Source organism: Micromys minutus (assembly GCF_963924665.1).
Source record: "Micromys minutus genome assembly, chromosome: 2".
NCBI classification, from domain to species: Eukaryota; Metazoa; Chordata; class Mammalia; order Rodentia; family Muridae; genus Micromys; species Micromys minutus.
Genome location: NC_137971.1, coordinates 85421409 through 85547907, shown reverse-complemented (window position 1 = coordinate 85547907; position 126499 = coordinate 85421409). Strand labels below are relative to the sequence as shown.

The following is a 126499-nucleotide window of genomic DNA, read 5'->3' as shown; positions in this document are numbered from 1 at the left end:
GACTGGAGACGGATTTCCTTCCTACAAGCAGTGCCCACCGCTTCTCAGATGCATTGCCTTGTAATGCGTAAGGAAATAGTGTGAGGCTTAGGGATAGTGGGTGCTCATTAAAACACCATGTCTACCTTTGGAACTTCTTACATACACTGGGCAGATCAACGTTGCTAGGAGATTCATTTTCAGAGACACAGACTTATAAAAAGTCTTATCGAGGACTGAAGGGGTGGCTTAACAGTTAAAAGCATAAGCTGCCCTTCCAGAGGATCTGAGTTTGGATCCCAGAACCTGGGCAGCTCATAACTGCCTGTAATCCCAACCCCAGGGCATTTATACCATCTTCGATCTTCTGCAGACACCCACACTCACTGCACATGGCTACTCACAAACATGCATACTTATTAATAAATATATTCTAAGATTCATACTTATAAAACACAAGTAACAAACCATTTATTTTAAAATATTAGATGCATTGCACCTTACAAAGAAGAGTTTTGATTTGTATAACAGTGATCATCACAGGGATTAATGTGACGCGGCTCCTGTAGTTACTTTTTTCCGAATGCTGGTAGAATTCAGCTCAGACTCCAGCATCTTCATCTGACACATATGAGAGACAGCCACACTGTGTTAAGTCAGAATGCACTCTGTATCTCCAAATGGGGTTTTTAGTGGCTCTTCTTCAATAATTACAGTTGGAGCTTTGGAGTAGTGCCTTAAGCAAAGGGTTGTGAGTTTTTTTTTCAAAGTAAGAGTCCTTTATGGGAATGGTATTGTCTATTCAAAGACTCACTTTTATTTTTTAAAATTAATGAGTATGTGTGTGTCCATATGTGGCTATGTGCACATGAATGCAAATATCCAGGGAGGCCAAAAGGGTGCCAGACCCTAAAGAGCTGGAGTTACACAGTTATGAGCTGCCCAAAATGAGTGCCAGGAACTAAACTCAGGTCCTCTGCTAGAACAGAACTGTTTTAAAAGCTGAGCCCCTCTGTCCAGACAGTGTTGCCTGCTTAATTCAACACATGAATCACATGGACAACTCACCCTACTTAATTGTACTGATAACAGATGTAGATATATGTGCACAAAGTACCAATAATACTTTTATAAACAAAAGGGCAGACGGGGATTCTTGGAAAAAGGGGGCCTGGATGATTGTACTAGGGCTGAGCAGTGAGTTTACAAATAAGGAAACAATTTGTTCATGACCTGTGTGAAAGAAAAAGTTAGCCACTGTTAGAATATGACTGGGAGTAAATACTGCTTTCAGTAAATATTGCTTTCTTACTGTGTAGCCAAAGTTGGCCTATACCCTTTTTTTATTAAAATATGATAATTTTATACATGAAGGTAATGTGTTTTGATAATATTCACCCCTATTTCCCTCTCTTCTTAGCTCCTTCCTGTTCCTCCTCCTCCTTCTCAGCAAGTCTCCCTCCTATGCTCATGTCATTTTTCCTATAGCCCACTGAGTTTAGTTAACATTGTTTACATGTGCATGGAAGTGGAGCTGTTTGCTGTACCACGGGCAACTTAGTAGTGGTCAATTAACTGCCAATAGCTGCCCACAAGCAACCTTCCCTGGCTGTGATGGAGTCTTGACCCATGTGACCTCAGCTGCTGTACCGCATCATTTCCAAAAGACAGGATCTCACAGCACCCTTCCTAACTACAGCTCTTACATTCTTTCTACCCCCTCTTCTAACTAGATTCCTTGAGTCTTGGGTGGGGATGGAGTGGGGTGAGGAATGGTATAAACATTCTGATTGGGTGTGAGCACTCATTCTGAGCAGCTAAGAGTCTATATGTTAACCACCACCTTCTTAAAAAGGAACTCCTCTCTGTTCAAGGTGGGTGATTGGAAACGTGACTGGAATTCACTGCCTCTCCAAATATTACATATATATTACACATACATATGAATATATATATATAAATAAGTTTATATATATATAAATAAATAAAGCATCAGCTTCTGTGCCTCTCTGTGGGATAAGCATTGTTGCAAAGATCTATTCTAGCTTCCTTTTCTGTGTCTACGATAAAACTCTGAAAAAAAGCAACTTGGTGAGGAAAGGGTTTATTTCAGCTTACATTTTCAGGTCTTAATCCATCACTGAGGAAAACCAGGACAGGAACTCAAGAGAGGGCCTGAAGCAGAGGCCATAAAGAAACACTGCTCTGTCATTACTGAGAATATTCAGGATAAGGAAGGGCAGCCAGCCTTTTCATCCCTTCTTAATAACAGCTCATGCTACCATCAAGAGAACCAACAATTAGAGAAGTTTGTACAGTTAGAAAGTTGTAAAATTAAATGAAGGAATGGTCTAAGTTCCAAAGGACCCAGCAGGTATGGAACATGCAGGGCAGTTTTACTCCAAGATTATTAAAAACAAGAGAAAAAGTTCGCAGTTCACAAGATCACAAATTAACATAGCTGGGCCTGATGTCAAAGACAGAACTTAACTCAAAAAATCAGGGACTTTGTTCTACACAAGATTTTTAGTTGCCCTTCAAGTTCAACACATTCAATTACAGTTTGGATGGAGCGGAAGGTTTGAAAACCCGGCAGTACAGGGATACAGTGCAGTCCAGAGTGCTGGGCTGAGGATGATGCTCATATTTGAGTTTAAATTTTAACACTAATAATCCACATGTCCTGGAACATATTTTAAGGGCACTTACATTCTCCAAGCCTCAGTTTTCACTGCCTGCCAAACGATAAAGCCACATGAACTTAAAAATACCTGTAGTTCCATGGTCCTATGTAAGGATTATTCTAAAGAAATATACAGGTGGACAAACGTATCACTCACTGTCGTCTGACAGCTGTAACCAACAACCCCACAACTCAATGGCTTGCTTGAAAAGTCTATGTGGTGTTCCGACGGCTGACAGGAGGTGATGGCAGGAATAGTGGGTGTGGATACTGAGGACTCCACAGCCCCGTTTTCTCAGAGAGAAAGGCTGCTTCTTCCTGTCTTCCACTATCTCTAGTTTCCTTCCTGGATCTTCACAGTAACCAGCAGCCAGAGTGGATACAATGGTGCTGAAGAATGTTCTCAAGGCCAAGCCTGGGATATATCACTTCTGCTTATAGTTGGGCAATCAGAACTTAGTCACATACTCCCATCTAACCTAATTAAGGAGTTTTAATTCAACTATGTACTCCGAGAGGAAAAAGGGGAAATGAGTTGGTAAACACGGAATGGTCTGTGTTTGAGTGTCCCTACCTGGTCACTGTTTCTCCCTCTTGCAGAACACGATATGTTTCTCAAGGGTGGCCACTCAAGGTCCCAAGCTGTCCAGAGTCCACGATCTCTGAGTTATCCCCCATCTTAGCTATTTTTCAATTTCTATGATAAGCCGTGACCAAGGCAGCTTACAAAAGAAAACATTGAATGGGAGTTTTAGATAGTGAGTCCATGACCATCATAGCAGGAAGCATGGTGCTGGAGTAGTAGTTGAGAATCTGGATCCTGATTCATAGGCATGAGGCAGAGAGAGCTAACTGGGATGACATAGACATTTTGAAACCTCAAAGCTTGCCCCTTCAATGAGGCCACACCTTTTAGCCCTTCCCAAACAGTTCCACTAAACTGGTGACCAAGTATTAAAATAGATGAGCCTATGGAGGCCATTCTCATTCAGACATGCTCAGTACTTCAATTAAATACAGCTGTGGCAATTTGTAATCTGGTGACCTATGGGTTTCAAAGGTTGTATACCACTCCACATATGTGAGGCAGGATCTGAATGACTCGTTTAAATTTCCCACTCAACAAGGGGAAGTCACAGCAATCATTAGGCTTAAGTGATCCAGTAATGCCAGAGAAATGGCATAATGAAGATTGTTGCTGTGGATGGGATGCAGTTTGCATGTTACTCAAGGGTCCAAAGTGGTTAAATGCTGGGTCTCCAGGGTGGTACCATGTTAGGAAGAGGGCTCTACTGGGGAATTCCTCTTGGCAGTTCCTTTGGGAATTCTTGTGAGAGAGTTGTTATATAAGGAGCAAGCCTAGCCCGGTCACCCCCTTTCTCTCTGCTTCTACCTTTGACACATGTGACTGCTGGCTCCAACACCAGCTCCTGTCACTAACATTTGGCCTTCACTAGGAGTCACTAACAGTTAGGCCTTGTCTGGACCAAACTGGCAAAGGCACTGTGACCTTGAATCATCAACTGTGAACCAAGTGAACCTCTTCTTAAACTGAGTGCTTGCCTGCAATCCCATCGCTCACAGGATAGAGGCAGGAGGACCATTAGTTCAAGGTCAGTCTGAACTACAAAGTTAGAATGTGTCTCAAAACAAACAAGGCCTAGGAAACCATTGAGGTGATTCAGTGGGTAAAGGTGCTTCTCTCTGAGTTTTAAGACTGAGTTCAATCCCCAGGGACTACTGGGCAGACAAAGAGAACTGAGTCCCACAAGGAAAGAACTGGATACTCTATCTTAAGGCTAACAGTCACACAGAGTGGAACACATCAGCAAGAGTTGTATCTCATAGTCAGAAGCTCCAGGGGCTGGAGATGGCCATTGTCAAATTGATCAAATCTAGAATTATCTAGGTCCTAGACCCTAAGGGATGAGCTTTTGGCATGCCTATTGTGGATTATCTAGATTAGGTTAATTGAGGTGGAAAGACCTGTCCACTGTGCCATTGCTTGGGGTGGAATCCTGGATTGTACAAAAAGGAGAAAGTGGGTTGAGGACATTCATCACTCCAATTCCTAACTACAGGTGCAATGTAACTGGCTGCCTCTAGCTCCTGCTGCCGGGATTCCCCACTGCACCAAGCTGTACCATTGAACTGGAAGCCAAAATAAACCCTTCCCATTAAGTCGGGTTTTGCCAGAGTATTTTAGCAACAGGAAAAAGTAACAGACATCTCTGGAGATACATTTTAGAAATGTTATGTATTCTAGATTAGATCCTGATTGTGTTTTTCTGGGAAGAATCCAAGTGTATAGCTCTCTGTGAATCTAATTCAGCATTGAAGAAAGATTAAGGTTCAGCTCCAAATAACAAAGAGGCTTTTGACTTCTGCCAGAGGTTTGGAAATGTGCATTTATTTTCAAACTCAGCTATGTGACACTCTAGAGTTCAACACTGTCACACCTACCTGTGTGAGGCTTAACAGCATTTGGGACAGACAGACAGCTACGTGTGAGTCCAGTGTGTCCCTTGCCACATCCTCTTCCAGGCTGCACAAAAAAAAACAGCCCATAAGACTTCATGGCTAGAACCTGATGGTCCTTCTAGGAAGTGACGTCAGTGGTGACACAAACACATCCTTGGCAGTAGAAGGCTGGCAACCAAACTCAGGCTCAAGCAGAGATGTCAGCTTTCAGGGGCATCTGGAGTGGGAACTTTCATTCCATTTCACAAGGCTGGTTTCCATATCACTGACCATGTGTGGTAGCAGCTGTGACCCCGCTAAGTTGTTCTTCGCTCTCCTGAAGAAGTAGACCAACAAGTGTGTTTTAAGCTGTGCCATTCCAAATATGGCTGTGCTTTTTGGAGAGGTCATTTTCCTCAACTGTCCTTACAGCTGGAGCAGCGTAGTTGCTGGTCTGTGCCTGAGGATGCCTGCAGGCTTTGGAGGCCAGTGGCGATGACAAAACTGTTCACTCTTTTGCTGTTGGGGTGGGCTGAGAGTGGACACACACACACACACACACACACACACACACACACACGAGAGAGAGAGAGAGAGAGAGAGAGAGAGAGAGAGAGAGAGAGAGAGAGAGAGAGAGTCCTGCCTAACAGCTGCTTTCTCTTCATTCCCTGTATGCCCTGACTTTGTCTTGGAGGTGCTTATGTAATTGAATCTCCATCAGCAGTATCTAATCCCATGCAAGCCTCCAGGTCAGCCCTACCCCTGTCTGCAAAATCTCTCTGCCTCACTCCAAACCTCATTACCTTTAATAGAACATCCTGGGGCTTCTCTCTCTCTCTCTCTCTGCCATTTTCTAGCCCACTGGAAAGTATTTTAAAGTGAGGTCTAATTGGGGGTGGCATGTCTCTGAAGGGAATGATTGCATGAAGCCAGTCAGGTTCTTGAACTTAAAGATGGTGTTGCTATATTAGATTCATCATATATTAAGAAATTTCATTCTTGCTCTCTCAGAGAAAGACAAAAATAAGATGAGACTTTGAATCTGCCATGATAGCTTTCTCATGGGAATAGGAATCATCATGGAGGTGGCAGCACTGGGCCACCTCAAAATGTCATGCATTCTAGGCTGCTCTCTACCTTGAACGTTTACTTGTTCTCTTAACCAACATTAAATGACTCTCTCCCAAGGGTTTGCCATGCTAGATACCTAGACAGGAAATGCTAAGACACAGTTCTTGAGGGAAAACACCCAGGGAGACAGATAGATAAACAAGTGAGACAGTAGATACAATTCAATGATTAAAATTTAACAAGTGCCAGAAGCATTAAGTGAGGTACCGCCCCCTATGCTGGGTGTGTGAGAGTGTGGGAGGAGCTCTCTCTGGGGCCTGTATGGAGGTGTAGTGCTTACACTTGGTCCTCGGGAGCACTGAGGAAGAGAAGAGCGATGGCAGAGAAGATGCTTCTGATTTAGGTGACAATGGGAGAAGTCATTTGGGAACCATAGCTGGTTTGGAGCAGCTGGAATCTGGAGGAGCGGGATCAGACTGGAAGGCACCCAGCTGGAGAAGGCACCCATAGGTGAAGAATCAGGAGTACAGTCCCTGGAGTCAGACCACTATAGTTTGGACGACTTACTCACTAGTAATATATGCTTGACAAGTTGAATCATTGTATGTGTGTATGTGTGCATATGCACGTTCCTACACTAGTGTGTGTGTGTGTGTGTGTGTGTGTGTGTGTGTGTGTGTGTGTGTATGTGTGTGTGTGTGTACTCTGGTATCATTGATGCTTCTGTTTCCTTATTTGACCATAGAGAGAGTGATATCTATTTCAGATTTTGTTTTTCTTGAGGACTAATAAGTTACTGCCTCTGCCACACCGATGGCTTGGGGCTCACAATACATTCTACATGAGTCATAACAACACAAACAACAAGACAGAAAAGCAACCACAGTAGAAGCCCCATCTCCAACTGAAGAGAGCCGAATGAACAAAACCACCGAGCAGCGTGGAGCGCCGCCATGCTGGAGGTGGGGACACACTGCCTTCAGTTTGATGCTGAACAGGTCCTTGGGAGGACACATTGGGTTTGGAAATAACATGAAAATTGCAGTCCCAAGGTGCAAGGTAGAGTGAGAGTCTGAAGAGGAAGGCACAACTGTTCTTACCCAAGAGGTGGGTTAGTTTTGTAGGGTCACTTTCAAATGGAGCAAGCAACCAGGGAACAGACTGTGCCAAACAGCAGCTCCAACCTAGCATCTGAAGTGAGACAAAGACATGATTTCTCAGGGAATCAAACATCTTCGGAGTGTGTGGAGGACTCACTGTGTTGGTGCCTGGTGACTACTACTTCATACCTAGTGCAAACCAATTGGTTGGCATGATGTGGGTGCCACTGAGCAGAGCACACTTCCAGAGAGTGGTGTCTTTGTGTACAAATGTGTGTATTGTCTGTACGTATACAGATTCATTACCTATTAGTTCACCTCTTCCTCTTTCCTTTCTAGCATTGGGCTACTTTTGGCCTGTGCATTTTTATGAGAAAGCTTTTTCACTCTCTGAAAAGAGATGGTGATTCTGAAGGGGAGAGAGAAAGAGAAAGAATGGTTGTGATAAATGAAATGGGCGGTGGAAAAATATCTATGCTGTGACTCCAAGTCTGATCCTTCTGGTCAGTACTGGCCGTTAAGTACAATTCTTACTGACCATGAAACACAGGGAACAAAGGGGAAAAACAGGCTTCTCATTTTCCTCTGTATGAGGGGGTTTCAGTTCTCCCAATTCATCTGAGCCTGGGACAGGATTCTTCCCATGGGCTAGAGTCCTTAATGAAGGTCACTTTTTTTGTCAACCAGACACTTTTCCCAGAGCAGTTTTGTTGATCCCTTCAAAGCATCAGGTTATTGTGAGTAGCTTCCATGAGTGACAGGAGAGAGGCTCCTTGTTCCCCTATGGGATGGGTGGCCACATGTGCAAACTGGGCCTGACACACTGTACTCAGGGGCAGGGTGCTGGGGTGAAAGCTCTCCGATGTCCTATTGCTCTGCTGGCAGCTCTTGCTGGAGTCCCGAGCTCCACCACGAGTCCCGCTGGGCTGCAGAGCAGGTGGATCTCCCAGGGGGCCCATCGGCCTGCTCTGTGCACGAGTTGTAGGAACTGTAGAGCCCAAGCACAACACTCAAGACCAGCATCACTGCGGCCATCATCCAGATCACTCGCCAGTGTTGACACAGTTTGGGATACATGACTTGTAGGAAGTGGACCAGTTCTTCAAGTTTGCTGTCAATAAAATGCAGATAGAGAGACTAGTATACTGGGCACATATCTAATGCATAGGATGTTTCCCCATATCCTCCCCTACCCCTTTGAGGAAGGATCTCTCCTTGAACCTGGCGTTCATGTTGGTTTAGGCTAGAAGCCAGCAAACTGCAGTGATCCTCTTGTCTCTGCCACTGTTAGAGCTGGAGGAACAAGGTGTGCACTGGATACCTGGCTTGCTATGTGAGTGCTGGGGTCCAAACTCTAGTCCTCATGATTGTGTAACAAGTGTTCTTAATAACTGAGATGGTTTTCCAGCCCACATGGAACTTTTAGTAACTTCTGCTTGCTCGTGATGTGCCAACATCTCACAGAGGTCTCACGCTCAAGTGAAGGCCCCTGTACAACTCTGGTTCTAAGGGATTCCGAAATGGACTGAGCATCATCTGGCATGACAGTTCTTGGGACCAGTCCGGCTTGGGTTATGGGTGAGAGGGGCTTTATGACAGAGGGTGTGCAGTTTATATGATAAATGTGAAGATGGGCTGAGTCTGAAAAAGTAAAGCTGTCATCTGCTGAAGGCTAAGGCCCTTTGGAGGGCCTTGCTTTGGTCTTGTAGCAGCCATCTGAGGAAGTTAGCCCCTCAAAACTTAAAAAACTCTAATCAGGCATGAAGGATGAGAGTCTGGATGAGGCCTCTACAGGTTCAGGTGCTGCAAATAGCCATTGTACTGTGTTGCTCACAAGCTGGGCAGAAAGGGACCCAGGCAAAGCCTTGCTTCCCTGGGTTTTCATGAGACAGAAGGAGGCTGCTACTTGCCAGCGGTTGAGTTAGCTAGATAAGGCCTGTGCTCTATCTATAAGCCACGTTGATAGCCATGTGCCTGTTCTGTTTATTTCTCTTTTGGTCTATGTGTGGAGGTGCTGGGAATTCTAGCCTGTCTTAGATGAATTCAAGGTGCCAATGGAAGGGTCGTGTCCAGGTTTGGGCTTGACAAAGGCAGCCTGGTGGTCTGCAAAATAAATGCAGATGATCCCTAAGAGGGAGGAGGATCTGGATGCAGTTGCTTGGAGTCAGGGTTGTGCTCCCATGGTTCAACTTGAGGCCCTTTCACCAGAGAAGGTAGTGTAACTGGCACAGGCATGCTCACAATGAGGAAGCATTTTCCCTGGCATTCTGAAAAAGCTCTTCCCTTGACAATGGGGTGACCCAGGCAGGCTGAGCCCCCCTCCTGCTGGTTGAATCTTCTACCCCTGGGCTCTGTTGATGGCTTTGAAATACATTTATCCTCTTTCCAGTCTTTACTTACTAGTTCATTCATTACATGTAAGTAAGTTCTGGGGCTTGCCAATAGGAGGTTCAGATCACAGACACTGTGTCTGAGGCCAATGGCAGATGATCTTACAGCTAAGAGTTTTGTCTGGAGAAGCTCTGGACTGAGCCAAGGGGGTCTAAGGAAGGTTTCAGTGAAGCATTTGAAGATTTCTATAACTATATTTGAGAAAAACAACACAAAGCAAAACCAAGGTCTTCATGTACTAATAGAGACAGTTGGGCAGACTATGTGAAATTAGGGCTTTTCTAAAAATCTAAGGTGTTGAGATGATCCTTTGAGCAGTGTATACCTCTTATTTGGGATAGTTTATTCTGTCCTTAGGCACAGTCCTGTGTGGGATAGTCCTGGCCTAGTAGGGTTGTGACTTTGTTACATGGAATACCCTGCAACTTGACAAGGTTGTTTGTGTTGTTCGTAGTCTGGGGATGCACCTCAGTAGAATAACATTTGTCTACCATGAGCAAGGTCCTGGGTTTAGTCACTGGTGCCAGTTTTGTCTTGTTTTGTTTTTATTATACTGTTTTGTATGGTACAGTGAGACCTACACCTATGGAGGAGCAAGAACACAGTCTTTCTCTGTGTTCCAGCTCTGTTTTCACTGGTTAGAAAGAGATATCTTGAAATGGAGAATATTTCATTTCCAACCTAAAGTGAAAACACCATGCAAATGACTGTTTGGTCACTATAGCAGGGTCCTGGTAGAGCCTGAGATTTGTCCCCTGCCTTGCTGTTCCCTCTGCTTCTTTCCACTGTTCTTGTTTTTGTCTAAACCCTCTCTGGGAATTCAGGCCAGCTCTTTTGATCTAGACTCTTCTATGGTGGAGGCTGTGGATTGGGCCGAGCACAGCTTGCCTGGGAGTCCCCTAAGAGTCCTCTTCTTTTCTCAGCTCCTAGAAACTATGAATGGCTCCCTACCTTGTCCATGGCTTCCTCTGACCCCTCAGCTCTTGCAAATATGCCACCGATAACTTGATTTTTTTCCCTCTACTTTCTGTAGTTTTGCCTTCTTGAGTTCTGCTAGTCAATAATTTGAGTTCCGTTGGCCAATAATTTGGGCCCCAGACTGGAGTTTCCATCCATTTTGTGCAGCTAAGTGACTGGCAACCCATTTGGGATCCAAGTTTAAGCTTCCAACCTGCTTCTCTGGTCCTTCTCGTCTTCCTGGGTTTCTTCTACCTCTTCTGGTTCCTCGGGACTCTCTGTCTTCTGTTCTTCTTCCTCCTCCTCCTTCAGGCCTTGAAGTTCTTCAGTCTTCTTTACCCCTTCCTGGTATCTGGAGGGCGAAAAGGAACAATTGAGTCTGGGAGGGCCAGACACAGGACATTCTTGCCTGAGCCCCGGGGGAGAGCTCAAGAACGCCCAGTCATTGCGCACTTCCTGTGGCTCCATACAACAGGAAAAAGCTGGGAAGTGCTGTTGAACCACACCACGACTTATGTCAGTAACATTTCCTCTCACTCCTCAGCCATCCTTCCTGTTTATGTGACAGTGTGACAAACTGACTGGGAAAAATATGTGGGACAGGGTCTCCTGCTGGTTGTAATCCTAAAATATGTTCCCCAGAGACAAGATTGCATTTTGCCTGTGGGACTTAGGACCTTCAACTTTAGGGGGGCCCTCATCTCAAGATACTGGGGTATTTCTCAGATGTGCCAAGGCTTGACATAGGGAGGTACCCAGAAAATATCAACAGGACCAATGGTTGGATTTTGCTCTCCTGTTTTGGGGAAGAACTTTCCTTAAAGGCCCCTAGTGATTCTTGGGATCACATAGTTCCATGAATCCAATATGCTTTCTTGTCAGACAGCATGGTATCTAACTCCATTTGTTTGATTGGAACAACTCCACCCATGACTGAGTGAGAACCACACAGATACCATGGGGTTCTGTGCCCATGGTAAGCTGAATGTCCCTCAGGAATCCATGGGGCACCACGCTAAGTTAAAGGTGAGTTTCTCTCAAGTCCTAGGCTTTTGGTCCTGCTCAGTGCTCTCTCCCAGTGTCTGATGACTGGCCCTGGTTGCTAATGCAGCTCATTTACAGAGAGGCAGAAGTGAAATCGATGGGACAAGGACAGGAAGGAGGAGCCCCAATTTATACAGAAGACCAGGGCAACTCTAGGAAACACAGTTGAAGGTGCCCCTGGGCACTGTTGGCAATGACATGACAGATCTGCACGTGTCAGGAAGCCTCAGACAGCACCAAGAAGAACCTTATCCAGGACCTTGATGTTTAGATGTTTCTAGGCAAAAGCATCGTGCCTGAGAGAGAGTCTAGTTAAGTCTAGCCATTATCTAAGCAGATAGATAATGTCCTCTGTCCTGCTTCCCTGGGTAGGTCTTCTCCACTGAAGTAGAGGCTTTGGGCCTGATGATTGCTTCTGGAAAACTCCTCAGAAGCAAGCGAGGGCTCTCGGAAAGTGTGGAAAACTCTCTTCTGAGACCTGCCAGGTTCCCTCAGGGCGGGCCGGAGAGGTCTGACTCACCCTTTGTTGTAGGCGTCTTCCTCTGCCCTGGCCTTGGCCTCCTTGGTCTCCTCGGGGCAGCTTGGGAGTGGCACAGGGGCACACACTTCACAGTTTGCCTCTGCGTTGGTCTTTCCACTGTGAGGGGGGGAGGTGCAGGGCGTCATTGCAGGGAGAGACTGCACATCGGCAGACAAAACCATAGCTTTGGCCTGGTTCCTGAGTCAGAGAAGAAGCTGGGGCTTCCTTCACTGGCTTTGGGGTTTTAAAACATCTACCTTGAGATGAGATTGCATAAAGACACAGTCCATGAATCGTCTCCAGACCACTGAGGAGGCAGACACTAGCTCAGCTTCCTTAGCCTTGCATCCCTAAATCCAACTCTATTCTTATTTGAGGAGGTGCTGTGAGCAGACAGGCAAGTGGCACAGGTGCAGAGCACTGCCACCAGGAGACAGACACAAGCATCACAGGTCCTTCCTTTCTTGTAGTCTGTCCTGTGTCTCCTGACTTCCACTTATTCTTCCAACTGAGCATTGAATATGAAAGCACTGTAGGTACAGGGCAATATGGATTGTAAGGAGGGAGAAACCTCTTTCTTTTTTCTAATGTAGAGTTTTGCAAAGGGTAATCATATCAATTATGAATTATAACTAATGACAGTGACAGAAAATGACAAGATGAGAATGGTCACAAAAGACCTCTCTGAGGTGCCCCAACCTCAGAGATGAAAGATCTGTGCAAAGACTATCTGAGACAAGAGATGGAGGATAAATAGACTTTGATATGCAAGGAATGCTGGGAGATCTGAGTTGCTGAGAACAGCCAATATAGCAGGAGCTAAGTTTGGAGCAGAATCAATTGTCGTGCATATGAGATGTCCAGGAACAGATGCTGGGTAAACAGCTGGAGATGGAGATGCCCAAGTGAGTCAGAGTTCTTGGCTAGAGAGAGCCTCTTGATGTTGTAGGACCATAAACATCTGTAGAAGAGATGGTGGCTTAAGGGGAGAGCATGAGGAGAGAGGAGCAGGATAAAATGGCAGAAGTAGCTGCTACAGAGGGAGGTGCACACAGGAAGAGAGAGGGGGTCTCGGGGTCAAGGAGAGAGGGCTCACTGTTTCACTGTATTTTCTGAAACTCTGTGTCTCTAGGGGGCATGATATGCAGGGCTCACTCGGAGCCTTGAGGTAATGAAGAACAGGGAACTAAGAAGTGCACGGCAGACCACAGTTTGAGTAGGGAGGGGAGCGGGGAGTCAATGGTAGAGCTGCTCCTCAGAATAAGTGACTCTAGGGTGCAAACAAATTCAAACACAGAGAGAAAGGGCCCAGCAGTGGGAATAAGAGAAGGCAGCCAAAGGGACACTGCCTTTAACTAAAGCAATCGAGACCTTAGAAAAGGGCAACCCCTCCTTAACTGGGGCAAACGGTAGAAGCGAAGGACAGTGGGGACCTGACAAAACACAGCTGACTCCTCCCTGGTGACAAAGCAGAAGTGTTGTCTGTGAGAGCAATGCCAGGTCTTCCTCAGAGAGTGAGAGAACAGAGATCTGAGAGGGCCGAGAAACAGCAGGACATACAAACATGGGGAATGGCAGGAAAATCAGCACACTAGCCAGTCACTCAGGATGGTTGGGTATGCTTGGAACCTGTCTAATGAAGGAATGGGACCTGAAGGTCAAAGGAAGCAGCCTAAGAGGCAAACCTTCCCTACAGATGCGCTTGGCAGCCATCTTGGTGCCCCTAATCCCACGAGGGGTGACAGTGTGATGGAAGAGTTCAGAAACAAGGCAAACACTGAACCTTCTAGCAGGGAGCTAAAGGGTCACCACTGCCTTTCCTTAGGCAGGGTCTAAGCCTCCAGCAAGCTTTCTACGTTTGTCCTCAGCTCCTATCTCTCAGCTTTCCTTCAGACCTTGAAAACATATGTTTCATTAGGCTGGAAACCAAAAACCCATCGTGAACAAGGAAGATAATGCTCTGAAAATACCAGCTATTCATAACATTTCTCCTCCTGCAAATTGTACTCTCTGCTCCCTTTTCTGAGCCCTGTGCCTAATGTGCAGTTTCTTATCTGTCCTCTGACTGGAGCAAGTGAAGAAAAACACAATTAGAGTCAAGGGCAGGGACCGGTGCTATCTCTGAAGTGTATTTATAAGTTAGAAGTGAAATGCAGCCTTCACACGTTTAGCTTCTTTTCTCCATAGCTACCCACACTACAGTCCTTAAAGCTAGACAGGTATAACTCTTTTCTTATGAATTTGTCAGAGACAGACCTAAATTAAACCCCAGGCTCAGACACACACCCCTCAACAGCCTGAGGTTGTGCAAGCTTGTAACTGCCCCCTCCCCCCATGGCCTGGCAGGAATAAGGATATTCTAATAGAAAAGATGCCTATGATTTCCCCTTGACTATCAGACTATTAAAACAATGTTCCTCAAGAAGGTGAAATCTCATCAGGAATCTCATACCAGCTGATGACTAGATTAGAAGACTAGAAGCCTAGGCCAGCCATGCGATTTGCCAGGTCACCCAGTGGGACTGAGACTGGTGGGCCAATGATGGGAGGAAGCACACTGTGAGCAGAACTGTTGAGTTATGAGCATCTCTGGCCCTCTACTTAAACCCAACCCTTCCATCAGGACTCCAGAGGTTCACTGTTTCTCTTTGTTTCAATTCCCCATATAACTATATTGAATAAATCCTTTTCTGCTTCCTACCATTAAGTTGGCTCTTTTAATTGGCTGATTGAGGGTAGGTGGTTGAGCCTGACTTGTTAGGGCTGCCAGAGCACAGACTATGACTTTAACTCTAGTAAGAATTAGTGTGTAGGAAGACTCAAATATAACCCTGCAGGTTGATACTGACCCACACTGTCATTGTGAGGAATTCCTCCCTGGCAGATAAGAAATAATTCCGTACTTGCCTACACTCACATCACTGATATTGGTTGAGCTGTTCCCTTTGGCCCACTAACTACATATCAAGATGAGCTTCCTTCCTTGGGCCCCCTGTCAGGTCTTTTCTGGGGCTCTGCCTGCTGTGTAAGGCCCAAGGATTCTGCTGAATGAGGCTATTCCCACCACATTCCCTTAGCCAGCAATGATCCTTCCTCCACAGACTGCTTCGAGTATGAGAGGCGGGGCGAGCTGTGGTTTCACACCAAGCTGGAAGCTGGGATTGGAGGTGGGACAAATATAGTGATATGCAAATGTTGTCTGTAATTCCTGATTTTTAGACAAAGCCTGGAGTTTCTTAAATATCTTCTTTGACTACCTGGAAGTTTCTCCTTGTGTATCTTTAAAACTCAGGTCAAATCCTCCTTCGCTATAGGACTTTTATTGATGTTCTATTATCTCCCAAGCCAACTGGCTAAAGTGGACCTGTCACCACACTTCCAGAACAAAGGGAGGATGTTTGCACACTCTCCCATCCCCTCCCTGGGACCATGAGCAATGGGGTGGGCTCCGAGAGGTGCCTGGTGCAGACTACAGTTCCTTTGTTACTCCAACCCCTCAATGATGTGCCTAATCCTTGCATATGAAGTCAGTAAGAAGACAGATCCCATCTGTAAGTAAGGACTTTCTGAAAGCCTAAAACTTGGCTTAGGCTAAGAGAATCCATACTGGGTTCTGTAAATGAGTGCTGAGCACAATCTGTGCCCTCCCCGGGGATCACTGGGTAGATTTTAGCATTCATCCTCACCCTGGGATCCTGCGCCTGCTTTCTGGGGTTATTCATTAAACTGTGGATGCGTTTATCACTGTGCTCAGCTCTCAGTCACCTGAGGTCTGTTTGTTCAAAGTAAATTGTGAGCCAAGCCAGTCGTCAGTTTATTGGTGAGCTGTATTCAAGCCTTTCCAAAAGGCAGGTCTTACCTCTTGGGCTCAGAAATGCTATTAACTCATCTCAGTTCAGTGATTTCCTTTGATAAACCCAAGCCAGAAGACCTGAGTGGTGGGAATATCCTTACTCCCTCACACCCAGTCCCAGATTCTTGAGTAATAATTACCCTGGGTATCATTTTCTCTAAAATATAAACAATAGAGGGGTAGACTATTTGCTGTATAGATTTGCTGAACTTGTTGCTTCAAAAGCTCAGAAGACATTGGTTTTAAAGGTCATAGCTCACATGGCACTGTGACATGCTAGCATTGTGGTCTGTTCATGAAACTAATCTGCTAACACTCCCACATCCCAGTTTTGCTGTCCCTTGGTGAGTGGTCCTGCACACACCCTCCAAACCCTGCTCTGTCTTACACTCCATGACTACTTACTCACTGGTTCTCCCCGAAAGACTTCGTTTTACCACCCTTTCCTCTGTAGACACAATGAATGTTCTCTACTTTTCTATTAGGAAGTTAATAGCATGAGCCATGGCATCTTTTAGCTGTGTAAGGTCAGGGAGTGTATCTCTGGGTATCATCTATCTCCCTTGTCGATAAGACGGAGATATTGATAATGTATCCATCTCATGAGGTACTTGACAGGGTTAACAAGAAATGGACAGCAATTAGGATAAAAGGTGCCTAGCATACAGAGGATGAGCTATAACTAATAACATGAATTGTTGTCACTACCACTATCGCCATTATCTTTCTTTGAATTCACTGCTACCTCGAAATGCTGTTCATCTCCTGTTCACCTAGTTGATGGCAAAAGCCTTAGGCTTAACTTTAAAAGCAGATTCCCAGGGAGAAGTATTTTCTGAGCACTGACCCTTCTTATACCCACACATGCTTAGGGGCACATTTTCTCATGTGTTGGTCTCTTAGCAACCACACTTCCTTTTGACAACATTCTTCACACCGTGGAATAATAGGCTGCTTCCCGTCTGACTTTCCCACTAGACTGGTACTTCTTGAGAACATTCCATGAGGCTGACCTGAAAGCACTGGTCAAAAGAATGAAAGAATAAAAGATCACAGACATACAGCTCCTCCTATGTGCACCATAAAGCTAACTAAAAACCTCTCTCTAGCCATATGCTTAAATGTATACATCTCTAGATATTTGATGGGTTGAAGAGTGGTTTGTTGTGAGATGACCTACAAGAGCAAGACTCAACGCTCTAAGCTCACATGAACTAGATAGTCAGTTGCTCTGTACTGTGGACTGGCCATAGGCTACTCAATCATCCTATCGGGTGCCTAGCCAGTTCTCTCCTTTATGTGGAATACTTAGGAATGGGGAACCGTTTAACATGAGGCTTAATGCAACTGTGAACATCTGATAAATTATAACACATTATTTCTCTTCAACATGACTAGGCAAACTGGAATAAGTGATGTCTGCATGTAAGTAAAGAAGACATGAATTTATATTCACTTGCAAATTGTTTTGTGATTGGCTACTTGGGGATCTACGATGCTTCCAGTTCTATGCATTTGGAGGGAAAAAAAACCAAAAACAAATTAGAACCTTTATAAGTCTATAGGGAGAAGCTGCTATTATTTGGAGTCTTCATAGTCTTCCTTCCATTAGGCCTCCCTACCCTCTTTGCAGCCACCTTTATTTGGATATATTTCCAGTAGTAGAGTATACAGTGTATACATGGCTGATGGTGAGTTCCAGTTAGCCTAAGAGGAAGTTACAAACTCCCTCCTGGGGACCTCCGGTTTGACTCTGAGTCTCATTTGGGCCTTGTAGTTCCTGATTCTAAGCCTGTGAATGGCAGCACGATCCCTTGTCCTCACCCAGTTGTACTGCAGATTTGGGGCTGTCCTGCAGATTCTACTACTGAGGACATCTCGAGTTCTTAATAAATCCTCAGTGCCTTGAACATAAGCACTCAGCTGGCCTGAACATTAATTCTGAATAAGAGTCTATTGAGGAGAACAGGGCCCTAGATCTCCTGCTTTGGCTGGGTCTGTGGGCATAGAGCTGGGAAGAGGCCCTTGATAGAAGTGCTCTAAAGTGGACTTGGAGCCCACAATGAAGGTTGACAGAATTTCAGAGCATATAAGTGATCATTGCTCTATATGTTCAGAGGCCATGAATTAGGCATCATAACTCTATACAATAAGATTTGTAACCTTGGATACTTTTGTTTGGTGACCATTTGTCATCTCTTGACAGTTTTCCTGGAGTGATCAAGAAGAGATAGGAAAGAAGATGATATAAAGTCCATATAAAGAAAGGACCACATGTTGGTAGGTGACAAGGGGAGTGATAATGAACAAATGTGGACAGTAGCCATAAGGGTCTTTTGTGGGAACTTGGCAGCCACACATACTGAGAGTGAGGAACACAGGGTGACTCTGGAAGCAGAGAGTTGGGGAGCTTCCCAGTCAGACAACACAAAGCCTTCTACCAGCAAAAGAAAATGAGAGCTGCTTCAAGGAGAAATAAAGTCTACACTTCACCAATCGAGGAAAGACATAAAGAAAGCTCTGAGAGGTGGAAGCTGTGATCCACATGTTTCCCAAGAAGCAAATGAAAAAGTTCAAAACAGAAGCTGTAAGCTCCCCCCATCATAGAGGAACAGCCATAATGCTCTGGCTTAGCCAGAGATGACTGTACATTGTATGAAGGCCTGGGGAAACCAGGCTCAGGAGGCCTCCTCAGTATTCAAGTTAATATGTCATCCTTCTCACTACTTGATAGAAAGAAGACTTCTTAAAAAGGAATTTACCCTTCTCAAAATTATTGTGTTTTGGGTATCCTCTCCCCCTCTACAATAATTTAAACCCATATAATGATTCTATTCTCAAGTGGAAGAAATGTATTAATCTTCCTCTACCCATGGTCTTGTCTAGGACTCCAGAAACTAGTAGCCATTTGCTACAGACCTGATGATGGCATCACCATGAATTAGCCAGAGTCAGGGAAACCACATAGAGACAGACCCTGTCACACTGGAGAAGCAGTCCTGTTGAATTGGTGTGTTTGTGTGTGTAATATCAAATAAAATCAACATTCAACCAAAAGTTATTAAAAAAGATAAGGAAGGGCATTTCATATTCATCAAAGGGGGAGATCTACCAAAATAAATTCTCAATTCTGAACACCTATGCTCCAAATGCAAGGGCACCCATATTCATAAAAGAGACTTTACTAAGGCTCAAAGCATACATTGCACCCACACAATAATAGTGGGAGACTTCAACACCCTACTCTCATCAATGGACAAATTATGGAAACAGAAATTAAACAGAGACACTGTGAAACTAACCAAAGTTATGATCCAAATGGATTTAACAGACATCTATAGAACATTTCATCCTAAAACAAAAGAATTTTCAGCACTTCATGGTACATTCTCCAAAACTGACCATGTAATCTGTCACAAAACAGGTTTCAACAGATAGAAGAAGATTGAAACACTCCCATGCATCCTATCAGATCACCATGAACTAAGACTGGTCTTCAATAACAACAAAAACAACAGAAAGCACACATTCACATGGAAGCTGAACAATGCTTTACTCAGTAACAACTTGGTCAAGGAAGAAATAAAGAAATTAAAGACTTTTTAGAATTTAATAAAAATGAAGACACAACATACCCAAACTTTTGGAATACATTGAAGGCAGTGCTAAGAGGAAAACCCATAGCTCTGAGTACCTCCAAAAAAGAAACTGGAGAGAGCATACACTAACAGCTTGACAGCACACCTGAAAGCTCTAGAACAAAAAGAAGCAAAAGATGGCAGAAAATAGTCAAACTTAGAGCTGAAATCAACCAAGTAGAAACAAAAAGAACTATACAAAGAATCAAGGAAAAGAGGAGTTGGTTCTTTGGGAAAATCAACAAGATAGGTAAGCCCTTAGTCAGACTAATCAGAGAGCACAGAGACAGTATCCAAATTAAGAATATCACAAATGAAAAGGGAGACATAACAACAGAAAACAAGGAAATTCAAAAAATTGTCAGATCCTACCTTAAAAGCCTATACTCAACAAAACTGGAAAATCTGGATGAAATGGACAATTTTCTACACAGATACCAGGTACCAAAGTTAAATTGAGATCAGAAAAACCATCTAAACAGTCCCATAACCTCTAAAGAAATAGAAGCAGTCATTAAAAGTTTCCCAATCAAAAAAAGTCCAGGACCAGATGGGTTTAATGCAGAATTCTATCAGAATTTCAAAGAAGACCTAATTCCAATACTCTCCAAACTATTCCACAGAAGGAACACTACCCAGTTCCTTCTATGAAGCCACAGTTATGTTTATACCTAAGTCACACAAAGACCCAACAAAGAAAGAAAACTTCAGACCAATTTCCTTTAAGAATATCAATAAAAAATACTCAATAAAATTCTCACAAACTGAATCCATGAACACATCAAAACAATTATCCATCATGATCAAGTAGGCTTCATCCCAGGGATGCAAGGATGCTTTAATATATTGAAATCTCTCAATGTAATCCGCTATATAAACAAACTCAAAGGAAAAAAAAAACACATGATCATGTCATTAGATGCTGAAAAAGCATTTGGCAAAATTCAACACCCTTCATATTAAAAACCTTGAAAAGATCAGGAATTCAAGGCCCATAGCTAAACATAGTAAAAACAATATAGAGCAAACCAACAGCCAACATCAAACTAAATGGAGAGAAACTTGAAATAATCCCACTAAAATCAGGGACTAAACAAGGCTGCTCACTCTCCCCCTACCTATTCAATATAGTACTCAAAGTCCTGGCCAGAGCAATTAGACAGTGAAAGGAGGTCAAAGAATACAAATTAGAAAGGAAGAAGTCAAAATATCACTATTTGCAGATGATGTGATAGTATACTTAAGTGACCCAAAAAACACCACCAGAGACCTCCTAAACCTGATAAACAACTTCAGCATAGTAGCTGGATATAAAATCAACTCAAACAAATCAGTAACCTTACTCTACTTAAAGGATAAACAGGCTGAGAAGTAAATTAGAGAATCAACACTTTTCACAACAGTCACAAATAATATAAAATACCTTGGTGTGACTCTAACCAAGCAAGTGAAAGATTTGTATGACAAGAACTTCAAGTCTCTGAAGAAAAAAATTGAAGATCTCAGAAGATGGAAAGATCTTCCATGCTCATGGATTGGCAGAATTAATATAGTAAAAGTGGCCATCTTCCCAAAAGCAATCTACAAATTCAATGTGATCCCCTTCGCAATTCTAGCTCAATTATTCATAGAGTCAGAAAGAGCAATTTTCAAATTCATTTGGAATAACAAAAATCCCAGGATAGTGAAAACTATTCTCAACAATAAAAAAATTTTGGGAGGAATCACGATCCGTGACTTCAAGCTGTATTACAGACCAATCATGATAAAAACTGCATCATATTGGTACAGACACAGGCAGGTAGATCAGTGGAATAGAATTGAAGACCTAGAAATGAACCCACACACCTATGGTCAGTTGATCTTTGACAAAGGATCTAAAACTATCCAATGGGGAAAAAAAAACCAACATTTTCAACAAATGGTGCTGGTTCAACTAGTGGTCAGCATGTAGAAGAATGCAAATCAACCCATTCTTATCTCTTTGTACAAAGCTCAAGTCCAAGCAGATCAAAGAACTCCACATAAAACCAGAAACACTGAAATTAATAGAAAAGAAAGTGGGGAAGAGCTTAGAACACATAGGCACAGGGGAAAATGTCCTGAACAGAACACCAATAGCTTATGATCTAGATCAAGAATCTACAGATGAGACCTCATAAAACGGAAAAGCTTCTGTAAGGCAAAGGACACTGTCAATAGGACAAAACAGCAATCAATAGATTGGGAAATGATCCAATACATCCAATAGAGGGTTAATATCTAATATATACAAAGAACTCAAAAAGTTAGACTTCAGAGAACCAAATAGTCCTATTTAAGAATGGGGGACAGAGCTAAACAAAGAATTCTCAACTAAGAAATATTAAATGGCTGAGAAGTACCTAGACAAATGTTCAACATCATTAATCATCAGTATTAAGTCTCATTGTTGGTAGGACTGCAAGGTGGTACAACCACTCTAGAAATCATTCTAGTGGCTCCTCAGAAAATTGGACATAATACTACCTGAGGACCCAGATAGACCACTCCTGGCCATATACCCCAAAGACGCTCCAACATATAACAAGGACACATGCTCCATCATGTTCATAGCAGCCTTATTTATAATAGCCAGAAGCTGGAAAGAACCCAGATGTCCTTCAACAGAGGAATGGTTACAGAAATTGTGGTACATTTACACAATGGAGTACTACTCAGCTATTAAAAACAATAAGTTCATGAAATTCTAAGCAAAAGGAGAGGAAATATAGGAACAAAGAATGGAGCACGAACTGAAGGAAAGGTCATCCAGAGACTGCCCCACATGGGTATTCATACCATATGCAGCCACCAAACCCAGACACTATTGGTGAAGCCAAGAAGTGCTTGTTGACAGGAACCTGATATGGATGTCTCCTGAGAGGCTCTGCCAGAGCATTACATATACAGATGAGGATGCTTTCAGTTAACCATTGGACTGAGCATGGGGACCCCAATGGAGGAGTTAGAGAAAGAACTGAAGGAGGTGAAGGGGTTTGCATCCCCATAGAAAGAACAACAATATCAATGAACCAAACTGCCCAGAGCTTCCAGGGACTAAACCACCAACCAGTGGGTACACATGGAGCGACTCTTGGTTCCAGCCACATATATAAAAGAGAATGGTATAGTCTTGTATCAATAGGAGAAACCCTTGGTCTTGTGAAGACTTGTTTCTCTAGTATAAGGGAATGCCAGGCTGTTGGTGTGGGAGTGGTTGGGTGGGAGTGAGAGCATCTTGATAGAAGCAGAGGGAGGAGAGAAGAGGGTGAGAGAGGAGGGAAAGGGGGATAACATTTGAAATGTAAATGCATAAAATATCCAAGAGAAAGAAAAAAGAAAAGCAAGTCAGAGGTCTCTTTAAGGATTCCCCAGAATTAAATGGAAAACAGAGAAACTTACTTTTCCAGAAGTGCAGGCAGCACTGGGGAGACGGAGATGCTGCTTCTCCCGTTGGTTGATTCAGACTGGATGGAAACAGGACTGAGGATGAGTGAGGCAGCAAGGCCTAGGGTAACGCTGGGGAGGGGCTGTGACTTTCCCTTCTCTTTCCATTCTTCTCCCCTATAGCTTTCCAGACTGCATTGAGGCTCCATCAGTATTCTTCTGTCCCATTTCCTCAGTTACCAGAAGGCCACCTACCCAGTGTGGGTTTAGAATTCCCTGGGATGGACTCACATAAGCATTAGTGCTCCCACAGGTGCTGTTCCAAGCACAGACCTCAGGAGGTGCCTAATGTTGCAAACATATCTCTGAAGTTACCCCACGCTGGTCTGCTGCAATGGGTACACCTAAAAGCATAGGCTTTCTACTCTGTGCCCATGCTAAAATCACCCACGGTGGGGTAAACAGTACTGATCCATTTAGAATTCTGATGTAGGGCCCGTGATCTTGGTGGTTTCAATGCAGGCTTTGTGATCTTAAAGTGTAGTTCTCTCTGTCAATCACTCTATACATGTAAAGGTATACATGTGAAGGTATATACAGAAACCATGTGTCTATGAAAAGATCTGTTGTTAACTAGCCTTCTCTAGACTCTTCAAAGAAAATTTTATGTGTATGAATGTTTGACTGAATGTATGTCTATGCACCATGAACTTGCCTTGTACTCAAAGGCCATATCAAGGTGCTGGATCCCCGGGGACTGGAGATAGATGGTTGTGATCTGGTGTGTGGGTGTTGGCAATTGAACCTGGGTCCTTTGGAAGATTAGCCAGTGCTCTTAACTGCTGAGCCATTTCTCCGGGACCTTCGGGTTTCTTTGTGTTGGTGATTTGGGAGTTTAAGTTCATTTCACAGACAAAATACTTACAAGGTAAAGGAAACTTAACAGTGATTTCTAGCTATGGGTACGGGACACTCGAAGTAGCTTGGCCAGTTCTTCCACACTGAACCTCTCTCTGCACGGCTGTTCTAGAGCCCACAATGATTAGAAAAATCACTGGAGGAAAGGCATTTAAAGATTTTAGAGAGAAATCACTAGATTCACAAAGACTTTAGGTATAGAAAAGATTTTCTTATATATTGGAATTGTCTTCATCTAGAATGAAATGGACATTTTTCTCTGCCTTTCTTTTTATACCCTGTAGAAATCTTTAAAAACAAAGAACAGAATTTAAATGATTTGTTTTATCATTGTCCAGAGGTAACCATTATTGTGATTAGTAATTTTTAATTATCAGCTCGCCACAGCCTAGAGTCACCTGGGAAAACAGCCTCAATTGAAGAATTGTCTAGATCAGCTTAGCTTGTGGTCATGCCTATGGGGGGAGGGAGGTCATTAATGTAAGAAGGCCCAGATCTGGCCTGTGGATTCGATAGCTGAGTTCCTGCCTTGGTTATACTCTTAATGATGAACAATACCCTCACACTGTAAGCCAAATAAACCCCTTTTTCCCTAACTTTATTTTTGTAAAGATGTTTTATTACAATAACAGAGAAATTATTTAAATTTCAAATGATTTCTTTCACATTTCAAAAAAAGGTACAGAACAGAATTATATTACATATACTTCAATACATGTGTTTATTTTATATAGAAGCTGCTATTTCTTCTTAATGAATCATGGGTGGTAATCCTACAGAAATTCCTTATGATGGTATTTACAGTTTGCTGACAACCTCCTGTTGATAAGCCATGGGCTACTTTCAGGGTTCCATTGTTGGAAACAATGGCTTAGTGATTTAGGACAGGATATATAGTTCATGAACTCCACTTCTGTACTCAGAGTTTTGCTTCAGCTGTATCTGATACAACACACTGTACCCTGCAAAGGTGCTTTTTGAAAAAGCATGCCCTCCTTAAAGAATTCTGGTTTTGTTCAAAGGGGTATCTGCCTATGTGGTACACTTCCTGACTGTCCCTGCTTTGCTTGAGAGCACAGAGATCTCTTCTCAGAACAGTGAGAAGGGTTCCATTGGGCTGCTTTGTGTACCTCTATATTATATACTGGAAATTTCCTGTCCCTGCTGACCCCATCCCCATCTACGACCCCTCCATAGTAGTCGTGTGAGGGAAAGGTAGAAAAGGGCAGGCAACACCCTACTCACCAGAGCTGGGAGGGAGGGCACGGGTGATGAGCTGGGGGCTTGGCCGGGCAGGTTCAGGGCATTAAACTTGGGAACCACAGCAACGCTGACCCTCCGGCGGGGCATGTTCTGTGGGAAGAGAAGCAATTCAGGCCTCCTGTCCTGAGAACATCAGTCATGGTTCTGAGCGAATTAGGAGAGCTTGCTAACTTCTAACATTCAGTAGGTTAATTTGGTTTTGAGAGGTGGTGGTGATGATGTTAGGAATCAGTGTGAGAAGAATGTACCAAAACTGACTCAACTTTCTGTTGGTCATGAGTGATCTTTCGACACATTTGCCGGTTTACATTCGGAGACTCCATTCTCTGATATGTGTCTAAAAACTGTCTATGGCAAAACCGAAGTGTATGCATCATTTCACGTCAAGTTAATTAAGAGTTGGGAAGACTACACCTGAGTAAGAAAGATGGACTGTCGGAGGCCGTGCGAGCAAGTGTGAAAGCTGAATACCCTGATGGTACCCACAAGTCCAAGAATGAATGACCACTTGGGTGACCATGAAAATTTCTGACATGTTCTTCTGGGAGCCATGAAGTTCCTCAGCCAGGCATACCTTTCCCATCGTGAGGGACATTGATCTCGTCGTGCGAGGAACCCCGTCTTCTATAGTAGGAAACAACAGAAGAAAATTGGTGTGAGTCTCGGGTTGAGGACTACCAGGACACAGACAGGCAGAAATTAAGCCAAGCTATGCGTGGGTCATAAAAGGCCTTGCAGGAATGGCTCAAAGATCTGAGTACTGGAGACCCTTCACTGTCTGATGCTTTCTTCACCCTGTACACAGATAATCTGCCCCCAAAAGACCATCTTTTTATTTTTATATTTATCTCATCTTATTATAATTATAGAAGATTAATTATATTATAACTATATAATATATATTTATAATTATATAATTGTTATAAAATTAATTATTCTAACTCCACCAGACACTACAAGAAGCCCCCATCTCGGGTTTCTGGGCTTCATTTGAAGTGTCTCAGGGATCACTCAGGACAGTATGTGAACAGAACTCTGCAAGCTTGAAGCATTCCAACTCATTCCATGTTCACTCAAAGGAGGGACAGTCGGTGACTCGATAAACAAGGAACGTGCATTGTTAAGAATGAAAATTCACTAATAGAAGTTGTTCCAATGCGTCACCTCCAGCATGATCGAGAATAAAGAAAGCTACCACTTTAAGAACCTTTTCTCCTTACCGTGTTTAGCACACAATGCAATCCATATTCCGTGCTCAGCACTATACCTGCATAAGTGTACCACCGGAAAACAACTGGACACATGAAAATGTATTTTCATTTTTTCAAAAATGCAAATCTTGAGCCTTTGAATATATTTTCAGATATGATTTGTTCAAAATTATCAGAGGAGTATCATCAAGGTCAGTTGGGTTTGGTTCAGTCCCACCAACACCCTGGAACCTGTACATCTGTCTGTCCTCCATAAACACATATTTTAAGTATGACCCTTGAAACGCACGTAGCTGTATGTTTTGTTTTGTTTTCTAACCTGAGGATCATGGACAACTGACAGCTTCATACTGTCTAATTTGTATCATTTCATTTTCTATACCTTATTCACCTTGATTTATTACTTGACTAAATAATCTATAGTAGGAAACAACAAAATTGGTGTGAGTTTCACCACGCCCCCCTTTTTACATTATTATTGTTTTATTTATTTACATTTCAATTGTTCCCCTTCCTGGTCTCCCCTCTGCAAACTCCCTATCCCATCTTCCTGCCTCTGTGAGGGCGCTCCCCCACGCACCCACCTACTCCTGCCTCACCACTGTAACATCCCCCTATGCTGGGTGGGGCATTAAGCCTCCAAGGGACCAAGGGCCTCCTTTCCCATTGATGCCAGATAAGGCCATCCTCTGCTACATACACAGCTGGAGCCATGGGTCCCTCCATATATACTCTTTGGTTGGTGGTTTAGTCCCTCAGAGCTCTGGCGGGAGCGGGGGTCCTGTTAGTTGATACTGTTGTTTTTCCCATGGGGTTGCAAACCCTTTCCACTACTTCAGTCCTTCCCCTAACTCCTTCTTCTTTGTCCCCATGCTCAGTCCGATGGTTGGCTGTGAGCATCCACATCCGTATTGGTCAGGCACTGGCAGAACCAGACCCAGAAATAAAGCCACACACCCATGGTCACCCGATCTCTGACAAAAAAGCCAAAACCATCCAGTGGGAAAGCAGCAGCATGTTTAACAAATGGTGCTGGCTCAAGTGGGGGTCAGCATGTAGAAGAATGCAAATCAAGCCATTCCTATCCACTTGATTATTTCCTAATTTCTTTCCCACTCTGTGTATTAGTTGAGAAACTATCCATCCTAGTTCTAATTTTTAAAACATGGTTTTAACTTCTGATATCATTTGGCTTTAAACTTTTAAAAATTAGGGCTGGAAAGAAGACTCTGCTCCTTTAAACAAAAATAAATTTAAAATTAATCAAGATCTCTAGGCTTTTCTTAAATAGAGCTCAAAACAATAACTCTCGCTGACCTTAATCAGAGGGCTAGTCACCATTTTATGTCACCCTGTGTATCTCAGTTATGTTTTATTCATCCAGTCAGCTTACTGGATGCTTATTTGGCTCCACCCACATCCTTATGAACAGCCTTGATCACCATCCTATCTTGCAACCCCACCCTAGTATATTCTTTAATTGTGCAGGGACCTGTGAAAAGGCCCCTTATAGCCGTCCACAGCTCTAAGCATTACATGACCACCCTTTTATTTCTCCTCAGTTCTTTGAGGGGTCAGACCAGTGCCTTCTGGTGCTATTGCTCTTGAGAATTGTAACCTATCTACAAATGTTCTGCATGTTATTTTTAAGATCTTCACTTATCTTTTCCTCTTCTTTTTTTCTTCTTTTCTTTTCTTTGTGTCTGTGATATATGCACCTGAACAAGTGTGTGTATAGGTGTGTGTTCGTGCTCAAATAGGCCAGAGGGTAACATTAGGCATTTTTTTTCCTATCTCTGTCTACCTTATTTTTTTGAGACAAGGCTGGATCCTGCTCCTTCAACTAGACTGGCTAGTCAGAGAAGTCCTGAGTATTGCCTGCCTCCAACCCCTCAGAGCTGAAGTTACAGGTGTACACCCCCATGCTTGAGTTCTGTGTGGGTGCTGGGCATCCAAACTCTGGCCCCCACGTTTGCACAGCCAGAGCTTTGTTTTTCATTACACATTTTATCTTTTTTGATGTTTGCATTTCCTATACTGCCAAATCCAGGGATCCGTGTCTTTCTTTAGCTGTGGAAAATGCTAAAGGTTATTTCTTTGAAGATTTTATGTGCCTAATTTCCCCCTTACGGACCACGTGGCAAGTGGATTGTAGGCTCTCTTTCATAGTCTGAGTCTCAAACACCTTCTTTCATGTTTTAATCACTGTATCCATTCAACTGCATTCTGGGTAACTCTCTTAAATATTTCAGTCAAGATGAACAGGTTAATATTCTGGAGGGTGGTGCCCATCAGACCAGGAGGAAGAAAACCAAGGCCACGTGTACACTAATTTTTATGGGGTTCAGGCCAGATGTGACCTGGCTCATCCACAAAGCCTTCCACAATACCTGATCTATCTTCTAGGGAAGATTTTGTTTTTCAACCTGTGGATCAAGACCCTTTTGGGAAACAATTGACCCCTTCAAGGGGTCAAATATCAGATATCCTACATATCATAAATTTACACCATGATTCATAACAGTAGCAAATTACAGTTGTGAAACAGCAACAAAAATTTTTTATGGTCGGGGTCACCGCAACATGAGGAAGTGTATTAAAGGGCCACAGCATTCGTAAGGTTGAGAACCACTGATCTAGGGAATGAAAACTAAGACAGGGAAGAGGAATTCAGAACACTGGGAAACCTCCTCCACCACAGCTGTCACACCTACCAAGTCTCCCTCACCCCTGACTTCTTGTTTCGAGGAGTTCTAGTTTTGTTGTAACTATTGTTTGATCCTGTGTTTCCCATCTGCCTTTCCACGTCTCAGCTGATTTTAAAACTCTGATTACTTTACTCTCTGATGTTTGTAGGTGTAATCCTATATTTGGCGGGTCTAATGACTCGTGTTCACAGTGGACTGTTCCATTGTGTATCTGCGCTGTGAATGCTTCCTCGGCCGGGCCCTCTGGAAGATTCTGTGTGTGCTGGTACAGGGTGTGCCTCTGTGGCGGCTGAGTTCCTGGAGACCTCCGCCTGCTGTTCTTTCCAATTCTCCCCAGAACACACCACTGCGGCTGACACTCATGTACTTTCTCTAAGAGGAAGGAGAGAGTATTTTGTTGCCTCCCAGGGTACAGAGTGAAACGGGCAAGCTTCCGTATTTGCTTCTCTGCTGGCTGGTGAGGGAGGCCTTTTATCCCTTGCAGAAATTGTATCTCAAGACACAGTCCCTAGAAGGTCTTAGCGTGGCACACAGAGCTCATTGTTCACTCTGGCACCAGGGCTCAGAGGTGGCTCTCAGACAGCACTTCGGGCAAACAGTTCCAGATAGGCAGGGAGGCTCTGGCCCCAGCAAGTCGCAGGGTCGGTGTGGTTTCAGTTCTCTTCTTGATTCTGGTTCTTTCCATCCCCTTCTTGTGGGCTCAGCTGTTCTTTCAGACGCCTTGTTTTATTTTGTCCAGCAGGAAGTTTAAGCACTTCTGGATAAAGAATTTTTAAGTTTTTCTGGTTACCCCAAAAAGCAGAACCAGAAAAAAATTGTTTTCTATATGTGAAGAGTTCAAATACATTTCCAATCTTGCAGCTAGGATAATCAAAGAATTTACAAAATAGAAGTATAGATGTTTAACAAATGCATGGCAGGACACCAAACTGTGACTCAAAACTATGAGATGAAACAATTTGTGTCTATAAAATTATAAATATATTTCAGAAGAGAGAACAAGTTTGGCGGTTGGTGTATGAATCTCAACCATTAGCATAACCCACTAAATGACGATGTCAATGAATTTCTTGAAAATAATTTATTTATAAATATTTACTTTCCCTAATCTAATGTTTAATTTCATTGGATTTCGAGTTAGCAATCAAAAGAATGTATTTTATCATAACATTTTCACACATTTATGTCATTCTACCAGGCTCATATCTGCCACCTACCTGCCTTCCCTGTCCCTTGCCCACTGAACCCCTTTCCCTCTACCAATACTCTTCCAGCTAGTATTCATATTTCTAGAAGGTTGTTCAAAGGAAATAATGCAAAATGCAGATAATACGCATGTGCCATGTTCCAAAAAATGTGGGCTTTTTTTTTTTTTTTATGAGCAACTTATTTTTAAATCAGGGATCTTTTATTTCACTACAGTCTTCAGAGGCTCACTAGAGACAGACTGCCAGAAGTCAGGTAAAGGTTTTTTTTTAAAAATATGCTGTTCGGTCCTGGAGAGATGGCTTAGTGATTAAAAGCCCTGGCTGTTCTTCCTAAGGACCCGGGTTCAATCCCCAGCACCCAAATGGCAGCTCACACCTCTCTGTAACTCCAGTTCCAGGGGATTTGACACTAATGCACATGAAAAAAAAAGAGACATTAGAGAATGGTCACAGCACGTCACACAGACACCACCACTGGCCTAGATTCACCGACGCTCCGCTCTCAGCAGCCACAGCGGAGGAAGAGCTTGGAAAAACCAAAGTGGGACCAAATATCTCCAACCATTATTCTTTGGAGCCCCTTTGCTCTTCTAACACTTTCTTAGTCCCCAGGCTGGATCATGGGACATGGGACTCTACAGAGCCCATCTCAGCCCAGAAGTAGGCTTACTGTATTTCTCTGTGTGGGGGTGTGGTACGTGTTTGTGTGGCTATGTGCTGTGTATGTGAGGGAATGTGCACATAGAGGCCAGAGTGTCTCCCTTTATTGCTCGCCACCGTATTTTCTGAGACAGAGCCTCTCTCTGAACCTGGAGTTCAACCAATTCGCTAGACTAGCTAGTCAGCAAGCTTCAGGAACCTACCTATCTTCCTCCCCAGCACTGCAGTAACAGACCTGAACTCAGGCCCCATGCTTACATGGTGAGCACTTAACCCACTGAGCCATCTTCCCAGCCCCAGAAGTCTGCTTCCTTTTGTTGTAGCACCAGGACTGGGGTGTCATGTGGGCGCACCAAAAGTGCTCAAAAAAGCATCTTAGAATGGATGAACGAGACCCCTGGGTAACGGATTATCCCATAGAGCATTTTGGGTTTTGCTTTAGACAGGCTCTTGTTCTACAGCCCAGGCTGGCCTCAAACTCACAGGTGCCAGGATTATAATAGGATTATAAATTCTGATGACAATCACTTCAGCCTCAAAATTCTGGCAGGTTGGTTTGCGGGAGACACGACCGTGTACAGAAATAACTACCCAAACCAACATGCCAGGATTTTCTTGGAATCAACTCCCCATTTGTAACCAAGAACAGTTTGTTAGGGGCCCGGATGCCTGTGGCTGGGAACCTGGCTGCCGAGATCCGAGGCAGAGACCGCCCTGAGCATGTGTACATGGCCTTTGGACTCTGGCAGGTCTCACTGATATTCCCCAGGAAGCTTGTGGAGCCTCCTGTTTATAAAGGTTTTCAGTCTGTTATACTTTCCCTCCTCCTGTTCTTGGTAACGCGGATGTTTGCATTCCACAGGAGTTCCTGATGTGACAAGCTGTTTGCTCCAGCTAGCACCCTCCTGGACCAGACTCACAGCCCTGGCAACACCCAGAGAGAGATTCCAGTCCGGTGCACTGCATTTTCCTCCTGGACTGAGCAAGAGCCTCTGAGCTCAGCTTTCCCTACTTCAGCTTTGATACTTTGCAAACACACTGTGCTTGCTGTAGTCAGAGTAGCACAAACGTAAAATATGGATATGTCCTGTGACATGCTTCCCACGGGACAAAAGCACAGTTGCTACTGTGGCCTGGAAGGTGGCCTTGGTCTGCCAAGGCTTATGTTCAGCTTCTCAGCATCACCCCAGGACTACAACCTGTGTCACACACCCCCTCCACATTTTACACACACACTGCGTCCTCCACTGGAAGCTGACTGCCACTGCCACCAGCTGTGCTGCCACTGCCTCCTCCTCATCATCCTCATCATCTTCCTCATCATCATCTCTTCCTCCTCTCCCTCCTCCTCCTCTCTTTTCTCCTTCTCTCCCTCCTCCTCCTCCTCTCCCTCCTCCTCCTCTCCCTCCTCCCCCTTTCCCTCCTCCTTCTCTCCCTCCTCCTCCTCTCCCTCCTCTTCTCCCTTCTCCTCTTCCTTCTCTTCCTCCTATTCTCCCTCCTCCTCCGCTTCCTCCTCCTCTCCATCCTCCTCTCTTCTCCTCCCCCTCCTCCTCTTCCTCCTATTTTCTTCCTCCTCCTCTCCCTCCTTCTCCCCTTCTCCTCCTCACCCTCCTCCTCCTCTCTCCCTCCTCCTCCTCTTCTCCCTCCTCCTTTTACTTTAAAACCTTGCAGAGATGACCTCCCTGGATATATCTATCCTTGACTCCCTTGACTCAAATGGGGCCTTCTGTCTTCTTACATCAATTTGCACAGAACTTCTAAAGCATTAAGAGAAGAATGGCAGAAGTGGGTGTCTTACTCATGCATCTGCTGCGTGTCATAGGAATAGCTCCCTTACTTAGGCCTTTGTTCTGCCCCACTGCCCGGCCTCCATCCCTACCCCAGACTGCTGCAATATTCTCACGAATCCGGAATGTTTTTTGGTTCTGCTCTTCTGGGTGACTAGAAAAATTAAATATCCTTTGATTGAAATGCTTAAACGTTTCTGCAGGACACAATGAAATAAGCAGCCTCATGAGTCTGAGGCCAGCTTGGGCTAGGGCTGCCCATTCGCTCCGGTTATGTGACTAATGGACTAAGAGTGAGCCCTTCAATAGGCATGTTTGGGTCCTTCATGCTTTCTAGAATAAGGCCCAATTTCTTAGCATGTGATGTCCAAAGGGAAATCCCAAGGGTCATGGAGTCAGTCACAGAGTACTCTTGGCATCTGCCACTTTGGTTAATTGCCAGGAGTTGGGAAACCCTTTGTACCTTTAATGTTTCTGATTCCAGGACCTCATCCTCACTGGAGCAGCTGCTGTAAAGGCCCTGTGAGTGGTTCTGGACAGAGGTGGAGGGGTTTCAACCAGCCAGATACAGCCCCTGAAGCTGTCCTGATCGGAACCTGGCCTCACATCGAGGACAGAAGCCTGGTTCTTACCAGAGGGCCCACAGCTGCGACTGGAATTCTGATTTGCAAGTTTCTTAAACTCCATGAGCTCAGCATGGTCCTTCTCGTACGTTCTCTTCAGATTCTCCACATATTGCATCATCACTTCCGTGGCCTTTGACATGCGCTTCTCCTGCAGGGAACAAGGGCACGGGCGCATTGGGACCGCTGAGGGAAGGCACCAGCTACACTGCTCTGGGCTCAGCCAGAATAGAAAGGCACTGTAGGGACCCATCAGAGGGGATCTGTCCTGTCCTGAGAGCTCGTTGCCTGTGACACTGGGCTGAGAGGTGACGATCCAGGGAGAGGATGAGGACACAGCCCCAAGGCTGTAATAAGTGAGAAGGAAGGGATTGGTTTACTCAGGGAGAAAGTAGGTGGGGATGGCTTTCTGGACCTGGCCAGAAGCCACCAATGTGGGGTGTAGGCACATAGACATGAACAGGATAGACAAAGGCCCAAAGCCAGAGAACTTCAAGGTGTCCAGATTCTCAGGAAGTTATTTACGGGACTTATATGTAATAAATAGATGTATCCTCCAGACGGATTTTTTAGAATGAGAGGGGGCACCATGCCATATTATGCTGGGACACGGAGCATATCCAAGGGGCTTCTGCAAGTCAGCATAGCACTTTTATATGAGCTCATGCTTGATATAAAAGATCAACAGTCACACATGCTTGCTGGGAAGAAGCACTCTGAGACTGGGTCATGGAGGACCTAATGTGCTAGGTAAAGGAATCTTGACTTACTGTGTAGAAAAGGAGGAATTACTGATCATGTTAAAGTGAGTTATGGTTGAGTCATGAACGGATACAGGACAGATGTGGGATGTGAATGAAATTTGTGGAGTGACAGCTACAGGGAGCAGCTGTCAGCAAGAGCTGAGACACAGAAGATGGGAGGGCACAAGACAGGATGGGGGACCACAGGGCAGGATGGGGGACCACAGGGCAGGGTGGGGGACCGCAGGGCAGGATAGGGGACCTCAAGACAAGGTAGGGGACCACAAGTCAGGGTGGGGAACCACAGGGCAGGATGACGGACCACAGGGCAGGATGAGGGATCACAGGGCAGGATAGGGGACCTCAAGACAGGGTAGGGGACTACAAGGCAGGGTGGGGGACCACAAGTCAGGGTGGGGGACCACAAGTCAGGGTGGGGGACCACAAGTCAGGGTGGGGGACCGCAGGGCAGGGTGGGGGACTACATTAAGAAGAATACAAGCCATGTATGGAGGTGCATGTCTGTATCTTAGCACTCAGGCAAGAGAATCATGAATTTGAGGCCAGACTATATTACATAGTTCAATTCTGCCTGAAAATAAACAAGTGGGGGCTGGAGAGATGGCTCAGTGGCTAAGAGCACTGGCTGCTCTTCCAGAGGACTAGGATTTAGTTCCTAGCACCCATGCAGCAGTTCATAACAGTCTGTAACTCTAGTCCCAGGGGATCTGAAGTCCTCTTCTGAGTTTTGCTGGCACCAGGTATGCATGTGGTAGAGATATACATGCAGGCAAAGTAATTATATATATATATATATATATATATATATATATATATATATATATATATATATATATTAGTTTAAAAATAAACAAGTACAAATAAAAAGAGTAAACCTAGAATCAATACATAGAAAATAGAAATATATTTGGAAGGGTTACATACAACGGAGGCGGGGTTTTCTCTTCCCATACTCCCTAGGGTCCACAAGAAGACCCAGCTTAGGGCCTGTCTATCCTAGAGGGATTTCCCTATAAATGTCCCTACCACCCTGTGGGACTGAGACTTCCCTAGCATCCTTCTGGTGGTGTTGTTCCCTGCTAGGCTACTTCCTAGGTCACAGCGCTGAGTCAGCCACCCTTTCTCCAGAAAGACCCACATGAGTGGGTCAGCCCAGTGGCTTGCCTCATTTTGCAGGCAGTGGTTAAGGGTGTACACTCAGCACACACACACACACACACACACACACACACACACACACAGAGTGCGGCAGGAATTGATACAACAGTGCTGCGTAAGATTCATGTGCGTCCATGAATTTTGTCCGTCCGTCCTACATGGCAGACATCAGAAGCAGCTCTGGTTTACAGCCCAGCATGCTTACGTGTGGGGAGCGCTGTGAAGAGCTGCAGTGTGAATGAGAGAGAGCTTCGAGGGGAACTCTGGGCAGTGGGAGCAGCAGCACCGTGTGAAGCCTCCATGGGCTTCAAAGTGGCCGAGGTTGGGAGTCTGACCTGGGCCGGCCTCTGCTCTGCCACTCACTAATGCTAGAACAGCTTCAGTACCCCTGAACCAAAATGCTTGCTGAAGATGTTTGGGATTTTGTCAGGTTTGGGAATGTTGCATATACACAATGAAATATCTTGGGATTAGGACCCAAGGCTAAATAAATAATCATTTATGTTCAACATATGCCTTATTATACGTGTGGCCCAGAGAAGTTGGCACATTTTTAGTGAGCTGTGTTGTTTTCTACTTGTGACATAATGAAGGCACCCAAAACATTTGGAGTTTTGGAGATTTTCCACCATCTAGTAGCTGGTATCTTTCTGAGAATATTCAGCGTTGCTGGAGGCAGAGATGGGGGGATGGAGGCCACGTTGCAGGGTTACTGGATGCATTAAATGAAGCAGCACTTTTTCCTGACGTGTGCTCTGCCCAACACTGGCTCAGTAGAAGCTGGGTATGTGTTCTGTGAGGAGAGGGAGAGCCTCCCCAGTCACATACACTTACAGAATACACAGGAAAAGCGCAACGGACTTCTTCAGTAGGAAATTCTCTAACTTAACCACTATAGATCGGCTCGAAGTCAGAAAGGCAATGACAGCGAAAGCAATTCCCCAGGGAATAATTCAAAGGTTTAGTTGGCACCAAATATATTGGAATATCTCAACAACCTATATAGAATGCCTGGCCTAAGGTAGTCATCAAGAGGTGGTGACTCTTGTCCCTCTCCTTGCCCCTGTTTGTGTCATGGTGTTAATTACCACAAATGGAACAGTGCCAGCCAGCAAGACCAAGTGCTGTGGGGCTCACCTGGCGTACAGCGCCCACCACTTCAGCCCGGCTGGAGAGGCGGGCAGCCAGACGATGGAGGACAGCAATGTCTTCCAGAAGCTTCTGATAGGTCTCCCGGTGTTCGCAGTGGTACCAGATGGATGCTGAGGACTGAGGGACAATAAGGACCATCACCCAGAGTCCTCAAACTGAAAGCCTAACCCCATTGTGCAGGTGGGGGGATGGGCCCTGGGAAAGTGACTAAGACACTAGGGTAGAGCCCTTGCCAATTTGATTGCTGCTCATACATCAGGGGCCCCAGAATTTTCTCTTGCTTTCTTTCTACAGTGTTGGGCTATAATGGGAGGTTGTCAGTCTCATTATAGCCTCAGTGTGAACCTGACCATGCTGGAACCCCGAGCTTGGCCTTCTGGTCCCCAGAGCTAAGAGAGAGACATACTAACCCTGGATTCATTTTCATGAGACAGGCCCAGGCCACAGTGTCTTCCAGACACAGGAGAAACCCAGTGGAGATACACTACGTCTGGCTGGGATGAAAGGAGTTATGTCTGAGCAAACCATCCCTCTTCTGAGGAGCAGCCAGGCGCCTGACCCAAGCCCTCAGGACTTCTGCCTCAGTTCCTCCGGCCCTTTGAGGAAGACTCCATCAGGACCTTGAATCCCTTCTCATTTCCAGAGACTACTTTGCTAGTGAGAGAAGTGTGAGTTTGGGACCTGCCCTTGGAGACAGTTGTTCTTCAATTACCGTAATGGAGGCTTTGAAGTTTTCCAGTTCCTTCTCGGTGTTCTCTTCTGTCAAGTTGCGTTCCCGTTCAGCCTGGTTAATCCTAGACTCCAAGGTGTAGCTGTCATTTCTAAAGGCCAAGGACAGTTGTACAAACACGTTCTGTTGGGAACAAGAGTGTGGTAGAGGTGCTGGGAGGAGTCACTGCCGCCAGCAAGGCTGCAGGTGGGACTTTTGCTCAAGCTTTTACCGGGAGTTCTTGGAACTAGTCGTCAAGGCCCCCATGTGCGCCCCCATGTGCAGATGAACTTCCCTTGATGACAAAATACACCAAAACAGACAAATAGCAACCCCCGAGGTCCAGGTGAGGTCTTTCCCAGGGCCAGAGGTCAAACGTAATGTCAAGACCATAGCATTCTGTCTTCCCTGAATCAAGAGCGCCCACCTTTGGGTTGAGATGGGCCAGACCTGTGTGAGCAGTTTGGACTCAACACTGGAACCTACTATAGCAGGGACTCGGGAGGTCTGCATCAAACCTCTGTATCTGCAAAAGTGCCGGCTCAACAGCAGGCTTGTGGATTTAAAGCAAACTTCAGTTTTTAACCTTTTTATCTCAAATTCCTATCTCACCTTTAAGTAACTTCCCCAAGATTAGACAAGATCAGGTATGGATCCATTATGATAAATGTCCAGGAATAAATATTCCAGCCTCAAATGAATCACACCATACAGGAATGATCTTTTTTTATTTATTTTAAAAAGTTCTTGTGTATATGGGTGTTTTGCTTGCATGTATGCCTGCATACCAAAAGTGCAGAGGCCAGGAGAGGGAGTTGGATGTCTTGGAACTAGAGCCACCATATTGGTTCTGGGAATTGAGCCCAGTGCTCTTAACTACTGAGCCATCACCGGCCCTGCAAGAATGAACTTTTTAAAGGTAGTACTGATCAGAGTGGAGTTACCACTCACTGTAACATATAACTACTGGGGAGGAAAAATAGATGGATGGACTCCACACAAGAAATAAGAAGGGAGGGAGGGAGGTGTCTTCAATTCCAATAGCTTCTTCTGCCCTGCCTCAGGCAAGTGGGAGCAGCTTTCTTTCTTTGTATTTCTTCCTTTGGTGTGTGTGTATGTGTGCATGTGTGTGCATGTGTGTACATGTGTGTGCTTGCGTGTTGGCTCTGTCTACTGTGCGGTCATGATGTTGTCAGGCTTGCATAGGACTATTACTCACTAAATCGCATCACCAGCTAATACTATGAGGTCACTGACTCCACCTGGCTTGTGAGGTTCACACAGCATGGCCAATGGCAGCCATCTCCAGACAAGAACTCCTAGATGACAGTGTTGGTTCTATTGAAAATGGCTCCTGGTTGGCCATCGTGACTGTGAATTTTGGGCACCTTGCTACATTTAACCCCACCACAACCCTCTGGAGTGAGGACTCTTACACCTGTTTTATAGGTGAAGAGACCAAGACTAGACACATCACTAACTTGCTCAAGGTGACATGCGAACGGCAGGTGGAGGACTCGACCTTAGTCTGTTTTGCTTCTGCCATGCTGACGGTCCATGCTAACACACATTTGAGATCTGGCATTAACTGAGCCGCCAGTATCAGTCTGGGCTTTGACTCACAGCCCAGTGAAGAGGATTCTCTCTCCTACCCAGCCTCAGTCTATGACTTAGCTCTCTATACTTGACATGAAGGGTCCTGAATATGATGAAATATTTGTATCCACCTCAATCGTGTTCACTCCTGAGTCTGGAAGCTTGGGTGAGTGGCTTTATTGCCCGGCTTCTCTTCTGCTTAAGTCCTGCTCTGCTCTGCAGAGCTACAAGGAGACCAGCTGCAGGGGGTGGGCTGTGAATGTGCTATAGTGGTCATGTCTGGCTCAAGGTTACTGTGTTACCTGGCAGGGGTGGGAAATAGTTGTCTCAGGTTGTATATCTTCCTTTGTTCCACATCTCCAACCCTCCCTGACTCAGCTCTGCTACATTTCTGTCCATCTGTCCCTTCACCAGAATGAAAATTCTCAGCTCACCCATCACCCGGCACTGGGACAAGGAGGTCAAATCAGGGAAGGCAGTGCCAAAAGCATTCACACTGTGGGATGAGCTGGACATCTTGCAGCCCAAACTCTGAATCTTGAAACATGGCCACATTTTAAAATTTTGAAATAAACTTGGTATACTAGTAAAGTCTCCTGGCTAACTTTGTATTGGAAGCTCGTCCTTCAAGGGACATCAAGAGTCTTTGAAGGAGGCAGTTCCAGGAACCTCACCTCTGTCAGATTTGTCAAAATGAATGAAGGCAGGCTTGTGGCTGGCAACAAATATCCAGAACATTCCACAGCCACGTGTTTGCACTCTTGTGTAAAAAGCCTTAGGGTCACAGGGTGGAGGAAGGAATGTGTGGATGAACATCGTCAGAGACAGTCGTACCTGTCCCAAAACCACGAATCACTTACCTCGACTTCCTTTTCAGTGAGTGGAGGAGCACTGTAGAGAAGAGAAAAGCATGCGTGAGCTTAATCTGACCTACTAGATAAAGCAGAAGGTGACTCTGAGTGACCATCAGGCCATGCATTTCCAGAAGAGGAGTGAGCAGAGACTGTCATTTTTGTTGTCCCTGTCATCTGTGACCACTGATCTTTATAGGAGGGGTGTGGAATATTAGATGTTGGGGTTAGCACACAAGTACAGCAGCTATGATTCCTCTAGGTTCCAGCTTGCTCATATGTCAATCAGATTAATAGCATCTATACTGAATAAGCCATATATGTATATGATGTATATGTATATGATGTATGTGTATAAGATGTATGTGCATGTGTATACATATATGTATATGTATGCATGAGCATATGTGTAGTGTGTATGTAAATAAGGTCAGCCTTTCATAGTCGCATGGCCCATATTCCTTTAACACAACCACTATATATTGAAAACTTTAAAACTAACTGTGTCTATACAGAACATATTCAGACTTATTTTGGCCATATTCTTTAACACAGAATAGCACCTATTTATATAGAATTTACACTATATTGGGTATTGGAAATCATGTAGAGATTATTAAAGTGTCGGAGGGTTGTAGAGACTATATGTAAATACTATGCCATTTTATTCAAGGTCTTGAGCGTCTGGGTTTTGGTCTCTGTGTGGTGTGCGTATGTGTGTGTCCTGGAACCAATGCTCACTGCAGATTACATATACATGGCACCTTAGCTATTTTTACTGTTCACCCGTAGGCTGAGAAATCAGAAAACACGCATGCATTTGCCGTTTTCAAACTGTCTGAGGTAAACTGTAGCTTTTGGGATTCCCTAGCTCTGTAAAGACTGTTCCTTCTCTGACTCCGGGGACTGTGACAAACATCTGTTTGATCCAGAAACTGCAAGGGAAGAAAAGGGTTGGTGGAGCTCTTTGCAGCAAAAGCCTCCAAACCCTGGAATCCGGGTGGCAAGTGAGTACCAGTTGACATAGAGGTGACCTTCTGAGAGGTCCCTGAGCTGTTCCCACAGCCTGTCTCAGTCAACAGATTTCTTATCTGCAAAGCCACTCCATGTGATTGCCTGTGCAGCATTGAGTAACTAAAGTTCGCCCCAATGGAAGCCAGATAACGTAAATACCACTCAGGCACTTTCCTGTGCTGGGTGGGGAGGCCAGGAGGGGTTCAGCTCGTGTCACAGGACTTGGCGAGCAAGCATACCATCAATAAAGTTCTCAGGAAACACAATTTTCCTCCCTTGTGTGGGTATGGAGAGACCCTGAGAGCAAATGTAGAGGGGTCAGCCATTTCTGCAAAGGGCTGGTTCTCGCCCTTGACAAAGGACAGCAAGAGCCTTCCTGTCAGGATGAGACAGCAAGACCCTGTGGCCATCGAGCTATCAGAAAACAGAGCATGGGGACAAACAATGACAAAGATGTCTCATTCTTACAATTCTTGTCACAGGCCCTGTCCTCTCAGGGTCAACACGTTCTCTCGCTGTGGTGTAGAACAGGCACATACTGTCTGGGCGGCGGTTTATCGAAGTGCTTAGAATGTGCTTCTGACACCTGGGTTCATTTGGCTAGTGAATGAAAGTCACATCTTTCCATAAGTAATTGAGTAAGCTTGTTTCTCTACTTTGGTGATTCAGATTCTACCTCGAGCTACAGAACACACAGAGACAGTAAGGAACGGGGTGGCACGATGTAAGCCAAATGGTCACATGGCACAGCTGTTTCTTAAGGCAGAGCCCTAGACCTGCCAAGGCAGCAGAGAGGCAGAACCATGGGCCTCCAGGTCAACGGGGAGTAGTGAAGTATCTTCTCGGGTACCCTTTGTGCACTCTCTTTGAAATCTAAGTTCTATCAAATCACAGGAATTCTTTAGAGAAGCATGCACCTTGCCGGGTAAATGATCTGTGAATGCTTCCTCCCATCCTGTGAGCTGATTTCCACTTTCTGAACAGCACTGATGTCACAGGCTTAGAATTATGATGATGACAACCTACTTGCCACCTGTTCTTTTTAAACCTTTGTGCCTGTACTTCCTGTCTCATCTAGAGCTGTGGACTAACCCAGGCTCGGAGCTCATGAGGATTGCTTGCCTTTTGCCTGTGAGTTCCATATACTCTGGGATTTGGAAGTACCAACATGGCCCATCCTGTACTTTGTGTTTGGGGTATTTCAGCCCTGCTTGGACCACTGGACTGCCTCCCTTTCAGGATGAAAACCAAGACTGAAATTCTGCAGTGTTCCACCCATGCTCTACCATGTGAGCCCCTGGAAGATCTTTGAAAGCTCATGTCCTAATTTACCTTCCAGTAAGTGACTTGTGAACCCTAAGTTTACGCAGCAATATGTCTGAAATGTTGGGCATCACATCCAGACCACTCTTTGACTCTTCTTCTTCAGCTGCTGGGGCGAGTTCAGATGAGACCCCTGGAAAATAAGAGTTTTCCTTAGAGAATGCCTGTTTCAAATCAGACTAGTATAATTGGCAGCCGGCTTCAGGTCCCAGGAATGCTGTTAACACTTGAAAGCTCTTTGTTACACACCGGAGACCTTAAGAGCTGCTTCCTTAAGCATCCCATATCACAGGTGGATAGTATAAGGCTCAATAAAGTTGGTAGCTTGCTGAAGATTACAGCCAGACGGTAAGCCAACATCCATCTGTCCCCACGCGTTTCTTCCCATAACTCCCCAGTGTCAAGTAGAATCATGTGTCAGCAACTAGATGTTGGTTTCTGACAACTGGAAGCTAGTTGGCTCTTTAGTTATGGTGTTTGGGGAAAACCTCTTATTTGGCAGGCTTTTAAGGGGATCTCTTGACTGATATTTTTCCCCAGATAAATTTAAAAGCACCATCTTCTAGCTCCTACCCTGAAATCAGCATCCAGTTTGCCACTAGATAGTAACAGGTTTCGGGTACTTGTACAGCGAATGGGTATTTTCCAGGATAGAGCCAAAGGTCACGAGCCCTGTCACAGGTCTCAGAAATACAGATGTCTGCTAGTCAACAGAGCCAACAAACAGCATGTGCTGCCTCCTGAAATGATGCAGGGTTGTAACCAGGAGACAGAAAGTACAAACCATAAATCTCTCTTCTGCTTGAGCAGCTCTCATATCCCCGGCAAACTGGTTCTTTGCTGGATCTGCCTCCTCTTTCCCAGTTGCTTTTTGAGGAATCCTATGGCGCATACTCTCTAGACCCCACCCCACGCCTATACTATTCTGCCTTGTTGCTCTTTGAGACACCAGATTAACTGTAGCAAGATTAACCCAGAACACTGACCAGAGCCCTGGGCACTGACTTCACATCTACAAAAGATAGATTGCTGCCCCTTACTGGGTTCTCACAGCATATTTAGGCTGAAGTAAAAACCTCAGACATCATTCATCTGAGTCATCTCAGAATCCCCATCCTGTCCAGTGAGTGTCCTGCACGTACATTATTACCCACATTTTATTTTTCCTGTGTACCATGGCTTTTGACCTAGCACTGTTCCAACTGTTTTCCAGAATGCAGGCCAGGCTGGAGGTCAGGACAGAAGGCAGAGTTGTACCAATCATCTGGCTGGAATTAAGACTGGGATTCCTATCACCAAGGGAGATCAAGCAGTGAGGAGGGGGGGCACAGTTGGGTTCACTGTAAACTTTTAACAGTTTGAGATGTTCAAAAACCGAACAGTGTGGCAGAGTCCTTGATATTTCAGTTGTTCAAATGAAGGCCACAGGGCCACCTGTCGTGGACAGGACAGCCAGCACTACAGCTCTAGGTGTAACATTAGACGAGTTGTTCCTGTAGCTACCTGTCAACTCTTGGGTTCTCTGCTGGCATTTGTTGCTCACTGACATCTCCATGTGTCACTTGTGGCCTTGCTCTGTGTCTATGCATCTCTGCCACACTTAGCCGAAAGCCAGTTAACAAAGGATGTTGTATGTGTGTCTGAAACATCAAATCTAATGCCAAATGAAGGACATACCAAGAGCTTCTGCCTAAAAAAAAAAAATTCTTCTGAGTTGAGGAAAACGAGGGGAAGGAGAAGAAACAAAAATAGAAATGAGAAAACAAACTAATTTAGGGTTATCAGATCTCATAAAATAACAGTGCCATACATAACTGAGTACCAGAAACAAACACCCTTTCCCTGAATGCAACTAAATTAACAACCAAAAAGCATGATATCAATTCTATGTGTGCCAAAAATGTTTAAATTTAGACAACAGGAAGCATTGAAAATAATAATAATGGCTAAAGATGAAGTTCCTAGAAATAAATGGGGTGCCCCCATCTTTGAATCCCCCTTATTCCTCCCTCAAAGAGCAGGGGGCTTGCTGGGTTTGTTTGCTTCGGGTCAGAATGCCAGCTTTTAACTTGCATTGATTCTCTTGTCTCATCCTCTTGCATGCTGGAATTACAGGCATGCATCTCAACATCTGGCTTACAACTGGATTCTGGGGGTGGAGAGTTGGCTCAGTGGTTAAGAGCACTTCTTGCAAAGGAGCCGGGTTCGATTCTTATCACCCACGTGAGGGCTCATCCTCTCCTCAAGCATCAGATGTGCATGTAGTAAGTCCACAGACACATATGCAGACAAAACACTCATACGAGTAAAACATTTTTAAAAAATTTGACAGGAGGTGGTGGTTCATGCCTTTAATCCCAGCACTCTGGAGGGATCTCTGAGTTCAAGGCCAGCCTGGTCTACAGAATGAGTTCCAGGACAGCCAGGGTTGCACCGAGAGACTCTATCTTTTTAAGAAATAGATTCTGGATAAGGATATGAAGCATCTAAGAGCACAAGAGCACAGAAGAACAAGTGGACAGAACAAGTAAGTAGGCAGCCTGCAGAGGAGCATCAGAACATGTCTGTAGACAGTCCTACGGTCTACCATACCAACACTGCCAAGAAGAGAAAGAGAAAGTGCTGTCTGTATTGGCATTTAGCTTTCCCTGCCTAGAAGGAGGAAAGAAGGAAGGAGGAATGGGCATCTGGTGTTGTATCAGAATTACTTGAATAACATGTAGGGTGAACCAGAAGGGAAGATTTAAAACAACCAAACAAATAAAGCAAGCTCTTCAGATGGAGGGAGCAGCAGGAACCATGGGAAGCTCCAACTGAAGCTCCACACAAGCCACCCTAGAAAATAGCACCCAGGCTGCAGCCCTTGGATTTCATCTATCCTTTTCTTCCTTTGTCTGACTGAAGAGTGGATGGCTCCTGGGAAGGGGTGGGTCAAGTCTAGACAATAAACATCTGGATGGACTCTCACTACAATTCCATCCTAAACTGGTGCTCCAAACCTCACTGATCCCCAGCTGGAGGAGCAGAAATATCTTCATTGGCACAATAAACTCCAGTTTGGGACTCTAAACAAAGTTATAGAAAAGAAGCAGAAAGCATAAAAATGCTGCTGCTAACAGCTTCGTCTGAACTCCCTCCTTTCCTTCTACTCGAGCAACAAAGAAGTACCCACAAGCACACAGTCTGCAGTGCTGAGAGGAAAGGGCAAAGAGATCTCAGACGTAGCAGGAGAGAATGAACGAAAACTAACCCCCTCCCAGACACATACACGGAAGGAGGTGCCAGTGGAAATGTCCAGATTGCAAACAGATGAAATGAAAACCAATGACATGGCAGCTAGACAAAAATACTAGGGTGAAAAGAGGAAGGGAAGACGGAAGGTAGAAAGGAAGGAAGAATGGAAACACAGGAGGCAGATGTCAGGATGGACACATAGATGCAGGGAACACTGAGGGGGGGAGAAAAACTGCATTTCTTTGCAAAATATATACTGTAACTGCTTAGCTCTAGGGGAAACTGGAATCTGGGGGCAGAGACGAGAAGAATAATTCAGGACAAGATAACAAGATCACACATGATGGACAAAAATTCTATTTAAGGAAACAAATTAAAGGCTAGGAGTGAAATGAATAAAAGATTGAAAAAACAGAACTAGTCAGTGTGTTAAAAAATGAGGACATATAACATGTATAGTTTTCCTTGAATTGGTATGGAGAACAAGATAGATTGATCATAAAGAATGTAAAGAGGAAAAGAAAGATTGAAGAAGGCAAGTCCTAAGTTGAGCCCTACTGACCCTTTCACTGAACAAATAATATAGTTAAAGACATAATAGAAGAAAAATTGTCCTCAGTGGAGAGAGAGATGAACTCAGAGGTTGAATGTAATATGGTGCTTTTCTTTTCATTTAAAGGCATGTCTATAAAGAAATGGTACTGTTCTTACTCCTAACAGGGAAAAAACTACAGATGCAGGGAACATGAAGGTTAAGAGACACAGGAAACCACCGGGCCCTGAGTTTCTCTACAACACTGAATGTGGTGGGATGACGTTTCATAGAAAGGCATTAGCCAAGAATTTTAGAATTATGCAGGCTGTTGCTAAATAAGTTTTCAACTATGCTCGAACTCAGGACACAGAGTACTTCTGGTGCCTCCCAGGAAAGCTGGCTTTAGAATAGAAAGGAAATGCTGCAACCTTCATAACACACACAGGAGACTTCAGCATCTAGTCAGGCAGAGGCAGGAAGCTGGAAGAAATTGCTGGCAAAGAAAATATGTAATGAGATGTTCTGCTTTTTCTGTCTTCTTGATACTCCAGCCTTAGGGTCTTCAGTCTTGGAATGACTGCCTCTCCAAGGCTAGCTCATTGCAGGAGACCAGAGGAAAACTCTCCAGTGAGTATACCTTTGGCGTCTGAACCAACCCAATCAACCTAGAACTTATATTTTCAACCATCTTCTCCATTCATCTCTCACATACCAAGGCAATATCCATCACTGCCCAACATCATCAAGTACCCAACAACTAGACACTTCTCTCCTTTCCAGAGCCTGCTAAAATTACTCAAACTACCTGACTCTAAGCTTACTCAGGGTGCCTATTCTGCTCAGCTCACACTCCTTGCCATGACAACCCCAGTGAAGGTCCTTCCCACCCACCTTCTACCTCCTAGCTGACTCTGACGCTTTTCTATTTCACCCAGAGGCATACTGTGCCCTCTATGTTAGGGAGTCTGTGAATATAAACTTCTCTCATGACTAACATTTCTGGGTCTATGTGTCTTGCCATATGTGACCGACCTTATGCTGGGTAAAGAATTTAGCACAATTACTCCAAACCGAAGCATTAATGCTGGCAAATTCCTCTTAAACCCTTAATACATTTCCTCATACATTAGTCAAAACTAATTTCTCCCCTTTGGAGGAAGTAATAACAGAGATTTAGCAAACCCTACAGTTTTACTTCAACTCAAACTCAATTAAATGTTTTTATCTTGCAGTGTACATCTCGTATAATCTCTCTCCTTCCTCCTTATCCCCTTCTGCATTTGTGGAAAGGGGAGACATTTTACTACAACCAGGAAGTTTTTGCTTTCCTCCCAGGCCAGAGCCACCGGTTAGAATACATTTCTTGGCATCTGTCTTCTCAGGAAGGCATGCATCTTCCCTGTACGAGGCATGAGACTGTGACCCAGCCTTGAGCTGTTCAGACAGACCAACCACCTTCCTCAGAATCCTGGTCCAACCACCCTTAGACATCACCAACTAGATACAGAGAATAAAAATGGTTCCAGCACCATTTTTATTCATGGAACATCAGCCACACATTACATACTCTTTGTTGTTGGCTGCCTACAATTGTTATGCTAAGTCAATACTGCTGAGCAGGGGGTCGGGGGGGACTGAAGACCAGTTAGGGTTTATAGATTCCCCCCACAGCCAAGCTCATCCACAGTAGAACCAGAATGTAAAAATGAGCCTGTTAAACTGTGCTCGATATATTCAAACCCAGATACTTGTTCTTCTCAAGGGGGTTCTCTACACTGAGATCTGAGACCTGGTACTATCCCCATTACCCACACAGCCACACATGCAAATTCCTGGTGGCTTTCTGGAGCATTGATCACTATGTCTTACTATCCCCACCTCCAAATGGCTCTCAAACTCTCCTTCCACAGTCCTGTCACCCCTTGTCCCTCACCAGACCTTTTCCATATTGTTTTATACGGTGTCTTTTACAAAGTGTCTCTGATGACTGTAAGTGGCAGGGCCTAGGCCTTTATAAACTCTATCTCCCATGCCAGGCCAGCTATTGGAATCTCTTCAGATGAATTAGGCTAGAATGTAGGCTCCCTCTCCTGTAGGCTTCTCTGGCTCACCATTACTTAACTCATTACTTGGCCCTTGAAGCCTTCACTCTCCCTGCCCCAAGTCCACTGCTTCAGCCTCAGGGTCACACGGCCCATCTCCCTGGGACACACATGACACAGTGGATTTGGCTGAGATTCTGTTTCTGAAGCATGCCAGGCACCAGAAATGTGCTTTGTTCCCTCTGCTAGCCCTGCCTGGTGTGCCTTTCTCTTCCAGAGCAAAGCTGGCCCCTCCAGCCTTCACTGACTCACCCCCACTAAACTAGTTGCTTCTTCCTCCTTGTTCCCAAGGACCACTGTTCAGCTGAAGTTGTGCTATGGTGTATTGCAGTGACTCTGTCTGCCCTTGGGTTTCCTCTCACAGAGAGTGCGGGTTAGTCCATTCATTCATGAATTATGATCGAGTACTTACTATGTCCCAGGCAGGGAGGCCGGAGCCAAAGATAAATGCCATACTAAGCAAAACTTTCACACAACTGTCCCTTTCAGAAATTATTGTTTAAGAGGACAGAGATTAACCAGAGGAAAATCTAAAATGGGAGTTCATTGGGCAAAGAAGAGGAGGAGAGAGAATCCTCCGTGCAGAGGGGAAGGTGGGAAATGGAGGACGGAGCAGCTGCTGAAGGAAAGGCAAATGCAGACAGCTGGGGGAGGGTGGTTCCAGGTGATGCTCAGTGGGGCTGGCTCTCCAAGGCTCTGGTGCGCTCCTGAGAACAGAATGAGGCCTCTGAGAGACAAAAGTGCACTGCAGAGACTCTGGATGCGGTGTGAGCTATCAAGAATGTGGGCCAAAGGTCCCATTGGGAGAAAGATGGTATGGGGACAAAGCCATCTCCTTGATGGTATGGTCTGAGCCCCCACCCCCTGTCTTTTTCCCTCATCAAATTCCCGGAAAGCAGTGTGGGAGTGGCCCGTGTCAGCCTCATATCTTTATCTGGAAACAACGATCAAAGACAGTTTGCTGAGTAGTTCCTGAGAGGGAACAGGTTGAACTGTTGGGAAAGTCAGATTTACTGGAGAAGTTGGGAGCCAAGGTTCTGGAGACTCCAGAACACCCAGATAAGGGTCCTTCCTGTCTCCCCAAGGAACAGCCAGCAAGACTGAAGTTTTCTCGTGAAATCCTCATCAGAGATTACTTTTTTTCATGAGCTCTGTTGAATTTAAAACAGTGGTTCTCAACCTCTCTAAGGCTGTGACCCTTTAATACAGGTCCTCATATGGTAGTGACCTCCAACCATAAAGTTACTTTCGTTGCTATTTTATAATTGTAATTTTGTTACCATTATGAATTGTGATGTCAATATTTTTGAAGGTAGAGGTTTGCCAAAAGGGCCACAAGCCACAGGTTGAGAAGTGCTGTTAGAACCTGGACATATTCTCTGAGCCAGAGCTCAGAGGGCTCCCAGGTCTTTTGATCAGGGTACATGATAACTGCAGCCCACTGCTGTCCTGCCACACTTGGTTGACAAGATAGAGTTCCACAGTTGAGCAACTGTCATCAGAAGAACAGCAGGATCTAACTGAACTTAATACTAGGGTCACACAAAACATTATGTCAGGCTAATGAGGACTATAGGTACCACGATCACTCCCATTGTAGAGCTGGGTAAACTGAGGTGCCAAGACCAAGAAACTCGCCCAAAGTTCAGCAGCCAACAAATGATGAAACCCAAATGTTTAATCATCCAAAACCTAGACCTGAGAGAATATAGGAGGAGGTATTCATTTATTGAATATCCTGGGTTCACTTTGTGTTTTTTTTAAACATTTCTGTGTGTGTGTGTGTGTGTGTGTGTGTTGTTGTTGTTGTTGTTGTTGTTGTTGTTCATCAGTGTAGGTACACACACACACACACCATAGTGCACGTGTGGAAGTCAAATGTCAACCTGAGACCCTGTGTCATGAGTGCCAGTGTGTATGCCAGGCCAGCTGGCCCCGACTCCACCCCATGTAACCATGGAGGAGCTGTGATTACAGATGCGCGCTGCAGCGTTTGGCTTCCCATGGGTTCTGGGGATCCACAGGTCTTCGTGCTTGCATAGCAAGCATTTCACCCACTAAGCCAGCCCCCAGAATAATTTTTTTTTTAAATTGGGAGCTTATAGGAGTCAAATTCACTTACCTACTCATAAAACTGGGTGACGTCTAGCAAAATAGACAGTAAGACTTTGCTACAGGTTAGGTATATCTAGATTAGCATAACTTTATAGAAGAGTTTGACTGTCTACACACACACACACATACACACACACACACACACACACATACACACAAGTAAATACCTTTAAATCCATCCATTTTTACCTATAGGATGGCATCCCTTAGAAAATAAGCATTTCTATAGTATGTGAGAGAAGATATACCATCATTTACAGTAGAGAGAGATGTGGGGAAATAAATATGTATCAGTTTAATTTGTGTTTTAAACAATGAAAGCTCCATGGGTATTAACTGGGAAGCTGTCTAGGTCTATTGTTAAATTGAAAAGATGGCAGGACTGGGGCTGAGCTGACCACTACAATCTATCACAGGAATGGGGTTAAATGTGGCCTAAGGCCAGCTCTCAGGTAGCAATCCTCCCAGATTCCCTGGCTATTTGTGAAGCCATGCTACCACAGAGCTGAAGTGAAAGAGGAGTCACAGTCCACACCCTGCTCTGGAATCTGACACACACACCTCCCATCACCTCCTCCTACCACCACCACTCCTCCTCCCATCCCTGCTACCTTCCTACTATCCCCTTCCCCCTTCCACCCCTGCCCCCTCCTTCCACCTCTTCCCCCTCCTCCCACCTCTGCCCCCTCCTCCCATCCCTGCCCCCTCCCACCACCACCCCCTTTTGTCCAAAGCAGTGGGACTCCAGGTTGGCTCTAGAGTCTGCTGAAAAGATTACAAAGGAACATGAGGGTCCCTGGATGCCTGGGTGGAGCAACACCAGCCAACATGTGAACAACTGAAGAGCAAATGACTAACATAGTGTGTCTGGATTCCTCGGTCTCAACAACTTAGATTTTAATTTACCTAATCTGAAAGAAAAGTAGCCATAGAAAGGAAGAAAGAAAGAAAGAAAGAAAGAAAGAAAGGAAAATTACTAAGTTAATTAAATAATATGTAATCTTTTCAACAAATATATTTGATAGACTTCAACGCCAATTTTGAAACTTGGGAAGGAAAAACATGTAAAATGTTTTTAATTATCTAGCAATTATAAATGTATGATAGAACTTTAGATACATAGCATATAACTTTGTATACATATATAATAATAAAAGGTTCATTAATACTGTGTTGGTTTGTTTTGTCAACTTGACACAAATGAGGTGTGCCTAGGAAGAGGAATTACCTCTATCAGACTTTCTTTTGGACATCTCTGTGGGGCATTTTCTTGACTCATGTTAGGCATGGGAGGGTCCAGCCCAGTGTGGTCCTGGCTGGTATAAGCAAGCAAGCTGAGCAAGCCAGCAAGCAGCTGTCTTTCATGGTTTCTGCCTCTGATCCTACTTGAGTTCCTACCCAGATCTTCCTCCATGATGGCGTGTGATCAGGACTTGTAAGCCAAATAAACTGTTTCTGCCCCCAAGTCTGTTTGGTCAGTGTTTGTCACAGTAACAGAGAGACCTAATTAGACAATAGCATGCTTTATAATTATAACTTATATTTTATATCAAATCATATAAATATAGTTTTAAATAGCACGTTTATTTAATAAGATGTGTAACTTTTGGAAGAAAAAAAAGAGAGAACACCCTAAAATTCACTCAAAAAGAGGAGCAAGGCGAATGTTCTCCTCATCACTATTTTCCAGTTAGATAATGTTGCCAAAGTAATAAGGCACACACAGATGGAGAGATGCACATGGCCTCCACAGGCAGATCCGCTGAGACGGTGCCGAGCCAGCAAAAATAAAGCAACAGGAGGCTGAGTTGTCAATCCAGAAAGATGTTCTGCAAAGGGGTCAGAAGTTACACAGATCCAGGCTCTGATCCTGCTCTTGCAGTTAAGAGACACACCACCACAAGCCTCGCCTCGGTGTCTTAACGTGTCACGTGACTATGGGAGGACTGCTTGCTTCTTGGTCATTGTGAGCGTGGAGTCTACCAGAAGCAAATGCCCAGTCCCCAGAGTCAGCACCCTACCATTGTAAGAGCAATATTTAGAACGCAGGATGCATGTGACAGGGGCCACATTCATCTCCACTACTTGTGACCAGTCAGGAAATCCACTGAACTAAGAGTTCCAGTTACCAATAAATAAGGTTACACAGAGTGTGGCAAGAGCCAAATGTAAAGACCATTAAATGCTCTAGAAGAGAAAACAGAAATACCTAAATGTGTCCGATTGAGATGTGAGTGACTGCAAGGCTAGTAAACTAAAGGCTTATTAACTTCAAATAAAGCATGGACAACCCTTCTGAACCCAGCACGGATGGTGCATAAGATGTTTACACACACACAATGTGGAGGAGGCACCCAGAAGTCAGGAAACATAAAACTGTTCACTTCTGGTGAATAGATTCCTGTCTCCTTGGCCTCTGGCCTCTCTCTCATTGCTCATTCTGCAATCATGACTTGGATCTACCTAAAACATGCACAAAGACATTACAGAAGAAAAGTACTGAGAGAGGGCTAATCCCACTACACAAGAGAGCATATTCTCATTAAAGCCATGACTCAACAAGCCATATTGGTCAGAATGAAACAGCCAAGCTGGGTATGGCAGGACATATCTGTAGTCCTACCATTCAGAAGGCAGAAGCATAAAGATTGCTAGTTCTAGGACAACTCAAGGCTACAAAATGAGACTTTGTCTCAAGAAGCAAGAAAGCAAACAAACCAAAACAACAAAGCAAAAAGCCAATCCCCAAAACCCACTAAAATACTAAAAATCAAAAGAAAATAAAACAAACAGAACCAATAGCAACAGCAAACAGAACCCTGCTCCCCATAAATATATATGCATATAACAAATGACTGTTTGTCACAGAGAAATAGAAACACTATCAAAACGTTATTGTAGTAATGAGCTCTTAAGTCTTAATATACCTGTATCTTAAAATGAGGCTCAGAGAGCCGGGTGCACCATTAATCCTGGCCCTTGGGAGACAGGAAGTTAGATCCCTATGCATTCATGACAAGCTTGCTCTAAATAGTGAGTTCCAGGCTACCTAGTAAGAGTCCACGTCAAGAAGTAAAATACAACAGCAAAAAAGATAAAGTTCTTATTAGCAAGGCGAAGAGATACTAATAAACACAGATAAACCAAACTATAAATATGTGGAGCACGGCACATGCATCCATCCACACATCATGTGTACATGCATGGCAGCGCATGAACACACACACACACCATGTGCACATGTATTCCTGAACACACATACACACACAATCGTATGTATATGCATAAACAAAAGTTTTTGTTTTTTTTTTTTTAATTGGGGGCTGGAGAGATGCTCAGCAGTTGTACTTGGAGGAGATCTGAGTTCTGTTCTCAGCACCCACGTGCTGCCTCCAACTGTCTGTTACCCCCATGTTTCAGGAGATCCGATGCCCCCTTCTGGTGTTTGTGGGCCCTGAATGTATGTGGTGTATAGATAAACATGCAGGCAAAACACCTATACACATAAAATAAGATAAAATAATTTTAAATATTGACAGAAAACATTCAGGCAAAGCATTCATATTTGTTATGCACACTTCACATATAATACTAACAACAGCCAAAAACATAATATAGCTCTCAAATAGATTGCTATAAAGTTAAGAAGTTTCTACCAAAAGAAAAATGTAAGTTTGAGCATGCTAGAACATTAAGTGAAATGAAAGCAAGGCATCATTTTGCACCAATGATAATAGCATATCGTGACTGTCATCCTTTTTGTCAGCTTGTTTTGAAATATAGTTTCACTATGGAGGCTGGGCTGGCCTCAACTTGGAGTCCTCCTGACTCAGCCTCCTGCCTGCTAGGACTACAGACATGCGCCCTCATGGCTGGTGTTCTGATTTTCTTCTCTGTTGCTGTGATGAAAAACTCTGACCAAAATGAGAGAGAGGAAAGGGTTTGTTTGGCTTACAGTTTACAGCCGATCAAGGAGGGAAGCCAGGGCAGAGGCTCAAAGCAGGAACCTGATGGCAGGAACTGGAGCAGAGCCATGGGACAGTGCTACCTACCAGTCTGCATTTTAGTTGATTCCAGATCCAGTCAGTTGACAACCAAGATCAGTCACCACACCTGACTATTACTGAGGTGGTTATTACTCTGACACATTCTGGCTAAGAAAGGTCAAAGCAACGTCCAGAAATTATCATGCTCAGAAGAAAAACATATGCAAATGTTTACAACATTTGATAAGAGGCAAGCATTTCTGCACTCTGACTCAGAGACTCCTATGTCTGAGAATGTATCCTAAGGAAATTAGTGAAAGGAAAGAAAAGGGAAAAAAACTCACAAGAACAAAGATAAAACTGTTTATAACGGATGGAAAACTATAAACATCTGAAATATTTTACAATGGAGACAGTCATACAGGAGGAAATATGAGCCTACTCAGTCATAAATATGAAATCTAAATACATGTAATTAGTTATGACAACTTCAGTAAAACAAACCTTTAAAAGGAAGTTGCATCTATACCATCAAATCAACTTGGGAAAATTATAAACGTTGGAAAAAATAAAACTGTGATGAGGCTATGGATGAGAATGTTTTTAAAGGATTTGTAATTTTATGTGTATGAGTAGTTTGCACTATATGGACTCTGGTGCTGGAAGAGGCTGGAAGAGGGTGTGTCTCCCTGGAGCCAGAATTACAGACAGTTATGAACTGCCATGTGGGTGTTGGGAAGTAAACCCATGTCTTCTGCAAGAGCAGCACGTGCTCTTAACTGCTGAGCCATCTCTCCAGCCTCGAGTGTATAAAAATTGTGGGGTTTTTCTAGTGTTTTAATTTTTAAAAAATTAAAAGTGAAAAGTATACATTTAAAGGGATACCTCTAGATATTGTTAATGCTTTGTGTGTATTTATAAATGTATGTGATTTGTGTGTGTGTGTGTGTGTGTGTGTGTAGATGGCAGAGGGAGATATTGGGTGTTCTTGCTCTGTCATTCTTTGCCTTGAGGAATCTCCTCAGAGCTCTGGCTTTTTGTGTGGGTGCTAGGGATTCAAACCCATATCCTCATGCTTGAAGAGCAAGCATTCTTACCCCTGAGCTATCTCCCCAGCCCTAAGGTGATTTATTTATTTGTTGGCCTGCTTGCTTTGGCCCTTTGAGACAGGGTCTCAATACATAGCCCTGACTATCCTGTAACTCGGTATGTCGTTAAAGCCTGGCTTCGAACTCACAGGGAGCCTCCTTCCTCTGCCTCCAGAGTGCTGGTATTAAAGGCATGTGCCACCATAACCAGCTAGAGTATTTTTAAAAATAATTCAGTCCTTTTAAAAAAAGGACCTCTGGATCCTTGTTAACTGAGAAGGTGGTAGTTATTGTATCTTGGCCCAGAATTTTCCACTCCCTGGTGACATCCAGAATAATCTCACTTGGTGATTCAGACTGACACCAGCCATAGACTGTGGGAGGGAAGTGTGCCTTCCCAGAAGTGCTCTGTGAAGCCTGAGGCACACTGGTGCCCACACGAGATAGGCAGAAGTTTCAGGAAACTGGCTTTGTTCTCATTGCCCTGATCCCCATAAGTTGTCCTCCTCTGGATTAGTTGATCTTAAATAAAATAAAGCTAAAAACATGTTTCAGAACTGCTCCTGGGATAGAAAACCGTGTGATGGACTCGGTGGTTCTTTGGACCCCAGTTTCCCTAACAATAAGGTGAGAGCAAAAAAATCCCTGCCTCTTAGTTTCCTGGGAGAAGACTAAATCCAAGTTGCAAATGACTTAGAGTCTGCAAAATGCTAGAGAGAATTTCCTGAGAGGACATTAGAAGGATAAAAGATTGTATGGCTAAGTTTACGAGAGGGACCTAAAGAAGACATAATCCACAGAAACAGGAAGTGGGATGGGAGTTGCAAGGGGCTGGGGGAGGGGCGCGGACAGCTGTGTCTCTGGGTGTGGCTGCAACTGAGGAAGATGGAAAGGTTCTGTGGATATACAGTGGTGATGGCCGCACAATATAGCAAGACTGGACCTGAGCCCACTGACCCACATACTGGACACGGTTAAGACATGGTATATATCACCATTTAACACAGTAGTAAATACCAACAGAAAACAAGAGATAGATATAAATACAGAATAAGTTAGGAATGTGGGGGGTTAGAGCAGGTGGACAGACTGGCTCCTTTAAGAGACAGGTGCAATGATTCAACAGAACACAGAGATAAGGGGGTGAATGTCCACAGGGAAGAGGCCTGAGGACGAGGGAACGGAGAGCCTGCCCTTCTAGAAGTATCCTTACAAACACACTCATTCTTCCCTGGCCATCATGAAGCATTCTGGCTGCTTTTATGCAACTGTCTCAGTATCTCCCCAGTGCACTCTTTCATGACCTCACCCATTTGTTCCGTCCAGTACTTATTCAGGGCTTATTCATGCCAGGCAGCGCTGTGTGGGTAAGCATGTAGCTCACAGTTTCTGTACAGACACACATGTGCACACATAGACATACTCCCGGATACAGAGCCTGCTCTTGGGGCCCTGGAGTTTGGGGATCTTGACAGCCGGCACCTATACAGCACTCACCATGTGCCAGGTGCCGTCCTAGGCACACTGTAAACACAGTTTCTTCACTACGTACTCTTCTTGATAATGCTCAAGGTCACTGTGATGGCCCTGTGTAACAAGGATGTGGGGCCCAGGCCCGGTGAGGCCACAGATATTGTCCGCCCAGTAGCAGAGCCAGGATGAACAGCTGTGGCTCACCCTGGGGCATCAGCGAACACAGAGGAAGAACAGATGAAGGCAGGAACAGGGAGGGTCCAGCCTCCTCCTTATTTTCAGGAAAGTGTGGTAAAGTGTGTAACGTGGTGGAGAGCAGAAGGCTTGGAGGAAGGGATGTGCAGACACCCAGCAGGGTAGGGCTGGGTTATGGACTTTGTGGTGACAGCGGATTAAAAAGAGAGAGTTCTGGTGTCTTGAAAAGAGGAACCGATCTATTTGGGTAGCTTCCTGGGTGTGAGGAAAAAGCAGTGTCAAAAGTTCGGGCCTGTCACTAACAGGGATAGGGTGGGGTGGTAGGAAGGAGACAGATTATATTTGCTCATGTTCTGCCTCCGTGGGCTATACAATCCGTTTCCTTCGCTCATGCACAAAGACTCATGGGAAATCAAGTGCTGACACATGGAATGCCAGTGGCCTATCCAGCCTGTGGAGGGCAAACAGGTCCCCCACAGCCTGCCTACCTTTGTCCTGCTCCGCAGCCTCACTCAGTTCAGGGAGCTTGAACCCCACCAGGTTCTGGTTTCTCATCAGGATGTGTTCCTTGGTGAGAGGAAGAAGGGACATGATTCAGGTGACAACAGAGGGTGTAATCCTTAAGTACTAAGGACTTTGGGGACATTAAAGTTCCCTAGATATGCATGCAGCTGCTCTGGAAGTCATTTTTGATGGTCTTGCTGCTGGAAACAGCTTCCTGCCCTGCCCATCAGTGAGAGTGACAGTCCTTCCTCAACAACCTCTGTGGCACCTCCAAAAAAATGAAGCCTGAGAATCGTTGCTTGGGGACCTGAACATGCATAGATTTGGGGTATTGGTGGACCCAGTAGGCTACCCTTGCTCCAAGCCAATCCATGTCAGACCTTTTAGGATACCTGAGTCCTTTCCTAGCCCCTCGAGCCATCCAAGGGTTCTCAGCTTACCAAGTGACAAAAGCCACTTGAGTCACTGCCCTCTGAGTACAAGGGAAGAAAGAGGCTAACAAAGAGTCCCCAGGATCCAGACAGAACCCAGGCCATGCCCTTACAATATACTCAGAGGCCCACAGCCCCTCAGCCACCAGCACGCTGGACAGGGTACAGAGCAGGTCTCGGTGCCAGACCAGCTGGTAGCATGAGCTCCCAGGTTCTCTGTGACTTCCCTTGCTGGGTGAGAGTGGCCTGCAGGGATGTGGAGAGTTCTGGGGGAGAGGCCCACTCTCCCTGCCTCTGACGCCCATGAAGGCCAGTCTCCAGCTGTCTTCCCCCTTTTTCGTCACTTGCCTCCTCACTTTAGGTGGCTCTGCCTGGCATTGTTCTAAGCTACCAGGTATCTTGGGCCTTGAATTGGAGTGTGGGGAGTTCTATGTGAATTGTTATTTTTCTAAGCCTCTAACTCAGAACATCATAAAAGATCAGAATGATTTGTCATCTATCCATCTATTCATCATCTATCCATCATCTACCCATCTATCCATCACCTATCTATCTATCTATCTATCTATCTATCTATCTATCTATCTATCTACCTACCTACCTACCTACCTACCTACCTATCTATCTATCTATCTATCTATCTACCTACCTACCTACCTATCTATCTATCAATCATCTATCATCTCTGACTGACTTCAAACTTCCTATATAGCTGAACATGACACTGAAATTTCTGATCCTCCTGCCTCTACCTCTCCGGTACTGGAATTACAAGCTATCCCCACACATGGTTTTATATGACTCTGGGAACCCAGGGCTTTGTGTGTGCTAGTAGAGCACTCTACTGACTGAGCCACTTCCTCCTTGAAGCTCTCTGAACTGCACAGTGGCCTGACACAATGTGTCCTTGATAGTATATATTCACATTAGATACTTTCATTGAGCTGGAGTGTTCAGGCCCTCTCTTCCTTCCTTGCCCTTACTGCTTCAATAGAAGAGCCTGAGGACTTTGTCCTATTCCAGGCCCTAATCCTTAGGCTCCCAGTCTCCTTGACCTGAATTGAGTGTGGCTGCCTGGGTGAGAAGGAACTGGATCAGGACCTTTGATCCAGTTAAATCCTCTGTTTTGCACTCTGATCTCCTCTTCACCTTACACACATTAGTATTCTCAGTCACTCACTTTGTAACAGGGTGGCCCCCTGACTGACCACTATTCCCAGTCTGATGGCCAATGGACATTGGGGACACCATGGACACTGGAAGAAATTCACCATGGAGGAGCCTCCCCTTACGGCCATTGTCATAGTGGTACTTGGGTCTAAGGCCCTTGGTTAACAGGTACCAAGAAGACAGGATGGGTGACATTGCAAAAGGAAAGCCTGCTTAATTCTAGGCATGACCACATACTCCATCAGAGGTTCCTCTCACCAGGTCTAGCTGGACGAGGAAGAAAGCGCAGGATAAGGAGTCCCTGTGGCTAACTTCTCCTGAACTGTGGCCACTGTATTTCAGGGGACGTCTAGACATTAGCAGGAGCAAAAGGCACTTGAAGCTGGTGCTATGGAAGTGTGACACTAATGGAATTGGCTTCTCGGGGTCAACAAGTTTGGGACTTCATGAGGTCAGAGCTGTCTTGTCCCAGGGCCCAGCTTGAGCGTGAACGTCTGTAGTTCAGGGGTCCCCGGCATGCACACACTGCAGCAGGACAGTAACCCACCTCCCGGAGCTTGGTCAGCTTCTGCATGCGCACCGGCTGCACCTGTATCTGGAGGTCTTTGAGCCCAGGTGGCTTGGCTGGCTTGGCTTTGCCTGAAAACCGCTTCTCCTCCTCTGCCAGAGGCAGCTTAGCGAGCACCTTTTGCAGCAGGGGACCAGGTTCTTCGGGGCTGCTGTCCCAGGAGACCCCCCGAATCAGGGGGGTCCGGGACACAGGGGACTTCAGCTCAGCCTTGGGGCCAGCCTTGGGCCCAGTAGGCTCTCCAGCAGAGCCTTGTCCCTGGGTATATGGGGAGACTGTTCCTCCTGAGCCCTGGCCTGTGGTTCTGGGCAGAGGGTTGTCTTCCCTGGCTGTCTTCAGAAGCTGCCTGCCCAGCTCCGTCTCAGCAGGGCCAGGCTGGGGGCTGTTCAGCGCCATTTTCCCACTGATTCGTGCTCCTGAAGCCTGTGTCATGGGTGGGGCTTCCAGGTGCTGAAGAGGATCAAAGTTTTCCTTTTGTTCTACTGAAAGTTCTTTGGGTTTCTCTACTGTGGGAGATCGAGGAGCCAGTCTGCCTTGAGACACTTTCCTCTGGTCATTCTGCTTCCGGTCAGCGAGCCCTTTGGAGATATTCTGGAAGAGACGAGATAGAGTTAGGACCCTGGAGGTAGGCTGAGGCAACTCAGACCTTGACAACAGCTCATTTATGTGTATGCAAATGTGGTCTGACCTGCCTTGCCTCTTTCTCCTCAGAGTTCCACCTCATAAGACAGAGCAGTCTTCAGCTTACACTAGAACCCACCCTCTACTCACATCCAGGGCCTGCTGGGCTTCTGAGACCACATTCCCCACATTTAAATCACAGCAAACTGAGCAAAGCACAAACTCACAGGTTCTCCGAGGTGAGGCGAGGAGACACCGTCCTCATGTCCCTTTTGCTGAAGAAGAAAACACAGGTCAGTAACAGTGGGAAGAGGCCTGCTCCCTCTTGAAGCCTGGCAGGGTGTAAATGCCCCTCTGCCTCCCTAACTCAGGGGTCTAGACATATTAGGGACAAGAGATCTAATGGTATAGGAATGGCATGCCCGTGTGTTGTTACCTGTGGCGGTGCTCCTGGCAGAGGGGACTGTGGGTCACTGCATGTGTCAAAACCTGCAATGGACCAGTGCAGATAAGTGATACCCATCACCTAGTCCCCTGCTTGCCACTTTAACAACACACACACACCAACACACACACACACCAACACACACACACCAACACATACACACACCAACACACACACACACCAACACACACACACACACCAACACACATACACACACACACCAACACATACACACACCAACACACCAACACACACACACACACACCAACACAAACACACACCAACACATAACACACCAACACACACACACACCAACACACACACACCAACACATACACACACCAACACACACACACACCAACACACACACACACCAACACACACTCACCAACACACATACACACACACACCAACACATACACACACCAACACACCAACACACACACACACACACCAACACAAACACACACCAACACATAACACACCAACACACACACACACCAACACAAACACACACCAACACACACACACCAACACACACACACCAACATACACACACACCAACACACATACACACACACACACACACACACACACACACACACACATGATCTGGCAGCCAAAGACACTGTTGTTGCTCACACGCTAGCATTAAAACACCATAGAAACCAAATAAGGAAACAGAGTTATGGGAGACCTTGAGGTCTGATAATCAGGAAGCATCTGTGAATGTAGGATCCTGGGTTTACCTCCCAGCACTCACAAAGGCAGACTGCCTGCCATGCTACTCCATTGCCTAAGGGTGTGGCTCTGGACACAGTCCAGAAAGGAAGAGACCAACCTGTATACTGGGCATGGAGATGTAGCTCAGAGGTTCAGTGCTTACATAGCAGATGTGAGGTTCAAATCCCAGCACCACAGAATAAACAAAACTCAGTGGTCCAAATAAGAGGATTCAAAATAAACTGTGACGACTTCTCTCTGAGCAAAGAGCAGCCATCAGAGTCGGCTTCCCATGACCTAGACCCTATCCTCACTCAGCCTGTCCACTCACCCCCTCAGGGAGGGCTGTGGGGGCAGCCTCACCTGGTGACGTGGAGGTGGTGAGCGAACAGCTCCTAGAGGAAGCAGGAGAAGCTCCAGAGTTGAGGTTTGGAGAAACATCTGTGGAAACAAACGTCAATTGGCTGGCATTCATGAAGAGCTAGAACTTCTGCCACCAAATGGATTATTCTCTAAGAATTCACCCCTGGGAACCCAGACTGCCTTGTCAAGGCCAGGGGCTGATTCTGAACCACCATATAAGACTCTTATTACAACCCAATATATGATACAGCCAACCCAGCAGAGGGGTCCTCAGGTAATTTCCAAGATATAGGGTCACGTTCCTTAGGCTGCTGAGCCTGATCTCAGAGAACTATCCAGAATCTGAGAACCTGGCATTGCTTAACAGAAAAAGTATACAAGGCTGTACTTTCTAGATGCCATAGGACCAGTCTGATTCCTAACACTCTCTTTGTCTTCCAAGGCCGTTTGGACTTCCCTAAAACCTGCTTCATCTTTGCACTTAGGAAAAAGAGGGACCACAGCATGAGGTAGCAAAGGATCCTTGTCTCTCCTCCAGAGTACCTGGGTCCTTAGATACCAGGCTGAGGGAGCCCAGGATGGCCTCCTCAGACCTTTGCTGAGGAGATGTCCACCACAGACAAGGTCTTCATTGGGAGGATGAAGATGTTAGGCAGAATCTGTCATGCAAGGTTATGCAAGGGTCAGTGTGTATGGGAATTGCACAGTGTCTCTCCGCATTAGAGCTAAGGACCTAGAAGTTCATGAAGGAGAGATGCTGAGATCAGATTGATAATGTGAGCATCATGTGGAATGGCCTTTGTCCACACACGGGCAAGTCCCAGAGAGTCACACAAGGATCCGAAAACAAAGCATGGGAGAGTTACCAGGGTATGTTAGGACTCTGGAAGCTGAGCACAAAGGCTTCCTGAAGGGGTCTCCTTTGCAAAGCTTGGGCCTTTTAGAACCTGGAAGCCAAGGGGACAGGCCACTTGAAGCTTGACCTCTTGGAAACAAGGTTATTCTGTAGCTGGAGCCTGGTCGTCCCCTCCCTCCCACAGACCAGCCTCAGAGAGGCTCGGCATAGCTGCCTTCCTAGTGTTGGTCCTCCCCTACCTGATGGGGAGTCTCCGAGGCTGCTCCTTGATTTCCTCCCGCGGCGGGTCAGGAACCGCTCACTCACCAACTTGGCTTCTTCCAGAAGTGCCAGGTTTTTCTTCTTGTCCTCTTCTGAGATGCTGATGTCTGGCAGCTGGTCATTTACCAGATCAATGACATTCCCCGAAGGGTCTGCAGAGAGAATGAGTTCCCAGTGAGAGCCACCTCATTCTAGAGGAACCTTAGAGGTTTCATCTCAGGAACACAGTCACCTCATCTTAGAGGCCCTGCCACCGCAGAACTCAGCCAAATGCCAGTGTCAGGATAAAAGATAGGACAGACTGTGGCTTCCTCAGTAGACTCCTCTCTCTGGCTTGTAGCGTCTGTCAGAAAGGTTCATGAAGCCCCATTTGGTTCCCAGAACTGTCCTAACTCTGCTTTGAAGGGAGGCTAGCTCTGCTTCATGCTCTCTTCTTCCTAGGTTTTCTTCCTTCCAGTCTGTTTCTTTACAAGTTAGTCAATGTGTTGCTAGGGATACAGATCAAAGATGCCTCACACCCCAGCTGCAATCCTGAGATCACCTTTCCCTTCCTTTCTCCTTCTCATACTTCCCAAACTGACCCATCTCTAGGAGTACGCTTGTTGAGCTAAGTAGATGACATGTTCCCTTGCCAGATGCTCGGGAAATAATGGTCACACCTTCTTCTTCCTCAGTTATCATGTCTAAGACCTGCCTCAGGCATAGCATTGGCTGTACATGTCCCTGGGACCTGTCTCCATTTCTATTCCTCCTCATGAGCTCTTACTTGAACAATTACGTCAGGCCCCTTCAAACCAATCTCTCTGGCTCATGGCCTACAGAGTGACCTTTCTAGCATCTATGTCTGATCATGCCATTCTCCTGCCTCATCCCGTGGAAACTACTCAGAGTTCCCAGGGTTACACGAAAACTGGTCACCAATTTTGCTGGCTCTACATCCTCCTTCCAAGACCTTGTCCCAGCTCCAGCCCTCTGTGGCAAGCTCCCAGTCAGCCTCCTCTGCCTTTATTCATGCCTCTTCCAGCAGTAGCTCTTTATTTTCACCAGGGAAACCCTCTGAATCACCATCAACTGACTCAGGGGGAGTGCTCCATCCCTACTCACAACTCTGCTTCAAGAAGCAAGGCTGAGTGGTAGTGGGTCCCAAACCAGCTTTGGCTAGTTGAGCTAGGCCGCCACAGGGATCAGATAGAGATGACCACATGAGGCTAGGGAGAAGCAGTTTTGGGAAATGAGAGGGGAGAAGGGTGTCACAGATAAGATGGAGGTTGGGGATGCAGCTGACCATTTGTTCCCATGAATAGATCTTCCCAAGAAGAGAGCTCAAATATGAAATGAGATGAGAGACGGGACAGTACAAAAACTAATAACCCAAATTGAGTACCTGGATCTAGCAGTGACTGAAACCATTGAGCCTGAAGGAGGACTAGACAGTGATGGGGGCAAACTACAAGTAGGGGGTGGGGGGGGGTTCTGTTATTTTGGAGTAAGCTAGTATGGATTGGGGCTCCATAGTTTTCAGTGGTCATGACATACACACATGGCAGAGCATGGGATTGCCACAGGGTGGTTCCTGCTTCCCACCAAGTCTCTTCTTTCCCCTAGAGTGCCATCCCTTCGTCCTGTGTGTCTGTCTCTTTAAAATGAATGCCACTTCCCCTGGAATGCCTTTCTTCCCTCTTTGGGGAGAAGTAGGTCCCTTCTTACCTTGGCTTCCTTAGTTCTCTCATGAAGACCCTTTACCAATTCTATCTATCGACTTCCCACCCTCCTTATTAAGTGTAACCAACACTGAATACAAAGCCCAAGTCTATGTGACCCCCTATCCTTCAATGGTCCCACAAAGCTGTGCAAAACCATGAGTAGGAACCAGCAGGGGATCCTATCAGCCAGCCCTTCACATGGGTACACTCTCGCCTGGCTGTGTACCTGCTCATACATCCTCAGCACTCTGACCCTTGAACCCAGTACTGAGCATCACTCAGCTGACCACTGAGCATCACTTCTGTATATGCTCTGACTTCGTTTTCCTCCTGTGTCTGACACTGAGACTAGACACCATTTCTTCTGGACCCAAACATGGAGGGGCTGATCTCCTCTACCCTTTGGACTTGGGAAGAGGGAAAGGACCTGAGTCTAACTAAGCTCAGGCAATTCATGCTTGCTGCTCAAGCACATGCTCATATTGACCCGGCCCTTACCCACAGAAGTCAGCGAAGCAGTGGAGACCTTCAGGTGTCGATGGGAAAGCCTCCGGTGGGGGCTGGGAGCCCTGAAAAACAGAACATGGTCAACTTGTTAGGAAATTTACTCAGGGATGGACAAAGGAGATGATTGTACAGTCTCTCAGGGTCACCCCAGAACATGATCTATGGCACATACACACAAGGGTCCTCTGACCTTGGGATGGATGAATTCCCAGGCTGTACCCCAGTCTCCCACATCAGAGCCCCTGGGAAGATCAGTGACTCAGCAAGTCTCTGTGCTGCCCATTCAAGCGATCCAAGCCCACTCACAAGGGATGATACTACATTATTTACTCTCTCTGAGGACACAGATTTTATGCTAGAACTATCTTGTGGGAGCCTTACCAAACATAGATGGGGTCTGGTTTATTTTTGAAGGGGAAAATAAAAACACAGTTTCACTGCCTGGCTCTTTTTAAAGACTTATTTTTAATCACAGATGTGTGTGCTTGGGTGTACAGATGCACCTGGAGGCTAGAGGCATCAGATTGTCCTGGAACTGGAGCTACAGGTGGTTGTGAGCCACCTGATTTGGGTAGTGAAAACCAGTCTCAGGTCCTTGGCAAGAACAGTGTAGACTCTTAACTACTGAGCCAACCTCCATGAAGACATCTTGTGTCTGACTTAACTGTTTTATTTGGCTTTTTCCACCTCCTCGCACATTGAGTATGCATGTACATTCATTTTCTATATCCTCCTTGGTATTCACTCTCCTCTTTTGCCTCTACCCTTAATCAATGGATGAAGAAGCTCACTCTGTCCTATAATAACTTCCCTCTTACACGTGGTGTTGCCTGTCAAATCCAGGCCTTGCACTTTCTAGGCAAGCACTGACCCGTATCCCCAGCCCTGAGGATCATCTTTTAAATTTATTCAAAGTTATATCCAGACAATCTTATCCCAGCTAGATTGATTCAGGGACCCGTGGTAAGGGAAACAGAGGCAGTGACATCCCTGTGATGTGACCCAGTGATCCTCCCAAAGGATGATCTTCCATGAAGGACCTGCTATGGCCATGGCAGGATTCTACAGTTAAAGATCCACATCTTCCAGGCTTCTGTGGAGATGCCTGGGCTGATATTATGAGACTTTTCTATGCTATGATGCCTTGTATTTTTCTTGAAATCTAGCAGTGTGTACAGGGCCAAATCCAAGAGCAAGACCATCATTTTGGAAAGGATAATGGGGAGGAAATCCTAGGTTCTCTTTCCCATTTTGAAAAACTGTTTGATCGTGTGTATTTTTGTTTTTGAGATAAGGTCTCTTATCTCCCAGGGTGGATTTGAACTCCTCTCGTAACCAAGGACGACCTTGTACTTCTGATCCTCCTGCTTTCACTTGAGAGCTGGGGTTACAGGTGTGCCCCACCTTGCCCAGTTTATATGATACTAGAGATCGAACCCAAGGCCTAACCCAACCTTGATGAGAAGTACTCTACCAACTGAGCTGTATCCTCAGCCCTCCTTGACAGCATCTTCATCAACAGAGTGATCCAGAGAAAAAGAAAGGAGAAAGTATGTCTAGAAATGCAACTATTTGATCCCCACAAAGCACTGCTCATCTGCCTGGGCTTCATACCTGTTGACCAGGTTTTTGTCAGTCTCTCCTTCAGGTGAACTGGCATCCCCCGTCAGGATGATTGTGGGAGGGCTGTGGAACGGTCCTGCAGAGGGAGAGTCCTGGTGGTTTCGAGCAAAACACAAATGGAGTTAGGCCTGGGCTAGGGGGAACATGCTGGGCCTGGAACTGCGGCATTTCCAACAGTGTGACTCCCAAGGCCATTGTCACCGGTCCCCAATTCTGTATGTTGGTTTGTCTGTTTCAGCTTCATTAAGATATAATTGAGATGTGGAAATCACATATATTCACGGTGTGATATTTGATGTGAATATAGATTGTGACGTGGCTACAGATAAGTTAATGGATATATTGACTACCTCAGTTTCTCTCTCTCTAGCTATCTATCTCTATCTATCTCTATCTATTTATCTATCATCTATCTATCCATCCATCCATCCATCCATCCATCTATCTATCTATCTATCTATCAATCTATCTCTCCCCCTCCTTTTTCCCTCCCCACCTCTCTCCCTATCACGTGGGTGTATCAAACCCATGCTCTTTACCGCTGAGCCATCTCCCCAGCCCCATGTTTCTTGCTTTTAGAACAGCCCTTTAAAACAGTACTTCTCAGAGCCCATGGTAGAGCTTTAACAAATTTCCAGTATATGTTGATGCTGTAAAGAAGATTTTGCTTTAATTCGTCGGTTCATTGGCACTCTGACACCTTTCCAACACAATCAATAAGAACCAAGTGCTGGGTTCCTACCCAGTTTAAACTGAGTAATAAGAAATCTCGGGTTCCAGTCACTGATAATTGGATACTAGCTCCAAATAGCTCTGAATACCCAAGAAACAACTCACAAACCTTATGAAGCTCAAAAAGAAGGAAGGCTAAAATGTGGAAGGCTCAGTCCTTAGGAAAAGAAAAAGAAATTGTGTACTCATCATATATTATTATGTAACAAATTTCATGAGCTATAATAATATTTTATAAAATAAATTAATTCAAAAGAACGAAATCTCGGGTTCATACATCTATATAGGAACTGTAGTCCAAAAATTCTGGCCTGGCCTGTTTCAATCACTCAGGCTTGGGGACCAACGCTTCTGCTGTGGCCTCTCTGGTGGTTCAGGAGGGCCTGACTTTCTGGAGCACAAGGCATTTAGCTTTGGAATATTTCTGACTCTCTTGTTCTTGTTCACAAGTGACTCTTGCCACAGGAAGGCTAATCAACGCTCCTATAATGTGCGCAGGACTTTGTCTCAACTGAATTTTTGAGCCCTCAAAATTGCCTTTTTGTGCTGGCCTTATTTAGCGCTCTTCTCATATGAATCCTCTGGCAAACGAAAAACTGTATGTTGGCTAAAATTTCATTTTTCTACCCATGTATCGCAGGTTTTCTACCATCTGTGTACTGCAGCTTTCACAAATTTCCAGCACATGCTAGTGCTGAAAAGGAGATTTTATTTTAATTCACTGACACTCTGACTACTTTCCAAATCAGTCAACAAGAAAATTTCAGCTAGAGAAACTTGAAAGCATAAAAATGCCAAGCAATTTGACAAAAGAGATAAAGTGAACACTTCCTCCCTCTAGCGGCCTATGGTTGGCGCTAAGCTAAGCTGTTTGTCCTCATGCCCTGTGGAGCTGTGATCCCCCCTAGGCCTGGCTCTGAGAAGTGCTGGCTTAAAGGGCTGTTCCAAAGCTTCATCCGCTTCACCACAACAAGGGCATAAAAAAGGGAATGAATCATAAGACAGGACGAAGACAAAACACCCATACACATAAAATTAAATTTAAAATAAGGGAGAGGAAAAAAAATGAATTAACTTCTCTCTCCACCTCTCGTTTCCTTTTCTGTCCTTTACTTCACACATCACACACTCCCAACTTCTGCTTGTTTACCTTCCTGCCCAAACCTTCCTTAGCCATCTCTTTATCTCTCCGGGGAGCCATTCATCCATCTACCCAACAATGCATGCATTATTCGTGTCTCTTCCCATCTATCCATCCATCCATCCATCCATCCATCCATCCATCCATCCATCCATCTCTATGGATCTACATAAATGTATGCATTTATTCATTTCTCTTCCCCTGTCTGGTCATTTATCCATATCCCTGTCTCTCCCACACATTCATCCATCCCCCTCTCTAAATATCTTCTTTGTCCATCAATAAATTCATCTCTTTCCCTGGCCATAATTGATTTACCCATTCATACATCTCTTACCCATTCATCAGTTTGTCCATTCCCTTCTGTCTCCCCATAACCATCCATTTATCCATTGATCTCTCCCATTCCGCCCATTCACCTATTCCTCTATTTCCCTATTCATCTATAAATTTATCAGTTCGTCTCTCTTCATTTCTTTCTCTGCTATCCATCCATTCATCCATACCCTGCTCCCTAATCTATCACCAACCTAACCATTTATTTCTCTCTCCTCCATTCACTTATCCCCCACACTCCCTGAAGCTCCTCTTACTCATCATCTGCAGGCTGTCTTAATGCCTGTTTCATATCTGACTTAACACCAGTTTACAAACAAGTGTCATGAGGAAACACCTTTTCTAAAGAGAGAGGGCTGCTATGCTGGGAGTGACAAGATTCTCTTTGTGTTCATGAAGTTTGTGAAAACATACACACTCCTACCCACTACTCTATCCATTTATCCAGCAGACATTTCTGGAATGCCCATAGTGGGTCTATGCCTTGGCTGGGGAGGCAATGGTCATATAAGCAGATCTGAGATGCTTTCTGCTAGGATAGGTTTCGAGTGGAGGACCCGTTCCCTACAAGCTGACACCTATAAAGTCAATGGCCTCTGAGACAATGGGGAAGGGGAGGAGCTGCTTTCTTGTTAGCATTTTCTCTGCCTCCTGGTACTTGCTGGGACCACAGGCACCCTTACTAGGAGAGAGCACAGAGCAGGAGTGACTATCCTGATAGGCAAAAGCCAAGCCAGAATTGATAAGTGCCACACACATAGTCATGGACACATGCATACAACCAAGCTGCTCACAACCCAAAAGGATTGGGGTCAATGAGAGGAAATCCCTCTACTATCCTGGTAGACATTCTAGAATGATCTTCCCTCCTGATATTGAATTCAAAATATGCAAGTCATATAGTAGAAGTGTTCTTTCACTAATTGGCTTACACAATGACTGAGCAGACCAGAAACTTCTAGCTTTCTGCCAAGCTGTATTGTGGGACCATTCCTGAAAAATACAAACTGATTTCTCTTTTACTTCTCTTTTCTTTACTCTAGACTGGAAACATGGAAGTTTAAGAAAGGGTGTAGGTACATTGCCAAGGAGCACTCAGAAGAATTTTGCTAAGCTTAGTACAGAACAAATACTGACCCTTCTCCCACTTGGAACTCCTAATGGAAGGCAGGGCTCCAAAAAGCTTAATTGGTACTAGCAATATATATTATTGAATACCGAACACAGGATGCATTGTATAGAATATAGGCAAACTCCTGGCTTGGGGAATGTAAGAGCTTCAGATTCAAGGGTCACCATATTAGGTCATGATTTTTTCTTACCAGCTATGTGATCTTGAACAAGTAACCTTGTGTCTTGGTGTCTTGATCACCTTGTCTAGATCACAGAGTTTCTGTGAAAATTAGACAGACTGAGTGGAGCTCAGCTTTAAGAGTTTTTGCAGCTCTTCCAGATGACCTAAGTTTAGTTCCCAGACTACTGTCTAACAGTTCACAACTGCCTGTAACTTCAGCTCCAAGGACTCTGATGCCCTCCTATGTTGTCCAAAGGCATTGTGCACAAATACACACACACACACACACACACACACACATACACACACACACAAATAAATTCTTAAAAATTAAACAAAATGATATAGAAATAGTTTCCAAATAAAATACAAGATTCCTAGCTCTATTTAAATTTCAAATGCATGGAGGACAGACCTGGGGATTGTGTCCCAATATGACACAGACCTAACTACTTTCCTTCACCAAATTTTAGCCCCAGAGGGAATGGCAATGTTTAGTATGTCCTTCACAGCCGAGTTTAGCACTTTGGAATTTGATTTCTAGGAAACTAATGTTCTTGAACTTGGGTCTGGTTGACAATGTAGAGCTAAATTGGGTGTTCATTAAGGCATCAGATTGGTCCTTCTGGTAACAGAGCCAACATGCACATCACGCCACTACCACCACCCAAGACATTTGGTCACCAAAGTTCTGTCAGTCATCCTTACCTGGTTCCACTCCTCTCTCAACTCCTTCTCAAACAAGAGATGCCCCATGTGGGGTACAAACATAAAGGAAAACTCCTCAGACCTCTTGCACTTTGTCATTGTTTCAAGCCCTCATGGTTTATCATTCCACCCATCAATTCCGCAGGTTACTCAGCAACACATTAGGGGTAATGTGATGGCTTGAATATGCCTGGTCCAGGGAGTGGCACTATTAGAAGGTGTGGTCCTGTTGAAGTAGGCATGCTAATATGGGTGTGGGTTTTAAGATCCTCATCCTAGCTGCCTGGAAGCCAGTATTCTGCTAGCAGCCTTTAGATGAAGATGTAGAACTCTCAGCTCCTCCTGCACCATGCCTGCCTGGACGCTGCCATGTTCCAACCTTGATGATAATGGACTGAACCTCTGAACTTGTAAGCCAGCCCCAATTAAATGTTGTCCTTATCAGAACTGCTTTGGTCATGGTGTCTGTTCACAACAGTAAAACTCTATCTAAGACAGGTAATAATCTCTGCTCTCCTCCGATAATCATGAAAGGAAAACAAGAAGATGGAAAATCACTCTGTTGAATATTACTTTGCCCCAGGGCCACACCAGACACTGAAAGACATACCTTCCCACGGTGCCACAATGCTTCTCCATTTGTCACTTTGTCTTTGTTGACACCTCCCCTGGTTTCTGATGTCCTCCAGACAATCTTCTCTTAGCCCACCCCCCATGCTGCATACTTCCTCATGGGGATGTCTCTTCCTCCAAGAAGCCCCAATCCAGAATGAGCACAATACACAGCAGGAGGGAAGCAGGCTCAGGTAGCACTGCTTTGGGCTCTTGTCCCTCTTCCTGGTCTATGGACCCAGCCACCACGGGAGTCCAACTCTCTCCTCTGGGGATCAGCCAAGCTCTGTGGAGCTGTGCCACCACCAGCAAGCTCACTCCGATCACAAGCAGCAGGTCACATTTCATTTCCCTCTAATAAGTCTTACAGAGACATTTACATGTTTATGTCACTCATAAATTCCCAAGGGCTCATGATAGTTTCCTATGCTCCTGAGCACAGCAATAAATAAACGATGTCAGAGTTGGGAATATGAGCTTCAAATCCTCAATATCACATGACTAGGTCTGGGCTAGGACTTTTTTGAAACAGCTCCAGGCCTAGCCCAGGCAAGTGTGGGGAGTATGGTTGCTGTGACGGCCTTGGGTAACAGTGAGACAGGGACCTTACTACGTGTGTGTGAACAGGAGAGAAACTAAATGGACCTACAATGAAACCTCATCTGGATGACCCCTGGGGAGATATTTCATTGCTCTGTTCTTGGTGTTTATAAACATCAAATGAAGCTAATACTCCCCTAGACTGGCTTTTAAGATAAACACAGATAAAGCAGTAAGAATGATGGCGGGGGAGGGTGGAAGGAGGATCCACATTGTTTGACCATATCCGCAGTCTATCTGTTACAGCCTGGAAGGCAGGCAGGGACTCCCTTGGGAGGGGAATTTGTACTCTTAAGACAAAATAACATTCTCAGGGACTCGCAAGTAAATGATCTTTCCAGTGTCAAGTCCCGAGACCATGGGAGAGAGGTAAGGGTTTCTGTTGGGCATGTAGCTCCTCCCCCTGCAACCCTGTCAGTCGCTGCCTATTGTGTGCGTCCATCCTGGCTCTGTCGGTCTCTGTCAGTGTCCATCCAGTTCCCAGGAGGCATAGATCCATAGTCATCAGACTTCCCTGCTCTCTTTAGCCCTGGACTTACTGCCAGGCTAACACTGTAGATCAGTACACAACGGGTATTGACCATGCTTTGACCATGCTCTGTAAAGTGCTGCTCAGACAGACAGACAGACAGACAGTCTTGCATCCTGCCTCATCTGTCCTGCCTTCTAGATGCTATTCCTTTTTCCATGTCTTCTTCCCTTCAATCTAAACATCCAACTACACAAAAGGTCACATGATCACCCATCCACCCATCCATCCACCCAGTCCTCCTCAATCTATCCATGCATTATCCATCTATACATTCAATCATCCAGCCAGAATCCATCTTCATTCCTTCTTTCCTTACTTCTTTGTCTCCCTTTTTTCCTTTCTTCCTCCCTTCCTTCCTTTCTTTCTTTCATTCTTTTCTTCCTTTCTACTTTCCTTCCATCTTAATCTTTCTTCCCTAAGATCCTACCATACTCTAGATCTGTGCTAAGAGCAGAAATACATGTGCAAAAGATTGACTCCTGACCTCAGGTTGCTCACGTACCGTTTAAGGAGAGACAGAAACAGGACCAGCCACTCCACTGTTCACAATGGGAATTGAAGATGGGCCATCATGATATGCATTCCTGGTTGTAATCACCATTTCTAAAATGCATTTACTTTAACTGAAGCACTCCTACAGCTTGTCTTGTAGCTTTTGTGCTGTGACAGTTCTCTTGACTCTTCTTTCCCAAGTCCCCTCACCCTAGAATACGAAATGTCAGTACCTGTTCCCTACACCTGAGGCCACTGGTACTCAGTATAGTGTCTTTACTGGCAAGAGGAGGCAAAGAAGACAGGATAATATATGCAAGGAATCTTCAGTTTAAATCTACACTTAATTGTGACATGTCTATATGACCTTTGACAAATATATAATATCTTGGTTCCACTACCTTCATCTATAATAAGGAGAAGATGATAATGTCTAGCTTGGATCAATGAATAGCAGATACCAACAATTGCCACCATAACCTCCTATACTAGATCCTAATGCCTTATTTAAACTTTTGTGAAGGTATTTTATTTTAGATCCTACCTGAGACCATCTTAAAAGGATGTGATGATATAAGTAGACACTGTGGTTCAAATATAAAATGTCTCCCACAGACTCACAGTTTGAAATCTAGGTCCCCCACGGATGTACTGATTTGGTAGATATTGCAAACTTTAGGGGAGTGGAGATTAACTGGATAAAATTAGGTTAGCTCACCAATGCCTAGAAGAATCTATCTTGTCACCACCCTTTTCCTAATGAGCTTTCTGTTTCCTGTCCATCAAGGGATGAATGGCCTTGCTCCACCACATTCTCCCTGCTGTGATGTTCTCCCTCACTCTGAGCCCAGGAATAACAGAAACAATAGATCACGTCTAAAACTGTGGCATGAAGAGGAATAATTTCTAAGTTGGTCTCGGGTATTTTAGCTACGGAAGGCAAATTATGGCAGTGAGACATCTCAAAGAAGATGATGCTGACATCTTAGGTGAAGGGTATAGGTACTTCCTTTCAGTTCTAGAGGTAGACATCTACATGACTCACCTGGGTGTTCGTGCTATAAACTAACAATACCACCTCCTGGTATTGTGAAACTACCTGTGCTGAGGACATACAACAGTGCTGGCTTGCAAGAAAATAGGATGAGGATTCTCACTGGATGATTGTGGAAAGGCATCTCTGCTCCAGCGGGTCCTTAGAAGATTATAAGTAATATATATGGATCGATAATTTCATCTCCATCTCATTCTGATTGGGGACTGATTGGTTATTTAAATCTTGTAATAGTATTAATTATCACCCTGATATAATTGAGGATCATTTGGAATCACCCAAAATTTAGGTCCAGGTACTCTTCTGTGCTCCTTACACCTATATGTCTGGGACCCAGAAGTATTCTCTGTCTTTTATGAAACTTTCTGGCTGCTTAGGGGGGTGTTACTTTGTCATCTCATCTTACAAGAGAACAGACCAATGTGAAGGGCTAAGAGCTCTAACTGTCTGATGGTAAGGACTACATTGATACCACGGGGGGGGGGGGGGAGGCAGAGAGAGAGAGAAATTCTGATGATCCTATGGTGGACCTTACTAGGGTCTCCAATTTTGATCCCAAGAAGAGGAGCCTTGTCGCTTTAAGACCAGAGCCCCACTAATCTCCACGAAAGGATCACCTCCTTAGAGACTACAAAAAGTTATATTTGTCACTAGTGTCCCAAACAAAAGTAGCTTAAAGAAGGAAGAGTTGAGTGATCCATGGCTTGAGTGTTCAGCCCATCATGGTGGAGAAGGCAGAGTGGCAGGAGTGTTCGGTGACTGGTCATACTGTGTCTATAGTCAGGAAGCAGAGAGCAATGGATGCTGGTGCTACGCTCAACTTCTCCTTGATTCATTCTGGGAGCCCAGCCCGTGGGATGGTGCTGCCTACATTGAAATGCATCTCCTGCATCAGTTAAACTCTCTCTCTCTCTCTGGAAACACCTCACAGACACTCCCAGAAGTATGTTTCCTAGGGGCCTCTAAATCCCAACAAGTTGGTCCCAACAGGTTGACCATCACAGGGCCACACACAGAGGGCTGCTTCTCCAGAGCCTATCTCAACCTCATCTCAATTATTTAAAAACTGGGGAGGAAAGGAAGGTAATGTTCCCGGAACAGTTGATCTTCAGTCACAAACTGAACTGCTGTGTGACTAGTCAGCAAAGTCTGTTGGCAGCATCAAAACCCAAAGCACACAACAGATACTTTGGAAGAGCTGGCGTGCCTCAAGGCTGTGGCCTAAGCTAGGTTTAGTTTGACAGAGTGTTTTGGGAAGCCAGTGAGCCACATTGTGCTATTTCATCATCTGGCTAAAAGGAGAATGAAGTCAGCTAATATCTCGTAAAGGTTTTTGACCTGAGCTTGTGCGCCTGAGGAACAGTTGTAGAAAGAACTTTGGTAAGACCCTCTGTTACAAGCTGCAGTGCACTAAACGTTAAATCTGTTACTTTGGATGCCCGGGGAACCCTCTTCTGCCATTGAACTTACATAGTGCTATGTAGGATACTGTGGGGAAAAACACACCAACCATCTTACCTAGTAATGGACCCTGCATGCTACAATACTGACCTGCCTGGCAAGAAGTGCCCACTGGTGCAGTCTTGGCATAGTGATCATGACGGTAACAATCCTTTCTGGTTGGATGTGAGCCCTGATCTCCGGGATGAATTGTATGTTTGGTACTATAAACCTGATCAAAAGTCCACGACTTAGGGAGATTGGTGGAAGCTACTGTTGTTTTGCTAAATGGTCATACTGTCTAACTGCCTTCTAGATATGCATATGTGTGTTCCTAGATTTGTGCTGCTCTCAATTTTACAGAGGAGCTCCTTTTCTCAGTGGTACAGTGGGTAGTAATTAATACAGAGACTCATGATTGGTGAAGGTGCTGAATATTAATTAGCAACTGTGAGTGCTCAGCTTTATCATCTTATCAACCTCCCCCCTCCCAGGGCCCAGGGAGCATCTCAGAAGAGGGGACAAAAATAAAGTAGGACTCAGTAGGTGGAAAGGGGCACTACAAAATGCTAGCCTTTAGCATGGCGTGGTTGTTGAATACACCAGCTCCCAGCAACTGTGCTTACCTGCACAAGACCTTCATAAGATCAAACCAGTCAAAATTCCCACATAGACTCCCATACCTTTAGCAGAGGAACTATTGGCAGTTGGTAGCTATGGGAGAGGAAGAGTCACTCTCCATCTGGAAAGCAACTGCTAGTAGGTTGGCCATGTCTTCTTGTGCACATGGAATAAGTATCCCTAAGTGGACTCGAGTAGCCATTAATAACAAAAGGGGACAAGAGATTGGGAGGAAGATAGGTGGGCACTGTGGAGAATTGAAGGAGGGAGTGGTGAGTGGGTAAAATCAAAATACATTGTATAAATGTAGGAAATTTTCTGAAGAGTAATTTTTTTAGTCTAAAGCTAAATGTAATATTAATACAGTTGAATAGTTTTTGGTGCCTGGATGCCTATTATTATCAAGGGCTTTGTGTGAAGGGATGTAGAAGACAGAGATGGAGTGGTGAATGCCGGCGCTGACAACAGGAAAGATGCTCTGTCCATGAGTTCTAACAACCTGTTCCTAGAGACTTCTAGAAGCCCCCAAAGGATAAAAGAACTTGGACGAGTAGAACCCAGAGTCTTACTGATATGAGCCCCTGCACCCCAAGTGTGCCAAGTGTGACAGGATGCATGCTGTCCCAATGAGTCAGCTTCCTAGGTGGTTTCTGGTCACAGCTCAGGAGACCAGTGACAGCTTGGTGACATTGCATCTGGGGTCTATAGCTACACAGTGAAGAAGGGACAGGCCCACATGCATTCTCTATGATTTCTGCTCTGGGTCCCTGCCTGACTTCCCTCAGTTAATGTGCTGATACTTGGAAGTGTAACATAAAATAAACCCTTTCCTCCCTGGGCTACTTTTTAATGTTTATCACAGCAACAAAAAGCAAATTAAGACATAGTGATCTGAGATCCTTCCAGCTGACAGCCTGTCATTCTGTGGCCCCTAAAGGTCCTGACAGCTTCAGTTCAGTCAGTGCTCTGAGTATAATCTCTGTGTCCTTGCTTGGGCCTGGGCCCCAGAGAATTCATGCTGCTGAGAAAACACTGCAGAGTCATTCATTGCTTCGCTGTAAGGATGGTTAGTGGTTCCAGTGAGCAGTTGCTGTAAAGAGAACAATCTAGCTCTCCCACCTCAGGGGTTTGCTGAGGGCTCAGCTAGCACTCAGGCTAGTGGTGGGAAAAGGAGGCTTGGGACTGGAGTATTCAAAACTAGGGCTGGACCCCAGGGAGCTATAAACTTGGAAGGATGCTCTGTTCCTTGCCTGTTTTACAGAGTGGGAATTTACACAAAACGGGGACTTCCGGCTGAACCCTGGCCAGCCTTGCTTTCCTGGCTGCCTGGCTTCTGTTCTCCCAGGGAGTCAGGCTTCTCTGTCCCTGGAGGCTCCAGCTAGCTTGGGAGATCAGAACCTCCCCTGTGGCTATGCTGCCTCAGGAGCCCAGTCTGGGCAGAGGTTCTTTAAGAACCGTGCCTATCTGGCTTCCGGAGAACTCAGAGAGGCCCAGAGCCGGGTAGCAAGACCAGAAAGTAAAAGAATGAGACTCTCACGTGGACCTTGAATCTCTGTGTAAGGGTCTAAACTGCCTCATGGCTGAGCTGAGCAGGCTGAACAAAAGTGGCAACAGCTAATGCTTGTTCAAAGTAGCACAGAGGGAACGACAGGGATGAGAAATCTAACAGACTTGGCTTCCAGATCCTAGAGGAGCTGGGATTCAAGGCCAATGTTATCAGACTCCAGAGATCATAGTCTTAAACTCTGTTCTCTGTCTTCTCTGAGGGACCTGGGTCTCCTGGATCCCAGTTGGCTTGAGTCCCTCAAGCATCCTCCCCCAGGTTCATTGCTGTCTCCGCCATTGCAACTTACAAAACTTTTCAGAATAGCTTCAGATTCCTACAAGCCCAGAGATCACAGCACTCGAAAAGCCTTCAGAGAAGTTCAGAACCCCCCTCATTATTCTGTGAATATTTGTTCTGGCTCCAGCTCACAGATAGGCCGTAGCTTGTGGGGAACTGGCATTCAGGGTTCCCTACTGGGCAATCAAAGGTCTTACCATTGACTCTACAGCTGTCTCATGGGTTCCTCCCAATGAGGAACCTCTAAGAAGCTTCACCCAGGCCCTGGCCCACATGCAGCTGGACTAACACGCAGCTAACAGCTGTAACAAGCAGAGTGGCTTAATATGGTCTGAAAATATTTTTTAAAGTGTGTGTGGGGGCTGGGTTTATTGTGTGTAGGTCAAAAGAGGGCATCAGAAATAGAAGCAGGAGTTGCCGGCAGTTCTGGGTGGGTGCTAAGAACTGAACTCAGGTCCTCTACAAGAGCAACACCTCTCTTAAATGCTGAGAGCTACAGATGTAGACTCTGCCTATTCTTCATCTAGGGATGAGGCTGTATCTTTGCTAATCTTTTATTATACTCACTTTTGGAGTGTATTATTTGTAGGAGGCACAAAGCTCTCAGTGTTCACGGACAGGGAAGCTGGAATGTCAAACACACAAGGTTGTTCTTTCTAAAGAACACAAGGCTGGGAGCAGATGTGGTTAACAGTCTGTGCTATATGTATGACCGAGACCACACTGGGATCTCCTCCTATCGAAAGCTTGTTTTTCTCAATCTATAGAACCCATTTATGGTGTCACGTGTACTTCACAAAGAGTTTTTAGTCACGTCTGAACTTTATTTAGCTTTGTTTGTGCTTTATTGTACACACGGGATTGAGTTAATTATCACTAAGAAAGTTTTCACCAAATTGTGCTGTGCTTAAGCATGCCTAGAATAAACCATTCCAAGTCCGACTCCAAAGTTTGAACCAACATGGCTACTTAGGTTCACCTGAACTACCATCTTGCCTCCCACAGATGGGTATTCTGCTGGCTGCAGTGGCCAAAAAAACCCACATTCATTGTTGGGTTAACTGGGGAAATTGCCCAAGGTCTGGAATCCCGGTTTTGCATAAGAATGTGAGCTTAGTGTGGCACCATTGTTAGTAAAGGTACCAAAAGGGTCAGAGAGGGAAGGACACGGAAGTGACAGGGTTGAAGAAAGCCAGATTGGGGCAGCCACACTTGAATCTGCTCACCAGTGTCTGCCTTCTGCTGTCACCCCCTTTTCCTTCCCCCGAGCCCCTGGCCCTCAGGTGCTTTGAGGGTTGCTAGGGAACAGCACCCACTATGGTTCAAGATGCCCCAGGATGGTTGTGGCGCTTTCCCTAGAACCTTGAACTATGGTCTGCAGATAAAAACAGGAGTTTAGCTCGTTCTTTCAATGTTTAAGGAAAAGACACACTCCCCACACACACCCCTAAACTGCCAGGTTCATATCTCAAACTCATGAACCTGGAATGTGAAGATACGAGGAACAATTAACTTCTAACTGATTGCTTAGTCCTCTCTGTTACAATTATGTAAGAAAGTAAATGTCGTCACGGCATAAAAACCTTCACTAAGAAAAAATGACACTCACTCACACGCTCTTCTCTTGCTTAGCAAGCCTGTTTCATCTGGTGCTGGTCAGTGTGGGACCATGGTTGGATGCAAGAGGCTAGCACAAATTCAGTGCAAACCAACTATAAAGCTCAAGTCAAAGTTAATAATGTCGGTGACCTTCAGAAGCAAGGCCTTTCATCCGAGAGGATCTGATGGAGCTGGGCCAGTGACCAGATAAAGAAAATATGATCGTGATGGGAAGATAGGTTCTTCGGAAGGGAATGACTTCAGTACTTGGGGAAATGGGTATAGCCTTACACTTCAAACATTCTCTTGATGGTGTTGCTATAAGACAAGATGTAAAGAATGAGAGGTCGTGCGATCGCGTTGTTTGGTTGACAGAAAAAATAAGCAGAGGCTAGAGAGATGGTTCAATCAGAAAGTCCCTGTTGTGCAACCATGAGAAACTTGAGTTTGTCTCTTTTAGTACTCACATTAAAAAAAAGGGAAAGGGTAGTGTGAGGAACAGTCAGGAAGACCCCCAGGAATTTCTGGCCAGCCAGTCTTATTAAATTCAAATTGAGCTTCAGGTTCAATTTGAAAATTAACATAATCTATTCTTTATGATACGCATGTAGCTAAAAATGGCTTAATCTCACGTGCAAAACAAAGCCTCGATGATACCTTCTTTGCTGTTATTTGTCTGGTTTTATGTTTGTGTTTTTGTTTTTGAGCTAGGTTCTCAGTCTGTAGCCTAAGCTAGTCTGGAACTCACTGTGATCCGCTATGTCAGTTTCTTGAAGGCTGGAACTACAGGACTGCCTCCTTGAGGGTGCTCTTAATGAACATTTTAAAAATCATTTTTATTCCATCATCAATGTTTACCAAAACCCTTTCCTATCCTTTACTATGAACTTTTGGTATTCATTTTAAGCAGATTGTTTCAGAGCAGCCTTTGGCTGTCTGCCACTCTGTCTTTTCTATATCTTTCTCAGGTGTAGGAGGGAGCATTTTGGGACAAGGTGATTTGACTTCTCATGGAGCCTTAGTCATTTACTCTCTAGATGGTTTTACACTCGGGATTCATGGCACCCTGGCCACTTAAATGAACTCAGGGTAGTATATTCTTCAGAGTAAAAACCACACATCTTTCCCAGACACCCACTGCAGTCTACACTGACCACCCACTGTGGCCAGTTTGAGAAGCTGTGGTCTCAGCCCAGAATACTTAGCTTGGCCTCCACTCAGGCTAGCCATGGGCAGGAAGGGGCACTTACTTGGGTCTGGGCTGCCTGTGGCTCTCCGGGGGGCTCCTCATCCTCAGGAATGTGGGGCATGGCAGCCGCCTGGTTGGAGTGGCTATGCGTGCCTGGAACCTCTGCTGTGTCAACCCCAAAGATGCTCCAAGAGGCTTGGGCTCCGAAGGCTGGGGAGATGCCAAAAGGACAAGTCAAACTCCTTCCCATCCCTGCCCCAAGCTGAGTTCCATTTCCAGGATCCAAGAGCCATAGATCAGCTGTTTGGTTTTGCATCAGCACCGGAGGTCAGGCGAGGCGAGGCTGGGAGCAGGCATTGGGAATTGCACTGCCTCCTGTTCTCTGGCTTTGTTTATACGGGCAGAGGTGACCTTTTGCATCTAATTTGGTCCTTACAGTAAACACAGCTATTCCAGAAGAGAAACATTTCAGCTCCTCAAAGCTATAGCTAGGAGAAGACAATTTGTTGAGGCCGGATACCATCTACTGGGCTACTTCTGGCTGCATGACTTCCATTACCAAATCGACTCCCTGTGATGACCTTTGATGTAGGTCGGCATCAACAGTCCCACTCTATAGATGAAGGAAGAGCCTGTCAGGTTGGAAGCCACTTGTCCTGAGTCACATAGAAAACTACTTGTTTGTACCCAAGTCTCCCTGATAGGGGGCCTATACCATACAGCCTTTCCTGTGGCCTCCCTCCTTCTCATGGGAGAACGAAGAACAATGCCACAACTGAGTAAGCACTGTTTCACATGTCCTGGGTGAGTGTCTGCTGAGTGGTGGAGCCTATAGGAAAAGCCAGAAGGCTCTGCTGGTTCCCATGGCATCCTCTCTGTTCCCCAGACCAGAGTGCTGCAATCCAGGTTGATATCTGGCATTGGCCACAGCACACAGCACTCCCTGGCTCTCTGAGGTAGGAAAGGTGTCTGATTCATTATGAATATTCTAAATATTCACTTAAAATGATGGTTTCTTTGTGTCTAAAGAATTGGAGACAGACCAGGAGCTGTCAAAAGCGGGGTAGGGGCATCTTGGCTTTTGCATTTATTCTAATGGGTAGCCCAAGCAGAGTTGAAGCATTTGGGGTGACCCCTACTGGCCATCTTGAAAATATCACCTAAACTAAGGTATTCATGGACTGAATTCCCTTCCTTCCTTCCTTCCTTCCTTTCTTCCTTCCTTCCTTCCTTTCTTTCCTTCTTCCTTTCTTTTTTCTCTTTCTCTCTTTCCTTCTTTCTTTCTTTCTCTCTCTCTTTCTTTCTTAATAGTTTAAGACAGAGTTTGACATAGCTTTGAGAGCTTGACTACTCAAACTAGCTGAACTGACTGATTCCCCTTTCTCCACCTCCCAAGTGCTAGGATTCTAGGAATGTGCCACCATGCCTGGCTGAATCATTCTTTCTCCACAAACAAACTTTGTATCAGGTCTGTGCCCGTGTCGTGACATAGAGGGTAGGGTCCCAAGTCCAGTGTTGGAAGGCAACCAAAAAGCTGATTGGCATAAACACTTCAAACAAGGAGTTATGAGACCTCAAGCAAGAGTCTCTAACTATACAGGCTGAAAACATGAGATGTGGTTTTAGGGATGATGGCTCTAAGTTATGAGGGGAGTTTGAGCTGAGCCATAACACAGAAATAAGAATGGAATCTATCCATTTGCAGAATAGCCCCAGGGCTGAGCAGAGGAGATGAGCTGGCAGAGAAGAAGCTATGCTGGGCTGGGCTCCAAACAGAGTTATACTGACTCTACAGACCAAAGCCTGTGACCAGGACTACAGTGTCCTCCACCCTCAAAGGCTGCTGAATGAAAGAACTGAACATCAAGTTCCCTAAAAGACGAGTTCTTTAAATAATTTCATCATCTCTACTTAGACGTCAGCAGCAGCAGCAGTGGCATCAGGAGCATGTGGGGGAATCGAGGGAAACAAGCCGGCTCACCTTCCCAGGTCACCTCACTGCCTCATCCCTGCAAGTCAACCTATCTTAATAGGGACAGTTTCCAAAGTGCAGGAGGCAGCCATCCCACTTCCTGTTCAGTCTTAATCTACACAGAGCATTCTGTGCACTGAGGATTCAGACGAGCAAGACCATGTTCAGAAAAGAGAGAGAACAATCTATGAGGGCAAGAATTTGTGTTTAAGAGCTCAAAATGTTAGCCTGGGACAGAGAAGCCAAAAGGGGGGGAGCAATCTCTTCTTAGATAACAAAAAGGTGGCCCTGAGGTCCCCAGAGAGCAGGTGTATGACCAGGACTCAACAGCCAAGCAAAAAGGCAAAGGGAACTTATAGTGGCCAGAGCCAGTTAAAGATGAACCAGATCGCAATTTCAGGATCAAGAGTTTGCTGTTGCCTGGAGACTTTCAATATTGGCTGGCTCCAGGGGTCACAGGAATTCCAACCACCACCATGGCTTTTTCCTACTCTGAAGTTCAGGCTCTATCTAGACACAACGAGCCACAAGGTTCTCCCAGCCCAGGGTTCATTCAGAGATCCTAGGATTATAAAGCCATATCCAGAAATATCCCATTCCCTAATCCTCCTCTTCCCTCTCTTGAAGACGGACCTCTGCCAGTCCCAGGCCAGACAAAAACAAAGTGTCATGAATGAGGGTCATACACACCATGGTGGGTGAGACAGGATGGAGGCTGGCTGCAGTCCCACAGGTGAACAAGATGGAGCCAGTGAGGCTCTATAGGAACCCCTGCAGCTCGGCTGTGGGCCATCTCATGCTGCTCAGGTTCCATGTGCTTTCCCACCCATTATTATAAACTCACTGCTTAAAATAGCCAGGCTAAAAACCCAATCCGGCCCCCGGGGTGACGTCTGGGGGGTCTGCGGGGACTAACGGGCATGTGGACCTCATATCCTTCATAGCACAGCTTGGAATACAGCCTCCAGGAAGCCATGGTCCGGAGTGCCAGCCCATAAAAGGAGAGAACACTGAGTCATGCTTGTCTCCCTGCTTCCCTTTCAAAGCACTTCCAAATATTTCCTGAGGCTCCTCTCCCGCCAGGTCAGGTTACGCGAGTCACGCCAAGAACCAATCAGCCCCTTGGATTCTATTCATCTGGCTTCTTACCAACCGTTAAATAGAGCCTGGTCCGTTTTTACAGGGAAGAAAGCTGAGGTGTAGAGGGGAGAAACAAACAAGACAGGGTTCAGATACCTTTGTGCCTAAGGCAAAAAACTTCCCAAGAGCCTCTGCTGGGATAATCATCTAATCATTTGTGTAAGTGAAGGGGCTAGAGGTCCCTAAATCATCCTTAGATATCTTACTTGCTTCATGAAAGAAAGCAAAATAATGTGCCTTTAACATCTAGACACCAGTTTCCCTACAGGGTATCCACAGTCCTGTGTGCTTGTTTATTTAGCTTTGTTTATGCGTAGTGCTAGAAACTGAACCCAAGGCGTTGAACATGCTAAGCAAACGCCAGCCTCACACTCATAGTCAGGAGCAGGAGCTCATGACACTTTTCTGAAGTGACCTTCTCCCCTGACTGAGCTATACCTCAGCCCTGTCCTGTAAGTTTTATTACTTTCATTTAATATAATAAAGCACTGAGAGAGACAGTCAGCAAGTCCATGTAGCCAGTAAGTCTGAGCCCAAAAGGCATCATCTTCTCTCTTACCCAGGGGACAGCCAAAAAGCCTTGTGCAGGACCCCCCTCCAGGAGAGAGAACTGGGGTGTAAGCTCCCAGAGCCGGGGAGAGGAAGTAACACAGAACCTTTGGTTGCCAGGCGAAGTGCCTTCTAGGAGTAAAGGAAGGGGCCCAGCTTTGGGAGACGGCTCAATAGGTAAAGTGCTTGCCACACAAGTATAAGGACCTGAGTTCAAATCTCCAGAGTCCATATAACACTGCATGTGACAGCAGATCCTGTTGCTTCTAAGGAAAGATACGGGAAGAGGACAGGAAAATTCAAGAAGCTAGTAGAGAAGACAAAACCATCATTTGAGGTTGTCCTCTGACCTCCAAATGTGAGCTTGCCCACACAGGCACTTGCCCAGAGAAGGTCCACAGCTTGAGGTTACATGTCTGTAAGATGTGGTGTAACAATGTTTCATTCACTGTGTACTTCACCTCTTACTCTGTCCAGACGCTTCTCAGTGCCAGGAAGCCTCACACTAAGGTCAAAAGCATAGGCTCTGTCCCAAAAAGAGCTGCCTTAGAACCCTAAGGGCTGTTGGGGGACAGGCAGTGGGGGAAGGCAGGAGGGCTCTGACAATGCAGGCCACACTTTATTCCCAGCAGCCATCATGGGCTTCCTGTGTTCACTGTCCTGGGAAACTTGAAGTATCTAGGGTAGATTTCGTAAATTTGGCCCACCTGGTAGGTCCCGATGGCTTGCCATACCTCAGCAAGCACCAGGCTATCTTCAGGAGTCAGGGGAGACCGGAACAGTATTTACAGAAATAACCTCAGTGTTCTCAGACTTCCTAGCAGGTGGCAGTGGACATTCTCACACTGGTGACACGTTTAGTCCCCTTTGGCAGATGACAGAGGCCTGCAGACATCACCCCGGAATGGCAGTGGCAGGCGTGCCCAGAATATTGCCTGACTCTGCAGCTCCCTGTGGGGCCAAGCCTGCTGGCCTCTCTCAGAGCCTTGTGACCTGTCCAGAAAAGATCAAACCCCTCACTGGAAGCCGCAGTGTCCCAGGAGCATGGTGTGCGTGCTGTGTGGCTCTAACTAACTCTGTTCATCTAGAAGGGCTAAAAGATCCTTGTGGGAAGCAAGGGGTTAAGCAAGCCCCATGGACCTCGCTGGGGGTGACTCAGGCTTCTCAGAAGGGAGGGTTCTGTTCTTCCAGCTTGGGAGTTTTTGCTTTCATTTAGCATTCAAAGAATGTGAGTGTGATTAGGTTGCTATTAATATCTAGCCTAGCTTCTCTGGACAAAGGGATGAGGCAGGAGACTGCTTGAGGTAACTGTACACACCATCTCTCTCAGCCCCTCTACAAATTCAGAGAGGCAGGAGGCTGCTTCCCATTCCCAGTTTTGCAGATGGGGAGCTAAAGCTGAGGGTAGGGGAGGAATTTGACCAAGGCCACATCTACGGAAGGTCAGCTTCAGGAAAGGACTGTGAGCCCCTGCTCCGGGGGGATGAGGGAGGCTAGCTGAGGGAGAAGACAAGCCAGTAAGAGAGCAGAGTCTCTAGTCCCCCGCTTCTACTCATGGTCTCACTCACAGAAGAAAGGATCCTCATTCTTGTCCTGTACCCTGAGTGACCTGGGTGTTCCTCCTGAACACTGTGAAAGGATCCAAGAACTTGGCAGATACAGTTGCAAGAGCTCGGCAGATACAGTTGCAGCTCTCCTAGCTCTACCTGGCTGGGTTACTATACCTTGGCCTCCCTTTCCTTATTTGTAAAAAGACAGTGATGTCGTATACCTTTTAGGATTGGTGTAAGAGTTTGAGTAGTAAACTCCTTCGACATGCAGACATAACATACTTTCTGGAACTTTCCATGCCTGCTCTGAATAGCCATCTGAGTTCTCCCAGCTGCAGTCACCAAAACCTGAGCAAAGCCCCAAAATTTTGGTGCTTATCCCAGTGGCTCAGAATGCTGCAGGGTGCTTTGCCTGGCCAGAGCTTTGTCCCTGTATACACCAGTAGATAAATGAGCATTAGACATGACAGAAACTGTGAGGTCTAGAACCACTGGCAATACCCACATTTCTACTGGTAGAAAGCCGGGAAGATAGCAGAAGGTCTGAAAGGCATTCAGCAAACATATTACTGAGCTAAGGAAGAGGGTCCAAGGTTGGGAGTATCCTGGTTTGTGATGTCATCAGTCCCAGACTGTGCCATGGCTAATTTTGGATCTGTACTGGAGTCGGACCCAGGTGTATACCATTAGTTCTGGCTCTGCTTAGTTCCCAGTTATTTCTGCCACCTCTGTGGTGATGGAGAGTCCCAAAGGTTTCCCTGCACAAGGACAGGTGACCCCCACCTCCAAGAGGAGGCTTTCCACAGTGACTGGCCACACTCACACTTGGGTTGTCTGGACAAATGAATACAAGAATGAAGATTTATACCATCTGTCTGGCAATGGGCTCCCAGGCTTTCTCCTGAAAGCATATTTGAGTTGCTGGGAAGAGTAGGGAGTAAGGAAGGATGGAGAAGGTAGAAATGGGGATGTGGATGACCAGAAGGCATTTCCCTTAGCACCAACCACCCCTGTAGTCTGTAAGGCCAAAAGCATAGGGCGGTAACCTGGCTATGAACTTAGACGGTACCTCCAGCACACCCGATTCCTGAGATATGCCCTTGTCTGGGACACCCAGTTTTCTCTGGCCACACCAGTCATTCCTGGGTATCTTTAGTGAGCCAGCCGTGCTCAGAGTAGGCCAGGCCACACCAGGAGAGTCTGGGAGCAACATGTTTGTTGGCAGTGTAGGGAGTGAGAGAGTTCTCCAAGACAGAAGTGTCATTGAGTTATCTCCCCCAGGTTATTCTTCCTCTTGTGTGTGTCTGTGGGGTGTATGTGCATGTGGGGAAGGGGTGTGTGTACTTGTGAGAGAGTGGGAAAAGGAGGAGGCTTGGCTCTGCCTTGTCAGCCTCAGACAGAATGGAAAGGGCTCTGAAAACAAAAGATGCATCACTCAAAGTCCTTCTGGGCATCACTCAAAGTTCATCTTAGTGAAATCCTGTCTTTTATTTATTTATTTATTTACTTATTTATTTATTTACTTATTTATTTATTTATTTACTTACTTACTTACTTTTTTGGATATTCTCTGTATTTACATTTTAGATGTTATTCCCTTCCCCCAATCCCATCCCCTCCCCATTCCCATTGCTTCCATGAAGGTGCCCCTTCTCCCAGCCACCCTCTCCCACCTCAACGTCTTGGCATTCCCCTACACTGGGAAAATGCACCTTAGCTGGACCAAAGGCCTCTCCTCCCACTGATGCCAGGCAACCCTGTTAAAATTAAAAGTACAGACTGGATAGGGATACGGTTTGGTGGCAGAGCACTTGGTTAGCATGAAACCCCAGTGTTGATCTTGAGTCCCACAAAGAGGAAAACTTTAGTTAAATCAAGGAACTTGAAGCATTTGCTTCTGTAGCTAGACACAGCAGGGAAGCATGGTGATTATATAAAGGCTGTATTAAAACCACAGATAAGAGGCTGGAGAGATGGCTCACTGGTTAAGAGCACTAACTGCTCTTCCAGAGGTCCTGAGTTCAAATCCCGGCAACCACATGGTGGCTCACAACCATCTGTAATGGGATCTGATGCCCTCTTCTGGTGTGTCTGAGGATAGCAACAGTGTACTTATGTAGAATAAATAAATAAATCTTTGAAAAACCACAGATAAGTAACAAGTATGATCTATTAATATGTGTTACGAACTGGAAACAGTTAAGAAAAGCAGAGCTAGTCACAGTGAAGCTGAGCAAATTTCCTACGTTCTCGGAGGCTTATCCCTGTCGTTCTCGTGGTGACCTCGCATGGCGACCGCTTTCACTATGGGTTTTGTGAGTAAATGTGATTATATGAGTACAGGGGAGGGGAGATGAATTCAAGTAAAAGCTACCTTCCTTCCCCCAGGATGATGGGGTGAAGGGAAGACAGTGCTGTGAGGCTGGGGTGTCCCAGAGGGACCTGCGCTCTGATTCTCGTGGAAGGTGAGCGGCCCATAGTCTGTCTTGGGCCTGTTTCCCAGACAGAACTCTAAGGAAGAGAGTCCCAAAAAAGTATGTCTAAATGGACCATGCTCGGGGACATCCTCTGGAGGCTGTGACATTCCATGTTTGGGACAACCCAGTCACATCAGTGCCCCAGACCCGGGGCTGCCTTGAGGACTCAGTGTCTCCCTGTTTACAGTTGGAAATCACCTGCAAACCAAGGCACATCATCAGTGCAAGCCATTATGTGTAAGGGGACATCACCATGTAAGAAGGGACACCACCATGTAAGAGGGGACACCACCATGTAAGAGGGCACAGCACATATGCAGACCCATCAGGACAACATTCCCCCGCCCCTCTGCCCTGATACTTAGAAAGTCTTGGTACAAAAGCCCTGGGAGCACAGGGAGGCTTAGGCCAGCCCTGATCATCTGTGTTCTACATCCTCCAGCCTCTGAAGCGTGCTCAGGCCAGGGCCAAACGTCCCTGCCCCTACCCACTTCCCTCCCATCATGACAGGAAATAGGCCAAAACATCTCCCCGGGTTTCCTCTCCAGCTTGTTCACTTCAGCGGTTCTTTTTTTAAAAAAAGAAGTCTGCTTGAAAACGTTTTTTCCTTCTTGGAAATGTGATTGCTCAATCAGAGGCAGTTCAAAGGCGCCGGCAATGGCGGGCCAGGCAGGCAAGTATCTGAACCTCCTATTTGGCTCCAAGCAGAAATAAATCTTATCTCCCTTCGTGTCTGGCTGTCTAGAGACACTTCCCTGGTCACTCGTGCCAGGGTGACGTGAGTCATCACCGGAGTCAGAGACCATGTGGTATGCCAAGCTCCAAGAGACCCCACAAAGAATTGGGCCCCCAAGGGATGCTCAAAATAAATGGAGGGTCGGGACCACGGCTTCTGGGATTAGCTCTGCCTTGCCCATGAATCTGAGAATTGTTAAACCTGGCTGAACCTTAAACCCTAGAAGGTCTTGTGGTTTAGACAAGCTTTTGTGGTTCAGAAAGTGGTCACCTGGCTCACAAGGGCCAACTCTTATGTTCTCCAGCCTAACCTTACAGGCAAGCCCCAAGTTCCAATGAGAAACCCTGTCTCAAAACAGCAGTTATCTAGGAACCACACTAAAGGTTGACTCTGTCCTACACACACACACACACACACACACACACACACACACACCAGTACAGATACAGGTACAAAAATCAAGTCACATAGGCTTACAACTGAATAAGTTAGCTAAAACTGAAAGACGTCAATCCTTGGCCTCTGTCTTGGACTCTTTTGAGGTCTCATGAGGCCCTGTGCTCTTCAGAGGCTTCTGTAGTGGGAACTCTCAGTGACATGCCATCTGTCCACCTCGTCTCTGCTGTCATTAGGAGCATCTGTAAACTCTGTTGAGTGAGTGCCACCGTGAGGGTCACCTCTTCTCCCAGAGTGCTGGCTATTGAGTGCTTGCCGCACACTCTGAAGATAGGCAAGCTTGGCTTTTATTCCTGTCAGGTGCACACAGAACAATATCGCCCTGGCTAAGAGCCTTCCAGTTGCCTTTAAACAAGTCCTCCCGGAAGTACCACAGAAGCTATATGTTCTGACCACAGTGTTCAACAAATAGGTACCCTGGGGATCCTCACTGCATTTTTTATAACATTTACACACATCTTCTCCCCTATGTCTGAGCTGCTTTCAATCCCTCTAAAACTCCTATTAGTCCTTCAAAACCCAATCAAACACCCCCTCCTTTCTAAACCATTCCTCCTCTTCACCCCAGGAAAAGTGATTCCTCCCCTGTCTTTTCTTACTAATGTTACAACCAATCACCACTAACTTGGTGATGTAAAACAACACAAATTTATTACTTTACAATGCTCATATCAAAAGTCCCTTTCAGTGGGCTAAAATCTTAGTGTTGGGCAGGGGCTGGAAAAATGGCTCATCAGTCAGGACCACCGACTACTTTTCAGAGGACCTGGGCTCAACTTCCAGCACCCACAACCACACCCACAACTCCAACTTTAGACCTGACACCCTTTTCTGGCATTTGTAGACATCAGGAATGCAAGTAGGGCCCAGACAGACATACAGGCAAAACACCCACACTCACATAAAACAAAAATATCAAAATTTCAGAATAAATAAATAAAATCTGAGTGTTAGCAGAGCTGTCTTCTTCCAGGATGCTGGGGGGGGGGGAATTTATCTCTTTACCTCTGCTGGGGCTGCCTTGAGCCCCCACCTTCTGGGGCAACCCCTTCTTCTTGTTCCCAGCCTGCAAAGAAGTGGGCTTCTTATCTGACCTTTGACCTTGGCCTCCATGTGTGCATTTCCTTCTCTGACTTTGTACTCCAGTGACGCTGGTGTTAGTTATATCTGTCCCCCCGCAGATGACCCAGGTGGTCTCCCATGTATGATTTTCTGCTCGGTCCCATCTGCAGGAACCCTTTTGTATTTCAGCCACATGCTCACTGGTTATACTGTGACTCCCAGAGAGCTCTGCATGGGCCTCAGCTCAGTTAGAATCTAAATGCCTCAATAGCAAGAACTTGTCTCCTTCATACTTTCATGACGAATGAACATCTTTATAAATATTCATTATAAATACATGAATATTCATATCTCAATGCTGCCCAATTCAGGGACAAACATAGAAGAGCCACTCTCTAAGTGTGTTGAATGAATCAGCAACAGCCAATCTGTAATATATAGATAAGCAGGCTTTGCTTTAATTGAGAAGCAGCTTCTGAGAAAATAGGGTTCACGAAGAGAGAGTAAATAAACACTCCTCTTTCTAGGGCCAGGCAACTAATATGAATGGTGGAGTCTCCTCTGTGGATTGATGGGGTCTGAGGTGGCAGAGAGTGCAGCTGTCACTTAACTAGGGAGGCTACTATTCCGTTTTGGGGTCAGGAAGAAATAACATCTTTTGTTGGCAAGTATTTCCAGTTTCCAAGAAAAGCCAAAACTCTAGTGCTAAAAATAAAATCACCTGATTTAGAAATGTTAAAGCTAATACCAAAAAAAAAAAAAAAAAAAAAAAAAAAAAAAGTATAGAAATTCCACAAGGACTGAATACAAGTCTCTGGGGACTCAGACTGCAGCTGCAAGTTGCCACCCCTGATTTATGTCCTTAAGTATGTTCCTCTGGGCCTTACAGACAAATTGATCTAATTCATTCTTATCAGCAGTGCCAGCATGAGCACCCTCGGGAAGGCCAGTGAGCAAATCAGAGCCCAGTCCTCCCAAAAGGCTGGAGGTGCTCCATCAGGTGCACATAGAGTTCTGCCCCCCAGGGTTGTGTGGTCCCTGGGGTAGCTCCTTGCTGTCCAGGCCTAGATATGGTTGCCATGTGTGGCCTCATTTCTCCACGACAGCCAGGTCTTGCATCTGGGAAGTACCTCTCAAGACAGTGACCATAGGCCCGGGAATGTCATCACTACATACACAGTCCAGCAGCAATGCCTGTCACAGGGCACTTCACAGAGAGGGTGACAGGGACCTTGGTGGGAGATAAACCTGGCTTCCTCCTAGCCCTGCCTTGAAGCTCGGAGAACCTGACAAAGAATGCATTTCTCGGGCTTCAGTCTGTGGCTGGTAAAGAGGACTTGGCCACTTCTAACAACAGCCACAGGGGAAAATGACAGAAGAGTTCAAGTAAGGGGTACGTACAGATACTTCTGTGTTTCCTAACTCAACTAAGACTAACACTGACAACCAAAGTCCTCTTTTGTAACAGTTTGAACATAAAGATGTCCACCACAGACTTCTGTGTTCAAATACTTGGTCTCTAAACTGGTGTTGCTCTTTGGGGAGGCTGTGGACCAGTGGAGATATGTGGCTGAGCTAAAGGAAGTGGATTGATCTCTGGGGAGTGGGCCTTGAGGTTTATGGGCTTATCTGGCTTCCTTTCTTGTCTCTGCTTCCTGTCCTTAGTCTATCACTCTTCCTACCATAGCCTAAACCACCATGTTTACCCCCTCACTCCCCACCCCCACCCTCCTCCATGATGGACTGTCCCTGCAAAATAAATCATTTCTTCCTCAGGTTGCTTCCTGCATTTGAGGACGCTCACAAAAACAGTAACTAACACACCTCTGCCTGGGCTTCTGCCCACACCCTCTCTTCCTCGTCTACATTTCATTTTAGACTCACATATAGACAGTGGAGCCTGACCCTAAGGACCAGCATGCAGTTCAGCTCTGAGGGCTTCTTGAGAAGCTGAAAGACTGGGTGAAGGAAAGAGCCACATACTCCACAAAACAGATGTTCAAAGTCCAAGTACCTTAGGATCTGTCACCCCTCCAGGACTGGCAACCCTATCATGGCTTTTGGAGTTCCCCATAAGAGAAGTGGGGAGGACCCAGCCCTATCCAGGAGAGATGTGAACATATACCAGTTGGGTTGCTGTACATTCAGAGGTGTGGCCATGCCCACCCCATTCCCAGAGGGTTTCCCCAGGTTAGCTTCTGAGTTCTCCTTTTTACCAGTTTGACCATGAAATACCCCTCCCACAGGCTCATGTGTCTGGACACTTCTCTTCTAGCTGGTGGTGTTATTTAGAGTTTTGGGGCGCCTTTAGAGAGGAGAACCTCACTGAAGAAAGTGGATGTCAGAGGCTCCTGCTTGGAGGTTGTATGGGCAGCTCGACTCCCTGCTCATTCTTCTGAATGTGATGCTATGTGCCAGCTACTTCATAGTCCTTCTGCCATGCCCTATCTGCCATGATGAACCGTATTTTCAAAGTTTGGGGGGGGGGGCAGGAGGAAGCCTTCCTCCTCAAATTGCTTCTTGGTATTTGGCCACAGCATAAGAAAAATAACTAAATCAACCATGTTTCCTGGTTTTTCTGCCATATATGCATGCAAACTTTCCCCAGAAAATTCCATCATGACGTCCTCTCAAAGCACAGAGCCTTCTCCTTCTCACTTCCCTGTCATTTCACCCAGAAGTTCTCTGTAGCAAACTGACGTGTAGGACAGAGGCGGGACCTACAGTTTCAACCTCGACCTGCAGTAGGTCTCTAAACATCTCCACTGGTCTCTCGGGTATCCCTGGGAGCTAGCCACAGCATCCATGAAAATGGAAGTATGTTCTCAGAGGAGGTAGAAGCCCAGTATCTGCTGTCCTGCCACTCCCGGGACCTCCTTCTCAACAGAGGGCAGCCATAGGGTGTGTACAGTGGAAGCCCCGCCTCCTTTCTCCAGTATGGGACAGACCAACATTTGCAAGTCCTGCTCACTTGGTGCCTGGAGTCACTCATTCCTGTGAGGTAGGCCTTTGGGAACACTTGTCTCTTGTTACAGGCAGAGGGATAGACACAACATACCAGTTTGCCAGCTCAGTTCTGCACTGCACACACAGACCCTCAGAAGCCAGTATGTGTGTCTGGATCGAAGCCAACAACAGCATGTTTGTGGAGCTTGGAATCTGCACCTGAAGACAAGCATTTCTTAGAACAGGAATGAGGATGAGAAGAAAGGAATTTTGTCCACATAAGACCTGAAAAAAATGTCAACCCAGAAACCAAGTAGCAAGAGCCTTTTCTTCAAAACTTTGTAACAGACTAAAGCAATCTTTTAACTCAGTACCTCCCATCACCCTCCCAAACTGCCCAGCTCCCAGCATGTTTCTCCTTTGCTCCTTCCCTCTCCTTCTTTACCTCCCTTCCAAGTTTCATTCTGGAAAGTACCCACTGGGGTCACTATGTAGGACCTGGTTTGGAGATGCTGTCTATGACGAGTGTCTGAGCCATCCACTCCCTCAGCACGGCATGTCCTAGACCCTGGGGCTTCACAGTGAGTCTTTGAGGGATGTGCCCTCCCAGAGTCCTTTTCTGACCTCTCCTGGATGTTCTGTCTCCTTGGCCTGAGGAAGCACCTGTGGGCATCTCTACTGGCCATGGAGTAGCTTCTGTTTCCTGCATGTGTATGTCATCCCCAGTCTAACCCAGTGCAAACAGCGCACTTTCTGGAAGCTTCTGTGGGAATGTGGCATAGTTCTAGCAACCACTCAGTATGTATTCCTATGACCAAATCTCATTTTCAGATGGCACATTAATCCTGCACACAGTGGGACTCTGCCACAAGGAACTGTATCTCCGTTTTACAAATTAAAAAAAAAAAATTCAGACTGCATTATAGATGCTAGTCACACAGTCAAAAGATACAGGATTAAAGCCGGGTCTCCTAGCCCAGCATGGTGGCTCATGCCATGCTCTTGGAAGACTGAAACAGAAGGAACAGAGTTCCAGGCTAGCCCAGGCTAGCCCAGGCTACATAGCAAGATCCTGTTTCAAAATAAAACAAAAGAAATAAGCTGGGGAGATAGCTCAGTAGATAGATGTTTTCAATGCAAGCATGGTGACCTGTGTTAAACATCCAGGTTTAAAAGATAATGCTGGTCATGGTGACAATGCATCTAATCTCTGTGCTGGAGCGGCAGAGACAGGGAGATCCCAGAGGCTCACTTGGTGAGCTACAGGCCAACGAAAGACTAGGTCCCAACAATAAAACAAAACAGAACAGCACCTAAGGTTGATCTCTGGCTTCCATATGCACATATACCATGTGAACACTCGCATGTGTGCTCACTAATGCACAAAATAATAAAAACAAGCAAACAACAATAAAATATACAAAGTTGTCATACCCAGAATGTTCTCTGAACCAGCAACAGTTGGTGGTGGAAGTATTTCCTGACAAAGTCTTGACTTCTCAGGTTCCTAGTCCTACCTCAAAACCAGCATTGCCAACCAGTTTGAGCCCTGCCACATGCAGTTCTCTGAGAGCTAAAAGTCCTCAAAGTAACCCTTGGATGGAAAAGCAGCAGCTGAGATCATAGAAAAAAAGCTCATTTCCGAAGAAGGTTGGATGGAATGTCTCCAGCTGAGGTGCCTTCACCCTAGTAATCCCCATGCTGGGAATTTAAGCTTTCAGAGACCATAGAAATGCTACCATAGCTTGGGGTTGGGCTGCAGGGCAGAGTCAGGTCTAGTATGGCTGGAGGAGACCAAAGGCAACTTTGGATAAGCCTTTCGGGGAGTGAACTACCATGCAGAATGACGTCATCATGACTTGGGACCCAGTCTCCCCATCTTTACAGCGCAGTGTTGATGTCTCTAGCTGCACCCCACTTTCTGTCTCTTGAGTCCATGCTTCCCATTGCCTTTGAAGAGTAACCATGAGATGAGGATCCAGGAGACTAGATAACAATGCCAGAGCGGGAGGCAGCCCCAAGGTGGGAGGCAGCCCCAGGGTGGGAGGCAGCCCCAGGGCAGGAGGCAGCCTGTGGAAGTCTATGTATCATTTCCTATGCTCACAGAGATTGCCTAAAAGGAGCTATATGACTGAACCGCAGCCACAAACACACTAAGACTTTGCTGGGCATGCTGGGAGGTTCTACTCTTAAGTGTAGACTGAGAATGCAGGAGAAAGTAAAGCATGAATCCTTGCTGAGATGGTGAACCTGTTTAGGGATGAAGTCAATGTGAAAAAGTACACAGTTGAGAGTCAGAAAAGAAACAAAAAGTCTCCAGGGCTAGCCTCCGACATCCTGATGAGCTGAGGTTGCTATCTCTGGCTTTTCCTGTTTTGAGAAACAATACTTTCTCTTTCCCTCTGATGCTGGCTTTTGTTAGCTTTTGGGCATTGATAATGATGAATTACACCTCATGTAAACAGTGTGGCTTTATAAAGTGGGGTGTGCAAGGGTCTCCTACACAAACTGTAGCTTTATAAAGTGGGGTGTGCAAGGGTCTCCTACACAAACTGTAGCTTTATAAAGTGGGGTGTGCAAGGGTCTCCTACACAAACTGGCTTTATAAAGCGGGGTGTGCAGGGGTCTCCTACACAAACTGTGGCTTTATAAAGTGGGTGTGCAAGGGTCTCCTACACAAACTGTGGCTTTATAAAGTGGGTGTGCAAGGGTCTCCTACACAAACTGGCTTTATAAAGCGGGGTGTGCAGGGGTCTCCTATACACCACTCTTCCCTCACCTCTCTGTTCTGCCACTTGCCTGAGAGTCCCAGCTGGAAAAGCAGGTCTATGGCCAGTAGGCTTGTCCTGAGCTAATCTGTAAGAATATCCCTTGAGCCTTCCATTCCAGAGGAGGGACTGAGCTTAATCACCTTCCATGTCTCTGACTAAAAACAACATGACTGCTAGGGGTGTGCCATAAACAGGCCCAAGTCCAGTGAGGCTTCTGGAACTGCTCAGAACAGAGTATCTATAGCTTGAACCTCAACAATAACCAAGCACCCAAGCTACTGACACGGGAACAGAGGCGGTTCATTTGGCTAAACCCTCAGCGATTCACCATGGAAAGGTCTTGCCTTTAACATCCAGATCCACCCTGTTCCTCCTGTCACACCACCATTTGTTATCCTTGCAAGAGCTCAACCTAAGTTAACTGTTACGTAAACAAGATGGAGTTCAATCCCAGAGTTAAGCCATTTTCACAGAACATTCCCGGCCTCTTATAAAAGCCTGAGTTACAAGAGACCTGGACAGGACATGGCAGCCAGGGATAGACGGGACACTTCTGCTGTGGTCCTGCAGGGGGCCATCTGAGAAAGACAGGTAAGTCATCAGGCCCCTTTCTAGGATGGACTTCTAAGGACCCCAGACCTGGAAAGTCACTGGTGTTGGCAGGGTTTATTAGGTCTACCCAGGCTTACAGACCTGGGAGCTCCCACATCTCAGGGGACATTTGCCCTTAGTGACCTGTGGAAGGCGGACTCCTTCTCTAGCCTTCTGTGCTATTTGCTTAAGGCATTTTGAATCATTTAGTTGTGAACATAAATGTCACCCTTCCTAGCTCTTGGCTTTTGACTTTTGCTCTTGAATCTCAAAGTCCTCTTAAATCGTTATGAAGATAAGTATGTAAATATATGCAAATCAAACATAGTGTGCCGACCACTGAATCTAGCACAACACAGCTACTGGGATGGTAGCTTTTGTTATTGTTGTTCCCATATTATTACAAGCACTCCTCTAGCAGGGTTGAAGAAACTACTCCTTGTGTGTCAAATATGATTGTCCCCTTAAGCAAGGTGCACTGGGATACAGCCACATTCATTTATGTAACTTGGTGGTTTCCCCTCCTACAGGGACAGGGGAATAGCTCAGACACATATTATCTAACTCAAAAACAAAACAAAACAAATTTTGTATTTACATTTTTTTTTTTGTAGAAAAGTTAGTCAACCCTGTTGCAACATAGTTAAAATAGTTTGTTTTCAGCCAGATGTCCTCCACTTGGCTAACAACAATTCCAGGGTTGTCCTGGCAGACTTTTGTGTGTTCTTCTAAACTCAGTGTTTCTCATCTGCACATCTCTGACCCCATAAGGTTTAACTAGAGCTCAGCAAATGTTGGACTGTGAAAGGAATCCTTTCCAATACGCTTTTAGCACACACCTCCAGAGAGCCCTCCAATGGGAAGATGGGTGGGGTCACACCTCCAGAGAGCCCCCCATGGGAAGATGGGTGGAGTCATGCCTTTAGAGAGCCCCTGCCCCCCCCCATGGGAAGATGGGTGGGGTTTTCCTAAGGATGAGGATGAGGAGATCGGTGACAAGTGGGAATTTTTAAAAAGAACATTTGTGAATCGAGTGTTCTCAGCAGCCTCTGTTAAGAGAACGCTTCTCCCTTCTGCTCACTCAGACTCCATAGTTCACTGTTGACCACAGCCCAGTTCAGCTCCGGGGCCTTGGCTGGGGACTACTTTCCCTGGTGGACAGGACAGTTCAGCTCCGGGGCCTTGGCCGGGGACTACTTTCCCTGGTAGACAGGAGAGGAAACTCCTTTAGGAGACTGCCTCCCAAAAGTTAATGGCTACCTACCATCCAAGAGGGCACACATGGACGCCCACATATCACAGTGGCTTCTCTCCTCCGGACAATGGCCAATTTGCTTTACTTGTTTTCAGTAAATAACCTGCAGGTGCTTGTGGTCTCCTCTGCATATTGACATCTTGTTTAGCTCACATTTTCTGAGCAAACCTTGAGGGAAGAGAACTAGAATTTTTCAAAGCAAGATGACCAGCCATTCATTTGCAAGCCAGGTGTGAAAACTGCCACCTTGGCCCGAAGCCTCCTTCCCCAGCCTCCCAGGGTTTGGCTTTTCAGATTCTATATCGTGACTTTTAGACTTTCAGCTCCTTCAAGTGCTGGCCAGAGGCCTGGCCTCCCTGCCTCCTGGTGACATAAGGCCTGACAACAGACAGCATGACAGAGACCCTGCTCCCCCCACACTCCTGCACCGTGGTCACAAGCCCTTCCCCTAAGTGTGACAACCCTCTCCTGTAGCTCTTTCTATAGCTTAGGAACACACTGTAGCCCTAAAACAGATCATTAGAATATTTTTAAAAACAAACAAAACCCCAGTGATACAGAGAGCTCTGAACACGCAGCTCTCCCCCAAGGCTTGATGGGAAGCTACACATGGACAGAATCCAACGTCCGTCTTCACCAACCAGGCTCAGGTAGCTCGCCACTTACTCAGAAGCAATGTCCCCTCCTCCCTCCTCTGTCCTGCAGGTAACCCCAGGGACCCAAATCCTGAGCCTGCAGCACTTTGATCCAGGGAATCAGTCCTCCTGAAGGTTGTGCTCACCTTTATAGGTTGGCCTGTAACTGATTTGTAACAACTGCCTACTTCCTCTCAACCAGATAGCCTTAAAAACACTCAGAGGCTCAGAGAATTAAAAGTAACAGCTGACAAAGGAAACCGGGGCAAGGGAGACCCCTGAGCTACAAGGGAATGGCTCTGAGATCCAGGAGCCCCGGGGGAATTTCTAGAGTCAGACAGAACAACATCATTGAAAGTGTCTCAGAGCAGAGAGCAGCTAACAGTCTGAAAACCCCAAATGGACCCCACACTCTAACGGGAGCATGCACACATTTTGTTGTTGTTTTCTCATTTCTTTGTTTTAAGGCATGACCACACCTGTAACTAAAGTCCTGAAGGGTAGAGACAAGGATGTCACTGGGCTCGAAAAGCAACACGAGACCCTGTCTCAGGGGAATTAGGCTGAGAGTGACGGAGGAAGATGGCCAACACCCTCTTCTTGCCTCCACTTAGGTGTAGGTCATTCACGATACACACACTATACACATACTACATAGCACACACACACACACACACGTGTGTGTGTGTGTGTGTGTGTGTGTGTGTGTGTGTGTTGTTGTTGTTGTTGTTGTTTGTGTGTGTGCCCCATAGGCCAGAAAAGAGTTGAATTCCCTGGAGTTATAGTTATCAGCAGTTTTAATCTACCATACATGGGTGCTGGAAACAGCCAAATTCTGTCTGGAGTAGCAAGCATTCCTTGCCACTGAACTATCTTTCCAGTCCCAAAATTCATATATAATCAGGATTATATATTTTTTAAGATTAACTTAATTTGTGTGGTATATGCATATGTGTTTTAAAGATTCATTTGTGCATGAGTGTGTATGTGTGTATATGTATACATGTATGTATGTATGTATGATCTTAAATAACAGGTACTTATCTCCTTACACCATAGGGATGGAAGTCCAACTTCAAACTCTGTCTGGTTTGGTCCTAATGATGTCTCCTGGCATACAGGTAGCTCCGTTTCTACTGTGCCCTCACGTGGTATTGGGGAATGGAGAGGAAGTTAAGTGACAAGGGAAAGACTCTACATAATAGGAAAACCTTTTCAAAAAGGATATTTGGTGTGAGACTAATATCTAGGATAAAGAATTATTATTTCTCAGTAATGAAAAGAACACAAATTTTAAATGGGTAAAACTTTTGATTAGTCATCTCTCTAGAGAATATATGTAAATGAGCAGCTAAGACTTTGAGCTTAGGAGGGGGCTCAGTAGATAAAAAGTGCTTGATAGGTAAGCATTGGTATCTCAGTTTGGATTCCCAGCACCCATTTTCTTAAAGCACACACTTTGACCACCTGCAAAAACATTAAGAATTAAAGATGCTCAACTACCAAGGAAATAGAACTCAGAACAACAACACAATATCAACCTACTCAATAAGAGGGAAGTCATGGCTGGTACTGGAAAACTAGCCATGTGCTAGTGATGTCATGCATCTTGGAGGAGAGAACCTACAACCACCCCTTTATTAACCAGCATCATCCCTACTGCACTGGACATATTTGTGCTTGTTCCCACAGGTCAGTGTGGTCCTCAACCCTCACCGAGAGCTTCTCTTTACAACAGACAATTACAGAAAACCATAACCAATCAAAAAGTAGAATTATAGAGCCCCGTCCCACTAGGATTCATGGAACACTGTGGAAGAGGGGATGGAAAGATTATGAGAATCAGAAGAACAGAAGGTTTGCTTTGGGACTGGGTCTCCTAGGAATGTCAGAAGCTACTCCTATAAAGGTTCACCAAAATGGCTGCCTAAACATAAACAAGGATAACACAAATAGATGTCCCAAAGTGGAGAGGGGAAAGATCACGAGGTCTCGGCCCTTCAGGCAACTAAGGAAGGAGAAGGGGAAAAGGCTCCAGGGAAGAAAACACATATTAGATACCAAATGGTCAGCCCTGAAAATATACACATCATAGGTGTACAAGTACATTACATAGAATAAACAGATTGTAATTAGGAATATAAATATATATATAGGAATATATATATGACAACAATTAATGAAAAAAGAGGCCATGGGTTTAAAAGAGAGCAAGAAAGGATATACGGGAGGGTTTGGAAGGAGAAATAGCATAAGTATAATCTTAAATTATATTTATATAATATATAAATAAATATAAATTAAAAACAATTTAAAGACTGCAATAGCAGTTCAAACCCACTATAGTGGCAAAAATCACAGAGCTATGTAACAAATTTGATAAAGATGTAAGAAGAAATTAGAGCACGTATATTGTTAATCGAAGCAGTAAATGGTGAGAGCACTTTGGCAGTTCTTCTACAAGTTAAACAGAACACACTATCCACCAGTTTTATTCCTCGAATCTACCCAGGAGGAAAGGAAACATATGTTTACACAAAACACATACACAATGTCCACAGCAGCCTTTCCTGCAATCACGTAAGAGTAGACACACACTATATGTTCATTGTGTAACTGATGGCTAAACAAAAGACGGTGTAACTCTACAACAGAATACTGCTTAGTCTAAAACAAGTACATGCTAGACTATGCATCTGGGGTGAGGTGGAGGGGGGCAGGGTGCTGGAGAGATGGGTCAGTAGTTAAGAGCATATACTGCTCTTGCAAAGGACCTGAGTTAGATTCCCAGCACCCATATCAGACAGCTCACAATCATACAGCTCCAGGTAGATCCAACACCCCATCCTGGACTCCAAGGGTACTCCACTCATGTGCACATACCCCCTCCACACACATGCATAACTAAACATAATTTTAAAAAAATAGTAGCTTGGTCTTTGTGTGGGAGTCCTAACAGCAGAATCAGGGGCTATCTCTGACTCTGTCGCCTGCCTTTGGGACTCACTTCCCTTACTGGGCTGCCTTATCCAGCCTCAATAGAAGGCTAGATCTACTGAAACTCAATATGCCAAGGTTGGTTGATATTCATAGGAGGCCTCCCCTTTTCTGAAGAGAAAGAGAGGATGAGTGGATGGAGCAAGCAGAGGTAGGGGATAAAACTGGGAGAAGATGATGAAGAGGAAACGGTGGCCAAGATGTAAAGTTAATTAATTAATTAGTAATTAGTTAATTAAAATTTAAAAATAACAAACAAAAAGATGAAGCATTCAAAATATGGTAAATGAAAGAAGCCTGTCACAAATGACACATTGTATGACTTTATTCATAAGAAAATTCAGAATACAAAGTAAATTGTGGCTGCTTAGAGCAGGGGAACAGAAGCAATGAAGGGTGGCTGTTAAGAAGAGAACTTCTTGAGGTTGACAAACTGGATTGTGATGATGATTACATAATTTTGAATGTATTAAAAACCAAGTGTGGTCATTGGAGTCAATGAGTTATATGGGGCATGGATTGCATTTTAATAAAGCTTGTGAGATGTTTCCTCCAACATCAAAGGTGTGGACTGGGGCTGAAGCTCAGTGGGAGCACTTGCCTGCCATGTGCTGAAACTGAGTTCGCCCCCAGCACTGCAGAACCAAACCAAAGCATAAAGACAGAAGACATCAAGTGAGATGGATCTAAAATCCTCAAGGGTACGTAATGCAAGAAAAGCAGGTGAGAGAAGAGATGGAGTTTGATTCTCGGATGGGGTCAGGCTGGAAGATGTGAAGGGAGAGACAAGGAGGAGCCTGAAAGAAGAGGAAAGAAAAAGAGACAGGGCATATCAAAGCTTCTGCAGATGGGTGAATATAGGCAGGGCCAGTGCAAGCTGGGATGCCACAGTCTAGACAAGATCGAAAGTGAATTCGAGCACACACACACACACAAGGCACACACATGCAAGCACTCACATAAATGCGCACAGGTGCACACATCACACAAACACTCATGCATACACCCATATACACATGCACTCACACAAATGCATGCCCACGAATGCACATGCACACATAACACACACACACACTCACTCACTTTCATGCACACATGTTCTCACTCATACACACACATGTACATGCATATTCACACTCACACATGCAAATGAATACATATGAGCACACACACTCTCTCAAACACACATCAGTTTCACAATAGGACTTTCTGGGGGAAGGGCAGGGTATATATCGTTTCTCATGGGATACACTTGGAATTCTGTCAGCGAAGGCATTCGCAAAGATGCGCTTTATGAGCCCAGCACAAATGGGGACAATGAAGTCACTTCTTGAAGTCAAGCAGAGGCAGGATTTATTCCACAGTCAGAGATCTCCAGACTGTCGCGTTCGTCAGTAGAGAGAGACTTAGGGAAACAGGACTGGACTATGAGCTATTCCAGGCCCAGGAGGCTGTTCCTCTGGGATTTCAGCTGAGAACTTCCCAGAGATGTTCTGACCACCTCCCTGTTCACCCCTTCCCAGTGTGTCCATCACAGTGAGGACACCATCTGTTACACTGACCCCCTCGCTTAAGGCTCTCTGGCTGCTGCTGAATACCTGAAAAAAAAGTTAACCTCAGCAGGAAGAGTAGCTATAATCTCCACACTGTGTTAGCTTCCTCACAACTCAGCCAAGAGAGAAGACCAGAGAAGTTTCTGGATGCTTTTGTTTTGACCTTCCCCCCCCCCCCCCAGCTCTAGGCTTAGCCAGAACCCAAGCTGCTCAGCATGCCTGAAATAGCCTTGTCATTTCCCAAGATGGCAGACTGGAGAAGTTAGTGTTGAGTGTTTCCAATGCTGGGTACCACAGAGAAGCAGAAAGCAGTCTTGGGAGGAAGGGTATAGACTAGGGCCTGCAGATTCCGAGGTGGAGAGCAGCCTTTGAGCTCCTTCGGGGCTCCCTAAATGTCCACCATTTAAAGCAGCGGTAAACTAATGTGATTCTGTCTCCAAAAATAGTCCTCCGAGCATCTAAATTGCCTCCCATCCTTACCCGGGCCAGTCCCTCAGGAATGGTGTCGCTATTTCTAAAACATCCCTGCTTTCCCAGCATGCCTTTGTCAGACCCTAACTTTCATTCCAGCTGCCGTAGGCGCTCCTGGTTCGTCCCCCTCCTGCCTGGTCCCTCTCTGCCCTGCATTGGCCAAGCTGCCTCCCATGTAGGAAATTCACAAGTTGTGCCTTCCACTTGCTGTTAATGAATTGGAGGCCTTTAACCTGAAATGTGGCTTAGGAGAGCAGAAACACCCACCCAGAAAATTTCTAGCACTTTGGAGGTACAGACAGGAGGAGTTCAAAGCCAGCCTTGACTACATAAGGCGTCTGAGGCCAACCTGAGCTCTCTGAGACTCTTAATAAAAATGATAATGATGATAGTAGTAATAATTTAATAATAATAATGACAACAATGGAATAATTTTTTAAAATACATATGGCCCCTTAGAGTAGTGCTGTGAATGGTTCTGTCTCTTAATTCCTAAGAATGAAGGTTTGAGAGTGAAATCACATTTCCACAGGGGATGAGCTTCTCTAAGAGATATATTCTGGGAGTTGGGAGACAGCTCTAATTTGCTTTCTCCATATACCGGTTTATCTGTTCTGGAAGCATTCGGTATGTGATTTTGTGTCTGTTGTGAAGCTCACGTGTGCTGCAGCATTTACCAGAACCTCGTTTCTTTCTATAGCTGACTAACATTCCATTGTATGGCTCTCTCGTGTCTTGTTTATCCACTTATCAGTTCATAGACGTGTGGATTATTCCTGCCATTTAGCTGTTGGAAATAGATGTCACTGTACCTACTTTTGTTGGAATGCCTATTTTCAGGTGTTTTAGGTAAATGCCTAAAAGTAGAACTTCCAAGCCATGTGACTTAATCTCATTACCTCTCGTCCTCACCAACACAAGTAATCTTTGTTTAGATGACACTGTGAAATGGAAGGCCAAGGTTGCTTACAGGGATTTCATCATGGTGTCCCTCTCCTTATGGCTCCTTGAAGGGGACTGTTCTAATCTCTTTCTTTCTGTTTGTAACCTTTCCACTGTGCAAGCGATTTCCTGTCTGGTGCTGAATATGTGTATACAATAACACTGCCGGGCAGATACTGTTAGGTCTGTCCATCTGTCGCTCTGTTCCAAGGTCATTTTGAAATGGTTGCCTTCCTGAAATTGGTTCTGAAATTGGATTACCATTGTTTCAATACAGCCCCTGCTGGGTGATGGGTCAGGCCTGGCCAGGCTTCGGTGAACACTGCCACAAAACGAAAACTTTTTCAGTTTTACCTTGCAGTACTGGAGACAGAATCAGGAGCCCTGGACAAGCTAGGCAAGTGCTCTGCCACCAAACTCTATCCCTGGCACATTTTCAGCATTTTAAGTTTACGTCAGGGTCTCACTAAGTTGCCAAGGCTGACCCTGGATTCACAATTCTCAGCCTCTCCAATAGCTAAGGTTACAGGCTTACACCACTAAGCCTGGATGGCATCTCATGTCGAATCTGCCTTTCTCCTGCCCATTCCCTGGAGAATAACATGTACCTTTCCTGAGTATTCCACTACTACCTAGAATCCTAGCTGGGTGGGCTCTTCTCATCTTTCCACCAAACTGATGCTAACATAGCCCACAGCCCAGCTAAAGCACTATGGATTTCCTCCTTGGCCTTTTGTTGGTCACAGGAGTGTCCCCTCTCTTCTCTTGGTCTAAGGAATTCTAGTGACCTCCAAACCAAAGTAATAGACCCATACTGGCCTGTGTACTAGAGGCTTCCATATCCACATGGGAACAGGTAGCAAAAAGCAAGACAGGCAAAAGATGACAGGACACGGTGCCAACCTTCCCTGTTCACAGGAGACCTGTCACAGACCTTGAGACATCCAAGCTTCCTATGAGCTGACGCCATTTTAAACAAGGAAGCTGGAGCTCCATGAAGTAACATGATGCTTCCATAGTCACAGGTGCTGGGAGCCTACAGGGGCCCATGAGCCCTCAGAGCCCATTTTCCCTATCCTCGCCCACCATCTGTCCTCTGAGTGCGAGCTTTGGGGATGAGCTGGCCTTCGTTGGTGGCTCGCAAGAGCTGAGGATCCTGTATTTGGCAATCTACCCTACACCCATTCAAGCACAAACACCAGACTAGATGTTCCTGAGCATGTCTAAGTAAGGGTAAGAACTCTAAAAAGCAAGTGGTCACATGTCACTCCATCTGGGGATCCTGACACGTGATAGGCTTCTGCATGGCATCTCTGAGCACTTAGGGCACAGACGCACAAGAGAAATCTCCAGAAAGGTATGGCAGAACTTAGCGTCTTCCAGCCTTTTTTTTTTTTTTTTTTTTTTTTTAAGGAAAACACTTTGTAACGCGGGTCCTTTATTTCCTTTTGTATATCAGACCACAAATTCATGGGGAACGGGCTCCAGCAGCTCTGGCTCTTTCCCATTAGTCCTCACAAACTGCGTTTCTCTGGGTGGCGCAGGCTGGCACATTTCAGCTGAACCCAGGTGCCCTTCTCCTTGGCTTCCTTTTTCTTCTGTTCCTTCTCCTTCACCCGCTTCAGGAAGCTGTCTCTGCTCTTCGAGTGCTTGATGTGCTCAATCCGCACATTGATCCTTTTGGTCAGAATCTTGCCCTTAACTTGCTTGTTTGCAATGATGCCCACAGCATGCTGGGTGACACTGTAGACTCTTCTGGTTCTTCCGTGGTAACACTTACAGGGCATTCCTTTCTGAACAGTGCTCATTCCCTTGATGTCTACAATATCATCCTTCTTGTAGATTCACATGTATGTGGCCAAAGGAACAACTCCATGTTTCCTAAAAGGCCTAGAGAACATATAGTGAGCGCCCCTCCTCTTTCCCTCCGTGTTCGTCATGTTGGCGAGCTAACTGGAAGGTGGCTGCCGCAAGCCATATTTTTTTTCTAGGCCATGTGTCCCCTGTAAAACATAAGTCTGGGTTCCCTAAGGCCTTTTAGATTAGATGGTATCTGAAGGTGAGAGAGAAGGGTGCCTGTAAGAATAGTCACTTAGGGTTGTAACTCCATCTGTGTCACCCCTGAGCTGAGGGCTGGCTTCCTGTAGAGATGGCTCCAGAACACTGGTGTCTCAGAAGGAAACCAGGAGACAATTAACGACCCTTTGTCTCACTTGTCCCCGGGGATGGTATAGAGGAGGAGAGCACACGGGGTCACTCAGGAATGTTGACCTGTACATGGCTCTTAATGATGAATGCACCTTCCACATTGAACTGTGTACCTGTGTGTGTGCACATCTGTGTGTGCATGTGTGAAGTCCAGAGGTCAGGACGCATTCACCTTGCTTTTTTCTTTGTTTGAGACGGGGTCTCTTGTTGGACCTAACCAAGTTGGCCTAGGTTGGCTATTCAATGAGACCAAAGGATTTACCTGTCTCCTCTCCGGGTGCTGGTGTTACAAACACATACCACCACATGTAGCTTTGTGTAGGTTCCGGGGATCCAACTTAGATCCTTGTGTTTATGTAGCAAGAACTTTACTGACTGAGCCACCTCCCATGATCCCATACTGGACTTGCTAAAGTTTGAGGGAAACAGTATGTTTCCTGGGATCCAGCCATTCTCAGTGTGCCAGGGGACAGATTTATAGACTGCCACCAGGGCCTGATGAAGGCTCAGAGTGTGAAGTTGTACATGTGTGACAGCCCTCGGGATTCTGCAGCTGTCCCTCAATTCCACGTGAGGCAGGCACCACAGTCTCCAGATGTATTCAAGGTAACCAGGTCACATGGATAGCACTAACCTCTCCATCAGCTACAGAGGGACCAGAGCCAAGAACCCACAAAAGCGCTTGGGATTCCAAAATCAGAAGGAAAAAAAAATGGAATTTCAGGTCAAAGAATGTTTCAGTAGATGTGTTTATCTTCCCACCAGCCTAGAAGATAACACTTTAAGTTTGGGTTTATGATTTAGTCTCTTTAGCAGAGGATGACTTTAGACTCCTGAGCCTCTTCTCTCACCGCTTCCAGATGTGTGCCGTCACTTCCAGTTTTATGGGATGGAACGCAGGGCTCCATGCATGCTAAGCAAAGACTCAACCAACTGAGCCGCATTCCTGGCCAGTAAATATTTTCCTGAAGGAGGAAGAGATCCCTGAAGACAAAAGTTTCACAAGCTGCTACTGATGGCCTGGGGACAGGGCAGGTGGCAGTGAGCTTGGTTATGCCACCTACCCGTGGCTAAAACTAAAGTCTGGGGAGTTCCTGAAAAGCCACATGGGTACAGATCCTATGGTCATCGGGAAGAAAGCATCCAAGTGAGTGTCGTGTGGGTGGGCGTTGGCTGCACTGTCTCCTGGGTCTTCCTGAGTTCCACAATTCTCCTCCACTTTGGGAACTCTGAAGGTGTGCCCAAGGTCTGCTGGACTCCTCCCAGTTCTGATGTCCATCCCTTCCCAGGAACTGAGCTCCAGGCTCTACGAGTAATCTCCTGCTCCCAAAGCCAGAGAGCCTGGAACAACTGAACCCACAGCGTGAGGAAAGGGACCAGGTTAGCACAGCTCTGCTGAGGATGAAAACAAGACCATGGGCTCTGATCTGAGAGGTGAATGTCTAAACCAAAGCATGAATCAAGTGTCTTGTTAACAAAGTGATGGGAAACAGGCACTCCTCCAACAGTAAATGTTTCCTTAAGCACAGGCTGATGCCAGTCCAGCTGTCCTCAGGGGCATTGCAAGACCTTTCAGAGAGTGAGCCGTAGCAGCCGGCTCTTAAACACACCTGCAAGGCCCCTCCTTGTCACCTACACAGTGTCTGTCACAATTATTGCCCTGGGATGGTCTTAATCATGCAACTGTCGGGTAGATCCCTAGGCCTTGCAGAATAAACAGCTTACGGCGAGGAATCGAGCCCCTGGAAAATACGAGACAGTTTGCCCACGGGTACAGCGTGAGGCAGGCTCAGGAGCAGGGATCGCCCCTTGTATGCTAGCTCCCTTTCTTCTCAGCACGCCAGGAGTGGGTTACTGAGCAACCGTCCCTGTCTTCAAACCTGGGAGACTTTTTTTAATGTTTCTTACTATGGCTCCAAGTGCTTTGTCAGCATGTATGCAGTGCCCATGAAGACCAGAAGAGGGTTGGATCCCCTGAAACTGGAGTTAAAATGGTTGTGAGTTGCCATTAGAGTGCTGGGGGGCAGGGCATGCCTTTTCCAAGAGTGGCAAATGCTCTTAACCTCTGAGCCATCTCTCCAGCCCCCTAGGCTAACCTTTTTGACATCTTACTAACTCAACCTATGCTTCCCTCCTGGACTGGTCAACTCGAGTGTGAATTCTCCTGCCCCCTTGCTCTGTTTATTGCTTTTGCTTTCTCTCTCTGAGTTTGGAGTTGGCTTGAAAATCACTGCATCACCCAGGCTGGCCTCAAACTCATAGAGATCTGCCTGCCTCTGCCTCCCAACTGCTGAGTTTCTATCCTTCAATGTGCTGTGTGCACTTAGCAACCAAGGGCTAAGGCATTGCGTTAATGTGGCATTGGCTCTGATACTTTCCGCCTGTGTAATCCTGGCTCAATTTTCATAAAAAAATGGGAGATAACACTATTAACTACCTCACAGAGAGCAAAAATATGAAGTAATATAGATAATGCACCAGACACAGTATTTAGCTAACACTCAACAAATGCTGGCTATAATAATAACAAGCAGCATGTTGTTGTTCTTGTCAACACACACACACACACACACACACACACACACACACACAAACACACACTATATCACTATAGATGTTAGCAAATGGATTGTTCCTCTCTGAACTCTGAAAAGGTGCTTTGTGTGCATAAATGACTTTGGTGCCTTCCAAACTGTAGAAATTCGGGTCTAGGGCAATTTGCCAAGCATCTCTAGGTCTAAGACATGAAATCCTTGAAACCCAACACTTTCCACACCTGTTTTTCTTTGCTGGGCTCAGCAGAACTAAGAAACAGTCTGCCCCAGAGTCAGGAAAAGTACTAGATGGCCGAACCTGTGTTGTATATGTTGGCAGTACAGGGAAAGGAACAGTACAGGTAAAGGTAAAGCCCCAACATGTGATGAATACCACTTTCTCTGTGTGTGCAATGGGGCAGAAAGGCCACCCCACATTAGAAAGGTACACCAAGTTAAAAAGTCAAAACTTCTTTTGAAGACACTGTTGATTTTAGCAGTTTGCCCTTGTTGAGGAAGCCCTGCATATCAGACACTGGGTCTCAACCATCCTAATGCTGTGACCCTTTAATATAGTTCTTCACGATGAGGTTGTCGTGGTGACCATCAACCATAAAATTATTCTGTTGCTACTTCACAATTGTAATTTTTGCTACTGTTATAAATCACAATGTACATATCTGATGTGTAAGATATCTGACATGCAAGCCCTATGAAAGGGGTGTTCAACCTCCTAAACGGGTCAGGACCCACAGGTTGAGAACCATTGATATAACCATAACTACATTCTGTTCTTTGACCTTGACCTCTGACAATCACTGCTGATCTCATACCGGGTCATTCGAGATCTTTCTTCTGAAAACTTAGAGACTAGGAATCACTGGAGCCTGGGGAGGCTGGGCCTGTGTCCTAGAGCAACGACTCATATTGTACAGTTGGCCCACCCATGAAATACAAGGCATGCCAGGCCTACCGGACAAGTGCATGCAGGCAATCTCACTATCTGGGTGATTGGGCAAGAGGCCAGCCTGGGCTATAGAACAAGTTCTTATCTCCAAAATAAGAAAAACAATAAACAAACAAACAAAAATACAGGATAGCCCAACAGAACATAGGGAAACAATTATAGGATGAGGATGGAGAAGAGAAAGGCCAGGACTTTTGCCTAAGGGTACAAGGCAACCCATAGAGTTGGGCTTTGATCTCAGTTCACTTGGTACTTTTTTTTTTTAAAGATTGTATTTATTTATTTTATGTATACAAGTACACTGTAGCTGTCTTCAGACACACCAGATCCCATTAAAGATGGTTGTGAGCCACCATGTGGTTGCTGGGAATTGAACTCAGGACCTCTGGAAGAGCAGTCAGTGTTCTTAACCGCTGAGCCATCTCTCCAGCCCCCCACTTGGTACTTTTGACTGCCTCTCTTGAGCCTCTGGAAACTTCTACTGTTTAGTCAGCAAGTGGTGATGGCCTGTATGTCCCCACAAAAAAGAAGGCCACTCTAGAACTCCATTCCCCCTTACACACACACACACAAACACACATATGCACACACACACACACACACACACACACACATACACACACACTGCAGGCTGAGCAGTGTGCATGCTCATTCCTCACGAGGTTGAGCTCCCCCAACACTACCAGCTCTGTTACCCATTGTTCCACAAGCTATTGGCTGGCTGGGTCTTTGCACAGGACCCTGATCAGTTTTGCCCTGCCTATTCATCTATTTACTTAATAGTCTTTCATTTATGAACAATGAACCAAGACCAAAATCTAGGCTCTACCACTTACTAAATTCGTGTTGTTGAGTAAGTTCCTTGCCCTTCCCTCCCTGTGCCTCATCTGTATGATGAAGACCCCAATGGCTACCTGGAAGGATTGCCATGAGAGCTTCATGAGCCACCTCTGTGAAGCAAGGCTATTGCCCGGAACACAGCTGGCATTCCATGTGTGCCAGCAACCACCGTTGCATTTACTTCAAAGGGAAACTCTATGTTCTGTCTAAAGTGGTAAAAGTCAGCACCAGTTAACACAAATAGAGAGCTATAAACACAATCAAAACAAGTTATTACATTCCAGCTATTGCTCACCAAAGATTCTGCACCAAGACCTGCTCTTGTCTTACCAAGAAGAGAGACAAGGAAGTGTGAGAAAGCTGTTGAAGTCACACTGAGCTTCTTCTGTCCAGGCCTGTCCTGGTTTTAGCAATTCTCATTCCCAGACATTGGTCTTCAAATACAGAATCCCTCCTTGGGTATGTAAGACCGAGAGGACCTAGAAATAGACATGTGTGAGTCCCTGTAAGGCTGGCCAGTGGCCCACTGACAGACATCAGGCCACACAATACATATCCACCTCTGAGAACAAAACTGCTGCAAACGTGCAACAGCAACCATGTTGTGTGTGTCTCTCAGATAATCCTCTAGGGAAACCCACATTGCAAACACCAGTAACTGGAAGGCCGATTAAACATCCACAGCTAAGATGACTGCATGGTGAAGCCATTGCAAAACCATTGTGCTTGAAGAATCATTCACGACAAGGACAAGATGACAGTGGGATGTGCAACTAAAAATAACTTGGACTACAAAGCCATTCAAGGTCTTAGCTTTGTAAAGATATAGAACAGCATAAAGACTCTACAGGGCTGGGCTATAGCTCAGTTGGTAGGCTGCTCATCTAGAACTCAAGTTTGTTTTCTGTGGCTGAGATAATACCATGAACAAAACCAATAAGGGGAGGGAGAAGCCAAGGCAGGAATGCAAGGCAAGAGCTCCGTGCAGGAACCACAGATGAATGTCGCTTACCAGCGTGCTTCCTGTGGCTTGCTCAGCTAACTTTCTTCTTATACAGCCTAGGCCCACTCACTCAGGCCCTTCCACATCAATCATCAGCTAAGGAAATGTCCCCAAAGACATAGCCTCAGGCCAATCTGATAGATTTCTCAGCTGAGATTCCTTCCACCCAGGTAGTCTTAGGTTTGTGTCAAGGTAACAAAAATAACTAAGACACCCAGAACACACGAAGCCCTGAGTTTGATAGTCTGCAGCACAGTCCTGAGAGTGGTGGTGAGTACAGAGGCATAAGATCAGAAGTTCAAGGCCGGCTTCAGCTACCTGTTGAGTTTGAAGCCATTCTGGACTACCTAAGACCTTGTCTCAGAAGGAAGAAAATGGTGGAGTGGAGAAGGCGAAGAAGAACATATAAATGTTTCCCTCAAAACATGCCCAATCTCACAAGATCTCAGAAGCTAAGCAGAGTATGGCCTGGTCAGTAGTTACACACTAAAGGTATAAATAATAAATATTACCGTAATATTAGCAATACTTATCTCTGAATGATGAGATTCCAAAGTGGTTGTTCTCTTTATAATTATTTCTGAATTTATTTTTTTATACTCATTTCTGTATTTCCCCATGAAAGTTTGCTGAGAGCAAAGACTACTTTTACTACTGGAAAATAACTGGATAAAAACTATAAATAAAGGAAAAGAATAAGTAACCAGTGCTGATTAAGACCAGTTCCTTTTGTAGTAACAGCTTTAACTATGTTATTTAATCATGTTGTTATTGAAAAGACATTTGGTTGAGTTTAACATTGTTTTGACAATTTCATACGCAATGCATTATGATCAAATTTGCCCTCAACACTCTCTCCTATTCCCACCCCCAATTTCTGCTTCCCCTCTCCTCCATTAGTCTTCATCTTCTGCGCCTTTTAAATTTTTTATTTACTTTTTGTCTCACTGAGATAACTAAGGTTCCCTCTGTAAGCTGGGATAAGGGGTTACTTCCTAGAGTATAGGCAATTTAACTGCACCAACAAAGAAAATGACAGCAGGTTACCATTAACTACCAATGGCTCCTTGAGGAGGGGTGGAGCTTCATAAGCCCCACCTTAATCCATGATGGACTGTAGAATAGTCCAATCCTGTGCCCAAGCCCAGTCTTAGCACACCATTTTGCCTCTGAAACTGGCTGGGAAAGTTTTTCTGCCACTTGCTTTCTATCTTCCCTAGAGAAGTCCTTGGCTAGGAAGGCAAGTTTTGCTCAAGGTCACAGCCCAAGGTCACAGGCAGGAGTCAGCTCTCTTCAGGTGCCAGGCCCGAAGGTCCATCCTGTGGGACTGACCTGAACTGTCACCTGAAGCCCCAGGTCTATAGGGCTGGTATGATAGCCACTTTTCCCAGGTCTGGACAGCAGTGCTCCAGAACTACTCCTGAGACTTGAGTTACTAGCTACAGGCAGGCGACATCTACTGCAGAAGTTGCCCTGTCCTAGAGAGAACCAGCCTGAGCTGGAACCCACCACCAGTAGCCACTGCTGTGTGCCTCTAAGTCACAGCATCCTGAGTTGTAGCACAATTATTGACTTGATGAACATGTGGGGACTAGGTCTGAGCGCATGGCAACCCAGAACCCAGTTCTCCATCTCTCTCCCTGCTCTGACTCAGCTTCCCGAGGGGAGAGGGCCGTTATCATCTCCCTACCTGGACCCTAGGCATTAAACAGTGTGTCAATCCACACTGAAGATGGCTGTCCAGCCCAGTGGCCCTGTGCGGGCTGCTCAGTTGAAAAGGCAAGGCGGGGTATATAGCCAGAGTCTCCCCATGCAGCATCTTTTAAGCTAGAGAGCAAGATTCTGCCCAGCAGAAGCAAGTGCTCGATAAACCCGAGTCCTTTTAACCAAGACAAATCTTACAAGTGTCACATCCATTCAATTCAAACACTCAGTAGGTTCCCAACATCCTTTTGGGGCATTTGACACACAGTGTGGACTCTGCTTTTACAGACTTCAGTCTTCTGGCTGTATCCCATTCATCACGTAAACAATCCAGTTTCCTCTCACGGACTCCCAGAATACTTTATCCCCAAAATAAGAGCCCCGGGGCCTATTGGGAACTGGGAATCCTTGGCTCTTAATCTACCTAAGCCATGGGTGTGTGGGGGGTGGGGAGTGTCAAGAGCAGAACCCCTAGAGACGGTCACCTGAGGTCAAATCGGCTGTGCAACTTCTCTGTGGCTCAGAAAATACATTTATGGGCAATGCCTTTTTCATGTTGTGGCAGTTAGCACAGTTTTCCTTCCAAGAGTCATAAAGGGTATGTGGAAATGACTCGCCACCACACCTATAGAAGGAGACATGGGCTTGAACACCAACAGCCATCTCCAACACACATGCACAATCGCGTACGCGCACACACACACACACACACATGCCACTGAATTATGCACCAAATATAACAGTTTTATCACTTAGCTGAAAATCAGAGGCCACTATTGGAGGTGCTCACAGTGGTCAGGTGGGGACCCATGTAGACATACTTTCAAATCCTAGCTCTGGCCTGTCTTGTGTGACATAGGCAAGTCACTGAAATAAGGAGTAACTGTGCATGCCCCACTAGTGTGTGTCACCTCCCAGGGCCTGCCCCACTTGTGCTCCAGCCTGACAGCCCCAGCAGCTCCCTCCCCATCCCACCCCCCATACAGAATACAGCTCAGCCAAGTTCATGGCTGCCTTGCTTTCTGTGCCACCCAGAGCAGCCTGAGTGTTAGCAGCAGCAGCTGTCACTGGTGGAGGCAGGAGCGCCAGCCAGGGGTCCCGGGGCCATGCTGCTGTTTATGCAGACTACGAGGCCTCTCCAGCTTTTACAACTGTTTACTGCACAGGAGGCAGCCCAGCAGCTGGGCTCTCCCTGAGCCTTGCTCTGCTACCTTCTCTTGGAGAAAGCCAGCCTGGGGGCCGCTCACCCTAGGAATAGCTTCCAATGGCCTCTGGAGAGGTGCAGGGTAGGACATAGGCTCGGACACACACACACACACACACACACACACCGCTGAGAAAGGGCACACAACACGGTGGTCCAGGGGACAGGTACACAAAGAGAGATGATGACAGAGATGGAAACAGGGGCTGTGACCAGAGCATAGGTCAGGGGGGTCAAGCATAGAAATGGACAGGTGGACAAACAGGGGTTCATCCACACAGGATTTGAGAGGGAACAAAGGAGAGGCACGGGAAGCCCCGGGAAAGACAGGCCACCTTGCCTGTCTTCCATAGCTCTGGCATTACTTTACTGTCCCAAAGGATCCTGCAGAAAAGACAGGGGTAAGGGGCTCGCTGAGTAGTAACATCTTTACCCCAAACTGTGTGTGCTTTCCAACAGAAGGGGCAGGATTTAGTGAGGATTGGGCACTTCATTTCTTATTTAAAACTTAAGACAGCAACAATAAAAAGACTCGGCTAAAATATCACCCAACCAGGCCACCTCCCCTGCAAGTTAAAGTTAAGTGCCCCCATCCCAGCACCCTGTACCTTTAAGGAGGAGAAGGCGCCTCTCTGCTTCCCTCAGGCTGAAGAGGCAGGTTATTCTAGGCAATAGCGATGACTTACCTAAAACTGAGTTATTCCCCTTTCCTCCTCGGCCAGCCTCTCTTCACTCTGGGGAGCTTTTACCATTTAAGGTCAATGTTACATCTGGCTCCAGAGCTCCAAGCTGAAAAGCTCTGGCTGCAGAGCCCGAGCTGCCTGCCTCCTCCTCAGAGAGGGGCTGGATGAGGGGCTGGGACAGGGAACCAGTGTTCCACCAGGGCCCCCTGCAGCCTGGCTCTGGGCTAAAAGCAGGAGAAGTGTCCCAGCCAGCCTCGGGGGTCCAGGAAGGTTGGGCCTGAATAGTGGCCCCTAACCCTGGGCTTTTGCAATGGCAGCGCCTTGGTGGGAGGGAGTTGAAGATGCTGAACTCTATCTCTGTCTTTGCCAGAGGGGGATAGTGGGGACATCTGCAGACCAGCCTCCCACCCCTGAGTGTCCAGTAAGCATGTGAGCCCAGATAAGATCCTGGTTCGCTGCCAGGAGAAACTGGGAATGTTTCCTGTCCCAGGGATTTGGAGGCGGAGGCTGCTCCCATCTTAAACCCTCGGGATTGCCAGAGAGAACAGGGGCATGGTGAAGGGGATTAACTAAGTCCAGGCCTGGCAGCAGACACAGGGGTCAGTCCCAGCTCCTCCACTTAACAGTCTTGGAGCCCTAACATGGCAAGCCTCAGTCTATTCATCTCTGAAGTGCGACAATATAGGACACTGGGTCACAGTCTCATAGGTACTGGAAAGTCACCTCAACTCAGGTGGGAAGGCTGCCTCTCTTCTGGAAGTCCACACCCCACCCATGCTTGATCATCAACGTCCTCAAATACAGTGCCCAAGACTGGGGTCACAAGACTGTCAATCTTACCACAACCACAAGGGGGCCCCACAGCCCCTTCTGTACTTAGAAACAACAACAGAGAAACCCTTGGGAGAGGTGGCCAGGTGACCAGAAACTCGAATCTAAATCTCAAACAAAATACAATTATTTCCATATAAGGATGCCCCCAAATCCATACATGTACCACACGGTTGTTCATTTGAAGTTCAAACGAAGCTGGGCAGTTTTACTTGCTAAACCTGAGAACTTCACAGCAGCTGTCTTGTGCGAGAGCCCTAAAGGTATTACAGGAACCCTGGGAGCCAGAGGCTAAAACTGACCCTAAGGCTTTCTGTGCTTGTGAGGGTACACACACACACACACACACACACACACACACACACACACACACACGTGTGTAAAGCTCTTAGTAAACACCCACTATAATCCTAACAGTGCATTAGACGCTTTTCCTGAAAGCAGGTGTCTCTCTCACAAGTGTCTTATCAAACAGAATGATTGCATCTTTCTTTTGAAAAGGAAATCGAGGCTCAAAGAAATCGAACAACTCTTCAGATGCTCCACAGCCTGAGCGCCAGGGCCTAGACGTGAGCTGAGGTGGTTCCATCCACACCTCCGTCCTCTTCACCATCTACCACCCTCTCCACTGTGGCTCTAAACCCAGGGGCCACAGACGGCCTTGCTAAGTCTCTGAGCCGGCACTTGGTTCGTGTTTCTCTTGGTAGAGGCCCAACGCAGTCACCAAGTGACTTTTAAAAACTCACTTCAACTACAGGCATTTTGTAAAACATCACTTGGTGACTGCAAACAGGAGCAAGCTCCGAAGGGGACACATGAGCACGGACAAGGTTATAGGGCTCGCGCCCTTTGACCCAGTTCTACTTCTAGGAATTTGTTTTATAAACAACTCCCACACTTGGGAAATGACAGATGAATGTGATGACTCATTGCAGCATTGTTTATAAAAGCAAGGGGATTAGAAACGACAGAAATGTCCGCTGCTCGGGGGGCCATAAAAGAAGAGGGGTGCAGCCATAACAGAGGAGGAGGGAGCTCTCGCTGTAGTGATGGGAAGGGCCGCTAAGACAGTGGTTCTCGGTCTGTGGGTCGTGGCACCACTGGTTTTGCCTATCAGACATCCTGTGTATCATATATTTTATACTACAATTCATAACAGTAGCAAAATCACGGTTATGAAGTAGCAATGAAATAATTTAATGGTTGGGGGCCACCAGAGCATGAGGAATTGTACTGAAGGGTCACAACATTAGGAAGGCGGAGAACCACTTCTCTAAGATGTATTAGTACATGGGGAGATATCGGAAAGAACATCTTCTACCACATGGGTGGGGAAAGTGTATGTAGATGTGTATTTAAATATATACAAAGACACTTATGTCCATTCATGTATACCCACACTCACAAGTGTGTGTGTGTGTGTGTGTGTGTGTGTGTGTGTGTGTGTGTGTGTACGCATACAAAAGTTCTCACAAAAGTCAATAACAGTTAAACATTATCTATGGGAAAGGAATCTGAGGTGTGGGACTAGTGAGATGGACCAAGGGGTAAAGGTGCCCTTGGCAAGTCTGCCCATCTAAATTCAATGCCCAAGACCCAGATGAAGAACGAACTCCAGCAAGCTGTCCTCTGGCCTCTGTCTGACCTCTTCACGCCCACCAAGACAGGCACATGCTCACATACATGCACACACAAAATAAAAATGAAATAAAAAAAATGAAGACAAACTAACCACTGTATCCACGGTGTCTTGGTTGTGCATTTAAAACTTGGGCGACGGGAATAAGCCATGTGCGCACATTCAATAACAACATGAATTATAATAAGGCAAAAAGCATTGCTCTGGGCAGAGACTTAATTTCTCTTCTAGTACCACCTCCTCCAACGGTCAGGGGTGCTGGTTGTTTGCGTGTTTTAGTTTTTATTTTGGAATGATTACAGGCACACAGGAAGCTATAGAAGTAGTAGAGAGCCCCGAATCCTCCTGCGTCCGATTCTGAGTGGTGGCGCTTATGTCACAGGTCTGTATTTCAGAACGGGAAAATTAACATGGAGATGTCACTGTTGGCTAGATGCTCTTATCCCATGGTTATTATTAAAATATAATCTTTTCGTTCATGCACTCAAGGCGTTTCATTGATACAAAGGGGCTGCAGCGATGGTTAAGAGCATGCACTGTTGTGGCAGAGGACTCCAAGTTCAGGGCCCTGCATGCTCACGACAGTCTGTAACTCCAGCCCCAGGGGATCCAACAGCCCCCTCTGACCTCCGAGGACCCCTGCACTCACATGCACGGACACATACAAATGCACATAACTAAAATGACAACTAAAGCCCAGCAGTGGTGGCATAGAGTTTTAATTCTAGCAGAGGCAAGTAGACCTCTGTGAGTTGCAGGATAGCCTGGTCTACAATGCAAGTTCCAAGCCAGCCAGGATTGTTTATAGAGAATCCCTGTCTCAAAGAGCAGCAACAACAAAAGTTTAAAAAGTGTTGACTGAATACCTTTAGTAAGCTGATTGGCTAATAGAATGTGATAAGGACACCTGTGGTCTATCTGTGCCCTCTCAGTGACCCCTAAAGTCATGTGACAGTGGCGTCACTGAAGCCTAGGATCCAGCAATGCCCAAGGAGCGCTGACCACGGCTCTAAAAAAGGAACTGTGTCCCTTTCTGTCCTGGTCATGGAGCTTCACAGCTTGCCCGAAAGCTGACTTTTAATCCTTAAAAGAACATAAGCAATTACTCTGGCTATATTTATCCATGTTCCTGGAGCCACACAGGGATTTGGCCTCACTCTACCAAAATCTCCAGCTCATCACTCATCCCATCAGCGACCACCATGTGTCCTCGGCACAAAAGCAATGGACCAATAGCGGCACATTAGCCCGCAGCTCAGGGAGGCTCTTGACTGGCCATCTGACCTTTGGCCAGGGAAGACGTTTTAAAGCCCAGGAAAACAAAAGCTCATCCTGGGACAGAGGGACGCCAAGGGAGGAGACATGGCTTCCTGCCAAGAATGCAGCCAGCCCTCGGTTGATTGCTGGACAGCTTCTCTGGGAGCTTGGCTTCCCTGCCCTGTTAACTTAGGGACGTCCAGAAGCCTCAGCACTTAGCAGGCCCTGAGTGAAGGGACAATGAAAGGCCAACTCAGCAGACATAGCAACCAACAAGTGTCATTTAGCCTCAGGATTACGGGCACTGTGACAGACACTTTGCATACATGGTCTAATGCTGCCATCATTGCTCAATACACATGTGGAACTTCCCACCCCTGCTTCCTAAATAAAAACCCACCATCGGCAGCCGAAGGACTTTGCCACCCTCTTGCAGTGTGCAAACTCTGGTGTCTGTGATTCTAGCTTCCCCAAGTGACCAACCACAGGCTGTAAACACAAGACCCCAATCTCTGTCTCCCCCGACCAAGATACGAGAATCCCTTTCCTATCATGCCAATAAAACACTAGCAGGGACTCCTTTAAAAGGAACATATAGTTAGGCTAGAAGTGGGACCCACCCTAATCCCAGCGCTTGGGAGCCTAAGACAGGAGGGTAGTGAGTTCCAGGCAGCCTGAGCTTTGTAAAAAGATGCTGCCTCAAAAAATAAGTAAATAGAAAGAGAAAATAAGGTAAAAGACAGGGAAAGATAATAATAAATCTTAGCCACAAAGAGATTGGGAGGGAGGGGACATAAATGGACATTTCTGGAGGCTTGCGGGACAATAACAGTGGAGGAACGGTTGGTGTCTCACAGGTCAGGGGACAGAGACTGAACTACATGCGGCATACAGAGGACTTCTACAGCCAAAAGCCACTCATACCTACTCTGTGACTCCTGAGAGGTTCAGGTGTGACAAGGATAGAGATGAGACGGCTGGAAAGGAGGTGACAGAAAGTTCTGCACAGATGTGTGGGAGAGGAATGGATCCAGGTAACCCTTGTCCAAGACTTAGGTGAGTGGTCTCAGGCTAATGTCAGAGAGGACTGGGAACTAGCTGTTGAGTATATTTCCTTCTCATAGACATCTGAGTTTATAATTCAGAAAATATTTTCCATACACTTTAGCACAAACCAAATTAGCAAGCACAGGGTGGCTAGTAAGTGTGGCCGAGTTTTTGATTTGTTTGTTTGTTTGCTTGCTTGTTTTTTTGGGGGGGGTGCTGTTAACTATGAAGGGAGAACAGAATAAATTGTGTACTGTCCCAAAGTGAATGTGAAACACAGAGAGAAGAGCTGGTGGATAAAGACATAAACAGATGTGCAGATGTAAATGTGTGTAGGTCCCTTTGGCTTTCGACAGAGTCCCATCCCAACACACTCACTGTAAGCTAAAAATAATGTTAGCTGGAAATTCATTTAATGTACACAACCCACTCACCATCATCACTACAGCTGAGACTGTTCTATGCACTCTGCTCAGAATACACACTCATTAATGAGCATTTTATAGGAAATGTGAGATAATTCATTGACCACCTGTATCTAAAACTAGCAATGGTTCGGTACAGAATCTCTGGGGTTTGTGTGGCTGAGTAGGATCTGCCATTCATTGCCACCACCCGGCATACAGGACAGTATAATGCTGAATATTTCTAGGAATGTTTTAATTCAAAATTTTATTTCTAGCGAACAACTTGTAGTACTGAAAAATCATTGATCTGAACCATCATAATTCAGGCACTGTCTCTATATAGCCTCATATCATACATATATATCTTCATATCATACATATATACACATATATGTGTGTGTGCATACATTTTAAACTGTTTTCTAGCTCTGGCCACTGAGGAGACCTCCAATAAGGATGCTCCAGGAACAATCAACATATTTTACACTCAATTTTTTGTTCATCAGCACGATTCTTCAATAAAAATAGAATCATTCTCTCTCTCTCTCTCTCTCTCTCTCTGTCTGTCTGTCTGTCTCTCTGTCTCTCTCTCATGTGTATGTTGTACACATGTGACAAGAGGCATGTGTGTGCATGTACATGTACAGAGTAGAGGTTGAGGACAAGCATCTACCTTACTTTTTGAGACAGTCTTCTACTGAACATAGAATCCAGCAATTTGGCTGCACTGGCTGCTGGCAAGCCCTAGGGACACTCCTGTCTCTGCCTCCCCATGTAGGATGTAGGCTCCAATTGGCCACATCTGAGACAATACGAGTGCACTGGCTAGTGTTATGTCAACGGTACATAAGCTGGAGTCATTTGAGAAGACAGAAGCTCAACTGAAAAAGTGCTCCAAGCAGACTGGCCTGTGGACAAGCCTAGTACATTTTCTTGTTTGTTTATTTGTTTTTGTTTTGGTTTGCTTGTTGTTGTTTTTATTTTTTACATACATTACACCCCAACTGTAGTTTCCTCTACTTCCACTCCCCCCAGTCTACACCCCCCTATCCACTCCTCCATTTCCCTCCAAAAAGAAAGAGCAGGCTTCCTAGGGATATCAATAAGAACAGGCACAAACCTTCACATTAAGGCTGGGTGAGGCAACCCAGTAGGAAGAAAAAGATCCCAAGCTCAGATAAAAGCATCAGAGACATCCCACTCCCACCATTAGGAATCCCACAAGAACCAAGCTACAGCAACCATAACACATATGCAAAGTTCAGACCCATTCAGTCTCTGTGAGCCCATATGAGCACCTGCTTAGTTGATTCTGTGGCTTGTGTTCTTATGGTGTCCTCAACTACTCTGACTCCTACAATCCTTCCTCCTTATCTTCTTTGGGGTTCCCCTGGCTTTGGCTGTAGCATCTGCTCCTTTCAGTTGTTGAATAATGCCTCTCAGATGACTCAGCAGTATATACTCAGATGACTCAGCAGTATATACTCAGATGACTCAGCATTATAACAGAATATCCTCAGGAATCTTTTTTTTTTTTTTTTTTTTTTTTTTTTTTTTAGTTATCATGAAGGGCCCAGATCACTGTAAACCACTCCTGATAGGTAGGCCTGTGTGTTATAAGAAAGCAGGTGGAGCAAACCATGAGAAGCAAGCTAGTAAGCAGCATTCCTCCTAGATAGTTTCTGCATCTGCTCTTCCTCCAGTTCCTGCCCTGACTGTAGGAGATTGGTCTGGTGCCGCTTATATTCAAATGCTAAACACTGGTCCCCCAGATCTGGTTGCTCCCTCCCATGAGGAGATCCTCAGGAATGAGGAGATCCTCATGTATACCAAATAATGCTATATAACCTTGCTCCCCAAGTTAACTAGTCAAAAAAAGGCTAAAGCCTGTGATTGGGCAGTAGATAGAGGGAGGCTGGTTTTCAGTTATCTAGCTGTAGGTTGCAAGGAGAGAGAAAGGAAGAAGGGATTCAGAGAAAGGAAGAGGCCACCATCAAGTAGATGGACCATGAGCACATGGTCAGGAGAAACAGTAAGTAACAAGGAACATATGGCTGGGAAATAAGTTGGAATGGCTCCAAACCTGCTTGATCTAGGCTTACATAGGAAGAGTCATAGAAAAGCCTCAGAAGCCCAGAGAGAGCTCCAGGGCCTATGGCTGGGAAGAGAAGCCTGTGGGGGCTCTGCAGGCCGGCCAGCTGAGTGAGAAGACTACGCAGGTCCTAATGGCCAGAGCGGGTATGCCATGGAGGTCTCTTGGAGTTCCAAGCACCAGAAACCAGCTCTGGCTAACTCAAGTGGAAGAAGAGCTTGTGCAAAGCAGAGGATAATTCAGATCCTACAGGCCTAAGGACAGGAGGAAGAGTGTACACAGGCCTCAGGGGAGCAGGGAGCTGTCAGAGCCCAGGCTGCAGCTGTCTTCCCCCCCCCCCATTTGTCCCTTCTTTAGCTGCCCATAATAACCTCACAGCTCCAGGCTTGTTTGGCCCTTCCTTCAAACTGACAGGAGAAATCTGACCCGCCAGTGTGTGCTTAGTTGGGTTTCATACACCGTGAGCTGCCTTGCAGGCAACTAACCCTAAAAACTGCCACAGTGAGAGCTGGAGCCATGGCCCAGGCAGCATGCGCTGCTGTTCTAGGCTGTGAGGCAATCAAAGGATGTCACTATAAGGGAGTGAGAGAAGGGACCTCCCTCAAGGTCACCACACTCTCACCACATGCCAAACGTTCGCTGAGTGACCTTAAGCCACATTGCCTGATGGCTCGGTGAGGTACATCGCCGGAGTCCTGGTTTACAAAGGGGGAAATCAGGCGTAAGGGAAGGGAAGCACTCACCTCAGATCTCAGGGGCAGCTGATGAGACTAAATTAGGAGCTTCCCTGAGTACAAAGCTCACATTCTTCCTTCAGGAACACTCTGCCTGGGGACTTGCTTTGTCACAGCCAGTGAGGACCTAGTGTAAGAAGACCACAGAAGCCTTATAGCCTCAATACACTTGCTATGGCAAGACAGCCCCCCTTTTAGAGCCTCAACCCTCAGGAAATCTGAGGGTTGAAAACTGTGCTCTGTTGCCAGTGGGAGGTCGGGGAGAGCCAGATTCTGCAGGAGAGAGAACTCCCTGCTTTCTGTAGCTTCTAACTAGGTCCCATGACACAACAGATTGCTTATCTCACCAAAGGAACAGTCCAACCTTTCTCGGATTCTCCCTTCTGGCCTCACATGGTTTTCCTGTTGGATGGAAAGGTGAAAGAGATGTGAAGCAGAAGATCTTTGAGGTTCTGGAGCTGACATTCCACAGAGATGAATACTCACAAGAGCCTAATTTTACTAATCCTGAAAGGGCCGAGGCTGGCCTCTCCCCGGGTCACTGCCTGCACCATGAGGCCTTCCTCCCCAGCGGGGGTATGGAGCTGTCTTTTGAAAAGCCTTTGAAGTTGCAAAGGGCACACATCACTTTTTAAGAGCAAACCCGGGAGCTGTTTGGTGAGCATCTTTCTTCAAGTGGAGGCTAACTGAATTAAACAAAATAGTTGTTTTTCATGATGATAACCAGAGAAGGAAGAGAGATTGAGGGGACCTACTCGGTCCTCCCCTCTCCCTGATGTGCTACAGCTGAACTGCCTCAGGCTCAGACCTAGACTTTCTTCTGTAGATGCTCATCGCCTTCGAGACTACCTTACCCAAGCTCCAGATTCTAAACACCATCTACGCACTGAAGGCCATTCTTCCTTATGTGTCTGCGTATGCGTATGCAAGTGCATGCGGATTCACGTATGTATGAGCAAGTGCCAGAGACCACGCTCAGGTCTGGTTTCTCAGGAGATGCTCACCACGGTCTTAAAATGATGCACTGATTTTTATCTTATGTCCATTGGTGTTTTGCTTCCATGTATGTCTGTGTGAGGGTGTCGGATCCCCTGGAACTGGTATGACAGACAGTTGTGAGCTTCCGTGTGGGAATTGAACCCGGGTCCTCTGGTAGAATAGCCAGTGCCCCCAACCACTGAGCCATCTCTCCAGACCCTGTCTGCTATGTTTTTACAACATGGTCTCTCACTGGTTTGCTTCACAGATTTGACCAGGCTGGCTGGCTAGTGAGCTTTAGAGGTCTGCCTGTCTCCTCCTCTGAGCTAGGATTATCAAGGCTTGTCACCAAGGCCAGCTTTTCCCATCAGTCCTGCATACAGGGCTTAGATCCTTATGCTTACACAGCAAGCAAGCACTTTACCAACTGAGCTGCCTTCCTAGCTGCTATACTCTAACTCTGAAAAGTTTATAGCCTGAACCGGTCCTTCGGGCCCCCTAGTTAAACATCCATCTGTCACTCAACACCTCTTCTTGGGTATCTCATGGACCCCTCCAAATTAACACATCCAACCTGAGTCCCTGCTCTTTGCTCTTTTCTATCTCAGTGAGGGGCCAACCCAGCTTCCAAGTTTCTCAAGTATAAAATGTAAACACAGTCCATAATACGTCCTTGCTCACCACATGCCCCTCAGGAAACTCATACAAAAACTGCCAGCTTTATCTACATGTGTCCAAAATGTGACCATTTCTTACCACTTCCATCACCCCGCCTAAACCACCATACTCCCCTGTACTATGATTAACTCAGTCACCCTCTAACTGCTCTCTTCCCCTGCAGTACAGGAAGTGATTCTATGCAGTTATATTAGACTGTACTCTCTGTTCCAATGGCTTCCCATGCATACAGCATAAAAAGCTAATTTTGGGGCGGGAGTAACAGTGCATGCACCTGTTATCCCAGTGCTCAGGAGACCAAGGCAGGAGGAGTGTGCTATAAACCACCTGGACTACATAGTGGAACTTTGTAAGACTCAAAGTGAGCCTTAGCTACCGGAAGACCCCCAAATGAGATTCTTGAGAATGAAGTTCAATGCAAAAGCAAGAGGTTTATTGTTCCAGTGCGCTGGGGTTGTCCTGTACCCCGGAGGAGTGGTGACCTGCTGCTCTCTTTCATAAGCTTTGTAGACAATTTTTGAGGGTAGATTATAGCAATAGCAACTAGGCACATAATGAATGATTGGTGGTCCTGGTAACCTTTACATTAATTGGTTGGGGGGGGGGACTCAGGGACCTTCCCTAAGGCCTGATGGGAAGTTCCAAATTGGGGCTTTCTCTCAACTTCACCTCAAAAAAAAAACCCATGAAATTTGCCACCAATGGGAGCTATTACCGAGATCCACAGCTGGCCTGAATGCAGAGAATAAATAAGCATGGGGTGTCCAGCCAGAACTCGTACATCTACAATGCAACCCCTACACCTAAGGCTCGGAAACATCTCTTCTGAGATGGGCTGGAAACGT

General features: G+C 45.7%; 1 protein-coding gene and 1 pseudogene across 2 annotated transcripts; both read right to left on the bottom strand.

Annotated features, from left to right (window-relative positions):
• Positions 1–5124: 5124 nt before the first annotated feature.
• IRAG1 (inositol 1,4,5-triphosphate receptor associated 1) lies at positions 5125–116060 on the bottom strand (the record flags this gene model as incomplete). Its single annotated transcript, XM_080911809.1, is given in 22 exon segments — positions 5125–8404; positions 10856–10993; positions 12206–12322; positions 23120–23184; positions 25268–25375; positions 25860–25909; positions 33492–33633; positions 36542–36673; positions 37269–37409; positions 39722–39752; positions 42059–42182; positions 57266–57344; positions 59430–60041; positions 60299–60346; positions 60508–60560; positions 61603–61680; positions 62698–62871; positions 64921–64991; positions 66544–66644; positions 80807–80955; positions 115917–116024; positions 116027–116060. Coding segments are annotated over 22 exon segments (2799 nt in total). The 3' UTR covers positions 5125–8160.
• LOC308416957 (large ribosomal subunit protein eL21-like) lies at positions 106304–106788 on the bottom strand (annotated as a pseudogene). Its single transcript has one exon. The product of its transcript is annotated as a large ribosomal subunit protein eL21-like (transcript).
• Positions 116061–126499: the final 10439 nt, after the last annotated feature.